At 43.6% G+C, this 144,026-nt stretch overlaps 4 protein-coding genes across 4 annotated transcripts; 3 read left to right on the forward strand and 1 right to left on the reverse strand.

The window, feature by feature from the left end:
* Nucleotides 1-16,530: 16,530 nt before the first annotated feature.
* LOC141073751 (olfactory receptor 5AR1-like) lies at nucleotides 16,531-18,927 on the forward strand. Its single transcript, XM_073561152.1, has 2 exons — nucleotides 16,531-17,441; nucleotides 18,885-18,927. Exons 1-2 carry the CDS (start codon nucleotides 16,531-16,533, stop codon nucleotides 18,925-18,927), a joined length of 954 nt encoding a protein of 317 aa, XP_073417253.1.
* An 18,341-nt stretch (nucleotides 18,928-37,268) lies between these two features.
* On the reverse strand, nucleotides 37,269-38,213 carry LOC141073752 (olfactory receptor 6C1-like). The gene has a single exon (XM_073561153.1). It carries the CDS (start codon nucleotides 38,211-38,213, stop codon nucleotides 37,269-37,271), a length of 945 nt encoding a protein of 314 aa, XP_073417254.1.
* Nucleotides 38,214-39,957: 1,744 nt separating this feature from the next.
* On the forward strand, nucleotides 39,958-84,310 carry LOC141073753 (olfactory receptor 6C1-like). The gene is made up of 3 exons (XM_073561154.1): nucleotides 39,958-40,076; nucleotides 42,627-42,714; nucleotides 83,354-84,310. Exons 1-3 carry the CDS (start codon nucleotides 39,958-39,960, stop codon nucleotides 84,308-84,310), a joined length of 1,164 nt encoding a protein of 387 aa, XP_073417255.1.
* A 15,334-nt stretch (nucleotides 84,311-99,644) lies between these two features.
* On the forward strand, nucleotides 99,645-137,818 carry LOC141073754 (olfactory receptor 6C1-like). The gene is made up of 5 exons (XM_073561157.1): nucleotides 99,645-99,775; nucleotides 110,887-111,065; nucleotides 111,229-111,342; nucleotides 111,506-111,768; nucleotides 136,862-137,818. Exons 1-5 carry the CDS (start codon nucleotides 99,645-99,647, stop codon nucleotides 137,816-137,818), a joined length of 1,644 nt encoding a protein of 547 aa, XP_073417258.1.
* The last annotated feature ends 6,208 nt before the right edge of the window (nucleotides 137,819-144,026 follow it).

The raw sequence follows: 144,026 nt of genomic DNA on the forward strand, positions 1-144,026 counted from the left end.
AATCACCAGTCTGCTCTCCCATGACCTTTGTGGGTTTTCCCTCCACCAGTGCTTTCTAGGATTTCTCCTTCTACTGCGATCATTGCTGATGGACCTCCAGCGTCACAATGTGTCAGTTTTATTTTCCACTCATCAGCGACTACCTCTGTGCTGGGGTTTGTCAGCAGCAATGTGACCACCTTATCAAGGACATTAAGTTTGTTTGCACCTGACCCTGGTCTCATCTTCAGAGACTTTAGCCTGACCTGCCTTTCTGCGACCGCCGTGTCCCCAGCCAGGAGAGGAAGACTTGCCATTTTTACTCGGGTCTTCCTTACAGCACTCTCTTTACCTTGCGTCAGAGTCACAGTCTGAATGGGAGTCATCACTACTCACCCTGTCACCCCGGCACAGCAAGTCCTCACTTAAACAGGTGTCGGACCCCATTGCTAGAGCTACTCCATTTTCAAAAGTCCACTGGTGCTCACCTCTTCTAAGTCTCAGAGTTGGTCAGACCCACACTTCCGTCCAGTCATCCCTAACTTCGGACTATCAACCTTAAGAGGCGCTACCTCCTCCCACAAGTCCTGGCCTATTACAGTCGGGTAGGGTAAGTTCAGGATTACAGGGATGTCATGGCTGGTAATCATAGTACCTGTCTCTATCCTCAAAGCCAGATAATCCCTAGGGACACCATGGATGCAGTAAACCTCCATCTTCCTTCCGGAGATCTGATAGACAGGGAGTGTGGTGCTCACCAGGGTCACCGGGCTCTCTTAGTCCAAAAGTCCAGTCACTCACTCTCCATTGATTTCTACAATACAGCTCTATGACATCTTGTCAGTACATAATCCCAGACATGCGCTGTTTGAATACTGTTCCTGCCAATAGTCCCTCGGTGCATTTGCCATCACCTCTTTTTGGGCCACCACCCCTATTTGGGTCACCTCCCCCTTTTGGGACCCCACCCCCTCTTGGGTCACCACCCCCTTTTGGGATTCCACCCCTTTCTGGGCAATTATCCGTGTTTGGGTAACTGCTCGCTTTTTGGACTCCACCCCCTTTCGGGCAACCATCCCTCGGGGTGCACGCCGTGGACTCCCCATGTCCTCTCAGGCCCCTCACCGCCTGTGCATGGCAGTCTATTCACCCCAACAGTACCTCACAGCGAGGCTCCACACCGCTCTGCAAGGCTCCTCACGGCTCTTCACAGAGAGTCTCTGCGCAGCTTCTGCCACGCTCTGCATGGCTCCGCACCTCTCTGCACGACTCTGTACCGTTCTGCCAGGCTCTGTACGGCTCTGCGGACCTCCGGACGGCTCTGCGGACCTCCTGGCACTGCACACCGATCCACACCAAGCACTCTGCACAGTTCCTGCTGCGGTCGCTCCCAGTCCCAGCACTCTCCTCTGAGCCACAGCAAACTTCATAACCCTGCCAAGTTACCGTCAGATGCTTGTAATCGTCGTAGTCCCGCCGAGCCACTGCTAGATGCTTGGAGTTCGTGGACCCGCCAATCCAAAGCAAACACCTGCTATAGTCCTCCCAGTTACCTCCCAGACCGATGCCCGCAGTCTAGCACCAACTGTAACTTATCTCCACTAACTGTGGATGGGGAGTACTCACTTGGTTGGTCGAATAGGCATACGCTGGGACACTCAGGGTTAAAAAGTCCATTTGGTTTATTTACGCAGCATAAACCTCTCAGGTACTTGGTAACATGCAGCATCCCATGCACCGTCCGGCAACCGTTTGGCTCTACAGTACCCACGGTCCTCACTGAGGCTCGGTGGGCCTAACACGGATTAGTGTCTGTTAAGTGTCCGTGATATCCGCACAGGTGCCCGGATACCTCTTACTCTCAGAGGCATCCTCCCAACACCTTCTCACTCTGGCTCACACTAGCCAGCACTGCCGCCCGTGCACAAACACACAGGTACCATCTTCGGTGTTCAGACACACCCCCTTGGGTGGGGTATGTAGGGGATTGGACCCACCCATCTCTCCAAGTCACCTAGAAGCCTTCTCAATGTATAGTAAACCCTCAGCAGTAGATCTGCTGATAAACAAGCTCAGGCTTCCATCACAGGGCCATCCACTTCTGCAATACATACCTCCCATTAACCACATGGGCAGTCGCAATACCAAATAACAATATATAGGATTAGTAATGGATAGGAGTCTTATAGACACCTCTCCATTACTAAGCCCTGGGCTTGATGTCAGCTGACAATGTAAAGATGACATCAACCCCACAAATATGAACCCCACTTGCCACTGCCATGGGGCAAGTCAGAAAAGTCGGGCAAATAATCTAATAGATGTGCCTTTTCTGGGGCAGTTGCGGGCTGCTTTTTTTAGGCTGGGGGAAATATCCATGGCCCCTTACCAGCATGAGAATACCAGCCCCCAGCTGTCTGCTTTAGCTTGGCTGGTTGTCAAAAATTAGGGGGACCCCATATAATTTAAAAATATGGCATGGGGTCCCCTCTATTCTAGATAACCAGCCTTGCTGAAGCTGAAAGCTGAGGGTTGCAGCCCGCAGCTGTCAGTTTTGCCTGGCTGGTTATCAAAAATACAGGGGAACCCAATGTCACTTTTTTAAATTATAATGGTTAATTCTACATAATTAATTTTTCTTCACTGAAACACTTATAGAATTCGACCCTTTCTTACTTTCGACTCTGCAAAAACTCTTACTGTTTCTCTTATTCATGTCTGGACTATTGTACCTCTCTACTAATCGGTCTCTCGCTTACCAAACTCTTCCTTCTCCAATCTGTCTTGAATGCTGCAGCCAGGATCATATTCCTCACCAATCGTTACACCGATGCCTCTACCTTGTGCCAGTCATTACACTGGTTACCCATCCACCCCAGTATAAACTTATAACCCTCAAACACAAAGCACTCCATGACTGAACACCACCATACATCTCCTCCCTCATCTCAGCCTACCACCCTACCTGTGCCCTCCGTGTTAGGTGTCGGATTCCTGCAGCTGCACAGCAGGAATCCAGAGCCATACACCCAGCGGTCTCCCATTACTTTCCTACCGCTCAGGGACCTGCACAGCAATCTCAGCGATCCAGGCACCCTGCTCAGACTAGCTCTCTGGGTCTGGATGTTGCTGCCACCTCTGGACCAGCAATGGTAGCGCAACCTGCTTTGCAGGAAACCACTCCAGAGGCTAAGTCCTCTCGCCCCGCTACTGGGTATGCCCACGAGACGATCTCCCAGTGGAGATCGGGGATCACTTCCTCAGGTCCTTGTCCTGATCTGATTTGCCCATCTCAGAGGTCTGGAAAGTCCCGGAAGCGCATAGCTATAAAAGGCCCACATGGCCGAGCGGCCATGCGCTAGTATAGACTATACTTGCTATGTGTGAATGGTGACGGATGTATGATTCTGGTGACTGACTCATTATAAAACCCCTTCCCTCTGATATTACGCATGTAGATAGGGAATTAGAGTTATAGTCAGCACCAATCGGTGGCAAGCCATACGCCACAGTGCATACCTCACCACTACACTAGCGTCCGATAGTGTGATGCCTCACGGCACTGTCGTACAGCAGCAGTAGTTACCGCCACGCAGCAGTTGGCAGCACTTGCGTCCGCGGTAGGTCAAGTTAGACACCGACCTCTGCCTTGGGCCGTGTCCTGTGACCATATACCGTGTGTGCACACGCCAGCTGAGACCTGTGAAGCTAACAGGCTCGGCGTTTATGCTTTATTTGTACTAAAGCACCTCTGTGAGTTTAACAGAGTCCGCTCTGCGCACCTCGGTTGACGTTTAACCCGAGCGCAGTATACCGCCATATAGCGAGTCTGCCAATTCTCAGCAGCGGTTGTTACATCTACTGCTCGGTGGACCCCGGGCGGCGAATGCACTTCCTATTATTTAATATTTAGTGCGTTCCGCCGTCCCTAACACTCCATTCTGATAATGACCTGAGGTTAACATCCTCAATAATCAGAACCTCCCACTCCCGTCTCCAAGACTTTCATGTGCTGCGCCAATTCTTTGGAATGCACTAACCAGGTTAATATGATTAATCTCCACAGTTTTAAGTGTACCTTAAAAACGCATTTGTTCAGACTGGCCTACCGTTTCAACGCATTAACCTAACTTTCCCGGTGTTGCACATTCAAATTTTTTTTTACCTAACCAGGTTCTTCGCATCATGTTCTCACATGCTTTATGCATTTAATAGCCCTCTGTGTCTGTACTGTTACATATTTAGGCTGATAACCGGTTCATGCAGCATTACATGAACACCCGATTCTTACACTATGGCTGGTCCAAACAACAAAAGCAATTGTTACCATCTACCTTTCGTGTCTCCCCTTTTTCCTCATAGATTGTAAGCTTGTGAGCAGGGTCCTCATTCCTCTTGGTATCTGTTTTGAGCTATGTGTTTATTGGTATGCTGTAATGTCTTTTATTGTCTGTACAAGTCCCCTCTAAAATGTAAAGTGCTGCGGAATATGTTGGTGCTATAGAAATAAAATTATTATTATTACCTTAATTGCAGATGGTTCCCCAGAGTTATGAAATATTCTCTGCAGACGTTCTATACTAATAATTAACCTGCAGATTTACCCATAAATATGGAGACATAGAATGAGGTGCATGAGGAACCACACTGTCTGGCAGACATTACTGTGCACAATTTTTGCAAAAGGATTTTATTTTATACATTTTTCAATTTTAATTGATCACATTCAAATAATAAATCCTATTTAAGAAAATTATTTTTTTTTCGCTTACCTATTTATTTGAAGTTCCATTGAATACATATTTAGAGGAATCTGTTTAAAGGTAAGAATGCTATTTAAGGTAATGTTCACAAATTGCTTTTTTGCTGCTTTTCGTTCTGCAGCCAAAACCTGATCTCTTTGCAGTAAAAAAAGCTGTGGACAAAAAGCAGGTTTGACTGCTATTTTTGCTTCGTTTTTCAGGGACCCAAAGTTCAGCATTGCTTCTACCATACAAGCACGAACAATGCAAGTCGTTAGGCCACCAATGCAATACGTATGTAAAACAATAAAACGTTTTTGGAAAAAAAGGCAAATTAGTGGATGTAGGTTTTTATGTCTCAAAAAATAGTGACTATTCTGAATAAGTTCATATGTTCAAATACACAATTGCAAATGTAGGGGGACTAAGTAAAAAAGTTAAATAAGCAAATAAAAATTGAAAAAAAATTATAAAAAATGTTTACAAAATAATGAAAAACAAATTAATACAATTTTTTATGTAAAAAGTAAAAATAAACAAAAAAGTATACATATTTGGTTTTGGCGAGTCCTTAACGGCCCGATCTATAAAAGTTTCCCACTAGCTAACCCCTTCAGTGAACACTGTAAAAATAAAAAAAAGTGGCAAATTATGCTTTTTCATCATACCACCGAACAAAAAGTGGAATAAAACGCAATCAAAAAGACTAATGTAAATAAAAATGGTATTGCTGAAAATATCATCTTGTCCTGCAAAAAACGAGCCTCCATACAGCTCCATCAGTGGAAAAATTAAAAAGCCATAGCTCTCAGAATATAGCGATGCAAAAATAATTATTGATTCTATAAAAGTTTTTTTCTGTAAAAGCATCAAAACATAAACAAATAGCATAAATGCAGTATTGCTGTAATGGTACTGGCCTGAAGAATAAAACTGCCTTATCAATTATATAGCACGCGGATAGGCATTAAAAAAAACAAGAAACAATTCCTTAATAGCTGATTTTTGTTCATTCTACCTCCCAAAATTCGGAATAGAAAGCGATCAAAAAATGTTGTGCCCTAAAATGGTGCCATAAAAACATCAACTCGTACCGCAAAAAAACCGAGCCATCACATGACTCTGTCAGCCGAAATATGGAAAAATTATAGTTATCAAAATCTGGGGACGCAAAAACTATTTTTTGCAAAAAAAAAAAAAAAAGTGTCTTTTGATGTGTGACTGCATCCAAACATAAAACAAGATATAAATCTGGTATCGCTGTAATCGCACCGACCCGAAAAATAAAGTCGTCACTTATACTGTACCAGGAGCATAAAAAAATAAATAAAAACAATTCTTCACCTGATGTTGATTTGTTCATTCTGCGTCCCAAAGATCGCAGTAAGGCTCGGCTCACATTTATCCTGCGCTGAGCGCTTACAGCGGTGTTTCCGTGTAATTATCTGAAATACGTGATTCAGACGGAACCCCCGTGGAAGATTCCCTATAATGAGGCAGATTAAGGAACTGTTGATGCTGTCTGGCCTATGATCCGGCGGTGTCTGTCTTTTTAGGCATGCATTACAGCACGGTCTGCCACAGTTTTGGGCACTTTTGAAAAGGACACCGCTGAATAGAGGCCAAAAGATACCCCATATATGCAGGTAAACCACTGTTTGGGCACATGGCAGAGATCGGAAGGGAAGGAGCACCGTTGACTTTTCAATGCAAAATTGTCTTGAATTGAGATCGGATGCTATGTAACGTTTGGAGAGCTCCTGGTGTGCCTAAACAATGGAAACCCCCCAGAAGTGACACTATTTTGGAAACTAGATCCCCCAAGAAGCTTATCTAGATCTGTGGTGAGAACTTTGAACCCCCAAGTGCTTCACAGAAGTTTATAACGTACAGTTGTAAAAATAAAAAAATCATTTTTTTTTACAAAAATGATCTTTTCGCCCCCAATATTTTATTTTCACAAGGGTAACAGGAGAATTTGGACCCCAATAGTTAGTGTCCAATTTGTCCTAGAGGACACCGATATATGTTGAGGTAAATCACTGTTTGGGCGCACAGCAGAGCTTGGAAGGGAAGGAGCACCACTTTTCATCGCAGAATTGGCTGGAATTGAGAACGGACGCCATGTTGTGTTTGGAGAGCCCATGATGTGCCTAAACAGTGGAAACCCACCTAATCTACCTCCAACCCTAACCCCAACACACCCCTAACCCTAATCCAAGCCCTATCCACAGCCCTAACCACAAACCTAACCCCAACACACCCATAACCCTAATCCCAATCCTAACCCTAAACCATACGCTAACCCTAACTTTAGCCCCAATCCTAACCCTAACCCTAGCTTTAACCCCAACCCTATCTTTAGCCCTAACCATAATAGGAAAATGGAAATAAATACATATTATTATTTTTATTATTTTTCCCTAACTAAGATGATGATAAAGGGGGTTTGATTTACTATTTATAGCGGGGTTTATATAGTTTTTTTATGCTTGGCAGCTGTCACACACTAAAAGGCGCTTTTTATTGCAAAAGATAATTTTTGCACCACCACATTTTGAGAGCTATAGTTTTTTCATATCTTGGCCCACAGAGTGATGTGAGGTCTTGTTTTTTGCGGGACAAGTTTACGTTTTTATTGGTACCATTTTTGGGCATATGACATTTTTTCATCACTTTTTATTATGATTTTTGGGAGGCAGAATGTTCAAAAAACAGCAATTCATTAATTTTTTTTTGGGGGGGGTGTTTATACCGTTCCGCGTGTGGTAAAATTGATAAAGCAGTTTTATTCTTCGGGTCAGTACGATTACAGCGACACCTCATTTATATCTTTTTTTATGTTTTGGCGCTTTTATACAATAAAAACTATTTTATATAAAAAATAATTATTTTTGCATCGCTTTATTCTAAGAGCTATAACTTTTTAACTTTTTTGCTGATGACGCTGTATGGCGGCTCGTTTTTTGTGGGACAAGATGATGTTTTCAGGGGTACCATGTTTATTTATATCCATCTTTTTGATCGCGTGTTATTCCACTTTTTGCTCGGTGCTATGATGATAAAGCATTTTTTTTGCCTTGTTTTTTTATGGGGTTCACTAAAGGGGTTAACTAGTGGGACAGTTATATAAGCCGGGTCATTACGGATGCGGCGATACTAAATATGTGTACTTTTAATGTGTTTTTTTTTCTTATTTACATAAAGAAATGTATTTATTGGGGAAATATTTTTTTTTAATTTAGGAATTTTAAAAAAAATAATTTTACACGTTGTTTTTTTTTTAACTTTTTTACATTGTCCCAGTATGGGACATTACTATATAAAGTCAGATCACTGATCTGACACTGGTGGCACTGACAAGCCACCTCACTGCAGGACCCGGAAGGACCCCGTGGCCATCTTGGAGCCGGGGGTCTCCATGGAGACACTCAGAACAACGCGATCAGATCACGTTGTTCTGAGGGAAGCACACAGGGCGCCCCCTCCCTGCCGATCCTTCTCCTGATGCCTCTACCGGTAGCGGAACACCGTCCATGACCGCTCCTGGCACTTAGTGCCAGGTGTCAGCTGTGAGAATCAGCTGACACTCGGCTACGATCAGCCGCACTCCCCCCTTGAGCGTGGCTGTTCGTACAGGACATACTATTCCGTCCATGGGAATTAAGTCCCAGGTCACATGGACGGAATAGTACATCCAGTGGCAGAGAGGGGTTAAGGGGTTAAACTGTATTAATACTACCGGCCATTCTCTGGTGAGGACACTATGCAATTTTGGTTTAAACTTGAGAAAATCGCACAAATAATCACACATCCTGCTGTACCTGCCCTTTTCCATTTAAAAAACAGCAAAAACTTACACCTTTGCTGCTTTTGTGCGCTTACTCAATGCTTTCTATGGGTGAAAAAACGCTGAAAGAAGTGACAAGCTACAGTTATCCAATACCGTCATAAAAAAAACCAATGTGTGTGCATGAGATTTTTGAAATTTTTCAGCTTTTGTTGGTACTGTAAAGAGGAGCTTTTAATTTGCATAAAAACACTGCAAAACTGCAACCTCTGGACATATCCTAAAGAGGAAACATCTTGCACTTCTTTTTTTACTTTTCTATGAGCAGGTCCACCTGAAAAATCACTTAACCCCTTTATCCCCAAGGGTAGTTTGCATGTTAATGACCGGGCCAATTTTTACAAGTCTGACCACTGTCCCTTTATGAGGTAATAACTATTTTTTTGTTAGGAAGCTATAAGGGTTAAAAGTTGACCAGCGATTTCTCATTTTTACAACACCATTTTTATTTTAGGGACCACATCACATTTGAAGTCACTTTGAGGGGTCTATATGGTAGAAAATATCCAAACGTGTCACCATTATAAAAACTGCACCCGTCAAGGTGCTCAAAACCACATTCAAGAAGTTTATTAACCCTTCATGTGCTTCACAGGAATTTTTTGAATGTTTAAAAAAAAAAAAATGAACATTTAACTTTTTTTCACAAAAAAATTACTTCAGGTCCTAATTTTTTAAAAATTTTCCTAAGGGTAACAGGAGAAATTGGACTGCAAAAGTTATTGTGCAATTTGTCCTGAGTACGCTGATACCCCATATGTGGGGGTAAACCACTGTTTTGGCGCATGGCAGAGCTTGGAAGGGAAGGAGCGCCGTTTGACTTGTTCAACACAAAATTGCCTGGAATTGAGATAGGTCGCCATATCGCCTTTGGAGAGCCCCTGATGTGCCTAAACAGTGGAAACCCCTCAGAAGTGACCCCATTTTGGAAACTAGACCCCCCCAAGGAACTCATCTAGATGTGTGGTGAGAACTTTGAACCCCCAAGAGCTTCACAGACGTTTATAACGTAGAGCCATAAAAATAAAAAATCGTATTGTTTTCCACAAAAATGATCTTTTTCCCCCAATTTTTTATTTTCCCCAGGGTAACAGAAGAAATTGGACCCCAAGAGTTATTGTGCAATTTGTCCTGAGTATGCTGATACCCCATATGTGGGAGTAAACCATTGTTTTGTTGTATGGCAGAGCTCGGAATGGAAGGCGTACCGTTTAACTTTTTCAATCGCAGAATTGGTTGGAATTTGGATCAGACGCCATGTCGCGTTTTGAGAGCCCCTGATGTGCTTAAACAGTGGAAACCCCCCTATTCTAACACCAACCCTAACCCCAAAATACCCTTAACAGTAATCCCAACAACAACCCTAACCCTAATACTAGACCTAACTATAATCGGAAAATGGAAATAAATACATTTTTATTATTTTATTTTCCCTAACTAAGGGGTGATAAAAAAGGGTTTGATTTCCTAAGACGCTTTTTTAATTGCAAAAAATAGTTTTGCATCACCACATTTTGAGAGCTATTATTTTTCCTTATTTTAGCCCACAGAGTCTTTTATTTTTCTTGTGGAACGAGTTGATGTTTTTAATGGTACCATTTTCGGGCACATTATATTTTTTGATTGCTTTTTATTATGATTTTTGGAAGGCATGAACAAAAACCAGCAATTCATGAATTTCTTTTTTTTTTTTTGGGGGGGGGGGCGTTTATACCGTTCCGCACATGGTAAAATTGATAAAGCAATTTTATTCTTTGGGTCAGTACATTTTTTAATGTTTTGGCACTTTTATACAATAAAAACAATTTTCTAGAAAAAAAAATTATTTTTGTATCGCTTTATTTTGCGAGCTATAACTTTTTAATTTTTTCGCTGATAATGCTGTATGGTGTCTCGTCTTTTGCGGGACAAGATGACGTTTTCAGCGGTACCATGTTTATTTATATCTGTCTTTTTGATCGTGTGTTATTCCACTTTTTGTTCGGCAGTATGATGATAAAGCATTGTTCTTTTGCCTTTTTTTAAGGGGGTCACTAATGGGGTTAACTAGTGGGACAGTTTTATAGGCTGGGTCATTACGGACGTGGTGATAATAAATATGTGCACTTTTATTGTTTTTTTTTATTTACATAAAGAAATGTATTTATTGGGGAAATATTTTTTTTCATTTATTTAGAAATTTAAAAAAAATTTATTTTTACACTTTTTTTTCACTTTTTTACACAGTCCCAGTGTGGGACATCACTACATAGTGTCAGATCGCTGCTCTGACACTTTGCACTGCACTGTGTCAGATCAGCGATCTGACAGGCAGTGCAGGAGGCTTCTCAGCGCCTGCTCTCAGCAGGCACTGAGAAGCCACCTCCCTGCAGGACCCTGAAGGACCCGTGGCCATCTTGGATCTGGGGGCCTGAAGGAAGGAGGCCCTCGGAACAGCGCGATCACATCGCGTTGTTCTGAGGGTCTCAGGGAAGCACGAAGGGAGCTCCCTCCCTGCGTGATTCTTCCCTATGCCACCAGAACACTGCGCTCATGTTTGATCGCAGTGTGCCAGGGCTTAATGTGCCAGGAGCGGTCCGTGACCACTCCTGGCACATAGTGCCGGGTGTCAGCTGTGATAATCAGCTGACAACTGGCCGCGTTTAGCTGCGCTCCCTCCGTGAGCGCAGCTGATCGCGATGACGTACTATCCCATCCACAGTCATACTGGCCGGGTCACCTTGATGGGATAGTACGTGAAATGTCAGAAAAGGGCTAAATAAACACTTGAAAAATACTTTCTATTCATTTATTTTTCTGCTGTTCATATGGTCAGTATCTAATTTTTTTTATACATTTCATGTATTAAAAATGCCTGAAAAAAAAATGCAATTACTTTTTTGTGTTTTTTGTGTCGTTTTTCGACTGTTTCTTGATCATTTTTCAGTTTATTATTTTATTTCGGCATTTTTTGCTAGAGTTTTCCCATTGTTTGTGTGATGTACTTTTTAAAACTGTTTTTTTTTTCATTAAATTAAATAATTTAAAAAAACAAACTTTTTTTTAAGGAAAAACAATGACAAAATGCTACAAAAAATGTCCGGGAAATCTTTTGAGGTTTCCCTTTGACTTGTGTTGTAAAGTACAGCGCGTCTTCTGAGCAGTTTTCAGAAGAATGGACCGGTCAATTGTTTTCACCACTTGGCATTTTTAGAAACCTGTAGTGGTTAAAATACATTCAAAAATTATAACATGCTCACAGCGAGTCTTTTTAACATAGAATTGCTTATGTTCATTCTTTTGGATGTTTTTCCTGCACTTTCCACAGTGGAATCCGCCTCAAAAAGACGCTGAGTGCACATAGTCAAAAAGAAGCGATTCCTGATTTTTCCACTAGAAAACTAATTTTTTGCCAGCCTTAAAAAAAAACCTCTGTGCATACAAAGCCTTACACCAGATCGATTTATTAAAGTACAAGGAGGTATGGATGCCTTTTTTGATAAATATGCATTGAGGAGCAAAAGGGTAACAATGTTGTGAACTTCTGACTTTCAATCTCCATAGCTCACCGTCCACTTCTGCTTTGAACTTGAGACTGCCATAATGTTATAGATAGACAATCCTCTTGGCTATCTCATACATAAATGTGACTTGCAGCTATTTAGCATATGATTAGTAATGCAGATTCTCGTCAAGTCACTGTATTTTAAAATCTAAATTGTAATTTTTATTATTTTGTAAATTCACCTTTGTCTTTCTCCTCTGCCTGAATCCTTCTGCTCTCCATCAGAGTCACGTATGTCTTGACCGATATCTGATCTCAGGTCTCTTCTCCACGTTCCCCATGTTGGTGCAAACTGGTCGCCTCACTTGGGTCTGTATACAGCTTTTTCTTCACCTCTCCCAAAAAGTGTTGGATTGGGGTTGAGGTCTGGGGACTGTGGGGCCAATCCAGCACCTCAACTCATTGTCATTTATCCATTTCTTTCTTTCCCTTGTTTCTTGAAGATCCATTTACACTCATCAGAGCCGTCTATTGACTTTGATCCCATCGCTCCACCATCACCCCTTTCCAATCTTCTACTGTCCACATTTGGTACTTTTTTGCAGACTGGAGCCTACTCTTCTTATGACGATACTGAAGTCGAGGACACACATTTTTTCGGGCCAGCATTCCAGACATGAGATGCAAGTACCATTCCATCACACAGTGCTTCCAAGAACGTCTGTGATCTCACCATTACGCAGCATAGGAGCCTCCTCCACTGCCATGCTTGTTGCCCCAGAACTGTTAGACCTTGTGCTGAGCCAACTTGCTGTCCCTGATATTTTGCCTGAACGTCCACTTCTTGGCTTCTGAATGGATGGACGGACTTCATGTTATATTCTTCCACTAATCATGGCGCTCACATGATGCAGTTTGGCAATTTTCTTGGCTGAGAGACGGCTAGGCTATCGATGAGCTGGATGATGCTGTTTCTCTTTTCTTGGGAAATCTTCTTCTTGGCTGCTCTTTGATTCGAGCCAGTGACCTTTCGCTTGGGAATCAGCCTAATAATACACTGAGCTATTAGGGAATGTAAGAACAGGCTGTAATTTGTTGTATAGAGGAAGAAAAAGATTTTTCCACCACCAGGAGCAAAACAGTACCAATGCAGTGACCTTCATTGCTGAGCGGTCTGTGCAGTGATTGACAGCTCAGTAGTACAGTCTCGTGCATAGGCCTGGAGAGCTGTCTGTGTTTTGATTTATTGCTCCACTGTCCAATCTAAGACTGGGAAGTTCTGAGCTCTCGTTAAGTGCTCTCAATTCCCATAATTGCTCAACCAGAGGCGTAGCTAGGGTTTTGGTTCAGGGAGGGTGAAACTTCTGAATCAGTCTTTAGCCATGTAACCCTGATTACAACTCTGGTGGCGCATCCTAATAGTAGATGTAGGAAAACCTCAGCAGATCGCCATGCTGTTACTAATAAAAATCTCTATATAAAGTCCAACACTTACATTACCGCCATGTAGTGACCATATAGTGGTAGATACCAGTGCTGCAGAACATATAGGAGATTACAATACAGTTATGGTGACATACAGACAACATTCTTTCTTAAAATCATTCCCTTCCATCTTTTCCATCTGGTCCAGACCGACATGACAACTTCTTCAGCCAGGGCTTTCTAGAACGGCCCCATCTATTCCCAACCTGCATAAACTTTTTATCCTTTTTATCCTGCTGATAGCCCAATGCTGAGACGCTGCCGCCGTATGTTTCCCTATTACTGCACCTACTGTGTGGTTCTGTGTGCCCTTTAGATGGTAAAACAAACCTCTGGAAGATATTAATGCCCAGTGCAAGTGCCCTAGATGTCAGTGACCACATTTTGCCCCCTAGAAAGTAAAAATGCCCTCTGTCTGCCTCTTTGACAGTCACAATGACCAAAGTGTCCCTATAACAATGAGTGCCCACATAGCATTTAATAATGTTCCGGGTCTTCCCCCCCATTACAGCTCCACTCTACATAGTGTGATGCTCCCTTATACACAGTATAATGCTCCCACACAGTATATTGACACTTGGTAGCCCCCAAACTGTTTGATGGCTCCCACACTGTATGATGGGCCCCCTCACTGTAATTCTCACAGTGTATAATGCCCCTTAAATAGCCTCCATATAGTGTGGTGCACTCCTCATAGTCCTCTATATAGTATAATGCACTCTGCATAGGTGTCTATATAGTATAATGCATCCCATAGTGCTCCATATAGTATAATGCACTCCCCATAGGCCTCCATACAGTATAATTTACTCCCCATAGGCATCCATACAGTATAATGTACTCCCCATAGGCCTCCATACAGTATAATTCACTCCCCATACACCCCCATATACTATAATGCACTCCCCAAAGGCCTTTATACAGTATAATGTACTCCTCATAGGCCTCCATATACTATAATGCATTCCCAATAGACCTCTATATAGTATTATGCACTCCCCATAGGCCTGCATATAGTTTAATGCACTCCCCATAGACCTCCATATAGAATAATGCACGCCCTATATGCCTCTATATAGTATAATGCACTCCCCATATGCCTCTATATAGTATAATACACTCTCAATATGCCTCTATATAGTATAAGACATTCCCCATAGGTCTCTATGTAGTATAATGCAGTCCCCATACGCCTCTATATAGTATAATGCACTCCCCATAGGACTCCATACAGTATAATGCGCTCCCCATAAAAAAATACATTACTCACGAGTCACCTCTCCTCCTCGTTCCCCCAACTGCCCGCTCATCGTAGCAGAACAGGAGCCATGTACTAATGTCATTGCACCGGCTGTCAGCATCTGCGTCATTGATGTCAGCCGAAGAGGTTGAATGATGGGAGAGGGAGTGTGTCATTCCCTGTCTCATCAGTGCTTTCAACCATATCGTCAGCCACCCGATACAGTTGAAATTTTGATGACTGATAGTGATCCCATTACTGGCAGCAGGCCCACCTCCTAATCAAGGGCCTCATAGCGGCCGGGTTGCAGTGCAGATAGATCAAGCCTTCCTGCCCTGCCGCAGAGTGTAACTGTATGGGCGCACTGCATACACCAATAGTTACAGTAGCATAGCTCCGAGTGGCCCCTCAGAGCACAGGACCCAGGGCGACTGCCCCCTCTGCCCCCACAGTACCTACACTACTGTGCTCAGCTATTTAACTAAGCTGGCAGTCCCAGATAGTTGTCAACCGTAGCCCTGTATTGTGCTCATTGATCTATCACTGCCTGACATTGGACCTCATTCTGACAGTCCGTCTGTTTAACCCTTTTGCTCTGATCTGCTATCCACCTGGTATATTGACCTTGGACCATTATCTGACTACGCATTTGTCTCTTCCCTCTGTTTATGATGTACCCTCCTGGCTTTTGACCTCTGACTCCTCGACTATCCTGACTTGTCCGTGAGAAGTGACTCAGTCACACAGACATGACAAGAATCTGCGTTACTGATCATATGTTAAATAGTTGCAAATCAAATATACTTTATGTATTATATAGCCAGGATGTTTTCCTATAAAATTATGTCAGTCTCATGTTTGAAGCTGTAGAGGATGGTGAGATATGGAACATGAAAGTCAAAAGTTCAAAACATTGTTCCCCTTTTGCTCGTCAGTGTAATATTACAGGTAACGGGCACTTGATTCTGTGATGGGACATTGATAGAGGGAACTAGACTGATTGCCGCATCCTTGGAGTTGGGAAGGAATTTTTCCCCTAATATGGGGCAATTAGTATCTGCCTCATGGGAATGTACCAGTTACATTATAGGTTGAAGTCGATGGACTTGTGTCTTCATTAAACCTTAAAACTATAAATTTGGTGTACTTGCATTGAAAATCCACATCAGAATGGCTTTATAATCCTTTTGGAAAATTTTCTGTCTGAAAATAAAATCAGCATTTTATGAATCTGGCTATAGAAGGACATCAGAATTATACAGTACAGCATTTCTGACATGAGTTATTAAAGTAAGTACACCAGCCTCATCAGGGCGTAACAATCTATTTAATAGTGTTTGTATGGTTTGTATAGTTAAATCTGCTGACAGATTCACTTTAGGCTGGCATTACATGCAAAATGTACAACATGTTGGTATCATTTATCATAAGTGAAGACAGAATTGCCTCTAACCTTAGTGTTTGAGCCTTTCATATTGCCTGGTGAGCGGACATTTCTTTGTAGGGTCATAGTTATAGAGGGTGGAGGTGATGTTTGGGCTGCAGGCATCGTTCTGCTCACACGCACTAAGGTTTTTGATGGCTGTCTAAGGAACATTTAACTTATCACTTGCTTTTTCATTTCTGTAAATTTTTCAGACTGAATTTAATGATTTAGTTGTAACTGCCCATTGATAACTCATATTGTTCCTGAGAATTGATCCACTATACCCAGTTACTAAGCAAAAAGTCAATGACCAACAATGAAGAAATGAACGCAACGAACAGGACCACAGTCAACTATTTTATTATCAAGGGGATTACAGATGATCCACAATTGCAAGTTCTCATTTTCTTTGTGGTTCTTCTCATTTATCTTCTCACTCTTGCTGGTAACTTCACCATTTTTCTCCTAATCTGCCTGGATCGTCGCCTTCACACTCCCATGTATTTCTTTTTGGTTAACCTGTCCGTTCTGGACATGTCGTGTTCCACAATTACAATGCCTAAAATTCTTTTCATTTTTGTATCAGGTAATGGCAGCATTTATTTCCACTCCTGCATGGCGCAGCTGTTTTTCTTTTCTAGTTTCACATCTATCGAGCTCTTATTATTGACGGTTATGAGCTACGATCGATATGTAGCCATTTGTAGCCCGTTATATTATTCGAGAGTCATGAACCCACAAATTTGCATCTTGTTGGCTTTGTTGTGCTGGCTAGTTGGTTTTCTTGAACTTATACCCTACATGGTTCTTCTCCTAAGGATATCTTGTTATACATCAAACATAATCAACCATTTTTTCTGTGATATGATGCCCGTCATTAAGTTGTCTTGTAGCGACACCTCTGCCTTGGAACTCTTGATCTTCACCGAAGGCATTTTCCTTTTGAGTGTCACTCCGTTTCTTCTCACCCTCGTCTCCTATGCGTTCATTATCACATCCATCATGAGGATACGTTCCAGCTCCGGAAGAATAAAGACATTCTACACTTGCTCCTCGCACCTCACAGTGGTGGTCCTACTTTATGGGACCCTTTTCTGCCAGTATCTGAGACCTAAATCAATGGATACGTTAGACTCCAATAAAATATTTTCTCTTTTTAATACCGCGGCTGTCCCTATGTTGAATCCTGTTATCTACAGCCTAAAAAATAAAGCTGTGAAATCTGCTCTCAAACGGAAGACAGGCTTGTGCTTTGAAATTCACAAAGATCCAGCTTAGAGAAGTGAATTAGCTTTAACATAAAGCTATAGTGTTCAAAATGCGTATTATATCATTTTTATCAAGAGTGAGCATTACTCCCTATCCATACGCTTGGTCTAAGTTACTGATCACTAGGGCCTGACTGCTGGGACCCCGACCAGTCTGATAAAAGGGGCTCTACAGAATGGAGCTGAGGTTGAGCATGCGCACTTCTGCATCATTCATTCCTTGTGGGACTACCAGATTTTGACGAGCACTGTACTTTCCCATAGAGAATGGATGGAGTGGAGGTGCGCATGCTCGAATTCCTCTAGTCCTATAAATATTCCCCACGTTTCATGGAAGGCATGGACCTATCAGGTTCATTGTTGTTCTGCAATATGTGTTAAGCCCCTGTCACACTAAGCAAGATCGCTAGCGAGATCGCTGCTGAGTCACAAGTTTTGTGATGCAACAGCGACCTCAGCAGCGATCTCGCTACGTTTGACAGCAGCGACCAGGCCCTTGCTGTGAGATCACTGGTCGTGTCGGAATGACCTGGACATTTTTTTGATCGTTGAGGTCTCACTGGGTAGCATGCATCGGTATGTTTGACACCTTACCAACGACCTCGTTAGCCACTCAGAAGCGAGACACATAGGCGTGGATTTGCCGACATCGTTACAAAGGTCGCTATGGGTCGCCGCATCTTTGCTGCGTCGTTGGGAAGATCTGACTGGCATCTCACCAGCAACCACATAGTGACGCAGCAACGATACCTGCTAGGTCGTATCGTTGTCGGGATCGCTGTAGCGTCACTGAGTGTGACGGGAGCTTTAGTCATGATTAGAGGTACTTGATGAACCAGAAACTTGTCGGTGTTGTTTATTTCTCTAAGCTGATGGATGCTATTTGGAATTTTAATATGTACCAATAAAAAATACTTTTATGTCCGTGAAGCTGGATCTCTCCTTCTTGCTTTCAGTTCTCTGTTTATGCATCTATCACAGCACGTATGTCAGGCCGACACAGAAAACTCTACTGACATGCGGAAGTGACGCTGCCAGAACCGATGGTGACAATTGGATATTTGTGAAGCTTTTCTTGTACAAGTATATTAATAAATTATATATATTTATATTATAAAATTTCTAAACATATCTAAACTTAAACTCGTGAAGTGATCAACCCAGAAAACCTTACAGTAGCTATGACTGTATATGTTTTGAAGAGCTGTGTGAGGAATACAAATCTTGCATGACTAGTCCATGTCCCTGGCAGCTTCTTGCCACCCTGTTCTCTAGATTGACTAATTATACACACGCTCATAGGGAGAGACCTGTCAGTCATGGGGAGCTGGGCTTGCTGAAGCTGCTGGGGATTTGATTTCGACAAGCCATAAGGATGCAGACTCTCCAGCAAGGTTTTCAACCTTTATTTTGTCTGAAAGGCTGCAGTGTAAAATATGCAGAGCTGCAATAATGTAGTCCGTGTCTGATTCACACCGTCCGTAGAATGAATCTACTGCCAGGTTCCCTTTAATGCAAGCTGCCATAATTCTACATCCTGGTGAAGCCACTGGCACATGAACTGCATTATAGTGTATTATAGAAGGGAAGAAACCACCTCACCCTCAAGCCCAAAAGTAGAACTTTAAAAAGTATTAAAATTTTTTTATAGACAACAAATAAAATAAGAAAAAAATGTGTTGTCTGGCAGGTAAAATGTATTTTTTAATTATCTATCTTTATACCCTAACCATTGCTTTATTACACCCTACACATCTCCTTATGTAGGTAATCTCTAAATGTGTTGAGAGGAGAGGAGTGTCAAACATGATGTCACAGTAGGCTGGGGCTGCACTTACTTGCCCCTCCTGGAACATGACGTCACTAGAAGCTGTGGGGCGGTGCTGCTGTCACTCACTCCTATCTCCACCACATTACAACATCTTCTTTAGGCTATGTGCCCACGTAGCGTGTTTCATGCAGAATATTCCTGAGCGGAAACGCACACCCTCTTCCAGGGAAAACGCATGCGTTTTATGAAGCACTTTTGTAAGCGTTTTTGACGCTTTTGTTAAGCGTTTTAGCATGCGTTTTCCTAAGCGTTTTAGCAATACAACTGTATGTATGCGGAAGCGCGTGCGTTCCCGCAAAATTAATGAACATGCTGTGTTTTTTTTCTGCCTAACGTTTCCGCAGTGGAAAAAAACGCACCATTAGCACAACATGTGCGGATTCCATTATGATTACATGGGATGCTTATCTTAAGCGTTTCCGCGGCAGAAACGCGCGTCTAAAAGCGCTGCGGAAAAGCTTAATAAACGCAACGTGGGCACACAGCCTTAAGTTAGAAGCTACAGCGGAGGTGGAAGCAGAGTGCCAGCGCTGCACTCACATCTGCCAGAGCATCCATCACCCAGGATCCAGGTAGTCTTCAGAGGAGGAAGCAATGCAGGAAACTAGTGAGCCATTCCCTGTGACATCCTATTCCAGGAGGGGCAATGGACGTTGCGAGGAGCAAGTGCAGCCCCAGCTGTCCTGTTTGAGACTCCTCTCAAATGAAACATCATAGGAAGTGCAATAAAAAGACCACAGATATTAGGTAGATAGGGAAAAGTGCAGGGTATTGTGTAATAACGCTCACTACAGTAGTGGTTAGGGTGTAAATTAGAAAATACATTTTAGGTGCCAGACCACCCCTTTAAGGAAATAATGAAAAAATTAAAATAGCTACACATATTTGTTATCTCCACACTCCAGTAACCTGATTTATGTAATTATCTCAGCATTTATATCGCCTGTTGAATGTTATAATAAAAACTAAAAACCAAAGACAAAGCTGCTACTTTTCTTTATTCCATTTCTTTATTTTATAAAAATAAATAAAAGGATACTCAAAACTACAGTAGTAGTAATGAAGACTGCAGCTGAAAACTCAGCTATAATGCTGCTCAGGAAATGGAAAAAGATGTTTTGGATCTTGGAATGCAGCAACACAAAAAACGATGATTATTTTTACAGGCTTTTTATTGTGCGAAACTAGTGAAACAATGAAAAAATATGTATGTATATTTGTTATCGACATTTTGATCAATGTTACACAATGTCTCAAGGTACAATGACTCAATTGCTGTTTTTCTCAACCCCACCCAAATTTTTATAATTAAATGTAAACCATATATTATACACAGTATCTGCTAGCGTTCATGCTGCACCCCAAAAGTGTGTATGGCTCTGTTCACATTAACTTTGTAGCTTCTGTTTGTTATCAAAATCATGACTTTGTGACAGATTCATCCTGCTAGGGATTAAGTCACTCACACCCATGGACTTCTGTTGGGTCCATTATGGTTTTGGAGGAACTTAGATAATTTTAAATATCGTTTAACTGTTTCTGCCTTTAAAACAAAATCCTGAAATCTGACATCTGCCATACATATACTCTACATTTATGGAACACACTAAGGAGCTGAGGCCTCTCTTTACACTGTGACTGTCCACTGTGTCATACAGACAACACCCAAGTGTCATTTCATGGGGTGCACTTTAATTGGGTGCTGATTGTACACCTATGAAGCCTATCTCAAGATACTGTATAAGAGATGAAGTAATTGCAGGATCAAGCGCCATACTGGGGACTAATAAAAACTGTAAACTGCAGTTAACCTTTTACATAAAAAATGCAAGCGTTCAAATCATCACCCTTCTCCAGAAACAAAAAAAAAATGGTAAAAAAAAGTTTAATAATATAGAGAGCTAATTACATTACCAGCTCACTCATTACCAGTCTCAGCAATCTAAAGGGTGTATGCACATGTTACGGATTCGTGTGCGGATCTGCAGTGGATTTGGCCCTGCGGATCCGCTGCAGATTCGCTAGTGATGTACAGAACTATGTTATCCTATGAAAAAAAAACGCTGTGCACATGCTGCGGAAAAATCCATGTGGAAATGCAGCGGTTTATTTTCTGCAGTATGTCAATTCTTTGTGCGGATTCCACAGCGTTTTTACACCCATTCCACTATAGGAATCCGCAGGTGTAAAAACGCAGGCGAAATCCGCACTAAATCCGCAATAAATTGCACAAAATCCGCAGGAAATCCGCAGTGAAAACGCGGGTATTTTGTGTCATGATCCAGGACGGGGTTTCGCTTTGGCCCGTCATGGTCAGACGGGGGTTAATTGTTTCTACCTCTCTCTGGCAGAGGGTGGCTATTTAATGCTCACTGGACCTGGGTCCGGTGTCAGTTATACTCCTGCCCTCGGCTGAGTTCGTTGACCTTGTGCGTACGTGTGCCTTGTGCCTGATAACTTGTTGCTTGTTTGGTTTTGATCCGGTTCTGTCCCTGTTACGAGTTCTGCCTGTCCCTCTTGTACCGCACCGCCCTCTCGTGTATGACTCTCTGCTTGTGACTTGACTATTCTCTGCTCGTCCCTTTGGTACCGCACCACCCTCTCGTGTATGACCTCTGCTTGTCTGACCTGCGTTTTCCTCTCCTCTACTACAGTATTCCTGCAGTAGGTACATTACATCATCTGCAGTAGTAGGACGCTAAGCCCCGCCCCCTGCAGTCACATGATCGTAGGTCCTGGTACTCCTTACTATTTTCCGTGCCTCAGGTCCTGTCTGCTTAAACCTTCACTACCGTTTTGGGCCCCGTGCTCTCCCGCAGTGTGGGTAAGTCACCCTGCTCAGCCGTGGCAGTTGCCCACGCTGATAGGATCCTGACATTTTGACCTGCGGATTGTGCAGATTCCGCGCGGAAGAATCCGCACATGAATCCAAAACGTGTGCTGAAAAGCCACAAACTGCCATCGTCCAGCAATAACAGTGGTATTAATGAGGCGCCGCCTAGTGAACAGGGCAGAGGTGGCAGCAGTATGTTCGCACATGGGTGTGACACTCCCAAAAATACTTTTAATGTGACATTACATTACAAAATGGAAAGAGTGTTGCAAAAAACCAAAACCTTAAATAACTGTATTGATGGAACAATATGAGTTATGGCTTTCAGAAAGCACAAATTAAACGCAAGCATATTGCTACCAAATAGCTGTGCTGGGAAGGGGTTAAATTCCCAGTTCCTTTTTTTTTTTTACTTCAACAGATATATTTATTGGATTAAGTTATAAAATGTCAGAGAAAAGCTGGAAAGTTTGCAATCTCTACTAATTCTGCGTAAAAATAATATCAATAATTAAAAATGGATACAAGACTGAAAAAGATATAGAATAAAGCTGTCACATCGCCATGAAAATATATCCATCAGTCTGAATACTAATCTGCTGCATTTCCTGACGTACGGCTGAAGAGAATTAATTATACAGAGGATTATAATTATGACATACTGTAGCGGTTTTGTCCTTGGCCGCTCAGGGACTAATTATTGCACGATACATGTAACTTCTTATTAGTGTTTCTGCACATCGCTCTCTGTGGATCCGCTCACTAACAAGCCCTTGTTAATCCCATCATCACTAAGATCGGAATCATCAGAGACTTGTAATGATAATTGTTCTTTGTGTTTTCCAGAAATGTCTTGTAGGTCAAGAGATATTGGAAAAATAAAATGGTTCCATTCTGTGGTAGAAATCAGACAGTTACCCACCAGTCAAGGCGACAAAACTGAGTCAAAGAGATAATTTTCATTAGACTTTCGGAAAATTTTCATTAGAGATGTGGGAACAAAGCTCCATTTTTAGGTTTCGTAGAGTTTGGTATTTTTATCGTGGTTTAAATTGATGAGATTTTTAGTTCTCCTAAACGTCCACCCTAGAAGAACAGATCTCAGCCACACGGTGAAACTGACATATGGTGATGCACAGTGTGTAGTATGCAGAACTGACCACTAAGGCCTGTTTCACACTTCAGTTTTTTTACGTCAGTCAAAATCCGCCGTTTTGCAAAAAAAAAACTGATCTGCCGTTTTTTTTTTGGGCGGGTCTGTTTTTTTCCCCAGTGACTTGCACTGCGGCGGATTTTGACGGATGTCATCCATTGCATCCGTTTTTTGACGGATCAGTCATAATTTTGGCGTCCGCTCTCGAGTGGACGGACAATGAAATGTTTTTTATGTGCGTTAAAACAGCGGATAGCAACGGATCCGTCACCGTCCGCCATGCGTTACAATGGACGCTTATGGGCGGCAGATCCGTTGCCAACTCTTAATTGATTTTTAACCCCAAATCCCGTTCTGGCAGCTAAAAATTTTCTCTCTCTCGCTTTAAATTTCATGTATAGTGGCTAAAGCGAATCCGTCCAAAAAACGCATCCAGTGGCAGACTTTTCTGCAAAATGGAAACGGATCCGTTTTTTCACACTTTGGCGGATTTTGACTGACGTCAAAAAACTGAAGTGTGAAAAAGGCCTAAGCACTCCATGTGTCGACCATAAGGTGGTTATGTGAGGCATCATATTCTTCCCTAGAAGCAATGCCCTCTTACTACAGAGTGCCTCGACTTGTTTTTAGACATTTGTTTTTTTTAGCTTTCCCTGCTAAGGATTCTTCCTCAAATGTATCTCAGTCCTGCAAGGGGTTACCTGGCTATGTTTGGAGTGCTGTAAAAATAACAAAAATAATACCTACAATACTGGTCCCCTCACCCGTGCTTCTATGCTTTCTAGGATCCAAAACAGCCTCTAGATTTATTGTTTGGTCTGAACGGACATGTAAACACTGCAGCCAATCACTATCATTAACTGTGGTGTTAAAGAAAAGAAAGGAAAACGAAAAGCAGCACAGGCAGCGTTCCTGGGTGCCGTGCCTCCAAGACAATGACTATATTTCCTTATACAGACAAAAAACAAAGGCAGCAAACCAGTTAGCCACATTTTTTCACCCTGAACTGGTGTGCTGCCTTTGTTTTTTGTCTGCAACTGTGCTTTGGCCTCTGTTGCAGACACTGATTGGCTGCAGAGGTCACATGTCTGTTGGTAAAGAGCAGAAAACACAGAGACCGACTTTGCATTCCCTGACGGTCCAGATGGGCATGTGACTAATTATAGAAAATCACAAAAAGAAAAAAAAAGTGACTATCGATATAAAGTGGGACGTGCATAATGAATGACGATTAATATGGTTTAATAGATGAATCAGGACAAATAATCCATATGGCAAAAAATGCATAAAAACATATAAAAAGTGCAAAACAGTGTGAGGGAGAGCAGCTCTGGCTCTAGCTAATGTGTTTTACCGCGCCCTGGTCTCCCATCACATGAAAATACTGTCCATTGTCAGCATACCTTTTGCTACATCTTCTGTACCGTCAGGGTCCCATCGGGCTTGCTGAAATTCTGCGATTAACGTTGTATAGTAAGAGACAGCGTCAGATTCAAACTTACAGTGTAGAACCTTACTTGTTGCATTTCGCAGGACATCCTGGTCAGTGACAACATCAGCATTAGTTTCCACACAGTTCACATTGCTTCCTCCTTCTGCTCTATGTCCGTTTGTACATTACTGGGTCTTACTGTCTGCTGCATTAACACAGCGTCCTCTCTGTCCATAGTCTCTACGATTGGTTGTTCCCTTGTCCGTTTTGTCCTGGATCTAAGGGCATCGGCTCACACAATGACCTGCCACATTATTAGCAACGTGTGTCCCTTGTACTGCCTAGAACCTTTCCTCTGTCTTCAACTCCACAATGCAGTCATACTGCTGCTTCAGCTGTACCTCTGTCCTTCACTGCAGACTCTGGATGGCTAGGCACTTTGCTTCCAAACGTTGCTGGGTTGCCTGGGCCCTAAGCCCACCCAAGCTCTATGGGCACCCTGGCCCTAACTAACTCTAACCAGGAAACTGTCCCTGCCTTATTCACAGTAACCCCTCCTAAGTTAACCATGTACAAAACTCATTATGCAAAGGTGTCATGTGCTCCCTCAAGTGGCCAAACTAAGGAACTACACTGTCTCTAGGCAACTATGGAAATATAATATTATATGATAAAATATTCACATATCAGCACACAATTAAGAACACTATATACATAGCAGCATTAAAAGGCAACCTTAAACATAAAGACATGAATATATACAAGTCACAAGAATATATACACTAATATGTACAGCAATACTAATGTAATACTTAACCAGGGGGAATATATACACTAATATGTACTGCACTAATACTTAACCGGGAAGTATTTTTTGGAACATGACAGTCCTTGTAACCCCTTACACTCTTCCTCCCTTTAACAATGGCTATCCTTGACCATTCCCACGTATAACTTTGTTATTTACACTACATACTCCGCGCAGGGAGGCAATTGAGGTAGAATGCAGAAGTAAGTGCCCGGTTCACAATCCTCCGGGTGAAGTCCATTTATTTTTTCAAACCACGGTCCCTTTAATGTGTGTCTGGAGGCAGTCCTTCCATTAGCACCACCAATTTACACTTAAACAGTTTGGACCCGTTTACCAGAATTCAACGTATGTACAGAGATATGGCCTTTCCGTCAGGTCATTAAGGGAGGCATTCCCCTCCCTTAGTGTATCTCACGATCCTGTACACCACGTGCGTGCTGCCTGGTCCTAGAACTCTGCTGCTGCTGCCGCACCCAGTCCGTTAGTCCAAGGACCCGTTACTTCACTAGGCAAGATTCTGCTATCCAGCAGAAAAGGTGCAATGGGTGCAACAAAACATAAGTTATTAATTCAACGTTTACTCCTGGCCGTCCGGCCGCATTACTCCCGATTCTGGGAGTGGTTCAGGGCTCCTTTGCCTGCTGGGATGCAAAACACTCCTGTTATCTTACTTCCACACTATATAATGCAACAAGCACAACGTCCTGTAATTTGTACGCGGTTCTCTTCCCATACTCCATTGTCCCTTTCGGGACTCCATGCCCGGGTTTGACCGCAGAACTCATGGGTTTCCAAGATGTGACAGTAGCGGTGTGGTGCTGGGAGGTAGATGAGGCACAGGGCACCGACCGTACTAGGTCCGGGCCCGCATACAATTCCATTTCCTCCATGGTGCATAAAGTCACTGCCACCGCAAAATAGCCCCTGGGACAGTCCTCTTTATAAAAGGAGACCCAGTCCCCTTCATCCAGGGGTCTCCCATATTCTACAGAGTCGGCGTTTACATAAATTTTGTCGTTGGTTCCTGCCTCACCAATGAAACCAAATCCTCTGTCTACTTCGGTGTATACAAGCTGGCCGTAAGTACAATGACCAGCCTTAGCGCCCGCTCCTGGCCGACGCAACTCTGCCCAGATTTCTTTCTCCGGCTGCTTTTTCTTTTCAATAACGCCTGCAATACAGGCGGACTGACCGCTGATCGGGGATGGGAATGGGCCCTCCGCTACCTGGGCAAAATGGGAGGTGCCCAACGTTGCACTGGTACTGATTGTAGGTCTGGCTTCCTGGGCACGGGGGCCAGATGACAGATCAAGGGGCCCGTTTTCCGAGACACATGACTGGGGTACAGCATCCTGTGGCACCCGTCCCGTGACCGCTGAACTCTTCCGCGGCTGCAGCTGCACATTCGGCTCCCGAAGATGTAGTTCCGGCTCGCCTTTTACTTCCGGCACGGGTTCCTCTGGGGTGGTCGATGTTTCCAGTTCCCCGGCCTCTGGCTCCCGATGACTTGGTTCCGGCTCCCGGCGAGAAGATTCCATCTACTGATGTGATGAATCCCATTGACAAGGTCCTTATTCAGGGAGACATAGCAGCTTCGTCTCCGCAAGAAGAGGTTCTGGCCCCCACTGATGTTCCGGCTCCTGGAGAAGGCGTCCCGGTTCCCGCCCGGGTGTAAGCATGGGGAAACGGTGAGTACCATACTCATTGCCAACACCTCTCCTCTTCTTGCCACTTCTTCCATTCCACTCGGCCTATGCCCCAGCAATGATGTACGCAGGAGTGCTGCATCTCTGCCGGTGCCGTGTCTCGTAATGAAACCGCGCAGCTGCACGTAGGATTTTCTTCTTGGCCCACCCATTTCAGGGTGGGGTCGCTTCTGGCCGCTCCACCCATTTTCTATTAATCTGGGGCAGAGGGCGAGTTCTTCTTTTCCTCTGGTGCACCCTCCAAGGATGGGGCAAGGGACATTGCTGGACAGATTTTTGCGCCATCTCTGCGCTGTCACTCCCACAAAGGCTGTTATCATGCTGGTTGTTCTCCTTTTTGGTGCCAAACTCCGCCATCTTTATGGCCGCCATCATAGCCACAATAACACTGTCAGTCACATACAATACATCAGTCACAGTTAGATTAACAACATCTCCTTTCTTCGCGGTTTCTCTGCATTGCAAGGTAGTGGCATCCTACCAACTACGCCAAGTGTGAGGGAGAGCCGTAGCCGTGGCTGAGACTATGTGTTTTACCGTGCCTTGGTCTCCCATCACATGAAAATATTGTCCCATTGTCAGCATACCTTCTGCTCCACCTTCTGTACCCTCGGGGTCCCATCGGGCTTGCTGAAGTTCTGCAGTTAACGTTGTTGTATAGTATGAGACAGAGTCCGATTCAAACTTACAACGTATTACTTTACTTTTCGCAGCACATCTTGGTCAGTGACAACATCAGCATTAGTTTCCACACAGTTCACATTGCTTCTGTCATGATCCAGGTTGGAGCTGACAGATTAAATGCACAAAGTAACCTTTTTTTTCCTTTGGCTGTTTGCCAAGGTTTGGTTTTTTGCCCCGGTGGCCATTAGGATTATTGCACTGTGGTGTCTTTTGTTCTAAATTTGCCCCCCGGTGGTGGTGAGTGTCATTGCACTTGGTTACTTTAGTTTGTGCATGCAATTATGTTACAGGTGTGATTGCTCTATAAGAGAGAGGCAGGTGTGTCAATCACGGTCGGTGATTAGTCCTCAGTTACATGCAAGCCTGGGTGAAGGATGGAGCTGAAAGAGAGTCCCGGGCAGCTCAGTGAGAGTCCTGGAGTGGCAGCTATGGTGTCTGTGAGGAGGGCTGGCATGGTTTGGTGGAGTTGCAGCTATGGTGCCAGCAAGGAGTTCTTGCATGGCTTGGTGGAGTGGCAGCTATGGTGTAAGGCTGCACTCATGATGCTGGATTCGGTTGCTGGAAAGCTGGACTCAACATGTTGGACTCTTTTGCGGAAAGCTGGACTCTTATTCTGGACTCTATTTTCAGGACAGCTGCACACGGGTGGTGAACTCTGTTTGCTCCAAGGCTACACTATGGTGTTGGACCTGGTCGGAGGAAAAGATGCACGCAGGTGGTGGGCTCTATTGCTGGGAGCGTAAGCGACAGAGCAAAGCTAAGTGGTGTTCCCCTGTTTTGTCTCTTTTCCTTATGTGTGTTTAGTGCAGTGGTGGGATTAGTTTCCGCACCGACCAATTCCCTAGTGAGAGTTTAGGTGCAGGGCGAGCTAGGGTTTAAAGGTATCCTGAGCGGCGCCCGGTGCGGAACCGGCCTAGGGAACGCTAGGAGTGTAGAGACACTGACTCAGGGGAGTGCAGGAGGTCTCTACGTCCCCATTCCCTATCGCAGGGCCACCATTGTTATTGTTACCCAGGTTTTCCCTTATTTAAATTCGCCTTACTGGAGGCGGGGTTTCCAGATTTACGTGTTACGTGCATTACCTAAATTCGCCTGTTGGAGGCGGCGTATCCCACTGCACGTGTTTTTATTTAAATTCGCCCAACTGGAGGCGGTGTATCCAGGGTCACGCGTGTCATCTAAATCCGCCCTGCTGGAGGCGCTGTGTCCAGCCGCGCGTGACCGTGACAGCTTCCTCCCTCTGCCTTCTGCTGTACATCTGTTAGTATATTACTGGGTCTTACTGCCTCCTGCAGTAACACAGCGTCCTCTCTGTCCAGAGTCTCTACGATTGGGGGTTCCCTTTTCTGTTTCGTCCTGGATCTAATGGCATCAGCTCTCGCAATGACCTGCCACATTATGAGTGACCTGTGTTCCTTATACTGCCTAGGACCTTTCCTCTGTCTTCAAATCCACACTGCGGTCACACTGCCTCTTCAGCTGTACCTCTGTCCTTCACTGCAGACTCTGGATGGCTGGGCACTTTGCTTCCAAATGTTGCAGGGTTGCTGAGCTGCCCATGACTTAAGCCCACCCAAGCTCTGTGGGCCCCCTGGCCCTAACTAACATTACCCACAGTAACCCCTCCTAAGTTAACTATATACACTAAACATTATACAAAGGTGTCATGTGCCCCCTCAAGTGGCCAAACTAAGGAACTACACTGTCTCTAGACAACTATGGAAATACAATATTATATGATAAAACATTCACATATCAGCACACAATTAAGAACACTATATACATAGCAGCATTACAAGGCAACCTTAAACATAAAGACTAGAATATATACAATTCAAGTCACGAGAATATCTACACTAATATGTACAGCACTAATACTTAATCGGGATGTGTTTGGGGAACACAATAGTCCTTGTAACCCCTTACAACAGCACAATCAACACCAATACCTCCTATCTCATCATATATGAAATCCTGTGTAAAGTGTCAAGAGACAAATAATCCGTGCAATATACCATATAAAGGTCCAAGATAATAAAAATAAAACACACCAATACTTAATATAATACATAATATATCAATAAATAATATAAATATTACCAAAGAGAATACTAAAAAAATCCAAATAAGGCTGCCAAAGGATAAGACGGTATGTGATAACCCTACACATATCGTCATGAATGTGACTTCCTCAGAACCCCCGAGGTTTTTTTTTTTTAGAAGTTTTTAAGTGAGTGAGCATCCCCTTCACAAATCCCTCTAGAGTGAAATGGTAGCAAAAAATGGGGAGGAGGAGGATGCAACTGCAGTTTTTCTCTTTTTCTTCTTTTCTTCCCTTTCTCTTTGTCACCTCTCTCTCTATGGAGGCATTGTGAAAGAATATATACAGTTTATTCTCGAGTATAAGCCGATCCAAGTATAAGCAGAGGCACCTAATTTCACCACGAAAAAGTGGGATAACTTATTGACTTAAGTATAAGCCGGGTATGCGGGTATGCACTGTCCCCTCATCCCTATCCTGGTATGCATGCCTCGTCATCCCTATCCTGGTATGCATGGCTCCTCATCCTTATCCTGGTCTGCATGGCTCCTAATCCCTATCCTTGTATGCATGGCCCCCATCTCCTTTCTGGCATGCATGACTCCCATCCTCATCTTGGTTTGAATGGCCCCATGAGAAAAACATAAAAAAAAACTGAAAACCATCCTAGTTATCTCCCTGCGCTCCCTTGCAGCGTCTTGTTCTGTTGCCAGCTGCTAATGTCATGGTTTGTTGGCTATGTTCTGGTTTGGAGTCTCTGGGGTTAATCCTGATAGCCTCCTTTTATCTTCTATGATGCTTTTTATAGCCTCTTTGTGGGTCCATGCTTTGTCGATTATACTTTCGCCCTCAGCTGAGTTAGTTGACCCCGTTGTGCCTGTGCCTCGTGCCTGTGCCTCGTGCCTGTGTTCCTGTGTGTATTGTATGGTTCTGATCCGGTTTGTCCTCTGATTACGAGTTTGGCCTGCTGAGTCTGTACCTGATTTTGCTGTCCTGGTTTTAATCTCTGCCCCTGGTTTCTGCTGTCTGCTTGCCCCTCTGGTACTGTCTCTGCTCGCCCAGTGTTATCTGACTTTGGCTAGTTTCACTACTCTCGTCTCTCTTGTGTGCCCCTTCTGTTTTGACCTCACTTGGGGTCTTAGTCCGGCTGCCGTGCTCCGCTGCTCTGTACTATTGTCCTGCGTGAGGCTCTACCTCTGTCTCCTCTGACCCGCGGTCACGTGCTGCAGGTCCTGTAGCAGCGCTCCCCTGTAATGTCACGCTGCTCTGCCTAACGCGCTCTTTCCTCCGGGTTAACTACCAAGACTGCAGCTCCTCCTGAGCTACCGAAGTAACCCTCTCCCTGCTACCCGGTCTTCCAAGCCCCTGGTGAGTGCCCGCTTAGGCGACCGCTGTCACCCTCACTGCCTGACAGCTAACATGATTGCAAGCAGCGCATGGCAGGGACGTCATGCACTGCTTACCAGCAGAGGACAGCTGCCAGAATACTCACTGCTCCCCACAAAAAAAGTCACCACTCAGGTCCGTCAACTGTCAATAGAAATATAGGGGGCTTCCACGTTACTGGTAACATAAATCCTCTAGAAAAGTGAAATGGCTCCTTGACCCCCAAAAGACATTCAGCGAACTCTGCTCCTAAATCCAAATGCCCCCCCTTCTGAACCCCAGTTTTCCTAAACCACATATAGCATCCACATGTTTGGTATCTTTGTTTGTGACTAAGCAGTACTGTACAGCCACTTATGGGGTATTTCTACTTTAGCAAAAATTGTGGGAAAATTTTGGTGCCATTTTTACCCACTTCTTGTGTGAAAATGTAAAACTTGGGACCAAAACAAAATTTTTGTGGTAAAAATGTAGTTATTTTTCTTCACTTCCCAGTGCTATAAAATTCTTTGACATACCTATGGTGTCAATATGATCACTGCACCCCTAGATGAATTCATTGAGAGGTGTAGTTTGTAAAATGGGATCACTTATGGGGGGTTCTGCTGTTCTGGCACCTCAGGGGCTCTCCCAGTGGGTCATGCCACTCGCTAACCGTAACAGTAAAATCTGCACTATAGTGTGGTGGCGCTCCTTGCCTTCTGAGCTTTGCACTGTGCCTGAAAAGTATTTCCCGAATACATGTAGGGTATTGGCGTACTCAGGAGAAATTGCACAACAAACTGTTAGGTGCATTTTTTCCTTTTAGTCCTTTATTAAAAACGTTGGGCTAAAATAACATTTTAGTGGTAAAAATGTAATTAATCTTTCTTCAGCTCCTCATTGTATAAATTTCTGTGAGGCACATGTGATATCAACATGCTCACTGCACCCCTAGATGAATTCATTAGGGGGTGTAGTTTTAAAATGTGGGATTCTGCTGTTTTGGCACCTCATGTGAGATGGCATCCTCAAACCTCTCAAGCAACATCTGAATTTCATCATTTCTGTAGTTTTTCACCAAATATGGGGTATTGGCGTACTCAGGAGAAATTACATAACAGATTGTATCATTCAATTTCTCCTATTCCCATTTGAAAATTAAGAACTTGGAGCCAAAGCATCATTTTGTGGAAAAATATTAATTTTCCATTGACTCAGCCAATCTTATACAATTATGGGAATTGTCTAAGGCTTAACTACACCGCTAGATGAATTCCTCAAGAGATGTTGTTTACAATATTGGGTCACTTGCGGGGTGTCTGCTGTGTCAGGGGCTCTTCAAACGTGACATGGCATCCACAATCTATCCAATAAAAATTGCACTCCAGAATTCCCTTGGCACTCCTTCCCTTCTGAGCCCTACCTGTTATGAACGGGTCACCGAGGAGGAAAGCAGGACCAGGCTAAGCCACAGAAAACCAGAGAGGTTGGTAACTAAGCAGATTGCAGACCCCTGATCCTATCCACACAACTAGCAGTAGCCGTGGAGCGTACCTACGATGCCCTAGACGCCTCGGCACAGCTGGAGAGCTAACTCAGCCTAAAGCAAGAAAGGTGAAATCTAAACTGCTCCGGAGCAGACCCCAAAGGAATAGATAGCCCCCAAACATACACTGTCAGTGAGACAAGATGAAAACACAAATGCAGGCAGAAAAATAGACTGAGCAAATGATGGGGCCCAAACTGACTAGACAGGAAAGGAAAGACACTGTCTGCAATCGCTCAAAAAACCCTGAAAAAAACAACACGTCTGATGCACAAAAAAACACTGAAGTCACACGACTTCACCCCCACTATATCAGCACTCTGGTATATACTGAAAGCAAAGCAAAAAGAGACCAATATAACAGGGGACGGAACAAACTTACACAAGCAGTAACATATGGGCGGTGTTCCAGCACAGCCCCAGCAGGAGCAAGCTGACCCGCACAAAGCAGAGATATACAAAACCAAATAAAATGCAAAAAAGATTAGCAAAGGAACCACTTAGCTGAACCATGTAGGAACAGAGCAGGAGACATCAGATCTCAGAAGGCACAGGAAGAAAATCACCCACAGGGATTGAAGGAAGTTGCCTGTCTAAGACTAGCATAGGGTGCGCAGACCGTGTGCTAGTAGGATTTTAGCGTGCGCTGCGCACTTTTGCAGGTGCGCCGGTGTGCGACGAATGCACCATGTTGCATTTTGGAGCGCTCGGCGCACCTTCAAAAGTGCGCAGCGCACGCTAAAATCCTACTAGCGCACGGCCAGAGCACGGTCTGCGCACCCTATGCTAAAGATAGGGTACGCAGATCGCATGCAGCCGTGTGCTATAGTAGGCGGCGATGACCGGATGGGACGGGCAGGGAGCCGGAAGGGGGCGGGGCTTAGCGGCGCCGAGCGCTGCGTGGAAAATACGCTAGTGGGAAACTAGCCTTAAATACACCAGTCAAAAATCCCAGATCTCCAATCATCATCATTATCAGGTGGCAAGCCTCTGTCAATCTGACCAGCTCCACTACCTCCAGTAACTACCAGAGGGAGCCCAGAAAGAGAACTTGCAATACCTCTGTCAATCTGGCCAGCTCCACTACCTTCAGTAACCACCAGAGGGAGCCCAGAAAGAGAATTCACAACACCTACCATATGCCCAAACAGTGGTTTTCCACCACATATAGGGTATCGGCATACTCAGAAGAAATTACACAACAAAATGTATGGTCCATTTACTCCTGTTACCCTTGTGAAAATGAAAACCTTGAGGCAAAAACAACATTTTTGTGGGATTTTTTTTTTCATCATAACGGTTCAATGTTATAAAATTGTGTGAAGCACCTGTGGGTTCAACATGCTTTCCACAGCTTTAAATAAATTCCTTAAGTTGTGTAGTTTTGAAAATAAGGTCACTTGTGGGGGGAGTTTCCATTATTTAGACTCATCGGGGCCTCTGCAAACACCTCATGGCATCCTCTATCGATTCCAGCCAATTTAGCACTCCAAGAGTTAAATGGTGATCTTTCCCTTCCGAGCCATGCCGTGCACGGAAACAGTAATTTTCCACCACATATAGGGTATCAGTGAACTCAGGAGACATTGCACAACAAACTGTATTGTTCGTCTTCTCTTGTTACCCTTGTAAAAAATGCCAAATTTGGGGCTAAAGCCACATTTTTGTAGGAAAAAATTACATTTTCATCTTTTTCTTCCATATTGCTTTAATACCTGTGAAGCATCTGAATGATTAATGAACTTCGTGAATGTGGTTTTGTGCACTTTGATGGTTGCAGTTTTTAAAATGGTGTCACTTCTGGGTATTTTCTGCCAAGTATGCCCCGCATTGTCACTTAAAATGTGATGTGATCCCTAAAAAAATTGATTTTGTTGGAAAAATAAGAAATTGCTGATAAACTTTTAACCCTTTTAACTTCCTAAAAATATAAATATATGTCTCAAAATTTACGTTGATATAAAGTAGACATGTGGTAAATGTTATTTATTAACTATTTTGTGTGATCTAACTCTCTAGTGTAAGGGCATAAAAATTAAAAATGTGCAAATTGCAAAATTCTAAAACATTTTTGTCAAATTTCCGATATTTTCACAAATAAACACAAAAAATATCAATCTTAATTTACCACTAGCACTAGCATAAAGTACAATGTGTCCAAGTACGTCCCATGAGCAACATCCGGGCGGATGATAGCAAATTTGCATCCAGTATTTGCTGATAATGTGCTGCATTCATCTTTCCTTCAACCTTGACCAAGTTTCCTGCACCTTTGTAGCTCAAACATCAACTATCCACCTCCGTGCTTTACAGTAGGAATGGAGTTCCTTTCATCATAGGGCTTGTTGACATCTCCAAATGTAACGTTTATGGTTGTGGCCAAAAAGTTCAATTTTGGTCTCTTCACTCTAAATTACCTTGTTCCAGAACTTTTGAGGCTTGTCTCTGTGCTGTTTTGCATATTGTAGGGGAGATACTTTGTGGCATTTGTGCAGTAATGGCTTTCTTCTGGTGACTCGTCCATGCAGCCCATTTTTCTTCAAGTGCCTCCTTATAGTGCATCTTGAAATAGCCACACCGCTAGTTTTCAAGGTGTCCAGTATTTCAGCAGATGTTATATGTGGGTTTTTATTTGTATCCCGAACAATTTTCCTGACAGTTGTGGATGACATTTTTGTTGGTCTACCTAACCATGGTTTTGTTTTTACGGAGCCCCCAGTTTTCCATTTGTTAATCACAGTTTGAAAGCTGCTAACTGGCATTATCAATTCCTTGGATATATTTTTTTTATCACTTTCCTGTTTTATACAGTTCAACTACCTTTTCCCTTAGATCCATTGACAATTTGTTTGCTTTCCCCATGACTCAGAATCCAGAAACATCAGTGGCTGGATGAAAGATACAAGAGTCTGTCTGGATCACAGAAACTCACTCAGCTTTTATGCACACACACTGACTACAAGCAAACAGGTCACAGGTGAGGATGTTACCTTTAGTAGTCATTGAAACCCATTTGTGTCTACTTCTGTGCATGTTATCAGGCCAAAATCACCAGGGTATGTGAACTTTTGATCAGGGTCATTTGGATGTTTTGGGTAGTCATTATGATTTAAAAAGAGAAAACACAGTAGTTTGACAATAAATGGCTTCACCCAACCACTAACTAAGTGGAGAAAAAGTTTTGGTTTTATCATTCATATTCACTGAAAAAAGGCCAAGAAAGCAAAAATTCTGCAGGGGTATGAAAACAGTAACAGCCTCCTTGCCAATCTACAATGAGCAGCCTAGTGGTCTCACCGGCACACTCTACCAACCATCAGAATAATTGTGTTCATGTGTTAACTATTGATGATGTTTTAGGTGATTTTTTATCAGTGTTTTGCAAGCAAAGCAACCTTCAGAAAGGCAGAAATTTAATGTCCTTCCAATTCCTATTGCCCTGTTTTTTTCATCTCTACCCAGAAGTAGTATTGACTAGTGATGAGCGAGCAACGAGTATACTCGCTCATCACTAGTTCTGTACATACAGTATATTAACATGAGTTATCTTGGCCATGGTACAGTATACAGGGTGATTATAGAAAAGTCATCAGGTATATTTCACAATGTATTACATGCACTAAAGTGAATGGCACATGGTAACGAACATAAACTCTCCATGTTTAGCAAATAATGATTACAAATGTTCTATGTGTCCTCCTTTGTCACACGACACACATCTACGCGGTAGTCCAGTTCAATCCATATATACTGCAGCATGTCCCCGTCGATAATCATTAGAGCGGATTTAATGTGGTCTCGGAGCCCATCCAATGTTGCTGGCAAAGGTGTTACATAAACAGTCTTTTACGTTCCTCCTGAAGGAAGACCTAGGGGGCTATTCCCTTACATAGCCGCCATTTTGCGATCTGATGCCACCTGAAGAGTTACAAGTGAGTCTGCGCATGTGAGTTACAAACTCTGAGATGTGACTTTTCGATATGTTATTATTATTAGCAGGTGGAATTTATATCTTTGCAGTAATATGAATGCAAAACCCGATTATTCTTTTATAATCACCCTGCATAATATAAGAGGAATATTGAATAGGAAAAAACTTTATTTCATATACTGGACAATCACGTGTATCTTGTTTAAAATTGACATTGTATTGGAAGCATCTATTTTAGAGAATTGGCAACCTCCCCACATGACCACTCGTGGAGGTTCAAGTTCAAGAACCTACAGAGACCTCCCGAACAGAAGAAGGGTTTGGTGTGACCCTGTAGAGAAGATAAACTCCATTCACGGTGAGCATGCACTATGAAAACTTTCAATATAGGGTTGTTCACTTTATCTTCTCCATTCTTCCATAAGAAAACTGACCATTCTTGATAGGGTAGGCTGGATCTAACCACCTTTATACTTTATCGTAAAATAATGTAGTTGTCTTAGAAAAGCCAACTTCATGTCTTTATTTTTCAGGCTGTATATAATTGGATTCAGCATGGGAACTATGGCCGTATTGAACAGTGCTAAAAGTTTATTGGACTTGAAGGTGCCAATTGGAGTCAGATACTGACAGACAAGACTTGAGTAATGAAGACCTACCACCGTAAGATGGGAAGAACAAGTGTAGAACGCCTTAGATCTCCCACTGCTGGACTGTATTCTTATTATGGTGGTAATAATGAAGACATATGATATAAAGGTTAGGAGAAATGGGGTGAAGGTTGACAGAAGGGCCCCCTCGGTGAATATGAGAAATTGTAGAACTGAAGTGTCACTACAGGAAATATCGATCAATGGCATGATGTCACAGAAGAAGTGGTTAATGACGAGAGATGTGTAACAAGTGAAGCTTACTAGAGTAACCATGGCAGGTAATATTTGTAAAAGACTAGTTGCCCAACAGAAAGAAGCTAAAGCTGCGCAGAATCTGTTGTTCATCACAGTCTTATAATGCAGAGGGTAACAGATGGCAACGTACCGGTCATAGCTCATAGCTGTTAACATTATCAACTCATTGCCAGAGAGCCAGGAAAAAATACACATCTGAACCATACATGCAGTAAAAGAGATGGTATTATTCCCTGTTACAAACACAGAGGGGATCTTATGTAAGGTTACTACAGAGGAACATAGGTCTAGAATTGAAAGGTTGCCCAAAACGTAGTACATGGGGGTGTGGAGCACAGAATCTAAGAAGACCAAGAGAAGAATGGTCATATTACCACTAAATATGATGAGATAAATGAAAAGAACCAATAAAAAGACAAGAGCTTCAAATTCAGGAACGTCTGAAATACCTTTTAAAATAAAATAACATGCCATCGTCTGATTTTTCAGGTCCATAGAAGATAGAGATATTGCTTTGAAGGACAATGTATGGCTTTTAGAGGGGGAACCTAAGTTATAACCAACTCGTACATCAAAATACAAGAGATAGTGATATATAGTAACACTGGCATTTATAGGATAATTCAATCAAGTGCAGTAGGAAATCAAAGAGATTAAGGTACAAATAAATTATAGTGAGGTTGTAAACTAGTATCCACCCATAAGGTATGATAAAAACCAGTGTAATATAATTTGATGAAAAACTAATCTATGAGTTCCACCAAAGCAGCTCTACCATCTTTATGTACAGACGTGTCTGTTATATTTATAGGAGTCTTATATTCTCTAGACGAGGTCCCTAACAAGTCCTTGCTGTATTGTGCTCCTTTGAGAACAGTTATTTGCTATCTGGTTAATATTTGCAATCTGTTGCTCCTAAATTCTGCTATTACTATCGTATACATTCTTCTGGGGATTAATAATGATATAACAAAATATTGTTAAGTGTTGTTCCACTAGAAAAACAATTAAAGAACAAGGTTAGCTATGAAATTTAAAACACTGGTAAGGGAAGTGAATAAGGGCTCATTCAGATGTTTTTTATTCATATTTTCACAAATATAACTTGCATGTAGTATATATGGGGCTGATCACATCTTCAATTTTTTTTGCAGACTGAGAGGTCCACACAAATTCACAGAGACAAATTTATGAGTCAATGAAAAAAAAAATCAGAAAGCATTTAATGCTATCCGAGTGATGTCCTCAGACTGATAGGAGAAGGTAGACAAAAAAAATACATTTTTTTTGTTTTTCATGCAGCCATAGGCAGATACCCACCAGAAGTGACCCCATTTTGAAAACTACATGCGTCAAGGAATTCATCTAGGGGTGGGATTAACTTCTTCAACCCACCTGTGCCTTTTAGAATTTTAGAATATTGGGTTGTGAAAATGAAAAATTACACTTTCCCATCAAAATATTGCTTTAGCACAAATGTTTTGCTTTCACAAGAAATAATAGGGGAAAATGAATGTCCCAGTTCTGTAAATCTCAGAAGGAGAGTGCCATTTTGGAGTGCAGATTTTGCTGGAATGATTTATGGGTGCCATGTCACAATAGCAGAGCCCCTGAGGTGCCAGAACAGCAAAACCCTCCTATACGTGACCCCACTTTACAATCTACACCTGTCATGAATTAACCTAGAACAGTAGTGAACATTTTGACAACAAAAGCGTGTCAAAGAATTTTGTACCATCGGGTGGTGAATAAAAAAATCTTAAATTTTTACCAGTAAAATGTTGTTTTAGCCATAGATTTTACAATTCATCAAAGAGAGAGCAGGTGACATGTACCACTACTCTAAACATTGTACAAACCAAGTACCCTCACTTCTGGTCAGCCTGGGCTCGCGTCATATTATCGTGCACCAGCTGTGCCAATGGCTGCATCTTGTCACGGAAGCGCACGAGATATGACCGACACTCCAGGGGTGGCTAAGTTTCTTTCCCAAACCTCTTTCACTAGAGCCAGTGGCCCCCGCACAAGTTGCCAGTACAAGAGCTCAAAGGGGGAGATCCCCCATGAGGCCTGTGGAACCTTCCAGTAGGCAAATAGCATGTGTGGGAGGTACTGCTCCCAGTCGCGCCTGTGGGAGTTCATCAACATCTTAAACAACTACTTCAGGGAGCCATTGAACTGTTCACACAGGCCGTTGATTTGTGGGTGGTATAGGCTAGTAACTAACTGTATTTGTGACATGAACTGGGTTTCCCTGTCAATGAGCATTTCCTGGGGAAAATCCGCTCATGAGAAAATCTCCAGTAAGGCAGTGGCCACGTTGTTGGCCCAAATGGATGACAAGGCTACCGCTTCCGGGTACCGGGTGACATAGTCTACTACCATAAGCATGTAGTGTTTTCCGGAGCTGCTAGGAGTGGCAGTTGGGCCAACCAAATCCACAGCTACACTTCCGAATGGCTCTTCATTGATGGGCAGAGTTACCAGTGGGGCTTCCCCACCCTCTGACAGGTGTCGCACAAATGGCAGTAGGCAGCCACATCGGCCCACATACTTGGCCAGTAGAAATGCTGGGCTAGCCTGGCATTTTTCTTAGTAATTTTAGTAATCCCTAGATGTCTGGCCATCGTAAGATGACAGTCCATTCAGATACAAGGCCAGTTGATCGGAAGGTCACAACCTGGCTTTATCTCCCAGGGTCGACTACCCCACCTGTGTCACACACACACACACACACACACAGAAAGTAACGAGAAGCTTAGGAAGATGATAGTCCATTGAGGTACAAGGCCAGTTGACCCGAGGGTCACAACCTGGCTTCTCCAAACATCTCCATGGAGCTATGTAACCAGCAGGTCCCAATCCTGGCTTTCTCCAAATGTATCCATAGTTCAGCGATGGTCAATGGAGCAGATCTGTATTCTTCCAGCCAGGGACGAAGTCCCCTCCTGTAGAATAATAAATCTGTGTCCCTCGTGATGGAGCCATGATGTATTGGCTGAAGTCCTGTCTCTTGTCCTTTGGATGTCTGGATGTCTTGACTGAATCTTTGGCAGTGTGTGTCTCTCTCTAAGGGGCATGTCACCTCTTTTTATCTATAACAAGTGTCCTTCAGTTCAGCATCACAGATAAGGGGAAGAATGGTGAGGACCAAGTTGCCTCTATTTGCATCGATTTTACTCCTCTGTTTTAAAAATCAACAAACTATCTGGCATAGACAATGTATAATTAGCATATCCGCAAACATCACTAGTCATCAAGAATAATAGCACAATATGTTACATTAAATGCCAACTTGCAAGTCAATATTACAGGCTTACATAAGCAAAAGTCTGTTTTCTTGACCAACCAGACAAAAACAAATTAAAAATTCAACGTATAGATAACAGTCTATTCTATCTGGCTTGCTAAAAATAGTATTGTGGTTAATTAAGATTTGTCTTCACACATGCAATAACAGAGAAAGAGACCACATGGCCTTACACTATCCTTTATCCCCTTTCGCCACTCCCCTCCTGCCCTCTAAACAAAAGGAAGGGTTCCAGCTTCAATAATTGCAACATGTATTAGATTAAAAGAATTCCATCGTGAGGATAGACAAAGAGTGCAGTTTGTGCATTTGAAGCGTGTTGCTGTGTCTATCCTCATGATGGAATTAATTTAATCTAATAAACTTTGCAGTCAGTGAAGCTGAAACCATTGCCTTTTTCCTGTTTGCAAGTGGTCCTTTGAAATTCCATGCTTCAGGACATTGGGAGCCTGGGTGAACTAGTAAGTCTTTCTTTTTGTATCTCCTAAATCCTTGAATGCTGAACCTAAATCCTCTCCCCTTGCCTATGCAGCTAAAAGCTACAAAAGGTAAGATGGGTCATAATTTCTTAATTGACTGTCCTAGGGAGGCGGCTTTGACGCCATCGGATCCGTCCAGGCCCCTGTACGCGTTAAGACCACACAGCTTTGCTATCTGGTTTCTGCTAGCTGTTCTATGTACAGTATCTCTATATCCTTGGATGTTAGAAGGGGTTGAGACTCAGGCGGGCGTTCGCGATGTTCTAGGGATCTCGGAAATATACGCTATGTACGGCTAGGACATGTAGTCTCTCCATAACTCCTTAGGCCTCTTTCACACTTCAGTTTTTTGCATCAGTCATAATCCGCCAAAAGGACGGATGGCGGATCCGTTGTAGTACTGATGACAACGGATGCCACCCGTCCGTTTTTTTTTACGGATCCGACAAATGAGGAATTTTAAAGGAATCGCAGCCTGGAAAAGGAGAGAGAGAGAGAGAGAGAGAGAGAGAACATTTTTTTTTGTCCAGCACCCAGAAAGAATTTCGGGTTAAAACAGTGTCTGGAGGATCCGCCAGAGAAAAAAACGTTGCAAGCTCCGTTTTGAAATCTTTGAGGATGGTGACGGACAGCAACTTTTGGCGGATCCGCAAAAAAACGGATGCAACGGACGGCAATCCGTCACAATCCGACAATAATGGAAGTCAATGGGGAAAAAAACGGATCCTCAAAAAAAAATTGCGGATCCGTCTTTTTCAAAACCTGGCGGATTGTGACTGATTGTAAAAAACTGAAGTGTGAAAGAGGCCTTATGGAATTATGTTCCTTTAAAGTTCTAGAAGGTGTCTGCTGCTTCAGCAGCACTCTATATTGTAAGCAAGCCTTTTTCCTGCTGAGCTGGTCAAGGTGTGAGATCTGTTACTCACAGCTTTTGAGACTTGGCCCCCTGCTGAGCTAGGTGCCATCTTTCTCACATAGCTACATGCTGAAGGGGATTTTATAATCCCATGCCAGATAGATACAAATGATTGACATGAAATTATATCTCCAATATTCTTCACAATTACTGTGGAATTGAGTTAGACCGTTAAGACTGTAATCCTCTGTGTTCTGTTTTAGGATATTCTCTGAGCAGCAGTATACTTACAGATTATTCAAGCTAAGCATAAACAATATTGATACATTTACTGTTAATGATCAAGAGATTGTAATGTTACATATAAAGCTGTGTGAGAAATTAATATTTACCTGCCAGCTGTTTCTATATGAAATTGGAGGGCACATTATGGTGTTATAGAATATGGATGTTGTACTGGCTCATAATACAGTCATCAGCATAAGGTCTAAATAGTACTAAAAGTCAAAAGTAATGTATATGTATTTATTAATGGATTACTCCGGGTAGAATAGAATGTATACCTATTGCAGATGCTGGGGGGACAGGAAAGATCCAAAATTCATAGAAAACCTAAGAGAAATCTATTCTGCCATTCACTGGCCCTTCTCCCCTGCACTACATTACTTTGGCAAAGACCGCCACAGCAAGAAATAGGAAAAAGACAATATCTCTGTAAATATAAGATAATTACCAAACTTTGGCTTCTATTCTGATCGACTAATGTAATTCTGATTAACTCTTCCAATAACTCCCAGAAAAGGATCTCTTAAGTATAAGATATTTGTAGCATATCCTGTGGATAAGACATACATTTTTAATATAGAAATGAAACTTTAGGATGACTTAACAGACAGCATTTTTTTAAACTCCACTGCAATTTTTATACAAAAAGATAGAGAGGGTTAAAAATGATTGAAGTATAAAGCAATGACTTATTTTGTCATCATAAATGCTACATTACGAAATTCTTTAAAAATTATCTGTTACTCAAGGGGAAAACCAGGTCTCCAATGCAACTCCATTTCCATAAAGCCAAATTAAGAGTTGTTGCAACTGGACAAACCCTTCTTATATTCCATACAAAGCACTTTTTTTTTATAAATGTGAATGGAGAACTACTGCAAAGAACTGGCTTGGTTTCTTACTTAAGAAATTGTTATATTTTGACAAGAGCAACCTTATTCTGGGAAGGGATTGTCCGTTTAGGAAAACCCCATTGAAACATTCTCCATAAAGTATAATGGGCCCCACATAGTCCTCCATACAATTTAATGGGCCCCACATAGTCCTGCATACAGTATAATGGCCCCACGTAGTCCTCCATGCATTATAATGAACTCACATAGTCTTCCATACAGGATAATGGGCCCCATATTAAAAAATAAATAGCCACCTATCCTCATTCGCTCGCTGCTCCGGTATCAGCAGGCAGTGCTCTGAAGCTCTGCACTGCTCAGTGCTTGGCAAAATAGTGACATCAGACACAGTGAGAAAATGATGGGGGAAGGAGTGGACGGCTCCCTCTTTCATCATTGCTTGCAACTGTATTGGCATCGAGAATGGCAATAAATTTGAAACTGCAATGCCGACAGGTGCCGGAATTGCGGGCCACGTATAATCACCCTGTGTGCCAGATTTGGCCCACTGGCCAGAGTTTCACATGTGTGATCTAAAGTATGATGATAATGTTGTAATTGAGGAAAAACATTGAGATTATCCTGTGGACAGAACCAACTCACTGATGAAACAGATGAGAGGAGGATGTTAAGGTTCGCTCTGATGAACAAGCTGTGAACAGTCAAGAAAACTGCAGCCGAATATGGCATTGGTGTGCAACTAATGTATCCAAATGCACAACTTGTGCTTCTTGGCAAGTATGAGCAATCACATCAGATTACCAGTTCCACTACCATTGCCATGAAGTCAAATAGAGAGGTGACTCCAGTGCACAAAAGAGACAAAAACTGTATCATTGAGCACTGAAAACATTGCCTTTTAAGACAAATCTGGATTTATGTTAAACCATGCTGAAGGTAGCATTTAGAATTAAAAAAAAACCCCATGATTTGATAACATGTTCCTGACAAGCATGTAAAGGTGCAGTAATGATGGGGGTAGGTTTTTTTGGCACATCCTGACTCCCCAGATGCCTGTAGATGGATGATCCCTTCCCGTCAGGTTTGTGAAGGAGCAGTAATAGCGAGAAACGTTTTCTTGGCACACCCTGGCTCCTCTGATTTCTGCAGATGGATAACACCTTTCTATCAGGCTGGTGAAGGAGCTGTAATAGTGTGGAAGGTTCTCTTAGCACACCCTAGCTCCTCAAATGCCTGTAGATGGATGGCACCTTCCTGTTAGGCTTGTGGAGGAAAAGTAAGAGTCTGGAAGGTTTACTTGGCACACCCTTGCTCCTCAGATGCCTGTAGATGGATGGTCCCTTCCTGTCAGGTTGTGGTAGGTGCAGTAATAGTAGAAAGAAATTGTCTCTGCGCACCCAGTGGATGGACCCTTCCTGTCTTGCTGGTGGAAGTGCAGTAACAGCCTAAAAGTATTTTCTTGGTGCACCCTGGCTCCTCTATTACCTGTGGATAGACGTTTGGACAATAGGACTTACCTAATTTTTCTGACCATTTCTCTCTTCCTGGCAGCAGTTTCCACTATGGCAGAACATCAATGACCAATACCCTAGGGGTCATGTGCTCACCGATTTCTTTCAGGGACATGACAGTGAGTCATTCTTGCTTCCCTGACCTTCCCAAATCTAAATCCCATACAGCATCTCAAGGATCAGGTACAACTGGACTTTCATGTAAGTACCACCACCTAATGGCAGTGGCCAATATTCTGGCACAACGATCTTATCACCATGGAAAATTATATAAGTTGTTGCAGTTCTGAAGACCAAAGGTGGTGCAACGCTCAACTGGATTGGCTATCTCTAATAAAGTGGCCATAGAGTGTGGTTCTTCCATTGTTCCTAAAAATTTCTAGACCTTGTCATGCAAAAAACAAGACCCTTCATGACTACACTGATACCCCCCCACAAAATACTAATATTGCTTCTCTTTAAAGCCAAAATCAGCAAAATCATTAGCGTTAAAGGGAACCTGTCAGCAGGATTGTGTCAGGTTGGCGCCTGTCTACTGATTACAATGATACCTGGTGATGAAATCTGTCTTGTGGTTATTGTTTAATCTTTATTTTTAGTTTTGAGTTAATGATATGCTTGTGCTCCGGGGAGGCTTATGGGGGTCTTCATGTGGTGCTCTGATTAGCTATTCATAATGAAGACTGCTGACAGGTCACTGCTCCCTCAGTGACCTGCCCCCTACTTAACATAATTAATATTATACAGTGGGGCAAAAAAGTATTTAGTCAGTCAGCAATAGTGCAAGTTCCACCACTTAAAAAGATGAGAGGCGTCTGCAATTTACATCATAGGTAGACCTCAACTATGGGAGACAAACTGAGAAAAAAAAAATCCAGAAAATCACATTGTCTGTTTTTTTTTTCCTTTTATTTGCATATTATGGTGGAAAATAAGTATTTGGTCAGAAACAAAATTTCATCTCAATACTTTGTGATATATCCTTTGTTGGCAATGACAGAGGTCAAACGTTTTCTGTAAGTCTTCACAAGGTTGCCACACACTGTTGTTGGTATGTTGGCCCATTCCTCCATGCAGATCTCCTCTAGAGCAGTGATGTTTTTGGCTTTTCGCTTGGCAACACGGACTTTCAACTCCCTCCAAAGGTTTTCTATAGGGTTGAGATCTGGAGACTGGCTAGGCCACTCCAGGACCTTGAAATGCTTCTTACGAAGCCACTCCTTCGTTGCCCTGGCGGTGTGCTTTGGATCATTGTCATGTTGAAAGACCCAGCCACGTTTCATCATCAATGCCCTTGCTGATGGAAGGAGGTTTGCACTCAAAATCTCACGATACATGGCCCCATTCATTCTTTTATGTACCCGGATCAGTCGTCCTGGCCCCTTTGCAGAGAAACAGCCCCAAAGCATGATGTTTCCACCACCATGCTTTACAGTAGGTATGGTGTTTGATGGATGCAACTCAGTATTCTTTTGCCTCCAAACACGACAAGTTGTGTTTCTACCAAACAGTTCCAGTTTGGTTTCATCAGACCATAGGACATTCTCCCAAAACTCCTCTGGATCATCCAAATGCTCTCTAGCAAACTTCAGACGGGCCCGGACATGTACAGGCTTAAGCAGTGGGACATGTCTGGCATTGCAGGATCTGAGTCCATGGTGGCGTAGTGTGTTACTTATGGTAGGCCTTGTTACATTGGTCCCAGCTCTCTGCAGTTCATTCACTAGGTCCCCCCGCGTGGTTCTGGGATTTTTGCTCACCGTTCTTGTGATCATTCTGACCCCACGGGGTGGGATTTTGCGCGGAGCACCAGATCGAGGGAGATTATCAGTGGTCTTGTATGTCTTCCATTTTCTAATTATTGCTCCCACAGTTGATTTCTTCACTCCAAGCTGGTTGGCTATTGCAGATTCAGTCTTCCCAGCCTGGTGCAGGGCTACAATTTTGTTTCTGGTGTCCTTTGACAGCTCTTTGGTCTTCACCATAGTGGAGTTTGGAGTCAGACTGTTTGAGGGTGTGCACAGGTGTCTTTTTATACTGATAACAAGTTTAAACAGGTGCCATTACTACAGGTAATGAGTGGAGGAAAGAGGAGACTCTTAAAGAAGAAGTTACAGGTCTGTGAGAGCCAGAAATCTTGATTGCTTGTTTCTGACCAAATACTTATTTTCCACCATAATATGCAAATAAAAGGAAAAAAAAACAGACAATGTGATTTTCTGGATTTTTTTTTCTCAGTTTGTCTCCCATAGTTGAGGTCTACCTATGATGTAAATTACAGACGCCTCTCATCTTTTTAAGTGGTGGAACTTGCACTATTGCTGACTGACTAAATACTTTTTTGCCCCACTGTATATACATACTAAAATAAAAAAAAACCTGCAGGCAGGCGCCGGTCGTGGCACCTGCGATGCAGCATAATCACATGTGTACTGTGCATGTAATTATCATGGTTGAGGTTATACTTGTCATGATCCAGGAAGGGATTTCGCTTTGACCCATCCTGGTTAGACTATGGGTTAATTGTGCTGCCTCTCTCTGGCAGCAGGAGGCTATTTAGTGCTCACTGCACCTGGGTCCGGTGTCAGTTATACTCCTGCCCTCGGCTGAGTTAAGTGACCTCTTGTATACGTGTGCCTTGTGCCTGATATCTTGCTTGCTTGTTCGGTTGTGATCTGGTTCTGTCCCTGTTACGAGTTCTGCCTGACCCTCTTGTACTGCGCTACCTCTCGTGTATGACTCTCTGCTTGTGACCCGACTTCTCTCTGCTTGTCCCCTTGGTACCATGTCGTCCTCGTGTGTATGACCTTTGGCTCTGTCTGACTACCCGTCTGTTTGTCCATCCTGTACCTCATTTGCCCGTACTGCTGTGACCTCTGTTTTGCCTGACTCTGAGTTGTTGTATGGTGTCCTGTCCTATCTGAATACAGGACGCTAAGCCCCGCCCCTTGCTGTCACATGACCATAGGTCCCGTGCCAGATTATTCAGTTTCAGTGTCCGCAGGTCCTATGCCTCTTTACCTTCCAGCGCTGACTGGACCCTGACACTATTAGCCTGAAGCACGCATGGTCACCTCTGCTGCCCATCTCTACAGGTATCTTTTAGCACTGCTTCTGTACTCAGGACACGTGCACTGGCTCTATGAGCAAGTGCAGTGCGGTGTCTCTGACAATACTGATATTAAAACATAAATAAAAATCCATGTGAAAATGGCGCCCGCTGTGTCTGTGCAGTAGCAGCTATTGGTGTATATAGAGGTGATCTGATAGCTGGTAGTGTACATGTACCAGCGACACCATCTTGGAGGAGGAAATATTTTTTTCTTCTCTAGGAAGATGGCGCTGCCAGCACATGTTCAGTAGCAGCTAACAGATCACCTCTATATACATTGATAGCTGCTACTGCGCAGGCACAGTGAGTGCCATTTTCAAATGGATTTTAATGTTTTTTTAATATCAGGATAACCTCAACCATAATAATTATATACACAGTACACAAACGATTATGCTATAGCACAGGTACCATGGCCTACATATCAAAATGAGGAAATGTCTAGTGTGAACACTTACCTCTGGCTAATAACTTGATCAAGTCTAGGCAGTTAGGTTAGGGACCCATTCGATCATGAGATTACCTTTTTTGTGAATGGGCTCACATTTTTTGGCCAAATTTTGTGCTAGGCATCTCATGTGTTTTTTCTAAATTTCAAAAGCCATTACGCTATTCACACTTCATGTATTTCACATTGATGTGCCTTAATGCAATTGAGTACAACCATTTCCTCATTGTGATATTTTCTGTTATTTGTATGCTATCTTTCTGACTGAGCACTCCTCTCTTCACCAAGCTGTGGTTTTAATTACATCCAATCACACTTGGTTCCGACCTTCCTATAAATATAGGCTTGACCAAGTTTTTAGAGGTAAGAGTTCACACTAGGCAGTTAGGTTAGGGACCCATTCAATCATAAGATTATCTTGACGTTGGTGAATGGGCTCACATTTTTTCGCCAAATTTTGTACTAAGCATCTCCTGTTTTTTTCCTAAATTTCAAAAGCCATTACGCTATTCACACTTCATGTATTTCACATTGATATACCTTAATGCAATTGAGTGCAACCATTTCCTCATTTTGAAATGTAAGCTGTTTTTTGGTATGCACCTGTTCAGACTAGTTCTTGATGTGCCATCCGTTTTCTGTTACTGGTACCATAGCCGACACCTGCCTGCAGAAGGTGCAGTCCATAGACTATGCCCCAATATGCTGCCCCCATAAGATGCTCCATAGATTATGCCCCTATATGCTGCCCCTATAAGATGCTCCATAGATTATTCCCCCATATCCTGCCACCATAAGATGCTCCATACATTATGCCCCCATATGCTGCCCCCATAAGATGCTCCATAGATTATACCCCTATATGCTGCCCCCATAAGATGCTCCATACATTATGCCCCCATATGCTGCCCCTATAAGATGCTCGATAGATTATTCCCCCATATGCTGCCCCCATAAGATGCTCCATAGATTATACCCCCATATGCTGCCCCCATAAGATGCTCCATAGATTATGCCCCAATATGCTGCCCCCATAAGATGCTCCATAGATTATTCCCCTATATGCTGCCCCTATAAGATGCTCCATAGATTATTCCCCCATATGCTGCCCCCATAAGATGCTCCATAGATTATTCCCTATATGCTGCCCCTATAAGATGCTCCATAGATTATACCCCAATATGCTGCCCCCATAAGATGCTCCATAGATTATGCCCCTCTATGCTGCCCTTATAAGATGCTCCATAGATACTCTATAGAATAGGCCCCATATGCTGCCCCTTAAGATGCTCCATAGATTATGCCCCCATATGCTGCCCCCATAAGATGCTCCATAGACTATGCCCCAATATGCTGCCCCCATAAGATGCTCCATAGATTATGCCCCTCTATGCTGCCCCTATAAGATGCTCCATAGATACTCTATAGAATAGGCCCCATATGCTGCCCCATAAGATGCTCCATAGATTATGCCCCCATATGCTGCCCCCATAAGATGCTCCATAGACTATGCCCCAATATGCTGCCCCCATAAGATGCTCCATAGATTATGCCCCTATATGCTGCCCCTATAAGATGCTCCATAGATTATGCCCCAATATGCTGCCCCCATAATATGCTCCATAGATTATGCCCCTCTATGCTGCCCATATAAGATGCTCCATAGATACTCTATAGAATAGGCCCCATGTGCTGCCCCATAAGATGCTCCATAGATTATGCCCCCATATGCTGCCCCCATAAGATGGTCCATAGACTATGCCCCAATATGCTGCCCCCATAAGATGCTCCATAGATTATGCCCCTATATGCTGCCCCTATAAGATGCTCCATAGATTATTCCCCCATATGCTGCCCCTATAAGATGCTCCATAGATTATGCCCCTATATGCTGCCCCCATAAGATGCTCCATAGATTATACCACTATATGCTGCCCCCATAAGATGCTCCATACATTATGCCCCCATATGCTGCCCCTATAAGATGCTCCATAGATTATTCCCCCATATGCTGCCCCCATAAGATGCTCCATAGATTATACCCCCATATGCTGCCCCCACAAGATGCTCCATAGATTAATCCCCAATATGCTGCCCCTATAAGATGCTCCATAGATTATGCCCCTATATGCTGCCCCTATAAGATGCTCCATAGATTATTCCCCCATATGCTGCCCCCATAAGATACTCCATAGATTATTCTCCATATGCTGCCCCTATAAGATGCTCCATAGATTATACCCCTATATGCTGCCCCCTAAAGATGCTCCATAGATTATGCCCCTATATGCTGCCCCTATAAGATTCTCCATAGATTATGCCCCCATATGCTGCCCCTATAAGATTCTCCATAGATTATACCCCTATATGCTGCCCCCATAAGATGCTCCATAGATTATGCCCCAATATGCTGCCCCTATAAGATGCTCCATAGATTATGCCCCTATATGCTGCCCCCATAAGATGCTCCATAGATTATACCCCTATATGCTGCCCCCATAAGATGCTCCATACATTATGCTCCCATATGCTGCCCCTATAAGATGCTCCATAGATTATTCCCACATCACCGCTCCCTCTGCTGTCTGAACGTCACTGACAGATGAAGTGCCAGACAGCAGCAAGCAGTGATGGACCCGGACAGGTGAGTATCACTATACTTGCTGGTCCTGGCATGGTCTCTGCAGCCCCCAGCTTCCCCGAGATCTCCCTTCCTGCCTTCAGCGGTCACGTGGTACCGCTCATTACACCTCATGAATATGTGCATATTAAGTAAGTATGACCTGGCCACCCCTCCCCCTCCAACCCCCTGGTGTATATGACTCGAATATAAGCCGAGAGGGGGACTTTCAGCCCAAAAAAATGGGCTGAAAATCTCGGCTTATATTCGAGTATATATGGTAATTAAAATGGACATGAAAGCCAGAGAAACACTTTGGCTTACAAAAGCTTCGGACATTTTCAAAACTGGTACCTCTGTTGTTTTTAATGATTCTATTATAGCGCATAAAGAACTGATTAGGCAATATAAAAATCTGCTTCTTCGCAAAACAAAAATTTGGTGGACAAAAACTTCCCTGGATAATTATCTGGAACGTAAGATTATTCCCAGGGGTTTACGTATCCAATTGTTTCCAACTTTTAATTTGGATAATGAGTTGCTAATTAAAAATGGATGGATGCAGCTACAACATGTTCACTAACTTTTATCCAAATAATTGTTGAACATGCACAGTGTCTTAAGACACTTTAGGAAGAAATTGATAAGAAGTTGGGATTAATCCGGAAAGATATACAAACAGATATTTTGGAAAAGTATTTAAAGGATATTGAAAGGGATTTGGAGAAATGTGAACAAAATATCTGTGACAGCAAAAAAAAGAAATTGTCTAGGGATTTATCGGATTATGAATCCAAAAAAATCTTTTGGTGGCAAAATACTGAGCGAAATAAAATTCTGTCGACACAAAGTGAATCCATAAATTCCCTTTCTTCATCTGTGGGAGCACATGGATCAGTGAGTGATAGAGAGTCCTCTTATAGATCTGGACCGGTGACAAGATATGCCTATCATTAACCCCTTCACTACCAAGGTTGGTTTGCACGTTAACTACCGGGCCAATTTTTACAATTCTGACCACTGTCCCTTTATGAGGTCATAACTCTGGAACGCTTCCATGGATCCCGGTGATTCTGACATTGTTTTCTCGTGACATATTGTACTTCATGTTAGTGGTAAAATTGCATTCAAATAACTTGCGTTTATTTGTGAAAAAAACGGAAATTTGGCGAAAATTTTGAAAATTTCGCAATTTTCCAACTTTGAGTTTTTATGCCCTTAAATCACAGCGATACAGCACACAGAAAACTTAATACATAACATTTCCCACATGTTTACTTTACATGAGCACAATTTTGGAACCAAAATTTTTTTTTGTTAGGAAGTTATAAGGGTTAAAAATTGACCAGCGATTTCTCATTTTTGCAACACCATTTTATTTTTAGGGACCACTTCACATTTGAAGCCACTTTGAGGGGTCTATATGATAGAAAATACCCAAAAGTGACACCATTCTAAAAACTGCACCCCTTAAGGTGCTTAAAACCACATTCAAGAAGTTTATTAACCCTTTCGGTGCGTCACAGGAATTTTTTGAATATTAAAAAAAAATGAACATTTAACTTTTTTTCACAAAAAAAATACTTCAGGTTCAATTTTCTTTATTTTACCAAGGGTATCAGGAGAAATTGGACTGCAAAAGTTATTGTGCAATTTGTCCTGAGTACGCTGATACCTGATATGTGGGGGGGAACCACTGTTTCGGCGCATGGCAGACCTCAGTAGGGAAGGAGCGCCGTTTGACTTTTTCAATGCAAAATTGGCTGGAATTCAGATCGGACGCCATGCCGCGTTTGGAGAGCCCCTGATGTACCTAAACAGTGGAAACCCCTCAAGTGACCCCATTTTGGAAACTAGACCCCCCAAGGAACTTATCTAGATATGTGGTGAGAACTTTGAACCCACAAGGGCTTCACAGAAGTTTATAACGTTCAGCGGTACAATTAAAAAATCATATTTTTTCCACAAAAATGATGTTTTCACCCCCAATTTTTATTTTTCCAAGGGTAACAGGACCCTAAAAGTTATTGTGCAATTTGTCCTGAGTACGCTGATACCCCATATGTGGGTGTAAATGACTATTTGGGCGCATAGCAGAGCTCGGAAGGGATGCAGCGCCATTTGACGTTTTTGGCTAGAATTGAGATCGGACACCATGTCGCGATTGGAAAACCCCTGATGTACCAAAACACTAGAAACCCCCCACAAATGACACCATTTTGGAAACTAGACCCCCCAAGGAACTTATCTAGATGTGTGGTGAGCACTTTGAACCCCCCAGTGCTTCACTGAAGTTTATAACGTACAGCAGTACAATTAAAAAATCATATTTTTTCCACAAAAATTATCTTTTAACCCTCAATTCTTATTTTTCCAAAAGTAACAGGACCCTAAAAGATATTGTGCAATTTATCCTGAGTACGCTGATACCCCACATGTGGGTGTAAACCACTATTTGGGCGCATGGCAGAGCTCGGAAGGGAAGCAGCGCCATTTGACGTTTTTGGCTGGAATTGAGATTGGACACCATGTCGCGTTAGGAAAGCCCCTGATGTACCAAAACAGTAGAAACCCCCCACAAATGACACCATTTTGGAAACTAGACCCCCCAAGGAACTTATCTAGATGTGTGGTGAGCACTTTGAACCCCCCAGTGCTTCACTGAAGTTTATAACGTCCGGGCGTGAAAATAAAAAAATCGTATTTTTTCCACAAACATCATCTTTTAGTCCCCATTTTTTTATTTTCCCAAGGGTAACAGGAGAAATTGGACCCCAAAAGTTGTTGTCCAATTTGTCCTGAGTACGCTGACACCCCATATGTGGGAGAAAACTACTGTATGGACACACGTCAGGGCTCGGAAGGGAAGTAGTGACGTTTTGGAATGCAGACTTTGATGGAATGGTCTGTGGGTGTCATGTTGCCTTTGGAGAGCCCCTAATGTACCTAAACAGTGAAAACCCCCCACAAATGATCCCATTTTGGAAACTAGACCCCCTGAGGAACTTATCTAGATGTGTGGTGAGCACTTTGAACCCCCAAGGGCTTCACAGAAGTTTATAATGCCCAGGCATGAAAATAAAAAAATCGTATTTTTTCAACAAACATGATCAATTAGTCCCCAATTTTTTTATTTTCCCAAGGGTAACAGGAGAAATTGGACCCCAAAAGTTGTTGTCCAATTTGTCCTGAGTACGCTGATACCTCATATGTGGGAGAAAACTACTGTATCGGCACAAATCAGGGCTCGGAAGGGAAGTAGTGACGTTTTGGAATGCAGACTTTGATGGCATGGTCTGCGGGTGTCATGTTGCTTTTGGAGAGCCCCTGATGTACCTAAACAGTGGAAACTCCCCACAAGTGACCCCATTTTGGAAACTAGACCCCCTAATGAACTTATCTAGATGTGTGGTGAGCACTTTGAACCCCCCCAGTGCTTCACAGAAGTTTATAACGACCGGGCATGAAAATAAAAATATCATATTTTTTCAACAAACATCATCATTTAGTCCCCAATTTTTTTATTTTCCCAAGGGTAACAGGAGAAATTGGACCCCAAAAGTTGTTGTCCAATTTGTCCTGAGTACGCTGATACCTCATATGTGGGAGAAAACTACTGTATGGGCACACGTCGGGGCTCGGAAGGGAAGTAGTGACGTTTTGGAATGCAGACTTTGATGGATTGGTCTGCGGGTGTCATGTGCGTTTGGAGAGCCCCTGATGTACCTAAACTATTGAAACTCCCCACAAGTGACTCCATTTTGGAAACTAGACCCCCCACGGAGCTTATCTAGATGTGTGGAGAGCACTTTGAACCCCCAAGTGCTTCACAGAAGTTTATAACGCCTGGGCGTGAAAATAAAAAAAACATTGTTTTCCGCAAAATTATATTTTTGCCCCCAATTTTTTATTTTCCTAAGGGTAACAGGAGAAATTGGACCCCAAAAGTTGTTTTGTAATTTGTCCTGAGTAGGCTGATACCCTACATGTGGGGGTAAAACACTGTTTGGGCGCATGGCAGAGCTTGGAAGGGAAGGAGCACCATTTGACTTTTTCAACGCAGAATTGGCTGGAATTGAGATCAGACGCCATGTTGCCTTTGGAGAGCACCTGATGTGCCCAAACAGTGGAAACCCCCCAATTATAACTCCAACCCTAACCTCAACACACCCCTAACCCTAATCTGAGCCCTATCCCTAACCCTAGCCCTAACCCTAACCCTAGCCCTAACCCTAACCCTAGCCCTAGCCCTAACCCTAACCCTAACCCTAGCGGGAAAATGGAAATAAATACATTTTCTTTTAGTTTTATTATTTTTCCCTAACTAAGGGGGTGATAACGGGGGGTTTGATTTACTATTTATGGCGGTTTTTATGTTTGGCGGCTGTCACACGCTAAAAGACGCTTTTTATTGTAAAAGTAGTTTTTGCATCACCACATATTGAGAGCTATAATTTTTCCGTATTTTGACCCACCGAGTCATGTGAGGTCTTATTTTTTGACGTTTTTATTGGTACCATTTTCGGGCACGTGACATTTTTTGATCGCTTTTTATTCCGATTTTTGGGACGCAGAATGAACAAAAACCAGCATTTCATAAATTTCTTTTGGGGGGGTGCGTTTACACCGTTCCGCGTGCGGTAAAATTGATAAAGCGGTTTTATTCTTCGGGTCAGTACGGTTACAGCGATACCTCATTTAGGTCGTTTTTTTATGTTTTGTCGGTTTTTTGCAATGAAAACAATTTTATATAAAAAATAATTATTTTTGTATCGCTTTATTCTGCGAGCTATAACTTTTTTATTTTTTTGCGGATGATGCTGTATGGTGGCTCGTTTTTTGCGGGACAAGATGACGTTTTCAGCGGTACCATGGATATTTATATGCGTCTTTTTGATCGCGCGTTATTGCACTTTTTGTTCGGTGGTATGATAATAAATCATTATTTTTTGCTTCGTTTTTTATTTTTATTTTTTAAGGGGTTCACTAAAGGGGTTAACTAATGGGACAGTTTTATAGGGCAGGTCATTACGGATGCGGCGATACAAAATATGTGTACTTTTATTGTTTTTGTTTTTTTTTATTTTGAAAAAATGGATTTATTGGGGAATATTTTTTTTTTTTTTTACTAATTTATTTAGCGATTTTTTTAAATTATTTTTAACACTTTTTTTTTTTTTTTTTTACTTTATTACCTTGTCCCAGGTGGGACATCACTGTCCTGTGACAGATCGCTGATCTGTCACATCACAGATCACTGTGACAGATCAGCGATCTGTCACAGGCACTGCTGCAGACTTCCTCATGCCTGCGCTTTGCAGGCACTGAGGAAGCCAGCTTCCTCAGGCCCCCGTAGGCCCCCGTCGCCATCTTGGATTCGGGGGCCTGGAGGAAAGGAGCCCCCCGCAGCAGCGCTGCACATTGCGCTGCTGTGGGGGGCTCAGGGAAGCACGGAGGGAGCCCCCTCCCTGCCGATGCTTCCCTTTAACCCCCGGTACACCGCGATCGCATTTGATCGCGGTGTGCAAGGGGTTAACGTGTCGGGGGCGGTCCGTGACCGCCCCTGACACATTGTGCCGGGTGTCAGCTATGATAATTAGCTGACACCCGGCCGCGATCAGCGGCGCTCACCACGTGGGCGCCGCTGATCATGGTGACGTAATATTCCGTCCATGGTAATTAGGTCCATGGTCACATGGATGGAATATTACGTCAATTGTAGGTAAGGGGTTAAAAAAACACCGCAATTTTTTAAAAATCAGAGAAAAGAAAAATTTTTTGATACGGACAAAACTAAGGTAATCAATCTCTCATCACATGTACTCACAATACCACAGATTGAAATATCAGAAAAGGGATTAACGTTTTCACCTTCCCGTTCCTTAGATCTGTTTTTAACCATTAAGGATGTTCACTTATTTGCCCACAAAATCCTCTTGAAAAAAATCCATCATAAAAAAACTAAGGGTTTTGATAACAGGGAGGAGCAAGAAGCCCTTCAAGCATTGGAATCCCTAGCTGAGGAAAATGCCAATTCTGCTGAGGTAAGCAATTTTCCAAAGAAATTGTTTTGTAAAACTAAGAAATTTCCTGCATTGAGCATTTGCCCTGCAGTGGATTTTTTTACAAAAATTGTTTCAAGTGATATTGAAAAATTAGCTTTGACAAAGCATAAAAAAATTTAATCTTACCTTTGATCAGCAGAAGGCATTACAAGAAATGCAAGATTGGAAGGACGTGGTTTTCAAGGCTGCGGATAAAGGGGGCAATCTTGTGATTTGGCCAAATGATCTTTATGAACATCAGGCGTACAAACTCCTGAATGATCACACTTGCTATCGCAGATTGCCCTCTAATCCTGTTAGGAGTGGTGGAACGCACTAAATAAAATTATAAATAAAGTGCGTTCACCGCTCGGGGTCCACCGTGCGGTAGATGGTAAGACCGCTGCCAGGTGGTGGCAGAAGGTATCTGGCGGTAGAGTGCACAGGGTTCAGACTTCACCCAGGTGCACTGAGCAAGCTCTGTTGCACTCACAGAGCTGCAAGGATAAGCACATGAACAGATAACGCTGGAGCAAGCTCTGTTTCACTCACAGAGCTGCAAGCATGCACAAGCTCTGTTGCACACACAGAGCTGCAATCATACACAAGCTCTGTTACACTCACAGAGCTGCAAGCATATATACATGTGCAATAACGCTGAGTCTGTTTAAATGTCACAGGAGCTCAGCGACACAGACGCGGTATCTGGTCACAGGAGTGGCCCTAGCTGACGGCACCAACTCCGTCTAGACCTACCGTGGATGTCTGGAAAATAGGGCGTTGCACGTGAGAAGCACCTAGTGCTGCAACTGCAGCGCGGCGATAACTAAGCCGCTGAAGAAACGCCGCTGTCAAGCAGGCGCAAGCTGACACTAGCTGCTGAGTGCTGGAGCAAAGGCGCGCTGGCGCTAGTACTGGCTCTAACCCAAACTCACACACATTTGTAATAACCAAGGAATGGGGGTTTCAAATGAGTCATTCAACAGTCCATGCATCCATCAACAAACATACAGCAGCAAGTATGACTATACTAGCGCTTTTTATAGCGTACGGGACCTGCCGGAAATCTTCAGAACTCCAATAGGAGCCAATAGGATTCAGAGCAGGACCTGAGCACCTGACTCCCGAACTCCAATAGGAGCTCGTCCTGTGAGCATGCTCGGAAGCTGCGGAAGCTGGCACAAAGGACTTAGCCTCTGGAGATAAATGTGAGGACCTGGGTTTCTGCATAGGTATGGCAGAACTCAGATTCCTAACATTACCCCCCCTCCTAAGGTACCCCCCCTGAGCCTTCCGACCCACAAGCCTGTGCCCCACAGTGGCGTAGGTCTTAGACTCGTCCGAAGGCGAGGCTGGAGTCCTGGTAGGTGGCACGATAACCCGGGACACGTGGAAGGCATCGGTGGAGGCAAGATCACCAGGTCTTAGAAGGGACACCTGGGAGATGGTAGGAGCGGGAGTGACAGTGGGACGCACCGTGTGTCGACGGTCGTCGCCACACTCTGCCTAGGAAGGCTAAACTGAGCACATGAGGTGCATGCCTGAATGTACCTCTTAACGTCCCGAGCCCTGTGTGGCCACCAATACGCACCAGCCAACAGCTTCGTGGTTTGCATATATCCACGATGGTTGTGCGCATTGGACGTGTGTGCCCACGCGAGAATCTTATGCCGGAGATGAGGAGGGACAAAGGACTCGTCGTCCGGCACGGAATCCGAGCATTGCGGGACGCTGTCTTTCTGGGAAGCAGCGTGTAATCGGTGACAACCGCAAACGGACTCCTAAGCCGAAGGTGTATTAAACGTGGCACGAGACACCTCCATGGGCTCTGGGGGTATAACCTCTGGTTCAGGCAATTCTAGAGGCAGAAAAAATTCGGGAGCCGGAATACCTCTCCGTTTGGAGTGGGCACGCTCCATACCGCGCTCAGAAAAACGGAGGTCAATGCGTGAGGAGATCGATATTAACTCCTCCAGGCTAGTAGGGATCTCTCTTGTAGAGAGAGCATCCTTGACATGCTCCGCTAAACCCCTCCAAAATACAGGGATGAGGGCCCTATCAGACCACTCCAACTCGGACGCCAGTATCCGAAAACGTACGGCATACTGGCTCACCGAGAGGGATCCCTGAGTGAGTGCGAGTAGTTGTAGAGAGGTGTCGTGCGTGACCCGAGGACCGAGGAACACCTGCTTGATAGCCATAAGCCTGTGAGCTGCGGTCCGAATATTGGGATCATCACGCTCCCACAAAGGCGTAGCCCATTCCAGAGCCTTGCCCGACAGTAGGGATATAATAAATGCCACCTTGGCCCGTTCTGAAGGGAATTGTTCAGCCAGCAGCTCCAGATGGATTGAGCGCTGGCTGATAAAACCCCTGCAGAAGGTGCCATCGCCGGAAAACTTATCGGGCAATGGGGGGCGGGTAACTGTCGGCGCAAGGGTGGACACAGACAGACGCGCTACCGCATCGGTTAAAGCCTGGACAGCAGCATCAGTGGCTTGAGCAGCAGAGAGAGACTTCTCAAGAGCGGACACCCGGTCGCCAAGCTGCTTAATGCACTACAGGAGCTGCTGCTGTTCTGCCATCACTAGCCAGACCCTGGCGCTAGTATAATGTTAGGAGTGGTGGAACGCACTAAATAAAATTATAAATAAAGTGCGTTCACCGCTCGGGGTCCACCGTGCGGTAGATGGTAAGACCGCTGCTAGGTGGTGGCAGAAGGTATCTGGTGGTAGAGTGCACAGGGTTCAGACTTCACCCAGGTGCACTGAGCAAGCTCTGTTGCACTCACAGAGCTGCAAAGATAAGCACATGAACAGATAACGCTGGAGCAAGCTCTGTTTCACTCACAGAGCTGCAAGCATGCACAAGCTCTGTTGCACACACAGAGCTGCAAGCATTACACAAGCTCTGTTACACACACTGAGCTGCAAGCATACACAAGCTCTGTTACACACACAGAGCTGCAAGCATACACAAGCTCTGTTACACACACAGAGCTGCAAGCATGCACAAGCTCAGTTACACTCACAGAGCTGCAAGCATATACACATGTGCAATAACGCTGAGTCTGTTTAAATGTCACAGGAGCTCAGCGACACAGACGCGGTATCTGGTCACAGGAGTGGCCCTAGCTAATGGCACCAACTCTGTCTAGACCTACCGTGGACATCTGGAAAATAGGGCGTTGCACGTGTGAAAGCACCTAGTGCTGCAACTGCAGCACGGCGATAACTAAGCCGCTGAAGAAACGCCGATGTCAAGCAGGCGCAAGCTGACGCTAGCTGCTGAGCGGTGGAGCAAAGGCGCGCTGGCGCTAGTACTGGCTCTAACTCAAACTCTCACACATTCGTAATAACCAAGGAATGGGGGTTTCAAATGAGTCATTCACCAGTCCATGCATCCATCAACAAACATACAGCAGCAAGTATGACTATACTAGCGCATGGCGGAACAGCCATGCGTGCTTTTTATAGCGTATGGGACCTGCCGGAAATCTTCAGAACTCCAATAGGAGCCAATAGGATTCAGAGCAGGACCTGAGCACCTGACTCCCGAACTCCAATAGGAGCTCGTCCTGTGAGCATGCTCAGAAGCTGGCACAAAGGACTTAGCCTCTGGAGATAAATGTGAGGACCTGGGTTTCTGCATAGGTATGGCAGAACTCAGATTCCTAACAAATCCTTTACCAGCCTATCAGGAGGAACTGATTTCAATCCTTGAAGAAGCGGTTACTACAGGAGTAATCCCCAAAGTGGTATTAGAAACAATACAAAAATTGAATCCGAAACTTCCTACGTTTTATTTGATCCCTAAAACTCATAGAGACCCTCTTAATCCCCCAGGAAGACCTATTGTGGCTGGCAACGAGGGGTTGTGTGAAATTGTCTGTGATTTGTTGGACTTTTATCTGAGACCTTTTGTCACAAGCTTGCCATCGTATATTAGGGACACTGTTGTGAGTTCATTTTCCCCTCCGTCACTGAGGCCTGGTGAACTCCCTATTCTAGTGAAGGAAGGTAGTGAGCCTGATTATCAGGCACCTGGGACTAATGAAGACGATTGGCTGAGTGGAGTCACTGACTGGATTTAAGGCAGCCTACGCCCTTTCTTCCCTGCGGGTGATTTCTCTGTGGACTCTTGGACACCAGTCTGATTCCTGCTCTCCTAAAGCTAAGTTTCCTGTTTTGCCTTTTTGCATTTAAGATTTGTTTTTTGTTTTTCTTGCTTTTTGGATTCTGCCACTCCCTGCTGGAGTGTGCAGTGTTCCGTTAGCTCTGTCTTCTGAAAGTACCTGAGTGCTGATTTAGTTTTTGAAGCTTAGTTGCTTCAGGGCCATTTTTATATCAGCTTGTTGGCTTTTGTCTCTGATAGGGTTTTGGCAGATTGCAGACAGCAGCCTTCCTATCCGTTCCTATCTAGGTAGTTTTTGGGCCCCGTCTTTGCTCAGTCTGTCTTTCTGTCTGTGTAAGTGTTTTCACCTTGCTTCACCGTCATTATATGTGGGGGGCTGCCTATTGCTTTGGGGTCTGCTCTGGGGCAGTTAGATTTCCCCTTTCCTTCTTTAGGCCTATGTATCTCTCCGGCTGTGATCGAGGGGTCTAGGTCATCGTAGGAACCCCCCACAGCTACTGCTAGTTGTGTTGATAGGTTCAGGGGTCTGCAATCTGATAGTTGCCAACTTCTCTGGTTTTCTGGACTTAGCTAGCATTTCTGTTTTTGCCTCCTACGGTGACTCAATCATAACAGGACACCACATCTGCCTTGCAAAGACTTGATAATATGTGTTTGACAGAAAACATGTTGATGGTCACGGCAGATGTGGAGTCCCTATATACGTCCATTAAACATAAAGATGGTATAGCATCTGTTTCATGGTATCTTAAGACGAGTAATCTGGATACACATCTGGTGGATCTCCTTCTTGCTCTAATAGAATTCATCCTGACCCATAACTGTTTTACTTTTAATAAAAATTGTTTTTTACAAAAACAGGGGACAGCGATGGGGGCTTCCTGTGCACCCTCTTACGCAAATTTGTTTTTGGGTGCATGGGAAAGCGAGATATTGTCCAGTAATCCAGTCCCCGGAATTGAGAACACATATCATTGGATGCGATACATCTATGATGTGTGTTTCTTATGGGAGGGCTCCAGACAAGAATTGAACAATTTGATGACCAGATTAAATCAAAATGATTTGAATATTAAATTAACTTAGAAGGTTGGTAGAGAATTACCGTAGATTTTTTGGACATCCAAATTAAAACTTTGGTTCATGGTAGCTTGATGACAGAGGTTTATAGGAAGCCAACAGCTACCAACACTTTGTTGCATGCCACATCTTCTCACCCCATATCTACAATTAGGGGTGTACTAACGGGATAATTTTTGAGAATTAGGCACATCTGTTCTGAAGATTATTCCTTTGAAGAACAGTCCCGAATATTGAGAGGGAGGTTCCATGATAGAGGATACAGTAAAAAAATGATTACTCATGGATACCATCGCGCTAAATACACTTCAAGGTATGAGTTGCTGTATAAAAATACGTCAAAAAATGATGTTGATAACCAAGTTCGTCTTGTTTCCATATATAGTAGTCAGTGGTCAGAATTTAGGGAGATAATACAAAAACACTGGCGCATTTTGATGTCAGATCCAGTTTTGAAAAAATGTTTGCCTACATCACCCCTTGTTACAGCACGAAGATCCAAAAATCTCAAAGACTTGCTAGTACACAGTCACTATGAGTCACCATCTATTGTTAATCCAACTTGGCTGGAGATGAAAGGATTTTATCCATGTGGGCATTGCAAGGGATGTGATAATATGATCAAAACAAAGGAATTTTCCAATGCTGCAGGGACTCGTAAGTTTAATATTAGACATTTTATCACTTGTTCTACGAAAGAAGTTATCTACAGTGCTGAATGCCCATGTGTAAGTTGTATATTGGTCTTACTACCCGCGAATTACGCATACGTGTTAGAGAACACATCAGGGATATCAAGAAGGGGCGTACAGTGACAGATCCATCCCTTTTAAAAACAGTACCCAGGCATTTCTTTCATCACCACAATAGTGACTCCCGATTATTTGTAGCTAGGGGTATTGATGTTCTGCAACTTGGACCTAGGGGAGGAGATTTAGGGAAAAATCATGCGAAACTGGAATGTAAATGGATATACAGGTTAGGGACTTTGGTCCCTGATGTGCTTAATGAGAGCTTCGAATTCGGTGCATTTTTATACCGGGAATTTTTTTGCCTTTTCATTTTTAGGGGATATGGGGTTATAAAGGGTCTGTTTTTTATGTTTCTAATTTTTTAATTTTTAATTTAGTTCTGTTGGAGGTTTTTCCATGCGTGGATGACACTTTTGGTTATGGCAAGTAGAAAAACCATTTTCAGTCTTTCACTGAAAGATGAAAACTTCTATCAAGAATTCTATTTTGTCTTTGTGTTTGTCTTTGTGTCCTTCATTTTTCTTTTGCATAATAATGTAGTGTGATAGCACTATAGCCCTATACAATTTGTTAGGGATGTTTTTAGTGCATCACAGTTTTTATTTTTCATTTTAATTTTTTGTTCATTTATAGCATATTGGCTAAATCACTTTTGCACTTATATGCATATTAAAAAGTATTTTATTAATATTTACACTTTTTTATATATGTATATTGATACACTATTCAATATTTAATGAATTTTGCACTATATTATATTTTTACTTTATGTTCATTTGCACATTAATAGATGTATAATGAAATCTGCACATGTATTTGTATGTGCATTTGCGCAATAATATGTGCTTAAGGAAATTAGCATATTTATTATAAACTAGCTGAAGAGCCCGGCGCTGCCCGGGCATAGTAACTAACTGTGGTTAGTTATAGCAAATTATAATTATCCTCCATCCCATAGTCCCGTGCCCATATACCCATCATACATATCCACGATCCCATAGGCCCGTGCCCATATACCCATCATACATATCCTTCATCCCATAGTCGAGTGCCCATATACCCATCACACATCCTCCATCCTATAGTCCCATTCCCATATACCCATCACACATCCTTCATCCCATAGTCCCATGCCCATATACCCATCATACATATTTGCCATCCCATAGTCAAGTGCCCATATACCCATCACACATCCTTCATCTCATAGTCCCATACCCATATACCCATCATACATATCCGCCATCCCATAGTCCCGTGCCCATATAACCGTCATACATATCCTCCATCCCATAGTCCAGTGCCCATATACCCATCACACATCCTCCATCCCATAGTCCCATGCCCATATACCCGGCATACACATCCGCCATCCCATATTCCCATGCCCATATACCAATCATAGATATCCGCCATCCCATAGTCCCGTGCCCATATACCCGTCATACATATCCTCCATCCCATAGTCCAGTGCCCATATACCCATCACACATCCTCCCCATCCCATAGGCAACCATTATGACATCATAATGAGCGGCGGGGCTTGCAACCTATGATGACATCAGCGTCGCCATGGCAACCATTATGACATCATAATGAGGGCGGGGCTTGATACGCACACACTGTTTCCCCATTATGTAGATAGGGGCATTATGACATCATAATGAGGGGTGGGGCTTGACACGCACACACTTTTTCCCCATTATCTAGACATGGGCAAAATTGTTTGGTGAATTGGAACACGCGGGGTTAAAATTTTGCCTCACAACATAGCCTAGGACGCTCTCGGGGTCCAGACGTGTGACTGTGCCAAATTTTGTGGCTGTAGCTGTGACGGTGCGGATGCCTATCCCGGACACACACACACACACATACATACACACTTTGAGCTTTATATATTAGATTTATATGCACATTTATCTACCAATATATGCACGGTGAAGTTTACATTTTTTGTTTATATAGATGTGCGCATTTGCACATAAATATATGCATAGTGAAATTTGCACTAATTTTATTATATTATATATGTTTATTTGCACAATAATGTATGCATAGTTCAATTTGCATGATTTCATCTTACATATGGATGCATTTGCACATTGATGTTTGCATAATGAAATTTGTATTGATTTATTATATATGTATATATGCATTCACACAATAATGTATGATGAAGTCTGTATTGTTTCTATATATATGCGCATTTTGCACATTAATGTATGTTTAATGAAATTTGCACTTATTTTCAACATAATATATTAGCACATTATTAATTTTATATATTGCTAGATAATTCATATATATTTTCTTTCATTATACTATTTTCTGTTTGCACAAGAATAGGGTACTTTACAGCATAGTGATCTCCATTGTGCGCGCTCATCTATTTTACCGGCTTCCAGACTTTGATTTCCCCGGCAATAATGAGACAACTGACATACACGTAACTAAGTACCATGATTACTGGTTTGTTTGCGTCTCACTGACCGAAGATGATAAGTCTATAAGGTAGTGGTTTAATGACGTAGCGCACCGCTATGTGGAAGATCATCAGCTGTTTGACACATGACTTTTAGTTGACATCTGATTGGTAATAGGCTGTTTAAAAGACCCGCCTTCCCTTGTCTCTGACACACGCCCCCTGAGGAAGAGGACAAAACGCGCGTCGGGGTGAAGGACACGTGGCATTTGCTCCACACATGTGAGTTATTCAGTATACCTCATTGGCTGTTTCTATGTTCGCTTTATATTAGGTTTAATTACAATGATGTTCCTGCTGTAGTGGCTTCTAAGACTATGGTATTGTTGCCGGGCTAAATGCGATCTCTGTGATGCAGGGCAGACCTTAGCATGTTACTTATAAATTAGCGGACATAGTAACCCTATGTTATATATAGTCCTTTTGGACTTACATTCTTATGAAATCGAATTGTGTGGTTTATAGGAGTATATAGCCTTTCATGTGTCCCACAATGGAGGTTTATCAGTTTGTATAAATAATTGACTTGTTTTTTTGATTAATAAAATGATATTTTTATAATACATGTAATTTGTGCTATTTCTGTACTCCAGTTCTATGGATTAATAGTGAGACAGACGGGTTTATAAAATCTCTCTAAGTATTGTAGTTCCCCATCCCCTTAATTAATTTTGTTGCCCTCCTTTGTACTCACTCTAGTCCCATTATATCCTTCCTGAGCACTGCTGCCCAAAACTGTACACAGTACTCCATTTGCGGTCTAACCAGGGATTTGTACAGAGGCAGTATAATGCTCTCATTATGTGTGTCCAGACCTCTTTTAATGCACCCCATGATCCTGTTTGCCTTGGCACCCTCTGCCTGGCACTGGTTGCTCCAGGTAAATTTATCATTAACTAGGATCCCCATGTCCTTCTCTATGTCAGATTTAACTAGTGGTTTCCCATTCAGTGTGTAATGGTGATATTGATTCCTTCTTCCAATGTGTAACCTTACATTTATCATTGTCAAACCGCATCTGCCACCTTTCGGCCCAAGTTTCCAACTTATCCAGATCCATCTGTAGCAGAATACTATCTTCTCTTGTATTAACTGCTTTACATAGTTTTCTATCATCTGCAAATATCAATATTTTACTGTGTAAACCTTCTACCAGATCGTTAATAAATATATTGAAGAGAATAGGTACCAATACCGCCCCCCGCGGTACCCCACTGGTCACAGCGACCCAGTTAGAGAATATACCATTTATAACCACCCTCTGCTTTCTATCACTAAGCCAGTTACTTATCCATTGTGACGTAGTGATCACTAGGGGGTTGGGGTTTACTTGCTTGGCAGCAATATAACATACAGGAGGAGTCAAGTTTTCTTAAAAGTTCACCTGGGTTTATTGCTCCATATCCCCAGCCGCACAAACACAGAGTAAGTCAGCCTTTAGATCCAGCAAAACAAAATAACAATGTCCATAAACAGGGCTTTTTTCACTCAGACCTGTGGGCACACAGGCTGTGCCATATCCAGCACGCAGGCTCTATAGCCTAAACACAGTCTTTCACTGACCCTGGTCAGCATAACACGGATTCCTCTCCGTTACCTGTTAGCATCAGCCAAACAGGCTCCCGGGTGCCTCTTGTCCTCAGAGGTATCACACAACGTCTCTCACTGACCCCGGTTAGTAATACTCACGGTTATCAGACCGTCCACTCCGGAGGTATCTCACAGGCCTCCTTCCTCTGGCTCAGACTAGCCAGCACTGCCACCTGTGCCAAACACACAGGCTCCATTAGGTAGCCTTAACCACACCCACAGGTGAGGTAACATCACATGCACTTGTTAGGTGATCATGACATCACCACAGGTCCTTAAACATACACAAACACATACAGGCTTCATCTTGGGTATTCAGACACACACCCCTTGGGTGGGTATGTAGGTGACTGGACCCACCCATCCCCACTCCAAGTCACCAGGAAGCCTCCCAATGTATAGCAAAAACCCTCAGCAGTAGATCTGCTGAACAAAACACGCCCAGGATTCCATCACAGGGCCACCCACCTCTGCGATACATACCGCCAATCAATCTCATGACCAGTCGCCATGCCACACCATTTACACACATTTTCCCCCAGACCCAGCATTCTCATTTTGTGTACCAACTTCTTGTGTGGCACGGTATCAAACACTTTAGAAAAATCAAGATATACCATATCCAATGACTCACCTTGGTCCACTCCATAGCTTACCTCTTCATAAAAACTGATTAGATTGGTTTGACAGGAGCTATTCCTCATAAACCCATGCTGATATGGAGTTTAAACAGTTATTCTCATTGAGATAATCCAGAATAACATCCCTCAGAAACCCTTCAAATATTTTACCAACAATAGATGTTAGACTTACTTGCCCATAATTTCCATGTTCACTTTTAGAGCCCTTTTTGAGTACTGGTACCCCATTTGCTATGTGCCAGTCCTGTGGAACAGACCGCTACAGAGTCCCTAAATATAAAAAATAATGGTTTGTATATTACATTACTTAGTTCTCTTAGTACTCGTGGGTGTATGCCATCCAGGCCCGGAGATTTCTCTATTTTAATCTTATTTAGCCAGTTTCGCACTTCTCCTTGGGTTCGATTTGTGACCCTTAATGTAGGGTTTTCTTTGTCTCTCTGCATTTCACCTAGCATTTCATTTCCAACTGTGAATACCGCGGAGAAGGTGTCTAATATATTAGCTTTTTCCTCTCCATCTATAACCATTCTTTCCACACAATTTTTTAAGGGGCCTACACTTTAACTTATGATTCTTTTACTCGTAGTTGAAGAACAGTTTGGGGTTAGTTTTACTCTCCTTAGCAATGTGCTTCTCTGTTTTCTTTTTGGCAGTTTTAATTAGTTTTTTAGATAAAGCTTTTTTGTTAAACATTTCCCGTTTATTATCAGTATTCTTATTTCTGAGGACATTGTCCCAGTCAACCAGATTAAAGGGAATCTGTCACCTATTTTTTCGTATATAAGATGCGGCCACCGCCATCAGGGGCTTATCTACAGCATTCTGTAATGCTGTAGATAAGCCCCCAATATAATCTGAAAGAGAAGAAAAACGAGTTATATTATACTCACCCAGGGGTGGTCCGGGTCCGATGGGTGTCGCGGTCGGGTCCGACGCCTCCCATCTTCTAGCGATGACGTCCTCTTCTTTGCTTCCCGGGAAAGGTCAGAGAGGTCTGGCGCCTGCGCACTGCAGTACTCTGCTCTGCCCTCAACAGGGCAGAGCAGTGCACCTGCATCGGAGCCGCAACGGGAAGCAAAGAAGAGGACGTCATCTCTAGAGGATAGGAGGTGTCGGACCGGACTGCGACACCCATCAGACCCGGACCAGACCCGGACAGCCCCTGGGTGAGTATAATCTAACTCGATTTTCTTCTCTTTCAGGTTACATCGGGGGTTTATCTACAGCATTACAGAGTGCTGTAGATAAGCCCCTGATGGCAGTGGCCACATCTTAAATACGAAATAATCGGTGACAGATTCCCTTTAAGGGCATCTCTAAGCTGGTCAAACTTTGCCTTCTTAAAGTAAAGTGTTTTTGTGACTCCCTGACATCCCCTTAGTGAAAGACAAGAGAAACTATACAATATTGTGGTCGCTATTTCCTAGATGCCCGACGACCTGCAGATTTGTTATTCTGTCAGGTCTATTAGATAGTATTAGGGCTAAAAGTGCTGCACCTCTGGTTGGATTCTGCACCAATTGTGAAAGATAATTTTTCTTGGTTATTAGCAGAAACCTGTTGCCTTTATAGGTTTCGCAGGTCTCTGTTTCCCAGTTAATATTCGGGCAGTTAAATTCCCACATAACAAGGACCTCATTATGGGTTGCAGCTTCAGCTATCTGCCTTAGTAGTAGACTTTCCATGATTTCTGTTATATTTGGGGGTTTGTAACTGACCCCAATGAGAATTGTGTTACTATTTTTCCCTCCCTGTATTTCGACCCATATGGACTCGACATCCTCATTCCCTTCACTAGTATCCTCCCTTGAAGTGGACTTTAGACAAGACTTTACACAAAGACAAACCCCTCCTCCTCTCTGATTTTTATGATCCTTTCTTAACAGACTGTAACCCTGTAAGTTAACTGCCCAATCATAGCTTTCATCTAACCATGTCTCGGTTATTCCCACTATGTCATAGTTACCTGTTACCTGCTTCTAGTTCTTCCATCTTGTTTGTCAGGCTTCTGGCATTTGTGAGCATGCAGTTTAGAGGATTTTGTTTTGTTCCAATCTTCTCCCTGTGGATTGTTTTCGAAATTTTCATACATCCCTTCTATGTATGTTGCCGCACCTCATATCCTTCATCAGTATATTTTCTGGCTTCATGTTCGAGTCTAATGTTTTTCTTACCGTCCCTTTTTCTTTTAGTTTAACGCCGTCCTGATGAGTGTAGCGAGTCTTCTGGCGAATGTGTGTTTCCCAGGTTTGTTGAGGTGTAGTCCGTCGCTGGCGAGGAGTTTGTCATACAGGTAATTCACACCGTGGTCCAGGAATCCGAATCCTTGTTGACTGCACCATCGTCTTAGCCAGTTGTTCGCATCAAGGATCCTGTTCCATCTCCTGGTGCCATGCCCGTCTACTAAAAGGATAGAAGAAAAAACTACCTTTGCATCCAGTTCCTTTACTTTCTTCCCCAACTCTTTAAAGTCTTTGCAGATTGTCTGTAGGTCCTTCCTTGCCGTGTCATTGGTGCCAACATGTATCAGAAGAAATGGGTAGACGTCCTTGGAACTGATGAGCTTTGATATCCTATCGGTCACATCCTTGATCTTCGCACCTGGGAGGCAGCATACTTCTCTTGCACTTATGTCCGGTCTGCAGATGGCTGATTCTGTGCCTCTCAGTATTGAGTCTCTCATCACTACCGCTCTTCTTCGCTTCTTGACTGTACTTTTTGTTGTCACTTCTGGGTGCTGCTGTGTGCCCTTTTCTTGTTTGCTTGTGTGGTCTTCTTGATTCTCTTGGTCACATGCTTCCACTCATCTGCTTTTCGAGGTTCTCTGACACTTTCTTCAACTTCTGTGACCAGTAGAGATGCTTCTGTTCTGTCTAGGAAGTCTTCATTTTCTTTGAGTTTCAAAGTTGCAATTCTTTCTTCCAGACCCCGCACCTTTTCTTCTAAAAAGGCCAGTAGTCTACACTTCTGGCAGGTGAAGTTGGATTCTTCTTCTGGTTAATCTGTGAACATGTAGCACATGTTGTAGCTCACCATGTAGGTTGTCACATCTGCTGTGTTGCTCCTAGATCCTGCTGACATGCTGTGTGTCTTCCTTCTTGTGTAATCTACTGTGTGTTTTCCTTCTTGTGCAATCTAGTCAATCAGCCAAGCTTTCTTGCAATAATGTCCTAGAGGCAAAAATTTGCGTGCCTTAAGGCACGCAGTTTGGCGATGCTTTCCAAGCATCTGGTCCCGGCTGTACCCAACGATCTTCTTGCTGAGGGAGACTCTTCGCTTTTCCCAGAAGGCACCTGGAACATAAATTCACTGTGAAATAAAATGTGATCCTTACATGATTTTTTTCCTAATGTTAATATAAATGTTATGGGGCTAGAATTGTGTGAGTTATTAAAGGGATTGCCGATCTTTGGGGACAATATTTTTTCTACTTAAATGCATTTATTTGGGGTTAAAATTATTATTATTATTATTATGCATTTATATAGCGCCATTTATTCCATGGCACTTTACATGTGAAAAGGGGAAATATAGACAAATATAATAAACATGTGTAAGACAAGGGACACACAAATACATAAGGAGAGGGGACCCTGCCCGCGAGGGCTCACAGTCTACAAGGATGGGTGAGGATGCAGTAGGAGAGGGTAGAGCAGGTCGTGCGGTGGTTCAGTAGACCGAGGATCATTGCAGGCTGTAGGCATGTCAGAACAGGTGGGTCTTCAGGTTCTTCTTGAAGGTTTCCGTTGATGGTGAGAGTCTGATGTGTTGCGGCAGAGAGTTCCAGAGTATGGGGGAAGCACGGGAGAAGTCTTGTATGCGGTTGTGGGAAGAAGAGTTAAGGGGGGAGTAGAGAAGGAGATCTTGAGATGATCGAAGGTTGCGTGCGGGTAGGTACCTAGAGTCCATGTCTCAGATGTATGGAGGAGACAGGTTGTGGATGGCTTTGTATGTCATGGTTAGGGTTTTGAATTGGAGCCTCTGGGCAATAGGAAGCCAGTGAAGAGCCTGGCATAGAGGGGAGGCTGGGGAATAGCGGGGAGACAGGTGGATTAGTTGGGCAGCAGAGTGTAGGATGGACTGGAGTGGAGCCAGAGTGCTAGAAGGGAGGCCAGAGAGTATAATATATATATATATATATATTTCTGCAATTGGGGTTCATTACCTATGTAGCACTGTTTGGCCTTTTATTTGCCTGCACATTCAACTTTAATGTGGTCTGTGGTCATAAATTGTCTGAGAAGAGCTCAGAAAAACACAGATAAAAAAGTTACAAAGTCCGGTCCGACCATCATAGTGGGCTGACTGATGAATTTTTGGTTATCTTATTCTCCTTTCAGCAATGCACAGTGTAGGATGGACGCTACAGAAAGAAAATGGTGCCAAGACAATTACAAAACTTATTTCTAGCTAAAATACCTGCATTCAAATAACAAAAAAATTGCACCAATGGCTCCTTCAATATTAACCCTTACATCTACAGCCGACTTTAACTCATTGCTGCTTGGGACTTTATTGACTTCTTATAACTTGAATATCGTCAACTTCAGCGCAGTAGCACAGAACTCTGCAACTCTTTGTTCCTTGGAGGCTTTATACTTTTGGGACATTTCTCTGTTGTACAAGATTATAAAATCAAATTTCCCTGCAAGATTGTACAGCATGGATTTACTCATTCAGGTAGGTGAGATCAGGTTATGGCTGCTCACTGGTGTATGATGGCAGGATGGTCCTCTGTGCGCTTATTATGTGGGGAATTTTATTTTCTTTATTTGCTCTGATAATATGGTTATGCCACGCTCCTTGTAATTACTGAAGCCGCAGTCAGATCCGTTCATGGCCCCCATCTCATGTTATATATAATGTACAGGGCACTCGTACGATGCGGAGGTTGTGTCCATACTGCAGCGATTACTGTTAGTACATGACACAGTCGCAGCAATGACACTGTAAATAAGGGGGATAAATGAAAAAAGTCTCTTTTTATAACCTAATAAAAAATGAACATAATGAACATTTTCGGTATCCTTACAAATAATATCCCTATAGAACCAGGGATGCCTCAAAAAATAATTCTGCACAAACGTGAATGTGCCATACAGCAGCCATACACATGGTTTATCACTACTTATTCCAGTCCCTGTCCAAACTGGATATCAATGTATAATTTCCCTATCACAGACAGGTAATTTTATGGAAAAAAAAGCCAGTTTACATACCAATATGTTTTTGACATGTAAGAGAAAGTCATTGGAAACCCACGCAAACGCAGTGAGAACATACAAACTACATGCAGACGTTGCCCATGTTCGAGGGAAAACCCAGGACCCCCAGTGCTGCAAGGTAGCAGTGCTACCCACTCTGCTGCCAGTGGATTTTGTCGTTAGGACCATCTATGTCCATACGTGCCTCAATGGGGACCCCTCTATTGACAAAAGCAAAAGGCTAATTCCTATCTGTCGGTGTAAAAATGTTATACACGGCACCCCCATATTACTTTACGTACCTAGCACTTTGCCTCGGAGAGCATTTTAGAGCAATGCTTAATTTAATTTTTGTATCTGTGAAAACAAATTCCCACTCCGGGATTCAGAGAGATTTTATATGTGGAGCCATTTAGTTTATCTAATCTTTATTCTTTTTGCAGTTGTTTGAATTTTTTTAGCCAAATCAGAGGGTCCAGCTGTAAGGTGTAGAAACCACAAGTGCAATATTAGTGAAGCTATTTAATATGTTATTTACATGCTTTATCCAAATATATGTTTTTGGCTATTCTTTTAGACACAAATAATATTACTAATGTAACCTTTGTGTTCAAAACATTGGTGCTTAGGTAGCCTCCTGTTATATCGGTGAAACTGTGCCTGGGTGAAATTAACCTTGACACATTATTGCTGGGGGATATGGTCTTGGGTCCTCTACTAGGGAAGGCATTACTGTGATGTAAGGTTGTTAGGCGGACACTAGCATCACACCATGTAGTGTGAAATGTACAGTGTGGGAAATAAGTATTTGATCCCTTGCTGACTTTGTAAGTTTGCCCACTGACAAAGACATGAACAGTCTATAATTTTAAGGGTAGGTTAATTTTAACATTGAGAGATAGAGTATCAAAAATAAAATCCAGAAAATCACATTGTATAAATTATATACATTTATTTGCATTTTGTAGTGAGACATAAGTATTTGATCCATCTGGCAAACAAGACTTAATACTTGGTGGCAAAACCCTTGTTGGCAAGCACAGCAGTCAGACGTTTTTTGTACTTGATGATGAGGTTTGCGCACATGTCAGGAGGAATTTTGGTCCACTCCTCTTTGCAGATCATCTCTAAATCATTAAGATTTTGAGGCTGTTGCTTGGCAACTCGGAGCTTCATCTCCCTCCATATGTTTTCTATGGGATTAAGGTCTGGAGACTGGCTAGGCCACTGCATGACCTTAATGTACTTCTTTTTCAGCCACTCATTTGTTGCCTTGGCTGTATGTTTTAGGTCATTGTTTTGCTGGTAGCCATGACCCATTGTTAATGTCCTGGAGGGAAGGAGGTTGTCACTCAGGATTTTATGATACATGGCTCAATCCATTCTCCCACTGATGTGGTGCAGTAGTCCTGTGTCCTAAGCAGAGAAACATCCACAAAACATAATTTTTCCACCTCCATGCTTGGAACCATACAAAGAAATTTTGTGGCTATCATCCACGCTGCTGAACAAATAGAAGTCCGGACGTATTGAAGAAAAGGAATGGTGGCTTTATTCAATGCATTTCGATGTCTATATATGACTCGTTCCTCAGGAATTACCACATACATAACATATAAGTATGTGGTAATTCCTGACGAAGAAGTCATATATAGACTTCAAAATGCGTTGAATAAGGCCACCATTCCTTTCCTTCAATAAGTCCAGACTTCTATTTGTTCAGCAGCGCGGATGATATCCACAAAATTCCTTTGTATGGTTCCTGATATGGTCAATGCCTGACCCGTGGATATGCGGCAGCTGACGTTTATATGTCTTGTCAAAGGGGCACCAGGTGAGCAGTTTTTCTGAATAACAGATTCTGAATCTATCCGATAAAACCATATTTGCGCTTCTATTCTCCTACAGTTCCCTTAATTGACACATCTATGCTTGACAGTGGGGATGGTGCTCTTTGGTTTATAGGCAGCATTTCTCTTCCTCCAAACACAGCGAGTTAAGTTAAGGCCAACGAGCTCAATTTTTGCCTCATCTGACCACAGCACCTTCTCCCAATCACTCACAGAATCATCCAGGTTTTCATTGGCAAATTTCAGACGGGCCTGCACATGTGCCTTCTTGAGCAGGGGACCTTGCGGATGTGGTAATAGCAGGTACGCAGAATGCAGTGACGAGACGCGAGACAGAAATGACTTTAAATGTTAACTTTTATAGATAAATGCCGTCAGGGCTATTGTTACGCAACCAACAGAATAACAGTAGTTGTCCTCGCAGGGAGCCAATACACATAAACAAGGATTGGGAGAACACGACTAATACGGCAAAGGCCGGTCACTATATGGCCGCGGAATGGCCGACTACGGGTCCTTAGTCACTATGTATCACTTATCCGTCCTGACGTCCCTCGGCATTCTGTTCCACGGTGTGTCTGCGTCACAGCCACTGGGCCCAGCCGCTGAAGATCTGGCGTAGTCTTCGGGCGTTCCGACGCCCAGGAGGAGTAGGGGCACAACAGGCCCGCGGAGAGTTCTTTGGCGGGATGTCCCCCAGCGGAGGCAGCAGGATACCGCCTGGGAGTGGGAGAGGGGAGGCCGCAACTCCCTGAGAGGGACTGGCAGTGGCGGTGATAAGTGGCGGTTGATAGGCCACAGGCGCAGTCTGAGGCCACACTGGAGGATCCGCAGCGGGCACAGGCCCAATCTCTACCATGGACTGGAGCGGGGCGGTGGCAGCTGCGGGCGGCAAAGGAGAAGTCACCGCCATGGTCAGGAGTGCAGCGGTGGTGGCTGCGGGCAGCAGCGTGGAGGCCGCAACCGCGAGCTAGAGTGAGACGGCGTTGGCCGCGGATGATTGCGAGTAGGCAGCAGCCGAGAGCTGGAGTGAGGCAGCAGTCTTCTTTTGTTGGTAAGCTCGGCACCGTCTCCGTGCGGTCCACCGAGAGTCTCCCTCCTGTTGCTGGCCTCCTCTCTGGAAGCTGCTCGTGGCTCTCGCTTTCTGGCCCTCCCCAAGTCTCCACCTCCTTCTCCCACGTTCTGCTGACTCACACAGTCTGGCCCTCTCCGCCCCTCTTCTCTGTACTCCTCCCCCAACTGCCCTGTCAGTCTCAGCAGTCCATCCCCTAGCTCTGCTCCCTGGAAACAGATACCACAGGAACCTGGAACACTGTCCCCTTGGTTCCGGCCCGGGTACTCAGCGAAGGCCTCTCCTCCTACACAGGCACTGCAAGATTTTAAACCTTTACGGCGTAATGTGTTACCAATGGTTTTCTTGGTGACTGTGGCCCCCATCTGCCTTGAGATCTTTAACAAGTTCCCCCATGTAGTTTTAGGCTGATCTCTCACCTTTCTCAGGATCAAGGATACCCCACAACGTGAGATTTTGCATGTTGCCCCAGATCGATGACGATTGACAGTCATTTTGTATTTCTTACATTTTCTTACTGTTGCACCAACAGTTGCCTCCTTCTCACCCAGCGTCTTACTTATGGTTTTGTAGCCCATTCCAGCTTTGTGCAGGGCTATGATCTTGTCCCTTACATCCATATAAAGCTCTTTGGTCTTGCCCATGTTGTAGAGTTTAGAGTCTGAAATAATTGAGTCTGTGGACAGGAGTCTTTTATAAAGGTGACTATGTAAGACAGTTGTCTTTAATGCAGGTAATGAGTTGATTAGGAGAGTTTAACTGGTGTGTAGGAACCAGAACTCTTTATGGTTGGTAGGAGATCAAAAACTTATTTCTCACTGCAAAATGCAAATAAATTTATATAATTTATACAATGTGATTTTCTGGATTTTATTTTTGATATTCTATCTCTCAATGTTAAAATTAACCTTCCCTTAAAATTATAGATTGTTGATGTCTTTGTCAGTGGGCAAACTTACAAAATCAGCAAGGGATCAGATACTTATTTCCCCCACTGTATGAATAAGAGAGGATTTTGTCACACTGCTTTATGAGGATATGCTCATATTACATTTTAGTCACATGTCAGTGGCTCTATCTGGGTTTCCGTCTGAAGACCTGAAAATCGGGGTCCAGACACCAACAAAGCGACTTACTAGATGGAGTCACTTTGTGCTCTATCTGACCTTAGGGTAGTTTGTGTCTGCCTTTTTTAAGCAGGCAGAAAAGTGAGGTCAACTGCGCTTTTGGGTCCACCACAAAAAGGTGGACATTGTAGACAATGAGGTCAGACAGAGCATAAAGTGACTCCATATACTTAAAAGTCAATGGTCCTTTTGACGGATACACCTGAATCAAGTTTTCAGGTCTTTAAACAGAAGCCCCAATGGAGTCACTAATGTGAGTTAAAGGCCTTATGTGACTATATCCTGAGTTGTAATAAGAAAATGTTAGCACAACTGAGAGATGGTGAACAAGTAGGCTCCCAAACCGTACAACCTTGTGTGGAAAACTTGGCATACACCAAATGCTGAAGTGTAGAAATGTAGTGCAATCCAAAAGAAGTAGTTACATACAATAAACAAACGTTTCAGTCAGATAGACGTTCCTCTGTGTACTATAATTAAAGCAAAATTAAAATAATGATAAGAAAAAAAGGATCAAAAACCAGAAATGAAGTATATACAACATATTCAAAAACTGGGTCAAAATGAGGAAAAAATAAACAAACAATGGCAAGAGCGCATACCTTCATCATTAAACAGATTAAATACATATACAAAATATTGGTGTGAACTTGATGGAACAGTACATACAGTATAAGACAATAGAGTTTATATGGAGACTGACGACTAAGAGTTTGGGGGAAGGAAGGAGGGGTAAATGGTAAAAGGAAAAATGGACCTACTCGACTGATAATTTGGAGAATAGTAGGAATCACCTCTATAGAGAAAACAACCCTGAGTGGGTGAAATACTATATTGGTGGTGGTATGGTGATCACATGTACATTGTGGAAGTTACATAGTGAATGTTAAAGGGCAAGATACAAACATACCAGAATAGATGAATGTAGAAAACCTGGCCTGTGTCAGTACCAGGTATGGGTGACTGAGAAACCTATAAGGTGTAAGTCATAAATAACCGCTGAGTAACAATTGTATTTGTAGGCGATGAGAAAATATAAACAGACTTACGCAGTCCTAGTGTGGTATGCGGGATGTTTAAGACGCGGTGTCCGCCGCTAGACACGCAAGTACATATACTCATTGCCCATTAAATATTGCCATAGACAGAGCGCTGCCGGTGATGTGACGCGGAACCAGAAGTGACATTCCGGATGTGACGTTATTAGTGAAGAGCGAGTATATTCGCTAGGGTGATCTCCGAGTATTTGGAAGTGCTCGGAGATTTAGTTTCTGTTGCCGCAGCTGCATGATTTCTGGCTACTTGACAGCCTGAATATGTCAAGGTATAGGACATGGTAAATGTCCTGTTCTCTCAGGGTTAACTTTTGCTGGCCTCCCTTTGGATCTGGGAGGGGTATTTATGCTCACTCCAGACTAGGATTCCATGTCAGCTATACTGTTCTTCTGACTGTGTGTCTGACCATCTGGTGTGCTTGAATACTGCATTGCTTGATTGCCTCCCGTGTATGACCTGGTCTGTGCGCTCACTCTGTTCTCTGTCTCACACTTTGGTACTATTGTCTTCTCCGGTTCTGACCTCCTGGCTTGGCTATTGATACTCTGTTACAGTTTGTCCCTATTGTACTGTCTGTTGCCCGTTCTGGTTTACTGATCTCTTGCTATGTCCTGACTATCCATTCTGTCTAATCCTTTGGTACTGTTGTGCTATCTCGTGCTTTGACCCCGGCCTGATCTGGTTTACATCCCTAGCAAATAATAAAGAGGAGCAGCATCCAATCCGGGTGAAAAAGTGCTTACAAAAATTTATTCTGCCATTGAAAAAACATACAACGTTTCAACCACAATATGGTCTTTTTCAAGTATTCATACTTGAAAAAGACCATATTGTGGTTGAAACGTTGTATCTTTTTTCAATGGCAGAATAAATTTTTGTAAGCACTTTTTCAACCGGATTGGATGCTGCTCCTCTTTATTATTTGCTTGGAACCTTTATGTTCATTTGGGTCGCTGGACGGGAAGCGTGCATCCCCTGAATGATCCTGCTTGTGCTGTCGGCTGTTTCTTCAATTTACTGGTTTACATCCCTGTCTATGCCCCTTGGTAACTTTGTCCTGTAGTTACACTTCTAGCATATTTCCTTCAGCTCCTAGCTATCCGGAGCTTAGGCCACGCCCCCAGCAGTCAGGTGCTTCAGGTCCTATCTGGCCTGAAGTAATCTCTCTCTGCTCCTGATTCCTCTGAGAGTCTGAAGCACGCATCTTCAACACTGCTGCCCCACTCCACAGTTTGTTTTACTCAGGACACACGCACTGGTTCAGTGAGCATGTGCAGTGCGGTGTTCCTGACAGAATACATGTGGAAATTTCCTAACAAACATGCAATCCCCACATGTATTCTGGCGGTCAACTAGCAGCAAATCATGCACCTTGGTCAACAGAAACTAAATCTCCAAGCACTTCCAAATACTCGGAGATCACCCAAGCATGCTTGGGGAAATGTTATGAATGGGTCACCAAGGAGGAAAACAAGACCAAGCCAAGTCACAGAAATCCAGAGAGGTTGGTAACTACGCAGATTGCAGACCCCTGATCCTAACCACACAACTAACAGCAGCCGTGGAGCATACCTATGATGATTCTAGACACCTCGTCACAGCCGGAGGACTAAATCAGCCTAAAGCAAGAAAAGGGGAAAACTAAAACTGCCCCAGAGCAGACCCCAAAGGAATAGACAGCCCCCACACATGTATTGACGGTGAGACAAGATGAAAACACGAACACAGTTAGGAGAATAGGCTGAGCAAACGATGGGGCCCACACTAGCTAGAAAGGAAAGGAAAGATACTGTCTGCAATCACACCAAAAAACCCTGCAAAAATGTACAACACTTCTGATAGCAAAAAATACCCTGAAGTCACTAGACTTCTCCCACTATATCAGCAATCTGGCGTATTCTGAGAACAGCGCAAAAAGAGGCCAATCTAATAAGGGACAAAAAGCAAACTGGCACATACAGTGACATAAGAGTGGAAATTCAGCACAGCCCCAGCCGGGGCTGGCTGACCACACAAAAAACTGAATAGACCAAACCAAATCAAATGTGAACATTAGCAAAGACAACTTAGCTTGAGAAGGCAGGAACTGAGCTGGAAACTAAGACCTCAGGAGGCAGGAAAAAATCACCAGCATGGGAATAAGGAGTCGGCTGTCTTAAATCCAGTCTGAGACTCCAGATGTCTACTCCTCTTCCTCATTATCAGGTGGCAGGTCTCTGTTAATTAGATCAGCTTCACTACCTCCTGCCACCACCAGAGGGAGCCCAGAAAAAGAACTCACAACTCCTCTGTCAGCACAACCAGCTCCCTCACCAGAAGCCAGAGGCAGACCAGAAAATGAGTTCACAACAGGGAAACCTGAGCAACGAATATACTCACTTATCACTTATCACTATGCGTTCTAGTGACCGGAGGTAGAGGATTTGCGTTCCACCTAACCGGAAGTGAGCATTGCGTTCCACTGTGTGTATTCAATGCGTTTCACAGGCTGAAAATGGTACTGCGATATCCATGGAGAGACTGTAACGCTATGTGCAGATCCATAAGGAAGCACTATATGAAAACCATACTGGAGAAGAGGAATGGGAAGGTCCGAGGCAAGAATCATGAAGCGTGGGAGTTTTGATATTCAATATAGATGACTCTGTGAAGAGGATATAATTCATTAGTGTTAGGGCAATAAAATTTATCTAGAACATTAATATATGAGCAAAACTTATAAACAGATCAATACATGAGACACAAGTGCAACATTAATTAGTAAAATCATGTTTTAGAGTGTGGTTACAGGTTAACTCGTCGCTGCATAAAGGATTGAATATCATAATCCCTATTCAGACCTTTAGGGGCTAATTTCAGTAATTCATGGATCCAGTATGCCTCTCTCCGTTTGAGTATACTATTACTAACTCCCTGATGTAAAGGTGGAATATGCTCAATAACTTGGAAACGTAATTGTGAGAACCTATGTCCACTGGAAATGAAATGGTGTGGTATGAGTAATAGGAGATTATTACATCTTATGGTGGACTTATGTTTAGATATCCTGTCCTTGATGGGCTGAGTGATCTCGCCAATGTATAATAGTCTGCACAGGCATTTGATCAAGTTAACCACGAATGATGTATCACAAGTAAAAAATTCTTTAATGATGTATTTCTTGCCTGTGTGTGGGTGGTGGATGATGTTCCCTTTCTGGACATTATTACATTGGTTACATTGTAAGCAAGGAAAGGTACCTGCTTTTGGATTCCGTAAAAAACGTTGTGTATGTGTTGGTCCTGAGGAGCCTATATATGCCTTAATCAATGAGTCACGTAGATTGCGTGTTATCTTAAAACAAGGAAGGAAGGGTTCTTTAAATTCCTTAATATTAGGGTGAGCAGTCCATAAAATATGCCAATGTCACCTAATAGTTTTATGAACTACGCAAACGGGTGGTAATTGTGTACAAATGGAATGTGGTTCGTAGTTTTTATCCGTGAAGAGGTTGTTGGGGTAGTGGATAGATCCAACAGGTGAGGTGGATAACCTCTTTCAAAGAACTTGGATCTCATTTCCTCGATTCTTTGTTGGTGAAGAGTTGGATTGGAGACAATTCTATTAAGCCTTTGTAGTTGGGATTTAGGGGTGGAATTTTTTATCCTAATTGGGTGAAAACTATGGTAATGTAATAGACTGTTACGATCTGTAGACTTGGTATACAGGTTGATTGTGAGAATGCCCTCACTATCCTTCATGACCAGGGTATCCAAAAATTGAATTGTGTGTCACATGTCATAGTGAAATCAAGTCCCGGCCATGATGATTTGAAGTGGAAGAAGCTATCAAGGGACTCAAGTGTACCACCCCAGATACAGAAAATATCTTCAATGTACCTCTTCCACACCATTACATTGGAGCGGAGGAGGTCACTGGTGTATATCCTACTCTCCTCCTAGTCTGCCATATAGCAGTTAGCGCAGGAGGGAGGTGCAACATTAGAGCCCATTACCGTGCCCTTCGTCTGTAGGTAATAATGTCTTTGAACAGAAAGAAGTTCTTTGTAAGGACCAATTACAGTAGGTCACATCATAGGTCAACTTGGTCAGGGTCCATCCCTGAAGAGGTAAGGAGGCGGCGTACTGATTGTATGCCCTGTTCGTGTGGAATTGATGTATATAAATCCTTGACATCGAAGGATACAAGGAAAGCCTCCCTTGGAACCAGTCCGAGATTTTTAATGATGCTGAGAAAAGCTCCTGTATCAAGGAGAAAAGAAATTGTTTGCGTAATGAGCGGTGTAAGAATCCTCTCCAGGTAAATGGAGATATGTGATAAAATGACCCGGTGGATGCTACAATCAGTCTGCCAGGTGGATTTTCCAGATTTTTATGTATTTTAGGGAGTATATAGAGGATGGGTGTAATAGGGTGTTCTTTAGTGAGAAAATCACAGGTTCTCATGTCTAATACCCCTATTTCAGTGAATCTAGGCAAAACAATTTTAATAAGGCCCTGAATCTGGCTAGTAGGGTCGCCAGAAAGTTTCTTTTTTTTAATATGTTATATATACTTTATTTCCATTTTTTTTATTCGTTTTTCTGATCTTTATTTGAATTTTGCTATAATTATTGTATGCTGAGAAAGATCTATCTGACCAAAATGTTTGTTTATTGTATGTAACTACTTCTTCTGGATTACATTCAATTTCTTCACTTCAGCATTTGGTATGTGCATAGTTTTATATCCTGAGTTGGGCTTGTAAAGATCATTGTAATAGATTAAAGGCTGCAACGATTTACGGATGGCTATACTTCAAAGGGAAGTTACTAATGTGGAGCTGACCTATGCTCTAGACTAAATATGCTAAATGTGCTTCTTTACAAGTACAACTATCCTTACTTACCTCCTGAGAGTGTAACCTCTAAGCCAAAGTGCCTCTTTGGAGAGCATTGAAGGTTGAATTATGACTTGCCTTGGTTTGTTCAGGGTGGACCAGACTATGTAGCTTAGCTTACTCCTCCGATGCCTCATAGCTTGCTACTGCACAGGTTACTACTTAGGGACTTCTCTGCACTGTATCTCGCACAGCCATATATAAAAAAATCTTTTTTAGTATAATTTTTTCATCTTATGTTTTCCAGAATTCAAACAGCCTTGAAAATGTAGGTTTTAATAACCAAACCCCCTTCACATATTTTATCATTCTGGGGATTTCGCAAGTCTCTGAGTTGCAGGCGTTGGTTTTCCTCTTTGTCCTGATCTTATATCTCATAACAGTAACTGGAAATATGACCCTTCTCCTGCTGGTCTGCCTGGAGCGTCATCTTCACACTCCCATGTACTTCTTTTTGGGAAACTTATCCTGTCTGGATGTGTTTTGCTTGACGATAACCCTACATAAAATACTACTGTCCTATATGTCTGGAGATAAAACTGTGTCCTTCACCAACTGTATGTCACAAATGTACATCTTTTCTTCCTTGACCTGCAATGAGCTGTTGATACTCACAGCCATGAGTTATGACCGATATGTGGCCATATGTAATCCCTTGCACTATCACATGATTATGAACCGTAAGATATGTGTTCTTTTATCCACAGTCTGTTGGGCATTGGGTTTTGTGGAGGTCATACCTCACATGTTAGCCATATCTCGCTTTTCCTGCTACAAGTCCAATGAGATTAACCACTATTTCTGTGATATATTGCCAATCATGAAGCTGTCTTGCAGTGACACTACTCTTCTGAGGCTCATTATTTTTATTGAAGGGCTGTTCCTTGTAAGTTTTACCCCTTTCCTTCTTACCTTTATCTCCTATGTCTTCATTATTATCACCATCCTTAGGATACGTTCCAGCTCGGGGAGACGTAAAGCCTTCTATACATGTTCCTCACACCTCACGGTGGTCATTATCCTCTATGTAAGTCTCGTCTGCCAATATCTGCGACCAAGCTCTACAGACACTTTGGATTCCAACAAGCTTTTTTCCTTATTTAACACAGCGGCCGTTCCCGTCTTAAACCCATTTATTTATAGTCTGAAAAATAAAGATGTTAAGTCGGCAGCGAGAAAGCAGCTGAAATGGCTAACATCATAAGCAAAGTGTTAAAATAATTCTCAAGGATGCTGCTCTTAATGTTCATTATATTACAGCTAACAGAGCCGGACTGAACCATGGTGGACTCTTCTGGACTACTTTGTGATTCTTGTGGGGGCCATGCATCCATTTACCAAATGTTTCATATTTTTTACCAGTTATTGATAAGCTGACGTACTGACAAATAAAGTCACATGTAAAAATAAATATTGGTTTTATTTTCTATTGTTTTGGAAGACGGCGTGCTCAGAGAACAAGATTTAGTTGCTCTCGCTTCAGGTTACGAATGTGATGAAGCATGAAGTTGATAACGATTTCCTATTAAAATAAAATTATTGTGTTATGAGCATATTTCTTCTTCTCCTCATTTGTCCACAGTTAGCTCAGACAAGCATATTTTTGGTTGGTGTGATATCCATGTGAATGAAAGAATGCACACTGAGCAATAGAAGTCAATGGGCCTAGTCACAAAAGCAACATGGACTGTGTCTTTTACAGACAAGAGAGTGATAGTTTCAGTTGTGTACGTATGCTCATGGGATGCAGGTAGACATACGCAATTGTTCACAGGCATAACATGCCTGAGAATTCACAAGCTTATTTCAACCTGTCTTTAGGCTGGGAAGTTCAATGAGATTATGAGGATGTAGGATTTGAGCTCTTCAACAATCTCCTCTAGCAAGTCTTGGTAACACTGGTTGGTCTTCCAAGATTCTCTAGAATACTGGTTACATCTATCATAGCTCTACCTCTTTACCTAAAGCAATGCTCAGACAGTAATTATTTCACAGTTGATTTGTACTGGACAATTCTGTTTTTTTTCTTCTTTTTCCTCTCTTGTCTTCTCTTTTCATTTTTCCTGCTTATTCACTTCTCTCCCACTTCACCCTTTTCAGCCCATCTGGCTATTTTGTTAATGGTAGAAAGTCACTACAACACTAGCTTTCATATGTTATGTGTTACTGATGTATTCATTTATTTTTCTTTACATCTATAGATTATTGCTGTTTGAAAATTTTCTCCTGGTGATGTGTTCTGCTGTTGGCCGAGTTGTGGTCATGTCATATTTTCTAAACTAAAGAAATTGGAAAAAAAGATTTGGGTAAATAAAATTAAAGGGTTATGCTCAATACTAAGTTTTCACCAATCAAAAAGATGTGATAAGTTGTGGATTTGTGGGGGTCTACATACTGGTATCCCCACCAATCCCAAGAGCAGCGTCAAATGTTTGGTGAGACTGCTGAAAAAAACTGACCACTTATACTGGTCGTTCTCAGCAGTTGGAGCCTCATTGATCAGAAAATTAGGACTTGTTCTGTGGAGCTAATGGAGATGACGTTTTCATAACCATACTACTCGCGTTCTTCTCTGCTAAGTGTTTACATTGTGAGGGTACAAAAGTGGGACACCCAAACTCATTCCTCAGAGAAATTGATGTCTATTAGAAGTAGATGTAGTATCAGTCAGCAAGAGAATGGGCATCTGCGCAAAGTGTGTATTGAGGAGCACACTTACTGTATATACTCAAATATAAACCTACCTGAGTATAAGCCGAGGCACCTAATTTTGCCACAAAAAACTGGGAAAACTTATTGACTCGAGTATAAGCTGGGTATACATTGTCCCCTCATCCCTATCCTGGTATGGATGACACCTCATTCTATCCTGGTATGCATTGGCTCCTCATCCCTTTCCTGGTATGCATGGCTCCTCATCCCTATCCTGATATGCATGGACTCCTCATCCCTATCCTGGTATGCATGATTCCTCATCCCTATCCTGGTATGCATTGGCTCCTCATCCCTCTCCTGGTATGCGTGGTTTCTCATCCCTATCCTCATATGCATGGTTACTCATCCATATCCTGGCATGCATGGCCTCCTCATCCCCATCCTGGGTTGCATGGCTCCTCTTCCCTATCTGGTATGCATGGCACCCTCATCCCTATCCTTGTATGCATGGCACCCTCATCCCTATCCTGGTATGCACGGCATCCTCATCTCTATCCTGGTGTGCACGGCCTCCTCATCCCCATTCTGGTGTGCACGGCCTCCTCATCCCCATCCTGGTATGCACAGGTTCTCATCCCTATCCTGGTTTACATGGCTCCTTATAACTATCCTGGTTTGCATGGCTCCTCATCCCTATCCTGGTATGCATGATCCCCTCATCCCTATCCTGGTATGCATGGCTCCTCATTCCTATCCTGGTATGTATGGTCCCCTCATCTCTATGCTGGTATGCATGGTTACCTCATTCCTATCCTTGTATGCATGGCCTCATCATCTCCATCCTGGTTTGCATGGCTTTTCATCCCTATCCTTGTATGCATGGCTCCTCAGCCCAATCCTTGTATGCATGGCTCCTCATCGCTATCCTTGTATGCATGGCACCCTGATCCCCATCCTGGTATGCATGGTTCCTAATTCCTATCCTTATATGCATGGCAACCTCATCCCTATCCTGGTATGCATGGCTCCCTTCAAAAATGCATTAAAAAAAATCCTACTTACCCTTCCTGCGCTCCCTCTTAGCGTCTGCATCTTGTTCTGGTGCCAGCAGCCAACTTTATGCTTGTAAGCAGTGCATGGCAGGTTTGCACCATCCATGCAAAAGGAAAATGGGGCTAACTGGCGTGGTACCTTTCCACAGACTACAAAACAGCTACCATGCCTCACACACAATCACTGTATGGTACAAACACACCATGCTACACACACAAGCTCTATGTTACACACACACTGTATGCTACACACACAAGCTCTTTGTTACACACACTGTATGATACATATGTAAGGAGGTGGAGGGGACCCTCATGTGCCTTCTCTGTCCTGGACACTGTTCACACAGTCACCTGTGGCACCTCAGCGCTTATTGAAGTATTGTTGTATACTGCAATCTGCATGTACTGTAATGTGGATGTCTTTAATATGTGGATAAGTAAAGAAAGTGTAGTCAGCTTACCCGTCTGCAATGCAATCCCCAAGCCTGCCAACGCCCAGCACGGACTGTGGTGAGCATCCACATCAATTAGGAATAAGAGGAAAAAAAAATTTGATCCAGCTTGAGACGGAGGCGGCTGCAATTTTACAAAGCTTTATTGGACAACTTAAAAATATGTTGGTTCTTTAAAAATCTCTTATAGCAAACACCAAGCACACCAGTGCTTTTTTTTGCTAAAAAAAAATTATGACTAAGACTTTTTTCTAGTTGAAACGCGTTGATCCTCCTCACTGGTGTGCTTAGTGTTTGCTATAAGAGATTTTTAAAGAACCAACATATTTTTAAGTTGTCCAATAAAGCTTTGTAAAATTGCAGCCGCCTCTGTCTCAAGCTGGATCAAATTTTTTTTTCCTCTTGTCTTTAATATGTGTTCTGCATAGAGTTAGGGTTAGATTAGGGAGTAGTGTAGGACTGTAAATCCCAGCAACAGAAGAGAGTACTACACTGCACTCATCTCTCCATGTGCAAGGTCCCGGGCTGCTCGCTGACTGTGGCTTAATGGACTCGCCCATGACTACCACCCTGTGCCACCTTGTTACACATACACAAGCTCTGTTACAAACCCTTTATGATACACACGCAAGATCTATGTTACACACACTTCATGCTACACACACAAGTTCTATGTTACACACACTGTATGCTACATACACAAGCTCTAAGTTACACACTGTGAGGAACGTCAGCTTACGCTGAGTCGTTTTCCTTTTTTGAGTGGACCCTCTGCGCCGTGGCGCCCACCCACCTAGGGCGAGCTGACCTAGAGAGAGCCCACCCCCTGTACAGGGAGTGTCAGGGGCAAGACCAAGGGGGTGAGCCACCACGGCAGCTGGACCAGACGGCCGGCTCAGGGAGACACTATTGAGTGTCTGGCAACAGGATGGACAGGATACCAAACATAAAACGAAGTCACAGGGTTTCTTCAGCAAAACGTGGTTTCACACTTTATTCAGGTGCAAGGCCTAAACAGGGAATCAGGTGCAGGGCACAAACGGTGAAACACGGCAAGGTGCGTGCAAGGGCACGCCAAATGTTCCAGACATAACACGTGCACGAAAACATACCAGAGTCCAGGGCAAGGTACGTGTTAGGGATCACACTAGAGTTCCTAGAGGGGATGTGTGCTAGACACGCCAAAGTCCAAGACAAGGTGCGCGCCGAGAGACACGCAAGAGTCCAAGGCAGGGTGCGCGCAAGGACACGCCAGGATCCAAGACGGGGTGCGATGGCATCGGACTCCGGACTACTGGCAACGACCGACAGGGTCCAGGCTGCGGACATCAGCTCTGGACATCAGGCCGCAGTCATCTGGTTCTGCACCTCTGGCAGCAGTCGGCAAGTTTCGGGAATCCGGCAGGCAAGCCAGGGTTCAAGGCAGGGTACGTGCTTGGAGTCACGCCAGGGTTCAAGGCAGGGTGCGTGCTTGGAGACACGCCAGGATCAGGTTTACAGGACGGAGGCCTGCGCATGCCGAGGGGCATGCCAGGGACAGGTACAAGGACGGAGGCCTGCGCGTGCAGAGAGGCACGCCAGGGACAGGTACAAGGACGGAGGCCTGCGCGTGCAGAGGGCACGCCAGGGACAGGTACAAGGATGGAAGCCTGCGCGTGCAGAGGGCACGCCAGGGAGAGGCACAAGGACGGTGGCCTGCACGTGCAGAGGGCACGCCAGGGACAGGTACAAGGACGGTGGCCTGCGCGTGCGAGGACACGCCAGGGACAGAGTGCGAGAACAGGGTTAGGGCCTGTGCGTGCAAGAGGGCACGACAGGATATATGGCAAAACCTGCAGGTACTTTTATAGAAGCAAGGGGAGGTATGCCAAGGGCAGGCGAGGACCTGCGCGTGCTATAGAGAGCACGCAGAGCACAGTGCAGAAACAGCGTGAAGTGCAAGGAAGCACAGAGCAAGGCTGGGGCACTGGCTAGCTGATCGGGCTGCGGCACTGACAGACGGGCAAGACTCCAGTGAACCCGACTGAGGCATGGCAGGTGACACAGCTGTCACTGACCGATGAGCACGGCTGAGGCACAAGCAGGCGGGCACGGCTAGGGTGGGCACGGCTTTGTAAAAGGGTGAATTGTGATTACACCAGGAGAGCACTAGGACCCTGTGGTGTTTACCTGCTGTAGCTAAGAGCAGGTGCTGTGAGTGCCCAGAAATCTGTGTGTGCTGGGGGGTGGGGCCTAGTGTCAGCTGTCTAGAGCTGTAAGGGAAGCTTCCAGAAGAGGAAGACAGACTGCCCTGAGAGACACTGTTGTGTGTGGAGCAGCTTGTGAGAAGCAAAGAGATTGAACACTGTAATAGACTGTGCACTGCAACCCTTCATCTTGGGAGCCTGAGACCTTGCGGTGGAACAAAGACAGCATTCCTGAGAGCTGTGTGACTGTGGAGCTTTGTGGAGTTCCTGTTGTGATGAGCTGAGAAGCGACATTGGACAGACATTTTATACAGAAACAGGCGTATTGCTTCTAGGAGAATTCGTGAGGACTACAGGAGGAGAGACGGCATCTTGATGCTACAGAACTATAAGGCTATGTGCACATGTATGCAGAAAATTCCTGACTGAAAACCGGACTCCTTCCCAGAAAATGCGCGTTTTTTATGCGTTTTTTTTCCGGAGCGTCCCCAGTCTCATAGAAAATAGCTAGAAATTCGGATTTTTTCACGAAATTAATGAGCATGCTGCGTTTTTTTACCGCAATGCGTTTTTTTCGCAGAAAAAAGCGCATCAATATGTACAAAAAGTGCAGAATTCATTAAAATGAATGGGATGCTTCTTTTAAGTCTTTTGTAAGCGTTTTTTTTTGTAAAAACGCTTAAAAAACACTTACGTGTGCAGTATGCACATACCCTAAGGGTATGTTTCCATGGTCAGGAAACGCTGTGGGTTGGATGCTGCTTACAGCCGCAGTGTCAAACCTGCAGCGTCCAGATGTTACAGCACAGTGGAGGGGATTTCATGAAATCCCATCTCCACTATGCGTTGAAAGACGCAGGCGGCAGACCTGCGTAAACGGACATGCAGTGCGTCTGTCACGGGGCAGTAGTGGGAAAATGGGATGAGGAACCTGGGCCCCTGAACTGCCCCTCAGGCTAAGGGGGTGCCCTGACTTTCCTTAAGGGGCAACCCCCCTTGGCGGTTTTAACTAAAAGAGCCACCTTCAGCAGCACTATGGCTGCATTCTGTGAATGTAGCTCTTCCGTTACTGACTCCCAGTAACGCCGAAATATTAACTTTTATAAATAGGTCCTCATGCCTGTAATGCGTCCCATAGGTATGGTGTGTCCCCCTGAAGCAGCCACCTCCCCGCCATCAATCATGTCTCTGCAGCGTCTGGGCCCGTCCTCCCATAGACGTCAAACATGCCCCTGTGCTGCCGTCTGGGCCCTGCCTCCCATAGACGTCAATCATGCCCCTGTGCTGTCGTCTGGGCCCTGCTTCCTTCTGTCTCCTATGCTGACGCCTGCGCTGTGCCAACAGTTCTCAGGCATGTGCAGTGCGCACTGCCCGTGAACTGACATCAGGCGATCACGCCCGTGTGTTGTGGAGGCCCCAGATCCTGACCCCGCTGTGTGTGTTATGATGTATTCACACTGCGGGGCAGGATCTGGGGCCTCCACAATACGCAGGCATGATCGACTGATGTCAGTTCACAGGCAGCGTGCACTGCAAATGCCTGAGAACTGTTTTCAGTTCGGCCGGCATAGGAGAAAGAAGGAGGCAGGGCCCAGATGGCAGCACAGATGGCGGGGAGGCGGCTGCTTCAGGGGGACACACCATACCTATGGGATGTATTACAGATTTGAGGACCTATTTATTAAAGTTAATATTTCGGCGTTACAGGGGGTCAGAAATGGAAGAGCCACCATCACAGAATGCAGCCTTAGTGCTGCTGAAGGTGGCTCTTTTTGTTAAAAACGCTCTGGGGGGTGACAGGTTTCCTTTAAATTGGGGGTACACTTGATGGTCGTGAGGCGCAAGTCACCGATCTGTCCCTATCTCCTGTTTAGCCCTGAGCTAAACCCCAACCCTCTCCCCAGGAGGTGAGACAGGGAAAAAAGTGAACTGCACCAAAAAACAAAGGAAAGATAAAACAGACGCCTCGGGGTTAAATCAACTAAAAAACAAAACTTAGCTTTATCTGCTGAATTGCACCGTACAGCAGAGTAAGGCTCCTGAACTCAGCTTTCAGCAGAACCACCACTGCTCCTGAAAAGCTGAACCACCACTACACCAGGTAGCTCCAGTCTTCACCACGGTTGGTATCAAAAGGAAGTGTATCACCAACACCAGCTGAGGCCTGAGGTGACCTTATATAGGAAGGAGGGAGTGGTCACCACCAGTTGACTAACTAAACATGTAGTAACACCAGCGGTCACCGGGGGGAAAAACCCACCAGCAGACTGGCTAAACTTGTAGAAACACCAGCGGCCACCGGGGGGAATAACCCACCAGCAGACTAACTAAACTTGTAGTAACACCAGCGGCCACCGGGGGAAAAACTGACATTAACCCCAGATGGCCAGGAAGGAAAAAAGTTTAAATGTGAGCAGCCTAAACTGACACAGATCCAAAAAATGGATCGTGACAGCGTCTTTTCAGAATGCATCATGTTTGTTTACAATGGGGCGACGCTCCGTCGCTTGTTATGATGAGTCACCGAAGGAGGAAAAAACAAAATACCAGCTAAGCCCAGAAAAACCAGAGAGGTTGGCAGCTATCGGATTGCAGACCCCTGAACCTATCTACAACAACTAGCAGTAGCCATGGGGGGTTCCTATGGTGCCCTAGACCCCTTGATCACAGCCGGAGAACTACATAGCCTAAAGACAGAAAGGGGAAAAACTAAACTGCCCCAGAGCAGACCCCAAAGCAATAGGCAGCCCCCAACATATAATGACGGAGAAGCAAGATGAAAACACTAACACAGATAGAGAGATAGGTTGAGCAAATGATGGGGCCCAAGCTAACTACATAGGATAGGATAGGAAAGCTGCTGTCTGCCATCCGCAAAACCCCTATCAAAATGAGCCAACCGACTGATAGGAAAAACAGGCCCTGAAGACGCTAGGCTTCAAAGACTATATCAGCACTCAGGTATATTCTGAAGACAGAGCAAAAGATCAACAGATCAGAGACAAAAATGGAATTCAGCTCACCCCCGGCCGGGGATGGCAGAACTCCCAAAAAACAAGGCAAAACAAAAATAAAACTGAAGTGTACAAAGCAGAGCAGAAAAACTTAGCTTTGAGATGCAGGAATCAGACTGGTCTCCAAGAATCCAGCAGGAAAATCACCAGCCAGGAAGAAGGGTGTCGGCAGCCTTATTTCCAGTCCTCAATTCCAGCCACCCAGTCATCCTCTAGCTGCCCATGTGTTTGGTAATAAGCCTCACTACCTTCCTTCACCAGAGGAGGGAGTTCATCAGACCTCAATGGTGAAGGGAAAAATGAACTCACAACAGTACCTCCCCCTTGAGGAGGGGTCACCGAACCCTTATCCATGCCACCAGGGCGATCCGGGTGAGCCCGATGAAAGGCACGCACCAATCTTTCGGCATGAATATCAGAGGCAGAGACCCAGGAATTATCCTCCTGACCATAACCCTTCCACTTAACCAAATACTGGAGTCTCCGTCTAGCCAGACGGGAATCCAGTATCTTTTCTACCTCATATTCCATGTTACCTTCAGCCAATATTGGGTCAGGAGGTGCCACCACAGGAACTACTGGTTCAACAAACCTCTTCAACAAGGACTTATGAAACACATTATGAATTTTAAATGTGACAGGAAGAGCCAACCGAAAAGAGACCGGATTAATAATCTCCAAAATCTTGTAAGGTCCAATAAATCTAGGCTTAAACTTAGGAGAAGCCACCTTCATAGTGATATTTTTTGCTGACAACCAAACCATATCACCCACCTTAAACTGGGGACCAACGGTCCTACGCCGGTTGGAAAACCGCTGGGCCTTTTCCTGGGAGAGAGACAACTTATCCACTACTTGGTCCCAGATCTGGTGCATTCTCTCCACCACAGTGTCAACACCTGGGCAGGCAGAAGGCTCCACCTGCCCTGAAGAAAATCGAGGGTGAAAACCAAAGTTACAAAAAAAAGGTGACATCAAAGTGGCAGAACTAGCTCTATTATTTAAAGCAAATTCGGCCAAGGGCAAAAATGAAACCCAATCATCCTGATCGGCAGAAATAAAACATCTCAAATACGACTCCAAAGTCTGGTTTGTTCTCTCCGTCTGCCCATTGGTCTGAGGGTGAAAAGCAGAGGAGAAGGACAACTGAATTCCCAGCTTGGAACAGAAAGTCCTCCAAAATCTAGACACAAACTGAACTCCTCTGTCAGATACAATGTTCTCAGGAATCCCGTGCAAGCGAACCACCTGTTGCAAAAACAAGGGCACCAACTCAGAGGAAGATGGCAACTTAGGGAGTGGTACAAGATGGACCATCTTAGAGAATCTATCACAAATCACCCAAATAATAGTCATTCTCTGAGAGACAGGCATATCAGAGATAAAATCCATTGAAATATGGGTCCATGGCCTCCTGGGCACCGGCAAAGGCATCAACAAGCCACTAGAGCGAGAACAAGGTTTAGACCGGGAGCAAGTCCCACAGGACTGCACAAAATTCCTGACATCATGAGACAAGGCGGGCCACCAAAAAGACCGACTCACCAGATCTCTAGTACCAAAAATACCTGGATGACCAGCCAATGCAGAGCAATGAACTTCAGACATCACTCTCTTCCTCCACTGGTCAGGAACATACAACTTTCCACTGGGACAACGCTCAGGTTTGTCCTCCTGAAACTCTTCCAGAGCACGTCTCAAATCGGGCGAGATGGCAGAAAGAACTAACCCCTCGCCTAAGATGGTAGCAGGCTTAGTCACAACAGGAGAATCAGCAAGGAAACTCCTAGAGAGGGCGTCTGCCTTGACATTCTTAGTGCCCAGAAGAAAAGAGACCACAAAGTCAAAACGTGTGAAAAACAAGGCCCACCTAGCCTGTCTAGGATTCAAGCGCTTGGCCGACTCCAGGTAAATCAAATTCTTGTGGTCAGTAAGGACCACGACTTGGTGTTTGGCTCCCTCCAACCAATGTCTCCACTCCTCAAATGCCCATTTCATGGCCAACAGTTCCCAATTCCCCACATCATAGTTACGTTCGGATGGGGAGAACTTTCGGGAAAAGAAAGCACAAGGATTCATTTTAGATGTCACAGGATCTTTTTGGGACAACACCGCTCCTGCACCAATCTCAGAAGCGTCCACTTCCACCTGAAACGGGAGTGAGACATCAGGTTGCCGCAAAACCGGAGCAGAAGTGAATCTTCGCTTCAGCTCCTGAAAGGAAGAAACAGCCTCCGGAGACCAATTCAGCACATCAGCACCCTTCCTAGTCAAATCCGTCAATGGCTTGGCAATACCAGAAAAATTAGCTATAAATTTCCGATAAAAATTAGCAAAACCCAAAAACTTCTGGAGGGCCTTCAAAGAAGTGGGCTGAACCCAATCATAAATGGCCTGTACCTTGGCCGGGTCCATTTCAATAGTTGACGGAGACAAAATAAATCCCAAAAATGAAATCCTCTGTACCCCAAAAAGGCATTTCGATCCCTTGACATACAGGGAATTCTCCCTCAAAATCCAGAACACAGTCCGAACATGTTCCACATGAGAGTCCCAATTCTTGGAGAAGATCGAAATATCATCCAGATAGATGATCAAAAATTTATCCACAAAGTCTCGGAATATATCGTTCATGAAGCACTGGAAGACAGAAGGGGCATTAGTGAGCCCAAAAGGCATCACCAGGTACTCAAAATGTCCCTCCGGAGTATTAAACGCCGTCTTCCATTCATCCCCATGCTTAATGCGAATAAGATTATACGCCCCCCTGAGGTCAAGCTTGGTAAACCAGCGAGCACCTTTAACTCTGAAGAATAGACCAGAAATCAGGGGTAACGGATACTGATATTTAACAGTAATTTTGTTGAGGGCACGATAGTCAATACAAGGCCTTAATGAACCATCCTTTTTAGCCACGAAAAAAACCCAGCACCTAAGGGTGAAGAGGATGGTCTAATATGACCCTTCTCCAATGCCTCCTTAATATAGGATGGCATAGCCTCGTGCTCGGGTACAGATAAATTGAAAAGCCGACCCTTGGGGAATTTACACCCCGGGTTCAGCTCAATTGCACAGTCATAACTCCTATGAGGAGGCAAAGACGCAGACTCATTCTCACTAAATACATCGTAAAAGCCAGCCAAATAGTCAGGAACATCATGCGACTGGGGAGAGGTGGAGAAAACAGGAGCATCACTAAGGGCACACCGACAACCCCAACTCACCACAGACAAAGATTTCCAATCCAGGACTGGATTATGAATTTGCAACCAGGGAAACCCCAGAACAATAGTATCATGCAAATTATGCAACACCAAAAATCTACAATTTTCTTGATGGTCTGGGGCGACCCGCATTACTACCTGGGTCCAAAACTGAGGTTTATTCTTCGCCAAAGGAGTAGCATCAATACCCCTCAAAGGGATAGGCGTCCGCAGAGGTGTCATAGGAAATCCACAACGTTTAAGCAAAATCCAAGTCCATCAGGTTAAGAGCTGCTCCTGAATCCACAAAAGCCTTGGCGGAAAATGTGGACAGGGAGCAGATCAGAGTAATTGCCAGAAGAAACTTGGGTTGAACACCACCCACAGAAAACGTGTGTGCACAACGTTTCTCTCGTTTAGGGCAGACAGAAATAATATGCGAGGCATCTCCACAAAAAAAACACAGCTTATTACGCCTTCTGAACTCCTGACGTTGCGCCCTAGACAAAACTCTATCACATTGCATAGGTTCAGACATTTGTTCAACAGGTGGCAACATCTCTCGTGTAGTTTTGCGCTCACGTAAACGCCGATCCACCTGAATGGCTAATGACATAGAATCGTCAAGACCAGAGGGAACAGGAAATCCCACAATAGTATCTTTTACAGTTTCTGACAAACCCTTCCGAAAGAGGGCTGCCAAGGCACCATCATTCCAGGTAGTAAGGACCGCCCACTTTCGGAATTTTTGACAGTACAACTCTGCCGAATCCCGACCCTGGCTTAATGCCAACAGGGTCTTTTCAGCCTGATCAATACCATTAGGTTCATCATACAACAACCCCAAGGCTTGAAAAAATGCGTTCACATTATTCAGAATAGGATCATCAGGTTTCAAAGAAAATGCCAAATCCTGGGGATCGCCGCGCAGCAAAGAGATGACAATTTTAACCTGCTGCACGGAGTTCCCCAACGAGTTAGGCTTCAAGGCAAAAAATAATTTACAATTATTCTAGAAATTCAAGAATTTAGACCGATCCCCCAAAAATACATCAGGTGTAGGAATCTTTGGTTCAGCAGCATGTGAATGAGCAAGATAGGCGGAAATTCCCCGCACTTCAGCAGCGAGCTGCTCCACACGATCAGACAATTGCTTCATCTCCATTGAGAGAAAAATTCCCCCTACGGCCTCAGAGATATAGAGGAAAAAATATGCACACAAAAAAAAAAAAAAAATTCTGACCTTTTTTTTTTTTTTTTTTTTTTTTTTTTACAATTCTCTCCTGCTATTGAGTACCCTAGGATCTGCGGTATGGCTGGTGAATCTGTTATGATGAGTCACCGAAGGAGGAAAAAACAAAATACCAGCTAAGTCCCGAAAAACCAGAGAGGTTGGCAGCTATCGGATTGCAGACCCCTGAACCTATCCACAACAAGCAGTAGCTGTGGGGGGTTCCTACGGTGCCCTAGACCCCTCGATCACAGCCGGAGAACTACATAGCCTAAAGACAGAAAGGGGAAAAACTAAACTGCCCCAGAGCAGACCCCAAAGCAATAGGCAGCCCCCAACATATAATGACGGTGAAGCAAGATGAAAACACTAACACAGATAGAAAGATAGGTTGAGCAAATGATGGGGCCCAAGCTAACTACATAGGATAGGATAGGATAGGAAAGCTGCTGTCTGCCATCCGCAAAACCCCTATCAAAATGAGCCAACCGACTGATAGGAAAAACAGGCCCTGAAGACGCTAGGCTTCAAAGACTATATCAGCACTCAGGTATATTCTGAAGACAGAGCAAAAGATCAACAGATCAGAGACAAAAATGGAATTCAGCTCACCCCCGGCCGGGGATGGCAGAACTCCCAAAAAACAAGGCAAAACAAAAACAAAACTGAAGTGTACAAAGCAGAGCAGAAAAACTTAGCTTTGAGATGCAGGAATCAGACTGGTCTCCAAGAATCCAGCAGGAAAATCACCAGCCAGGAAGAAGGGTGTCGGCAGCCTTATATCCAGTCCTCAATTCCAGCCACCCAGTCATCATCTAGCTGCCCATGTGTTTGGTAATCAGCCTCACTACCTTCCTTCACCAGAGGAGGGAGTTCATCAGACCTCAATGGTGAAGGGAAAAATGAACTCACAACAATCGCTGCACCGTAAATTTCCCATAGACAATAATTAGATGCAGTAAACCGCATCTAATGATTAGTCACATGCATAGTAACTGCGTAAACGCAGCTTACTACGCATGTCTACTAATTAACATAAGGTCTTACCTGTCCCGCCGCCGGAAGTCTGCCTCCAGGAGGCAGATAAGCTAAGTTATTGCGAGAACTGCAGTGTTTCCGTGAGAACTGCCGTACACGTGACCGGGCGTTGTCTCCGGTCACTAGGCTAGTCTCACGGTCAGCTGACCGTGAGAACTACATTGTAGGTGACCACTGGAGATCTCCGGTGGTCATCTACAAGCTCTGTGTAACAAACCTGCCGGCATCACTGCATGGTTTCCCATCCCCCACACACCAACTTACTACTACAAGCATTGCTGTGTGTTCTATCTGCTGCCGGCTCCATGCTGTGTGCCTCTTGCTTCCTGCCTGCTCTCCTCATACTTCCTGGCTGTGTGCATAGGGGGGCGGTGTGGAATCAGGGTGCACCTGTCTAATGTGTCCCTGACCAATTATCAAGAGGCCTCTAGTATTTAGGGCAACCCCACCCGGTGGTAGCTGCCTGTGCAAAGCCTTAACTCAGCTAGTGTCTTGCTGCTGAGTTGCCAGGTCCTGTCCTATGTTTCGACTTCTCTGGAGGCTTGATTCCTAGTCCTGTGTCTGATCGTGTCTTTCCGCCCTCTAGGAAGCAGATTATCCTAGTCTCTATGTCCTTGTACCTTGCCTTGTACCTCTCCATCCACCCTCCAGGAGGCAGAATATCCTGATCCCTGTGCTATAGTTCTTTACCTTGCCTTGTATCTCTCTGTCCACCCTCCAGGAAGCAGAATATCCTGATCCCTGTGCTGTTGTTCTTTAGCTTGTCTTGTACCTCTCTGTCTGCCCTCCAGGAGGCAGAATATCCTGATCCCTGTGCTATCATTCCTTGCCTTGCATGTGTCCTCTCTGCCCACCAGGAGGCAGTATATCCAGCTCCCTGTGTCTTTGTTCCTGTAACTTGTCTTGTACCATTACTGTGTCTGAACTTAGTACTACCTCTGCCTGTGCTCCATACTCTGGTGACTCTGCCTGCGCTCCGTACTCTCGCGGCTCGGTCCATGCTCTGTACTCTTGTGACTCTGCCTGCTCTGTACTCTTGTTACTCTGCCTGTGCTCCACACTCTTGCGGCTCTGTCTGTGCTCCGCACTCTTGCGGCGCTGCTTGCTCTGCACACTTGCGGCTCTGCCTGCTCTGAACTCTTGCGGCTCTGTTTGTGCTCCGCACTCTTGTGGCTCTGCTTGTGCTCCGCACTCTTGCGGCTCTGCTTGTGTTCCGCACTCCTGCAGTTCTGTTTTGCCCTGCTTTGTTCTGCTTCTGCTGTTGCAGAAGCTCTTGCTGCTAACTGCAGCTCCTCACCCCTGCCTTGCGGTTCTTCACCTCCTATGTGAACAGGTCTCTACCTGTTCCTTCGTACACCATTCCTTCCTGAGTTTAAGAACATTGCAGGTGTACTACATGCGTCCAGTTTTCCATCTTTTTGGCACCTTCCACACCCAGGCTCTATATACCATTATGTCACAACAATTGCCTTCATTTTAAATGGCTCCAATATAGACATTATGATTTTATGCTGTCGAAGTTGGATCTTTTCTACCCATATGCACAGAAAAAAGAGAGGACAGTGTGGAGGTCATGTACCATAAGAGGGGTAGAGTGTGAGCTCATATTTCTTGCGAGGAGCATTATGAGAGTTAGTAGTCTATACCGCGGCTCAGTGTAGGGCAGATATTTTTATTCAGGAGCATTGTAATGGGCACTGTGTCAGGATGTGCTACAGAAGACCGGAGAAGGTGGAGGTCTGCAGAGATGAGCTGTGGATGAGAAGAGTCATCATGGCATCTAGACAAGATGGAGACTTAAAGAAAGAAAACAACTCTAATCAGAGAAGATATCACAGGTCAGATACCTAGATGTAAATGCTCATTTGTGATCCTGCCTGCGTCTCCTCAGTACCGTGGTTCCTGTATGGTTCACAGACTGATGATGACTGGTAAGAACAACTCCCAGTATCTCCATTTTTATGGACATACTGGGAGTTGTAGGTTCATGGTATACAAAGGAATATGGGGTTGACCGAACGTTACAACTGATGTACCGTGAACTGATGGTGGTTCAGGTTATGTACAGTGGGTAAGGAAAGTATTCAGACCCCTTTACATTTTTCACTCTTTGTTTCATTGCAGCCATTTGATAAATTCAAAAAAGTTCATTTTTTTCTCACTAATGTACACTCTGCACCCCATCTTGACAGAAAAAACCCAGAAATGTAGAAATTTTTGCAAATTTATTAAAGAGCTGAAACATGCTGTCTGGAAAAGGCAACCTTCAAACACGAGAAAACTGGAGCAATTTGCTCTTGACGAGTGGGCCAAAATACCTGTCGAGAGGTGCAGAAGTTTCATTGGCAGTTACAGGAATCGTTTGATTGCATTGATTGCCTCAAAAGGTTGTGCAACAAAATATTCAGCTAAGGGTACCATCATTTCTGTCCAGGCCTATTTCATGAGTTTTGTTTTTTAAAAAATTCTGTGGAAGCATGGTTGAAAAGCAATGTCTGACTTTCATTTGTTCATTTTCATAGATTTATGATTTATTATTATTTTTGTCAGATTCAAGTTATTTCTGTGACCATTGTGGGTTTTTCTGTCATTAAATGAAGAGCACCAACAATTTGACCATGTGTGTAGATAAGATCCAATAGCTGCTACTGCGCAGGCTTGGCGGCGACATCTTGGAGGAGGACATTTTTTTTCTTCTCTGGTAAGATGGCGCCTTCGGCGCATGTGCAGTAGGAGCTATCGGATCACCTCTATATACCCTCATAGCTGCTACTGCACAGGCACAGCGGGCGCCATTTTCAAATAGATTTTTTTTTAAATATCAGGATAACCTCAACCATAATAATTATATGCACATTACACATGCGATTATGCTATAGCACAGGTACCACGGCCAGCACCTGCTTGCAGAAGGTTTTTTTTTCCAGTATGTACATATAATATTCATTATGTAAACTGGGGGCAGTCAGTGAGGGATCAGTGACCCATCAGCAGCCTGCATTATGAATACCTAATCAGAGCACCACATAAAGCTCCACCCACAGCCCCGCCCACAGGCCGCCTCAGGACATGAGCATATCATTAACTCAGAACTGAAAATAACAACAACCACAAGACAGATTTCATCACCAGGTATCCCTGTAATCAGCATAACGGCGCCGACCTGACACTGTCTGTAGGTTACTGAGCACAATCCTGATCACAGATTCCCTTTAATATGAACTAAATCAACCTGAATTTTATTTACATGAGACATAAATTCACTGTCAAAGAAAATGTGATCCTTACATGATTTGTTTTCTAATGTTAATATATATGTTAGGGGGTAAAATTGCTTGACTTCTTAATGTGATTGCCGATCTTTGGGAATGATTCTTTTCTACTTAAATGCATTTAGGTTCATTACTAATGTAGCATCCTTTGGCTTTTTATTTCCCTGCACATTCAACTATAATGTGGTCTGTGGTCATAAATCGTCTGAGAAGAGCTCAGAAAAACACAGATAAAAAAGTTATGAAGTCTGGTCGTCCCATCATATTGGGCTGACTGATGGGTTTTTGGTTATCTTATTCTCCATTCAGCAATGCACAGTGTAGCCTTGACGCTACAGAAGGAAAATGGTGCCAAGACAATTACAAAACTAATTTTTAGCCCCAGTGGCTCCTTCAATATTAACCATTACATCTACAGCCAACTTTAACTCATTGCTGCTTGGGACTTTATTGACTTCTTATAACTTGAATATCGTCAACTCCAGCGCAGTAGCACAGAACTCTGCAACTCTTTGTTCCTTGGAGGCTTTATACTTTTGGGACATTTCTCTGTTGTACAAGATTATAAAATCAAATTTCCCTGCAAGATTGTACAGCATGGATTTACTCATTCAGGTAGGTGAGATCAGGTTATGGCTGCTCACTGGTGTATGACGGGCAGGATGGTCCTCTGTGCGCTTATTGTGTGGGGAATTTTATTTTCTTTACTTGCTCTGATAATATGGTTATGCCGCGCTCCTTGTAATTACTGAAGCCGCAGTCAGATCCGTACATGGCCCCCATCTCATGTTATATATAATGTACAGGGCACTCGTACGATGCGGAGGTTGTGTCTATACTGTTAGTACATGACAATGGCTGCAGCAACGACACTCTAAATAAGGAGGTTAAATGAAAAAGTCTCCTTTTATAACCTAATAAAAAATGAACATTTTCGGTATCCTTACAAATAATATCCCTATAGAACCAGGGATGCCTCAAAAAATAATTCTGCACAAACGTGAATGTGCCATACAGCAGCCCTACACATGGCTTATCACCACTTATTCCAGTCCCTGTCCAAACTGGATATCAATGTATAATTTCCCTATCCCAGACAGGTGATTTTATGGAAAAAAAAGCCACTTTACATACCAATATGTTTTTGACATGTAAGAGAAAGTCATGGGAAACCCACGCAAACGCAGTGAGAACATACAAACTACATGCAGACGTTGCCCATGTTCGACGGAAAACCCAGGACCACAGTGCTGCAAGGTAGCAGTGCTACCCACTCTGCTGCCAGTGGATTTTGTCGTTAGGACCATCCATGTCCATACGTGCCTCAATGGGGACCCCTCTATTGACAAAAGCAAAAGGCTAATTCCTATCTGTCGGTGTAAAAATGCTATTCTCGGCACCCCCATATTACTTTACGTACCTAGCACTTTGCCTCGGAGAGCGTTTTACAGCAATGCTTAATTTAATTTTTGTATCTGTGAAAACAAATTCCCACTCCGGGATTCAGAGCGATTTTATATGTGGAGCCATTTAGTTTATCTAATCTTTATTCTTTTTGCAGTTGTTTGAATTTTTTTAGCCAAATCAAAGGGTCCAGCTGTAAGGTGTAGAAACCACAAGTGCAATATTAGTGATGCTATTTAATATGTTATTTACATGCTTTATCCAAATATATGTTTTTGGCTATTCTTTTAGACACAAATAATATTACTAATGTAACCTTTGTGTTCAGAACATTGGTGCTTAGGTAGCCTCCTGTTATATCGGTGACACGGTGCCTGGGTGAAATTAACCCTGACACATTATTGCTGGGGGATATGGTCTTGGGTCCTCTACTAGGGAAGGCATTGCTGTGGCAGACACTAGCATCACAGAGTGTAGTGTGAAATGTATGTATATGTAAAGAGAGAGGATTTTGGCACACTGCTGTATGAGGATATGCTAATATTACATTTTAGCCACATGTCAGTGGCTCTATTTGGGTTTTCGTCTGAAGACCTGAAAATTCGGGTCCAGATGCCAACAAAGCGACTTACTTTAATGAAACAGATGGAGTCACTTTGTGCTCTATCTGACCTTAGTGTAGTCTGTGTCTGCCTTTTTGAAGCAGGCAGAAAAGTGAGGTCCACTGCGCTTTTGGGTCCACCTCAAAAAGGTGGACACTGTAGAAAATGAGGTCAGACAGAGCACAACGTGACTTCATATACTTAAAAGTCAATGGTCCTGTTGACGGATACACCTGAATTACGTTTCTTTTTTTAAAAACTTTATTTTTGAAAGATTTTCTATTTTCTTGTACAAATAACATCATGAACACAAGTATAGTTGTAGCAAAATTATGCAAAACAATGCAAAACAATTTAGATGCTTCTTCCAGTGGCACAGTGCCCAGCACTGCTGCTCCTACTAACATTAGGTCAAACGTCTAATGCATCATCTAAGAGTAGGTGGGGTTCAGGGAAGAGATAGGGAAAAAGTCAGGGAGGGGAAAATGACACGAAAGAAAGAAAAGAGACACGTAACATCAATTGGCTAGCTTAGTGACATAGTCATCCCAAAGAGTCCAGATGCAATTGAACAAAGCAAGTTGATTATTAATACAGGCCGTAAGATTCTTCATACTTCTCATTTCTTTAATCTTCATCCTGGGTTTTTTCATGGAGGGAGCTGACCTTTTCTTGCAGTACGAGGCTATTAGACACTTTGCCGATGTTAGGATATGGAGGAGCAGCCTGGCAGGGCCTTTTCTCATAGGTACAGGGGGAACATTAAGCAAGTATATCACAGGATCCGGAGGAATCTCTACATTCAACCCTTGTGAAATCAACCCCTGTCCCCTCTTCCAGAAAGGGAATATAGTCTGGCAATCCCAGAATATATGTGGCAATGAGTCCACAGCCCCCAGGCATCTCCAGCCTCTATCCGACGTGGTAGGGTAAATATTATGTAAAACCTCGGGAGTATGATACCAAGGCATCAGTATCTTGTACTGATTTTCCTTTGGTATTATGCATGGTGCCGCTTTAGCTGCCTTAGACCATATGACCTGCCAGATAGGAAGCGGAAGTTCCCTCCCCAGGTATCTCTCCCACTTAATCATGTAAGCATGTTTAGGAGGGGGGTCTCATGGCGAACTGAACAGTATATTATAAATGTCTGTGATCAAACCCTTTGCAGAAGATTCCCTTTACACAGTCGTTCACAGGGAGTGGAGGTAGAGTACGTTGTGCTTTTATATAAAGTTAAGGCCAGGTGGCGGATTTGTAAGTATAAGGAGTAGGTCCTAAGTGGGAGTTTAAACTGCTCTCTAAGAGTCTGGAAAGGAAGAATATATCTGTTAAAGGGGTCTAAATCACGTTTTCAGGTCTATAAACAAAAGCCTCAATGGAGATACTAACGGGAGTAAAGGCCTTATGTGACTATATCCTGAGTTGTAGAATATAATAAACTTGGCACTCAACTTAGGTATCTTTGATGCAAAATATTTTTTAGTGTAATCCAGAAATGGTACAATCCAAACATTTCGGTCATACAACGACCTTCCTCAGTGTACTAAAGATGTATACATACAATTAGATGTCATTGTATTAAGATACAACAAAAGCAATAATATCATGGTAACAAAGAAAATGAAAAAGAAAATAATATTCAGAAAATAACATACAATATGAGTACAGTGATCATGGAGGTAATATCAAGATAATAATGGCTAAATTGGTGTTGATGATCTGTGATTTCAATAGAAGTAGGAGAATAAAGGCATATAAGAATATAGGATGGAAGCCTACCCGACTGCTGGGAAAAATAGAATTGCTGGATATTTGTGAAGGCAGATTAAACAGGGTCCTGCTATAGGTGTAACAGTCCCAAAAGAAAGGTTGTATCATAAGGAATGCCCGGTGGTGAGGGGGTCATACGGAGGAATATACCCACCTATATTCAGTGTGAGGCATGAAGTATAGGCATCCGAAGGCAGGTGGTCCTGTGACCTATAAAGGACTCTAAAGTCAATGTATGGTGGACAATAAAATCATAATGTGGGTAAATAAAATATGGATAACCCACCTATTGTATACTAATATCTGAAAATTTAGTTCATGGATACGGTATCCACCAGTTATCCTACATGCAGAGTCAATTGAAAATGACCATACTTGTTAGTTTAATCAGCGATAAAACAAAGGTAGTTAGCAATGTCAGATATCGCTTACCAGTTGTGGCAGTGGGAATGTGTCCCTTAGAGGTACGGGATGCCCGCTGTAGGTAGGTAAGGCTGAGAGTCTACTAGTTATAAGTGGTATGTGTACTATGGGCGGGTGTTGTCTGAGTGCATGTGGCCGAAGTGACGTTACCGGATATGATTTTGCTTGCGTTCCCCCGACAGGAAGTGTACGCAGTATGCATTCCAGTACTCTGACTACCATTAAGCGTGCATTCCAACACTATGAGGACTTGCGTTCCACTGTGGTCTAGTCACATTACAACTTGCTGTGCCTGAGATATTGTGTGAGCGATTGTTGTATGGAGTGCATGTGAATATGGTCACAGGCAGCTGGATAATAGAAAGAATGGATGGAGACCTGAGATCAAAAAGTGGAAGCCAGAGACTAAAGTCGCATAGGGAGAAAGATCTGATGGAGGGACCAAGAAGAAGAACATTTGCATGTAGATTTTCAATATAATCGACTCTGTTAAAAGGAACACCAGAGTTAGTAAAGCAGCATAAGCAAGTAGATACATCATATCATATATACAGACCTTAATTTTACAGTGGCAAAGAGCAAACGGGAGGTCAATTATTTGGATACCCTGGTATGCAAACACGACGGAGGGAAGTTAACCACTGACCTCTAGAGTTGAGCGAAACAGGTCGGTCAGATTCAAAAGTCACCAACTTTTGCCAAAGTCGGGTTTCATGAAACGAAACCCGATCACATTGGGAAGTCGGCCATGTGGTCGGCGACCCAAGCGCCAAAGTCGGGTTTCGCCGAATGCTTGCACGTGACTTTTTTCAGCCAATGAGAGAAGTGGAGCGGGAGCGCCGCTGGAGTGGGAGTGGGAGAGAGAGAGAGGGAGGGAGAGGGAGAGAGAGAAGAGAGAGAGATTTTGGCGCCTCTAGGGTTAAAATTCATGCCAGGTGTGTTTACAGTACTTCACTCACTGCCGACTTTTCTCCCCATTGACTTGCATTGGGTTTCATGTTTCACCACTTTTCCCTATAGTCGGCCGATTTCGTTCGACTCGACTTTTGAGAAAGTCGGGTTTCATGAAACCCGACTCGACCCTAAAAAAGGCAAAGTCGCTCATCTCTACTGACCTCTATACAGAGCCCACAGATCAAAATAGCTACTGTATATTTCATCAGTTCTCATCCTACTCCTGTGAAAAGATCCATTCCCAAGTCACAGTTTCAAAGGGTCAACAGACACAATACGATGTACACAAAGACTTGACGAGACGCGCTCCAAGTTTGAGGAAATAGGTTATCTCACCAACTTACTCAATGAGTCCATGCATCCGATACAGTATCTACAATCCCGAAGACAGGGAGCCGTATCCCATTTGTTCACACATTCCACCCATATGCCTATATCTTACATAAAACCATAAGACGTGTTGGCAGAGGATTATTCAGAATACTTTCCAAGCGTGTGACAACAGAGCTTCTTTATTCAGGAACAATATATGAAAAGCTTAATAGATCAGGAATAAATCATTTGTGTGTCTCTATCTGTGCAGCATCTGCAGCAGACTGCTTCTCTCATACACAGATACAGGAAAAACAGGAAATACAGTCACATGCTCTCCCTATGTGAGCCTCTGGGAGTTTTTTTTGTTCTAACTATGAGCAGCATATAAATCTAGTAGCTGTACACTCATAAACAGGAATGGAGTTGTTGCGCCAAACATATTCCAACACCCCCAATGAACAACTACTTATCTTGTTAGTCCTATTGCAGTTCTGAAGTCCACAAACTTGGCTCTTGATAATGGCCTTGTCATACCATCAGCTATCATCTTGTCAGACTTGCAATAAGCAAACTCGAGTACACCACGTTCCACTAAGTCACGTAAGTGGTAATGTTTTACATCAATGTGCTTAGTCCTTGCACTAATCTTCTCACTGCTGGCAAGTTTAATGCATCCTTGGTAATCCTCATAGATAACTGTTGGTTGAGCTAATGGCTTCCCGAAATCTTTCAACCAAATTATTTCTTGACTTGCATAAGAAGCAGGCATACAGTATATTCTGCTTCTGTAGAAGATAAGGCAACTGACACTTGCTTTCTGCTGGACCAAAAAATTGAATTTTCTCCTAACTTGAACAAGTAACCACTTGTTGATTTCCAATCACTTGAATCTCCAGCCCAATCTGCATCCACATAACCTGTGAGAGTGAGATCTCTTGATGTAGATATCTTAAGATTTAACCTTTGAGTTTCTTTAAGATATTGAAGAATTCTCTTAATTGCGTTCCAGTCTCTTTGTCATGGCTTGCTTACACGTCGGCAGAGAATTCCAACTGTGGCTGTGATATCCGGACGAGTTGTGGTTGCTATGTACAGAACCTCCCCCACTGCTTGTCTGTAACTCTCATTGCTGGGCAGCAGATCTTCTCCTTTCAACTTTAAGTAGGAGAGATCCAGTGGTGTTGATAGACCTTTGGCTCCTGACATTCCAAACTGGTTTAGTATTGCAGAAATTTTAGAGCTTTGGTTGAGAAGAAAACTCCCATCTTCCTCTCTCTGAATTTGGATTCCCAAATATGTCATATTTCCAAGGTCCTTAGTCTCAAAGCGTTGGTTGAGAATTTCTCCTAGCTTTGCAATTTCTTTTTCATCTTGATGAGACATGATTACATTGTCTCCATATAGGAGAACATACATCCACTCCTTCACTACATTTTTAGTATACAAACATGGATCAGCTTGAGATCTTTTAAATCCTTCATCCATCAAAACTTTGTTCATTTTCGAGTTCCAAGCTCTTGCTGACTGCTTAAGTTCATTTTTGCATTTTACAAACAAGGTGCTCTTCACCCTTTTTAATATATCCCTTGGGTTGGCTCATGTACAACTCTCCTTCAATGTCACCATGTAGGAAGGCTATTTTGATGTCAAAATGTCTCACTGTCATCTGTTGAACTGCGGCTACGGACATTAAAGTTCTGAATGTGGTTTGTTTCACAACTGAAGAAAATGTAGCATCATAATCTTCACCAAACTTTTGCCTTAAATTGGTGAACTTTACCTTCTGATTCATATTTGTTTTTGAAGACTCACTTACATCCAATAGCTCTTTTTCGTTGTGGTAGTTCAGTAAGCTCTCATGTCTGGAGTTGGTGAAGGGACTCCATTTCGTCATTAGCGGCATTTATCCGCTTCTCCTTCTCGTGGACAGTCAGTTTTTGCATCTCTTGCCATGACTATGGCTCTGGTTCAGAAAGTGTTCTGACCATATAAGAAAGGCATCTTTGTTTGGCCTTTCTGATCTCCTGACTGGAGGTTGACTTGGTTCTTCTGTGTCTTCCTTGATGGCTTCAGACCTTATCCACAATTCAGTGTTTTCCTTTTCGGTGTCTGGGTTTGGTGATTGAGATTTTTGTTCTTGCTTCTTAGTTTGAATAACTGGTGTAACTTCATGGAGTTTGAGCGATAGAGTTTTCATCATTCACTACATCTCTGCTGATTGTTACTGTGTTGGTCTCTGAGTGCAGGATTCTGTATCCCTTTTGAGTTTCGCTATAGCACACCTGGGGACTCCTTGCTTTGCATGTGATTCCCACTTGGAATGTTTTTCTTTAGGAACATACATAAATGTTTTGCTTCCAAATATCCTGAGGTGCTTCAGGTTAGGCTTCTCGCAGTTCCATAGCTCATATGGAGTTTTATTTGTGGCTTTACCTGGCACTCTGTTTTGAAAATAGCAAGCTGTCCTGATGGCGTCTACCTAATACGTTGTAGGTAGATTCGCATCAAACATACTTCTTCCACTTTCACAGAGATTACGGTTCTTTCTCTCTGCAATGCCATTTTGTTCTGGGCTGTATGGAATGATAGTCTGGAACACGATTCCATCCTTTTTCAAAATGGTTTGCACCTTACCACTTGTATATTTGGTTCCATTTTCTGCACGTAGGACTTTTGTCATTCTTCCAAATTTGTTAAACACTAAAGTATAGCAAGATATTCTTCAAGTTTCTGTGGAACTTCATCCTTACTGAGAAGCAGGTAGGTGATTGTATATCTGGAGTAGTCATCAATAAATGTGAGAAAATATCTCTTCCTGCTAGGAATTTGAACACTCATTGGACCACATACATCTGTTTGTATCAGATTCAGAGGCTGTGCAGATCTAGTGGTGCTTATTTTAGGAAAGGATTATCTGGACATTTTCCCTTTAAGGCTGGATTCACATTTGCAGTTGTGTTTGCAGCGTTTATGCCGCATTCATTCGCATGTGTCGTGTTTTCCTATTTATAACATTGTGCAGGTGTATGCGTTCTATTGCTTTCAGCCGCTTTTCACCACACATGAGTCGTTTTGTGTTTTGCGGCGGGCTGCGGCTAACGCAACATGTTGCAATTTTGGAGGCGGCAATTTGCCGCCGCCAGACGCATGCGGTCGCTTGTGTAAGGAATGCATCGTAAGAATGCATTACAGTCTATGAGAATGCATGCTTACGCTAGTACACGCGTTCACTAGCGTTTCCGTACACATGTGTTTTTCCTGATTAAACCTGTCTAGACACTGGTTAGCCATCCTCCACACAAACATAGATAAAAAGAGGGGCTGGGAAGTCATTGTCCATTACTCTACAGACACTGGAGACTGAAAGAGCAGAGAAGACATCACTGAATTCAAGCCAAATGTAAGTATACAACCTAATGTCTCTGTGTCTTTATTTTACTCCCTGCAGTCTGTAATGTTCTGTCTCTTTCTTGCAGCATTCATCACCAAGGCCTCTAGCCCTGAGCAGACAGGACAGGATTCAGAAGTGAGTACCTTTGTGCAAAAATCATGTTTTTTCTTTTACAGAACACTTCATCAAGTGTCCAAGATCCGGTGCTGCAGGAGCAGGACCAGAGGGAGGCACAAGGACCGGTGGGCAGACGGTGTGTAAGTTTTTTTTTCTTGGAGTGTTGCTAGTTTTTCTGCCTTTTTATGTTTTTTTTTTTCTTGGAGTGTTGCTAGTTTTTCTGCCTTTTTATGTTTTTTTTCCTTGGAGTGTTGCTAGTTTTTCGGCCTTTTTATTGTTTTTTTTCTTGGAGTGTTGCTAGTTTTTCTGCGTTTTTTTGGGGGGTGGGGTGGGGGGGATTTTCCTTGTTTTATCTTGATGACAACAGTAATGTTTTTTTTCATTTCTAGGTTCCACAACGGGAGGAGGACTACACTGACAATTATTATTATTATTATTATGCATTTATATAGCGCCATTTATTCCATGGCGCTTTACATGTGAAAAGGGGAAAAGTATAGTAAACATGTGTAAGACAAGGGACACACAAGTACATAAGGAGAGGGGACCCTGCCCGTGAGGGATCACAGTCTACAGGGATGGGTGAGGAGGATACAGTAGGAGAGGGTAGAGCAGGTCATGCTGTGGTTCAGTAGACCGAGGATCATTGCAGGCTGTAGGCTTGTCGGAACATCTGGGTCTTCAGGTTCTTCTTGAAGGTTTCCGTTGATGATGGACAATGACCTCATCTCCCTCGTGCAGGAGAGAGTCGCCCTGTGGGACACCCGTCAACATGACCACTCGGACACTGTGGTTCTTCGGCGGCAGTGGAATGAGGTGGCCAAAGAGCTGATGGATGAATGGGACAACGCTACGCCAAGAGCCAGAAAGGACTTTCGTAAGTATTGCAATGTGGTCTGACGCGCCAGTGAACCTGTAAAGGCCGTGAGCACACAGCCGTGTGTGATGCAATAAACTCCTGAGAGTTTCTCGCATCACACACGGTTGTGTGCTCACGGCATAAAGTGCATTGTTTAACCCTTTTTTATCCCCCTTCATAGTGACCAAAGTCAGAACCCGGGGGCGTTCAATAAAGGATTCACTTAGACACCAGAGCAAGGCTTACAGTGGCAGTGGTGGTGGTGCAGCAAGGCTCAGGAAGTACAAGTATCACCGTATGTTGGCTTTACTCAGGCCCGTCCTTGCTCTGAGAACATAAGTGTTGTGTTGTATTCCGTTGTGTTGTGTTCCCTAATCTGATGTTTTCTCTTCCGCAGGAGTTGTCGCTTGTACAATTTATTGTTTTGTGGTACTAATGTTTGCCTATTCTTTTCACAGCACCTGGAGCAGCACCCTGGAACCTGGTTCGTCCTCTGGAGCGGTCCTTCAACGAACAGCCTCGGAGCAGTCCAAGCCATCCACCAGCGACGCAGCAAGTAGGCCTGCGTCACAAGCTGAAGAACAGGCAGCTGGCCCAGGCCTTCTCTGCCTCTTTTTTTAATGTTGGGTCTTCCCGACCACGGCAGAAGGCCTCGGACAGGACAGTCATGCCCGAGTTTCTCCAATTGAGCTCGGTTTTCCAGGATGGCATGAAGTCGATGGTAGATAGACTGGAAAGTGTTAGGAGCCATGTTGACACACTTTCCAGTCTGTCCACCAGCGACTTGACCATCTGGAAACAGACATACAGAGGCCAGCGCATTATTTTTTTATGGCCATTGAATGGGGCATGGCGGAAAACCTTACGCCTGAACTTCAACTGAATGTGATGCAGGCCTGCAATGCTGCATACGTTCAGGCTATGCAGCATACTCGGTTGTACCTGCTGGCACCAGTTTTCCCCACTGTGCCACCAGTTGCCCGGTTCACAACTCTACTGAGTTCTGCTGAATACCCCTATATGTCCACCACCATGCCCAGTCCTGCCACCATCCACTACAGCACCTCCACCATGCCGAGTACAGCGGACAGCCACTCCACCACCACGCCTAGTCCTTCTGTGTGGATTCCCACCGCCACAATCACCTAGAGTCCTGATCCAGCAACACCATCCACTGACACAATCACTCAGGTTCCAGCACCATCTAGGCTGTCCACCAGCTCCCAAATACCGGGTCGTGATTCCGCTACCTCCACCATGCCTTCTCATCCCACGACTTCAAGGAGAAGAAGGACAAGCAGCCACCCAACACATCGGAGACAGAAAAAAGGGAAAAAGGAACCGAGGCGGCAAAGGATAGTGGTGCTCCTTCCACCACCCTCACCTGCCAATGTGTCAGTTATGTCCAATTTGTCCCTCCCTTCTAATGTATCTCTTCCTTCCCATGTTTCCACTCCTCATGTGTCCACCTCCATCCTTGATCTCCCAGACTCCATACATCTAGTAACCACTTCCCCTGGAACCCCTTCAGCATCCACCCCAAGCCAATCCTCCCATCTGCACACCCCCCTGGTCAGTAACATTTCCCCCTCAGTCTGTAAAAAAACATAATTTTTTATTTTTGTAAATAAAACTTTTTGTTGTTTGCCCCATATCACTGTTTGGTCTTTGTCTTTTTCGTCTGTGCGCCATCAACACACAAATCGAAGTATACACACTGTTATTTTTCCACCTCATAGCTCCATGAAACAACATTTTATTTTTTGTTTTTTTTCTCTCATGTAAAAGCTATGAGGTGGCAAAAAACAAAGAGACCTTATAATCCTCCACCCAAAGGTCAACAACAGAAATGGTCAGGTGTCTGCAATACTCACCTGCCCAGGTGTCAGTACTATTACAGTCAGGACGCTGTATTTTTTGGCATCCTGATTGCAGTAGTTCTTCACACGGGCTGGTGAGTAAAATTATGTGGTACATTTCCTCAATCAACTATTCAGTGTGCGTTAATATGTTGAAGTATAATGCAGACTGAAGAGATGATGGAGCTCATGAGAACCAGCCATAGCACTCACATAGAGAACAAGTGAAGTGTAAAGCATGGGCACATAAACAAAGTAAACAAGTGTTGTACAAAATTTTTTTTGTGTAGCTGTTATGAATGAGTCAACGTAGGAGGCAAAAGCAGAAATACAAGCTAAGTCCAGAAAACCAGAGAAGTTGGCAACTATCAGATTGCAGACCCCTGAACCTATCAACACAACTAGCAGTAGCCGTGGGGGGTTCCTATGATGCCGTAGACCCCTCGATCACAGCCGAAGAATTACATAGGCCTAAAGAAAGAAAGGGGAAATCTAAACTGCCCCAGAGCAGACCCCAAAGCAATAGGCAGCCCCCAACATAAAATGACGGTGAAGCAAGATGAAAACACTAACACAGACAGAAAGATAGACTGAGCAAAGACGGGGCCCAAAACTACCTAGACAGGAAAGGACAGGAAGGCTGCTGTCTGCAATCTGCCAAAACCCTATCAAAGACATAAGCCAACAAGCTGATATGAAAAAGGCCCTGGAGCTAGGCTTCAAAAACTAAATCAGCACTCAGGTATTTTCAGAAGACAGAGCTAAATGAATTCAGCACACCCCAGCAGGGAATGGCAGAAATCCAAAAAAACAAAGCAAAACAAGTCAAAGCAACAAAGCAAAAGGCCGAGCAGCAAACTTAGCTTTAGAGGAGCAGGAATTCAGACTGGTCTCTAAGGATCCCACAGAGAAATCACCCGCAGGGCAGAAGGGCGTCGGCAGCCTTATATCCAGTCAGTAACTCCACTCAGCCAGTCATCATCATCAGCCTCAGGTGTTTGATAATCAGGCTCACTACCTTTCTTTACCAGAAGAGGGAGTTCCTCGGGTCTCAGTAATGAAGGGGAAAATGAACTCACAACAGTAGCATAAAACATGTAAAATACAGGTAAACATTGAAATGACCCTAACATTACATACCATTTAAACATTAAACCATTGCATCTTGCCATGCCACACATCCAACATCAGAAACAAAGTAGTCCGCCAATGTATCCCTCATTTCGGCAACTTCCCTCAGAGGGTGATGCTGGTAATCTGGCAATGGGTTAGCAAATGGTTCATCTAGTTCAAAGAATGGTTGCTCTTTAGCCATTATGTAGTTGTGGAGAACCACACACGCCTTGACCACCTCATCGACTGTTTGAATTTTCAGATTAATCGCTGTCCCTAGAGCGCACCATTTTGAGACAAGAATACCAAAGGCACACTCAACAGTTCTCCGGGCCCTGGTCAGTCGGTAATAAAAAATCCTTTTTGTGTGGTTCAAGCAGGGCCGGTTTTAGGCAAAGTGGGGCTCTAGGCAAAGTTTAAAATGGGGCCCAAAAGCTAACATATTGCACATCACACAGAAGCATTTAAATTGTAGTTACATGCGCTGAGTTCAGGACGCTAAATGAGTGTGATTGACAATATTTATGTCATTCAACACTTGTTTCCCGGCCTCTTTCCACCGTCTGAGAAAAAATGATAGGGACAGAACAATCACTAATGGATCAATCTATCCCCATACAGTATCATGTTATCAGCAGCATATCTGCAGTTTACACCCCATAGTCCTCCATATAATATAATGTTCCCCATAGTCCTCCATATATTAAAATACACTGCTCAGTCCTCCATATAGTATAATACACTCCTCCTAGTGCTCCATATAGCATAATACACTCCTCATAGTCCTCCATATATTAAAATACATTGCTCAGTCCTCCGTATAGTATAATACACTCCTCATAGTGCTCCATATAGTATAATACACCGCCAGTCATCCATGTAGTACAATTCACTTCCCATAGTATAATGTACCCCATAGTACTTCACAAAGTATAATGTATTCCCCATAGTTCTCGATACAGTATAATGCAGCCCACATATAGTATAATGCAGCCACCCCATAGAGCATAATGCAACCACTCCACAGAGTATAATGCAGCCCCTCCATACAATATAATGTAACCCCCCATAGAATATAATGCAGCCCCTCCATAGAATATATGGCAGCCCCCTCATAGAGTATAATGCAGCCCCCCTTAGAATATAATGCAGCCCCTTATATAGTATAATGTAGCCCCTCCATAGAATACAATGTAGCCCTCCTCATATAGTATAATGCAGCCCTAATAGAATATAATGTAGCCCCTCAAAGTATAACGAAGCCCCCCATACAATATAATCTAGCCCCCATAGAATAGAATGTAGCCTCCTCATATAGTATAATGTAGCCCCCTCATAGATTATGATGCAATAACTCCCCATAGAATATAATAAATATAATACTGCCCCCATTGAATATAATGTAGCCCCGAATAGAATATAATACAGCCCACCTCCCCATAGAATATAATGTAGCCCCCCATATCATATAACACAGCCTCCCCCATAGAATATAATGTACCCCCCATGGTATATAACACAGCCACATAGTATATAGCACAGCCCACATAGTATATAGCACAGCTGCATAGTATATAGCACAGCACCACATGGTAGATAGCACAGAATCACAAGGTATACAGCACAGCCCCACATGGTATACAGCACAGCCCCACATGGTATACAGCATAGCACCATGGTATACAGCACAACCCCACATGGTATACAGCACGGCCCCACATGGTATACAGCACAGCACAGCCCCCCTCCTCCAGTACAGCACCATGGTATTCAGCACAGCCCCACATGGTATACAGCACAGCCACCCTCCCAGCACAGCACCATGGTATACAGCACAGCCCCACATAGTATACAGCACAGCCCCCCTCCCCCAGCACAGCACCATGGTATACAGCATGGCCCCCCAGCACAGCACCATAGTATACAGCACAGCCCCCCCAGCACCATGGTATACAGCACAGCCTCCCCAGCACAGCACCATGGCATAGAGCCCCCCTCCCCCCAGCACAGCACCATGGTTTATAGCCCCCCTCCTCCCGAATGAAATTCAAATGAGTGGGCACCATCCAACTATACCTAAACAGTATACTAATGCAGGGATCACCACATGCAAGTAAATTAGATCAATAAACAAAAGAAGAAAACAGACTATGCATATATGTGGGATCACCACGCATGAAACAATTATGAAAAAATATAAATTTTTATTTATTGCACAAAAGCAGCAAAAAACACCACACGTTAAAAACAATTAAAAACAGTCTAGTCCACATGTACACTGCTGGCTGCAGAATATAATGGCATTTAATATAAATCAATCAAGCTATTAATGAAGCTCCATATGATACAGCCAATACAGTGGGAGCAATAGAAAGAGACAATCAAAAATGACTGGACAAGTTATTGTAACTCTGTAGTAATATAATATGCTAAATGCATAAAAAGCAGCAAGGAAAAACAATCAATAATCCCTGATAAGAACCCTGCAGTGTTTGGTAAATACCGGATGGAAAACGGTAGGGAAAAGACCTGGGTAGTAAGTCAAGCTCCTCATAGAGTGAAATCACTTATTCAAAAGAGCCACTAAAGCTCAAAAATGAAAAAACTAATGAAGTGCGGTAATTCCACACCCCAAACTGAAGTGCAATACATCACCCAGAAGCAGAACAGTCAGAGTCCAGTCAAAGTCGCCCCAACGTCTGTGTAAAGAGCCAGCAGCCACAGCGGGGTACAGTAACCCACGCGTTCCGACACCACAGGTGTCTTTCTCAAGGTGAGTGTTAATGTTGCTTAGTAGAGCAGCTATTTAAGTCAAAATAATCACTGATAAATCCTTGCCAGGTGGCAGCTAGTAGCGTGCAAACGCACAGGTAGGCGGATATGGCGTCACAAGTTTCGAGTATAATGCGCAGGCGCCGTCACAGCGTAACAAACAAACGTTAAGGTATAAGTCAAGATCTCGTGAGAGTTAAATGTCCCGCGCATGCGCACTACGACCGAGCGAGTAAACATAGCGCTATTTGTAAGCGCTGTCACAGACTGCAAAGCGGCGTTTGTTGTAAGTCAAAGTCTCATGAGATTTGCAAATCTCACACATGCGCAATTAAGCCCTAAGGTAACCATAGCAATACAAACAGGTGCTATCACATCATACATCATTTTTAGGGGATATGGGGTTATAAAGGGTCTGTTTTTTATGTTTCTAATTTTTTAATTTTTAATTTAGTTCTGTTGGAGGTTTTTCCATGCGTGGATGACACTTTTGGTTATGGCAAGTAGAAAAACCATTTTCAGTCTTTCACTGAAAGATGAAAACTTCTATCAAGAATTCTATTTTGTGTTTGTGTTTGTCTTTGTGTCCTTCATTTTTCTTTTGCATAATAATGTAGTGTGATAGCACTATATCCCTATACAATTTGTTAGGGATGTTTTTAGTGCATCACAGTTTTTATTTTTCATTTTAATTTTTTGTTCATTTATAGCATATTGGCTAAATCACTTTTGCACTTATATGCATATTAAAAAGTATTTTATTATTAATATTTACACTTTTTTATATATGTATATTGATACACTATTCAATATTTAATGAATTTTGCACTATATTATATTTTTACTTTATGTTCATTTGCACATTAATAGATGTATAATGAAATCTGCACATGTATTTGTATGTGCATTTGCGCAATAATATGTGCTTAAGGAAATTAGCATATTTATTATAAACTAGCTGAAGAGCCCGGCGCTGCCCGGGCATAGTAACTAACTGTGGTTAGTTATAGCAAATTATAATTATCCTCCATCCCATAGTCCCGTGCCCATATACCCATCATACATATCCACGATCCCATAGGCCCGTGCCCATATACCCATCATACATATCCTTCATCCCATAGTCGAGTGCCCATATACCCATCACACATCCTCCATCCTATAGTCCCATTCCCATATACCCATCACACATCCTTCATCCCATAGTCCCATGCCCATATACCCATCATACATATTTGCCATCCCATAGTCGAGTGCCCATATACCCATCACACATCCTTCATCTCATAGTCCCATGCCCATATACCCATCATACATATCCGCCATCCCATAGTCCCGTGCCCATATACCCGTCATACATATCCTCCATCCCATAGTCCCGTGCCCATATACCCATCACACATCCTCCATCCCATAGTCCCATGCCCATATACCCGGCATACACATCCGCCATCCCATATTCCCATGCCCATATACCAATCATAGATATCCGCCATCCCATAGTCCCGTGCCCATATACCCGTCATACATATCCTCCATCCCATAGTCCAGTGCCCATATACCCATCACACATCCTGCCCATCCCATAGGCAACCATTATGACATCATAATGAGCGGCGGGGCTTGCAACCTATGATGACATCAGCGTCGCCATGGCAACATGGCGGGGTTAAAATTTTGCCTCACAACATAGCCTAGGACGCTCTCGGGGTCCAGACGTGTGACTGTGCCAAATTTTGTGGCTGTAGCTGTGACGGTGCGGATGCCTATCCCGGACACACACACACACACACACACACATACATACACACTTTGAGCTTTATATATTAGATTTATATGCACATTTATCTACCAATATATGCACGGTGAAGTTTACATTTTTTGTTTATATAGATGTGCGCATTTGCACATAAATATATGCATAGTGAAATTTGCACTAATTTTATTATATTATATATGTTTATTTGCACAATAATGTATGCATAGTTCAATTTGCATGATTTCATCTTACATATGGATGCATTTGCACATTGATGTTTGCATAATGAAATTTGTATTGATTTATTATATATGTATATATGCATTCACACAATAATGTATGATGAAGTCTGTATTGTTTCTATATATATGCGCATTTTGCACATTAATGTATGTTTAATGAAATTTGCACTTATTTTCAACATAATATATTAGCACATTATTAATTTTATATATTGCTAGATAATTCATATATATTTTCTTTCATTATACTATTTTCTGTTTGCACAAGAATAGGGTACTTTACAGCATAGTGATCTCCATTGTGCGCGCTCATCTATTTTACCGGCTTCCAGACCTTGATTTCCCCGGCAATAATGAGACAACTGACATACACGTAACTAAGTACCATGATTACTGGTTTGTTTGCGTCTCACTGACCGAAGATGATAAGTCTATAAGGTAGTGGTTTAATGACGTAGCGCACCGCTATGTGGAAGATCATCAGCTGTTTGACACATGACTTTTAGTTGACATCTGATTGGTAATAGGCTGTTTAAAAGACCCGCCTTCCCTTGTCTCTGACACACGCCCCCTGAGGAAGAGGACAAAACGCGCGTCGGGGTGAAGGACACGTGGCATTTGCTCCACACATGTGAGTTATTCAGTATACCTCATTGGCTGTTTCTATGTTCGCTTTATATTAGGTTTAATTACAATGATGTTCCTGCTGTAGTGGCTTCTAAGACTATGGTATTGTTGCCGGGCTAAATGCGATCTCTGTGATGCAGGGCAGACCTTAGCATGTTACTTATAAATTAGCGGACATAGTAACCCTATGTTATATATAGTCCTTTTGGACTTACATTCTTATGAAATCGAATTGTGTGGTTTATAGGAGTATATAGCCTTTCATGTGTCCCACAATGGAGGTTTATCAGTTTGTATAAATAATTGACTTGTTTTTTTGATTAATAAAATGATATTTTTATAATACATGTAATTTGTGCTATTTCTGTACTCCAGTTCTATGGATTAATAGTGAGACAGACGGGTTTATAAAATCTCTCTAAGTATTGTAGTTCCCCATCCCCTTAATTAATTTTGTTGCCCTCCTTTGTACTCACTCTAGTCCCATTATATCCTTCCTGAGCACTGCTGCCCAAAACTGTACACAGTACTCCATTTGCGGTCTAACCAGGGATTTGTACAGAGGCAGTATAATGCTCTCATTATGTGTGTCCAGACCTCTTTTAATGCACCCCATGATCCTGTTTGCCTTGGTACCCTCTGCCTGGCACTGGTTGCTCCAGGTAAATTTATCATTAACTAGGATCCCCATGTCCTTCTCTATGTCAGATTTAACTAGTGGTTTCCCATTCAGTGTGTAATGGTGATATTGATTCCTTCTTCCAATGTGTAACCTTACATTTATCATTGTCAAACCGCATCTGCCACCTTTCGGCCCAAGTTTCCAACTTATCCAGATCCATCTGTAGCAGAATACTATCTTCTCTTGTATTAACTGCTTTACATAGTTTTCTATCATCTGCAAATATCAATATTTTACTGTGTAAACCTTCTACCAGATCGTTAATAAATATATTGAAGAGAATAGGTACCAATACCGCCCCCCGCGGTACCCCACTGGTCACAGCGACCCAGTTAGAGAATATACCATTTATAACCACCCTCTGCTTTCTATCACTAAGCCAGTTACTTATCCATTGTGACGTAGTGATCACTAGGGGGTTGGGGTTTACTTGCTTGGCAGCAATATAACATACAGGAGGACTCAAGTTTTCTTAAAAGTTCACCTGGGTTTATTGCTCCATATCCCCAGCCGCACAAACACAGAGTAAGTCAGCCTTTAGATCCAGCAAAACAAAATAACAATGTCCATAAACAGGGCTTTTTTCTCTCAGACCTGTGGGCACACAGGCTGTGCCATATCCAGCACGCAGGCTCTATAGCCTAAACACAGTCTTTCACTGACCCTGGTCAGCATAAGACGGATTCCTCTCCGTTACCTGTTAGCATCAGCCAAACAGGCTCCCGGGTACCTCTTGTCCTCAGAGGTATCACACAACGTCTCTCACTGACCCCGGTTAGTAATACTCACGGTTATCAGACCGTCCACTCCGGAGGTATCTCACAGGCCTCCTTCCTCTGGCTCAGACTAGCCAGCACTGCCACCTGTGCCAAACACACAGGCTCCATTAGGTAGCCTTAACCACACCCACAGGTGAGGTAACATCACATGCACTTGTTAGGTGATCATGACATCACCACAGGTCCTTAAACATACACAAACACATACAGGCTTCATCTTGGGTATTCAGACACACACCCCTTGGGTGGGTATGTAGGTGACTGGACCCACCCATCTCTCCAAGTCACCTGGAAGCCTCCCAATGTATAGCAAAAACCCTCAGCAGTAGATCTGCTGAACAAAACACGCCCAGGATTCCATCACAGGGCCACCCACCTCTGCGATACATACCGCCAATCAATCTCATGACCAGTCGCCATGCCACACCATTTACACACATTTTCCCCCAGACCCAGCATTCTCATTTTGTGTACCAACTTCTTGTGTGGCACGGTATCAAACACTTTAGAAAAATCAAGATATACCATATCCAATGACTCACCTTGGTCCACTCCATAGCTTACCTCTTCATAAAAACTGATTAGATTGGTTTGACAGGAGCTATTCCTCATAAACCCATGCTGATATGGAGTTTAAACAGTTATTCTCATTGAGATAATCCAGAATAACATCCCTCAGAAACCCTTCAAATATTTTACCAACAATAGATGTTAGACTTACTTGCCCATAATTTCCATGTTCACTTTTAGAGCCCTTTTTGAGTACTGGTACCCCATTTGCTATGTGCCAGTCCTGTGGAACAGACCGCTACAGAGTCCCTAAATATAAAAAATAATGGTTTGTATATTACATTACTTAGTTCTCTTAGTACTCGTGGGTGTATGCCATCCAGGCCCGGAGATTTCTCTATTTTAATCTTATTTAGCCAGTTTCGCACTTCTCCTTGGGTTCGATTTGTGACCCTTAATGTAGGGTTTTCTTTGTCTCTCTGCATTTCACCTAGCATTTCATTTCCAACTGTGAATACCGCGGAGAAGGTGTCTAATATATTAGCTTTTTCCTCTCCATCTATAACCATTCTTTCCACACAATTTTTTAAGGGGCCTACACTTTAACTTATGATTCTTTTACTCGTAGTTGAAGAACAGTTTGGGGTTAGTTTTACTCTCCTTAGCAATGTGCTTCTCTGTTTCCTTTTTGGCAGTTTTAATTAGTTTTTTAGATAAAGCTTTTTTGTTAAACATTTCCCGTTTATTATCAGTATTCTTATTTCTGAGGACATTGTCCCAGTCAACCAGATTAAAGGGAATCTGTCACCTATTTTTTCGTATATAAGATGCGGCCACCGCCATCAGGGGCTTATCTACAGCATTCTGTAATGCTGTAGATAAGCCCCCAATATAATCTGAAAGAGAAGAAAAACGAGTTATATTATACTCACCCAGGGGTGGTCCGGGTCCGATGGGTGTCGCGGTCGGGTCCGACGCCTCCCATCTTCTAGCGATGACGTCCTCTTCTTTGCTTCCCGGGAAAGGTCAGAGAGGTCTGGCGCCTGCGCACTGCAGTACTCTGCTCTGCCCTCAACAGGGCAGAGCAGTGCACCTGCATCGGAGCCGCAACGGGAAGCAAAGAAGAGGACGTCATCTCTAGAGGATAGGAGGCGTCGGACCGGACTGCGACACCCATCAGACCCAGACCAGACCCGGACAGCCCCTGGGTGAGTATAATCTAACTCGTTTTTCTTCTCTTTCAGGTTACATCGGGGGTTTATCTACAGCATTACAGAGTGCTGTAGATAAGCCCCTGATGGCAGTGGCCACATCTTAAATACGAAATAATCGGTGACAGATTCCCTTTAAGGGCATCTCTAAGCTGGTCAAACTTTGCCTTCTTAAAGTAAAGTGTTTTTGTGACTCCCTGACATCCCCTTAGTGAAAGACAAGAGAAACTATACAATATTGTGGTCGCTATTTCCTAGATGCCCGACGACCTGCATATTTGTTATTCTGTCAGGTCTATTAGATAGTATTAGGGCTAAAAGTGCTGCACCTCTGGTTGGATTCTGCACCAATTGTGAAAGATAATTTTTCTTGGTTATTAGCAGAAACCTGTTGCCTTTATAGGTTTCGCAGGTCTCTGTTTCCCAGTTAATATCCGGGCAGTTAAATTCCCACATAACAAGGACCTCATTATGGGTTGCAGCTTCATCTATCTGCCTTAGTAGTAGACTTTCCATGATTTCTGTTATATTTGGGGGTTTGTAACAGACCCCAATGAGAATTGTGTTACTATTTTTCCCTCCCTGTATTTCGACCCATATGGACTCGACATCCTCATTCCCTTCACTAGTATCCTCCCTTGAAGTGGACTTTAGACAAGACTTTACACAAAGACAAACCCCTCCTCCTCTCTGATTTTTATGATCCTTTCTTAACAGACTGTAACCCTGTAAGTTAACTGCCCAATCATAGCTTTCATCTAACCATGTCTCGGTTATTCCCACTATGTCATAGTTACCTGTTACCTGCTTCTAGTTCTTCCATCTTGTTTGTCAGGCTTCTGGCATTTGTGAGCATGCAGTTTAGAGGATTTTGTTTTGTTCCAATCTTCTCCCTGTGGATTGTTTTCGAAATTTTCATACATCCCTTCTATGTATGTTGCCGCACCTCATATCCTTCATCAGTATATTTTCTGGCTTCATGTTCGAGTCTAATGTTTTTCTTACCGTCCCTTTTTCTTTTAGTTTAACGCCATCCTGATGAGTGTAGCGAGTCTTCTGGCGAATGTGTGTTTCCCAGGTTTGTTGAGGTGTAGTCCGTCGCTGGCGAGGAGTTTGTCATACAGGTAATTCACACCGTGGTCCAGGAATCCGAATCCTTGTTGACTGCACCATCGTCTTAGCCAGTTGTTCGCATCAAGGATCCTGTTCCATCTCCTGGTGCCATGCCCGTCTACTAAAAGGATAGAAGAAAAAACTACCTTTGCATCCAGTTCCTTTACTTTCTTCCCCAACTCTTTAAAGTCTTTGCAGATTGTCTGTAGGTCCTTCCTTGCCGTGTCATTGGTGCCAACATGTATCAGAAGAAATGGGTAGACGTCCTTGGAACTGATGAGCTTTGATATCCTATCGGTCACATCCTTGATCTTCGCACCTGGGAGGCAGCATACTTCTCTTGCACTTATGTCCGGTCTGCAGATGGCTGATTCTGTGCCTCTCAGTATTGAGTCTCTCATCACTACCGCTCTTCTTCGCTTCTTGACTGTACTTTTTGTTGTCACTTCTGGGTGCTGCTGTGTGCCCTTTTCTTGTTTGCTTGTGTGGTCTTCTTGATTCTCTTGGTCACATGCTTCCACTCATCTGCTTTTCGAGGTTCTCTGACACTTTCTTCAACTTCTGTGACCAGTATAGATGCTTCTGTTCTGTCTAGGAAGTCTTCATTTTCTTTGAGTTTCAAAGTTGCAATTCTTTCTTCCAGACCCCGCACCTTTTCTTCTAAAAAGGCCAGTAGTCTACACTTCTGGCAGGTGAAGTTGGATTCTTCTTCTGGTCAATCTGTGAACATGTAGCACATGTTGTAGCTCACCATGTAGGTTGTCGCATCTGCTGTGTTGCTCCTAGATCCTGCTGACATGCTGTGTGTCTTCCTTCTTGTGTAATCTACTGTGTGTTTTCCTTCTTGTGCAATCTAGTCAATCAGCCAAGCTTTCTTGCAATAATGTCCTAGAGGCAAAAATTTGCGTGCCTTAAGGCACGCAGTTTGGCGATGCTTTCCAAGCATCTGGTCCCGGCTGTACCCAACGATCTTCTTGCTGAGGGAGACTCTTCGCTTTTCCCAGAAGGCACCTGGAACATAAATTCACTGTGAAATAAAATGTGATCCTTACATGATTTTTTTCCTAATGTTAATATAAATGTTATGGGGCTAGAATTGTGTGAGTTATTAAAGGGATTGCCGATCTTTGGGGACAATATTTTTTCTACTTAAATGCATTTATTTGGGGTTAAAATTATTATTATTATTATGCATTTATATAGCGCCATTTATTCCATGGCACTTTACATGTGAAAAGGGGAAATATAGACAAATATAATAAACATGTGTAAGAGAAGGGACACACAAATACATAAGGAGAGGGGACCCTGCCCGCGAGGGCTCACAGTCTACAAGGATGGGTGAGGATAGAGTAGGAGAGGGTAGAGCAGGTCGTGCGGTGGTTCAGTAGACCGAGGATCATTGCAGGCTGTAGGCATGTCAGAACAGGTGGGTCTTCAGGTTCTTCTTGAAGGTTTCCGTTGATGGTGAGAGTCTGATGTGTTGCGGCAGAGAGTTCCAGAGTATGGGGGAAGCACGGGAGAAGTCTTGTATGCGGTTGTGGGAAGAAGAGTTAAGGGGGGAGTAGAGAAGGAGATCTTGAGATGATCGAAGGTTGCGTGCGGGTAGGTACCTAGAGACCATGTCTCAGATGTATGGAGGAGACAGGTTGTGGATGGCTTTGTATGTCATGGTTAGGGTTTTGAATTGGAGCCTCTGGGCAATAGGAAGCCAGTGAAGAGCCTGGCATAGAGGGGAGGCTGGGGAATAGCGGGGAGACAGGTGGATTAGTTGGGCAGCAGAGTGTAGGATGGACTGGAGTGGAGCCAGAGTGCTAGAAGGGAGGCCAGAGAGTATAATATATATATATATATTTCTGCAATTGGGGTTCATTACCTATGTAGCACTGTTTGGCCTTTTATTTGCCTGCACATTCAACTTTAATGTGGTCTGTGGTCATAAATTGTCTGAGAAGAGCTCAGAAAAACACAGATAAAAAAGTTACAAAGTCCGGTCCGACCATCATAGTGGGCTGACTGATGAATTTTTGGTTATCTTATTCTCCTTTCAGCAATGCACAGTGTAGGATGGACGCTACAGAAAGAAAATGGTGCCAAGACAATTACAAAACTTATTTCTAGCTAAAATACCTGCATTCAAATAACAAAAAAATTGCACCAATGGCTCCTTCAATATTAACCCTTACATCTACAGCCGACTTTAACTCATTGCTGCTTGGGACTTTATTGACTTCTTATAACTTGAATATCGTCAACTTCAGCGCAGTAGCACAGAACTCTGCAACTCTTTGTTCCTTGGAGGCTTTATACTTTTGGGACATTTCTCTGTTGTACAAGATTATAAAATCAAATTTCCCTGCAAGATTGTACAGCATGGATTTACTCATGCAGGTAGGTGAGATCAGGTTATGGCTGCTCACTGGTGTATGATGGCAGGATGGTCCTCTGTGCGCTTATTATGTGGGGAATTTTATTTTCTTTATTTGCTCTGATAATATGGTTATGCCACGCTCCTTGTAATTACTGAAGCCGCAGTCAGATCCGTTCATGGCCCCCATCTCATGTTATATATAATGTACAGGGCACTCATACGATGCGGAGGTTGTGTCCATACTGCAGCCATTACTGTTAGTACATGACACAGTCGCAGCAATGACACTGTAAATAAGGGGGATAAATGAAAAAAGTCTCTTTTTATAACCTAATAAAAAATGAACATAATGAACATTTTCGGTATCCTTACAAATAATATCCCTATAGAACCAGGGATGCCTCAAAAAATAATTCTGCACAAACGTGAATGTGCCATACAGCAGCCATACACATGGTTTATCACCACTTATTCCAGTCCCTGTCCAAACTGGATATCAATGTATAATTTCCCTATCACAGACAGGTAATTTTATGGGAAAAAAAAGCCACTTTACATACCAATATGTTTTTGACATGTAAGAGAAAGTCATTGGAAACCCATGCAAACGCAGTGAGAACATACAAACTACATGCAGACGTTGCCCATGTTCGAGGGAAAACCCAGGACCCCCAGTGCTGCAAGGTAGCAGTGCTACCCACTCTGCTGCCAGTGGATTTTGTCGTTAGGACCATCTATGTCCATACGTGCCTCAATGGAGACCCCTCTATTGACAAAAGCAAAAGGCTAATTCCTATCTGTCGGTGTAAAAATGTTATACACGGCACCCCCGTATTACTTTACGTACCTAGCACTTTGCCTCGGAGAGCATTTTAGAGCAATGCTTAATTTAATTTTTGTATCTGTGAAAACAAATTCCCACTCCGGGATTCAGAGAGATTTTATATGTGGAGCCATTTAGTTTATCTAATCTTTATTCTTTTTGCAGTTGTTTGAATTTTTTTAGCCAAATCAGAGGGTCCAGCTGTAAGGTGTAGAAACCACAAGTGCAATATTAGTGAAGCTATTTAATATGTTATTTACATGCTTTATCCAAATATATGTTTTTGGCTATTCTTTTAGACACAAATAATATTACTAATGTAACCTTTGTGTTCAAAACATTGGTGCTTAGGTAGCCTCCTGTTATATCGGTGAAACTGTGCCTGGGTGAAATTAACCTTGACACATTATTGCTGGGGGATATGGTCTTGGGTCCTCTACTAGGGAAGGCATTACTGTGATGTAAGGTTGTTAGGCGGACACTAGCATCACACCATGTAGTGTGAAATGTACAGTGTGGGAAATAAGTATTTGATCCCTTGCTGACTTTCTAAGTTTGCCCACTGACAAAGACATGAACAGTCTATAATTTTAAGGGTAGGTTAATTTTAACATTGAGAGATAGAGTATCAAAAATAAAATCCAGAAAATCACATTGTATAAATTATATACATTTATTTGCATTTTGTAGTGAGAAATAAGTATTTGATCCATCTGGCAAACAAGACTTAATACTTGGTGGCAAAACCCTTGTTGGCAAGCACAGCAGTCAGACGTTTTTTGTACTTGATGATGAGGTTTGCGCACATGTCAGGAGGAATTTTGGTCCACTCCTCTTTGCAGATCATCTCTAAATCATTAAGATTTTGAGGCTGTTGCTTGGCAACTCGGAGCTTCATCTCCCTCCATATGTTTTCTATGGGATTAAGGTCTGGAGACTGGCTAGGCCACTGCATGACCTTAATGTACTTCTTTTTCAGCCACTCCTTTGTTGCCTTGGCTGTATGTTTTAGGTCATTGTCTTGCTGGTAGCCATGACCCATTGTTAATGTCCTGGAGGGAAGGAGGTTGTCACTCAGGATTTTATGATACATGGCTCAATCCATTCTCCCACTGATGTGGTGCAGTAGTCCTGTGTCCTAAGCAGAGAAACATCCACAAAACATAATTTTTCCACCTCCATGCTTGGAACCATACAAAGAAATTTTGTGGCTATCATCCACGCTGCTGAACAAATAGAAGTCCGGACGTATTGAAGAAAAGGAATGGTGGCTTTATTCAATGCATTTCGATGTCTATATATGACTCGTTCCTCAGGAATTACCACATACATAACATATAACATATAAGTATGTGGTAATTCCTGACGAAGAAGTCATATATAGACTTCAAAATGCGTTGAATAAGGCCACCATTCCTTTCCTTCAATAAGTCCAGACTTCTATTTGTTCAGCAGCGCGGATGATATCCACAAAATTCCTTTGTATGGTTCCTGATATGGTCAATGCCTGACCCGTGGATATGCGGCAGCTGACGTTTATATGTCTTGTCAAAGGGGCACCAGGTGAGCAGTTTTTCTGAATAACAGATTCTGAATCTATCCGATAAAACCATATTTGCGCTTCTATTCTCCTACAGTTCCCTTAATTGACACATCTATGCTTGACAGTGGGGATGGTGCTCTTTGGTTTATAGGCAGCATTTCTCTTCCTCCAAACACAGCGAGTTAAGTTAAGGCCAACGAGCTCAATTTTTGCCTCATCTGACCACAGCACCTTCTCCCAATCACTCACAGAATCATCCAGGTTTTCATTGGCAAATTTCAGACGGGCCTGCACATGTGCCTTCTTGAGCAGGGGACCTTGCGGATGTGGTAATAGCAGGTACGCAGAATGCAGTGACGAGACGCGAGACAGAAATGACTTTAAATGTTAACTTTTATAGATAAATGCCATCAGGGCTATTGTTACGCAACCAACAGAATAACAGTAGTTGTCCTCGCAGGGAGCCAATACACATAAACAAGGATTGGGAGAACACGACTAATACGGCAAAGGCCGGTCACTATATGGCCGCGGAATGGCCGACTACGGGTCCTTAGTCACTATGTATCACTTATCCGTCCTGACGTCCCTCGGCATTCTGTTCCACCGTGTGTCTGCGTCACAGCCACTGGGCCCAGCCGCTGAAGATCTGCCGTAGTCTTCGGGCGTTCCGACGCCCAGGAGGAGTAGGGGCACAACAGGCCCGCGGAGAGTTCTTTGGCGGGATGTCCCCCAGCGGAGGCAGCAGGATACCGCCTGGGAGTGGGAGAGGGGAGGCCGCAACTCCCTGAGAGGGACTGGCAGTGGCGGTGATAAGTGGCGGTTGATAGGCCACAGGCGCAGTCTGAGGCCACACTGGAGGATCCGCAGCGGGCACAGGCCCAATCTCTACCATGGACTGGAGCGGGGCGGTGGCAGCTGCGGGCGGCAAAGGAGAAGTCACCGCCATGGTCAGGAGTGCAGCGGTGGTGGCTGCGGGCAGCAGCGTGGAGGCCGCAACCGCGAGCTAGAGTGAGACGGCGTTGGCCGCGGATGATTGCGAGTAGGCAGCAGCCGAGAGCTGGAGTGAGGCAGCAGTCTTCTTTTGTCGGTAAGCTCGGCACCGTCTCCGTGCGGTCCACCGAGAGTCTCCCTCCTGTTGCTGGCCTCCTCTCTGGAAGCTGCTCGTGGCTCTCGCTTTCTGGCCGTCCCCAAGTCTCCACCTCCTTCTCCCACGTTCTGCTGACTCACACAGTCTGGCCCTCTCCGCCCCTCTTCTCTGTACTCCTCCCCCAACTGCCCTGTCAGTCTCAGCAGTCCATCCCCTAGCTCTGCTCCCTGGAAACAGATACCCCAGGAACCTGGAACACTGTCCCCTTGGTTCCGGCCCGGGTACTCAGCGAAGGCCTCTCCTCCTACACAGGCACTGCAAGATTTTAAACCTTTACGGCGTAATGTGTTACCAATGGTTTTCTTGGTGACTGTGGCCCCCATCTGCCTTGAGATCTTTAACAAGTTCCCCCATGTAGTTTTAGGCTGATCTCTCACCTTTCTCAGGATCAAGGATACCCCACAACGTGAGATTTTGCATGTTGCCCCAGATCGATGACGATTGACAGTCATTTTGTATTTCTTACATTTTCTTACTGTTGCACCAACAGTTGCCTCCTTCTCACCCAGCGTCTTACTTATGGTTTTGTAGCCCATTCCAGCTTTGTGCAGGGCTATGATCTTGTCCCTTACATCCATATAAAGCTCTTTGGTCTTGCCCATGTTGTAGAGGTTAGAGTCTGAAATAATTGAGTCTGTGGACAGGAGTCTTTTATAAAGGTGACTATGTAAGACAGTTGTCTTTAATGCAGGTAATGAGTTGATTAAGAGAGTTTAACTGGTGTGTAGGAACCAGAACTCTTTATGGTTGGTAGGAGATCAAAAACTTATTTCTCACTGCAAAATGCAAATAAATTTATATAATTTATACAATGTGATTTTCTGGATTTTATTTTTGATATTCTATCTCTCAATGTTAAAATTAACCTTCCCTTAAAATTATAGATTGTTGATGTCTTTGTCAGTGGGCAAACTTACAAAATTAGCAAGGGATCAGATACTTATTTCCCCCACTGTATGAATAAGAGAGGATTTTGTCACACTGCTTTATGAGGATATGCTCATATTACATTTTAGTCACATGTCAGTGGCTCTATCTGGGTTTCCGTCTGAAGACCTGAAAATCGGGGTCCAGACACCAACAAAGCGACTTACTAGATGGAGTCACTTTGTGCTCTATCTGACCTTAGGGTAGTTTGTGTCTGCCTTTTTTAAGCAGGCAGAAAAGTGAGGTCAACTGCGCTTTTGGGTCCACCACAAAAAGGTGGACATTGTAGACAATGAGGTCAGACAGAGCATAAAGTGACTCCATATACTTAAAAGTCAATGGTCCTTTTGACGGATACACCTGAATCAAGTTTTCAGGTCTTTAAACAGAAGCCCCAATGGAGTCACTAATGTGAGTTAAAGGCCTTATGTGACTATATCCTGAGTTGTAATAAGAAAATGTTAGCACAACTGAGAGATGGTGAACAAGTAGGCTCCCAAACCGTACAACCTTGTGTAGAAAACTTGGCATACACCAAATGCTGAAGTGTAGAAATGTAGTGCAATCCAAAAGAAGTAGTTACATACAATAAACAAACGTTTCAGTCAGATAGACGTTCCTCTGTGTACTATAATTAAAGCAAAATTAAAATAATGATAAGAAAAAAGGATCAAAAACCAGAAATGAAGTATAAACAACATATTCAAAAACTGGGTCAAAATGAGGAAAAAATAAACAAACAATGGCAAGAGCGCATACCTTCATCATTAAACAGATTAAATACATATACAAAATATTGGTGTGAACTTGATGGAACAGTACATACAGTATAAGACAATAGAGTTTATATGGAGACTGACGACTAAGAGTTTGGGGGAAGGAAGGAGGGGTAAATGGTAAAAGGAAAAATGGACCTACTCAACTGATAATTTGGGGAATAGTAGGAATCACCTCTATAGAGAAAACAACCCTGAGTGGGTGAAATACTATAATGGTGGTGGTATGGTGATCACATGTACATTGTGGAAGTTACATAGTGAATGTTAAAGGGCAAGATACAAACATACCAGAATAGATGAATGTAGAAAACCTGGCCTGTGTCAGTACCAGGTATGGGTGGCTGAGAAACCTATAAGGTGTAAGTCATAAATAACCGCTGAGTAACAATTGTATTTGTAGGCGATGAGAAAATATAAACAGACTTACGCAGTCCTAGTGTGGTATGCGGGATGTGCAAGACGCGGTGTCCGCCGCTAGACACGCAAGTACATATACTCATTGCCCATTAAATATTGCCATAGACAGAGCGCTGCCGGTGATGTGACGCGGAACCGGAAGTGACATTCCGGATGTGACGTTATTAGTGAAGAGCGAGTATATTCGCTAGGGTGATCTCCGAGTATTTGGAAGTGCTCGGAGATTTAGTTTCTGTTGCCGCAGCTGCATGATTTCTGGCTACTTGACAGCCTGAATATGTCAAGGTATAGGACATGGTAAATGTCCTGTTCTCTCAGGGTTAACTTTTGCTGGCCTCCCTTTGGATCTGGGAGGGGTATTTATGCTCACTCCAGACTAGGATTCCATGTCAGCTATACTGTTCTTCTGACTGTGTGTCTGACCATCTGGTGTGCTTGAATACTGCATTGCTTGATTGCCTCCCGTGTATGACCTGGTCTGTGCGCTCACTCTGTTCTCTGTCTCACACTTTGGTACTATTGTCTTCTCCGGTTCTGACCTCCTGGCTTGGCTATTGATACTCTGTTACAGTTTGTCCCTATTGTACTGTCTGTTGCCCGTTCTGGTTTACTGATCTCTTGCTATGTCCTGACTATCCATTCTGTCTAATCCTTTGGTACTGTTGTGCTATCTCGTGCTTTGACCCCGGCCTGATCTGGTTTACATCCCTAGCAAATAATAAAGAGGAGCAGCATCCAATCCGGGTGAAAAAGTGCTTACAAAAATTTATTCTGCCATTGAAAAAACATACAACGTTTCAACCACAATATGGTCTTTTTCAAGTATTCATACTTGAAAAAGACCATATTGTGGTTGAAACGTTGTATCTTTTTTCAATGGCAGAATAAATTTTTGTAAGCACTTTTTCAACCGGATTGGATGCTGCTCCTCTTTATTATTTGCTTGGAACCTTTATGTTCATTTGGGTCGCTGGACGGGAAGCGTGCATCACCTGAATGATCCTGCTTGTGCTGTCGGCTGTTTCTTCAATTTACTGGTTTACATCCCTGTCTATGCCCCTTGGTAACTTTGTCCTGTAGTTACACTTCTAGCATATTTCCTTCAGCTCCTAGCTATCCGGAGCTTAGGCCACGCCCCCAGCAGTCAGGTGCTTCAGGTCCTATCTGGCCTGAAGTAATCTCTCTCTGCTCCTGCTTCCTCTGAGAGTCTGAAGCACGCATCTTCAACACTGCTGCCCCACTCCACAGTTTGTTTTACTCAGGACACACGCACTGGTTCAGTGAGCATGTGCAGTGCGGTGTTCCTGACAGAATACATGTGGAAATTTCCTAACAAACATGCAATCCCCACATGTATTCTGGCGGTCAACTAGCAGCAAATCATGCACCTTGGTCAACAGAAACTAAATCTCCAAGCACTTCCAAATACTCGGAGATCACCCAAGCATGCTTGGGGAAATGTTATGAATGGGTCACCAAGGAGGAAAACAAGACCAAGCCAAGTCACAGAAATCCAGAGAGGTTGGTAACTACTCAGATTGCAGACCCCTGATCCTAACCACACAACTAACAGCAGCCGTGGAGCATACCTATGATGATTCTAGACACCTCGTCACAGCCGGAGGACTAAATCAGCCTAAAGCAAGAAAAGGGGAAAACTAAAACTGCCCCAGAGCAGACCCCAAAGGAATAGACAGCCCCCACACATGTATTGACGGTGAGACAAGATGAAAACACGAACACAGTTAGGAGAATAGGCTGAGCAAACGATGGGGCCCACACTAGCTAGAAAGGAAAGATACTGTCTGCAATCACACCAAAAAACCCTGCAAAAATGTACAACACTTCTGATAGCAAAAAATACCCTGAAGTCACTAGACTTCTCCCACTATATCAGCAATCTGGCATATTCTGAGAACAGCGCAAAAAGAGGCCAATCTAATAAGGGACAAAAAGCAAACTGGCACATACAGTGACATAAGAGTGGAAATTCAGCACAGCCCCAGCCGGGGCTGGCTGACCACACAAAAAACTGAATAGACCAAACCAAATCAAATGTGAACATTAGCAAAGACAACTTAGCTTGAGAAGGCAGGAACTGAGCTGGAAACTAAGACCTCAGGAGGCAGGAAAAAATCACCAGCATGGGAATAAGGAGTCGGCTGTCTTAAATCCAGTCTGAGACTCCAGATGTCCACTCCTCTTCCTCATTATCAGGTGGCAGGTCTCTGTTAATTAGATCAGCTTCACTACCTCCTGCCACCACCAGAGGGAGCCCAGAAAAAGAACTCACAACTCCTCTGTCAGCACAACCAGCTCCCTCACCAGAAGCCAGAGGCAGACCAGAAAATGAGTTCACAACAGGGAAACCTGAGCAACGAATATACTCACTTATCACTTATCACTATGCGTTCTAGTGACCGGAGGTAGAGGATTTGCGTTCCACCTAACCGGAAGTGAGCATTGCGTTCCACTGTGTGTATTCTATGCGTTTCACAGGCCGAAAATGGTACTGCGATATCCATGGAGAGACTGTAACGCTATGTGCAGATCCATAAGGAAGCACTATATGAAAACCATACTGGAGAAGAGGAATGGGAAGGTCCGAGGCAAGAATCATGAAGAGTGGGAGTTTTCATATTCAATATAGATGACTCTGTGAAGAGGATATAATTCATTAGTGTTAGGGCAATAAAATTTATCTAGAACATTAATATATGAGCAAAACTTATAAACAGATCAATACATGAGACACAAGTGCAACATTAATTAGTAAAATCATGTTTTAGAGTGTGGTTACAGGTTAACTCGTCGCTGCATAAAGGATTGAATATCATAATCCCTATTCAGACCTTTAGGGGCTAATTTCAGTAATTCATGGATCCAGTATGCCTCTCTGCGTTTGAGAATACTATTACTAACTCCCTGATGTAAAGGTGGAATATGCTCAATAACTTGGAAACGTAATTGTGAGAACCTATGTCCACTGGAAATGAAATGGTGTGGTATGAGTAATAGGAGATTATTACATCTTATGGTGGACTTATGTTTAGATATCCTGTCCTTGATGGGCTGAGTGATCTCGCCAATGTATAATAGTCTGCACAGGCATTTGATCAAGTTAACCACGAATGATGTATCACAAGTAAAAAATTCTTTAATGATGTATTTCTTGCCTGTGTGTGGGTGGTGGATGATGTTCCCTTTCTGGACTTTATTACCTTGGTTACATTGTAAGCAAGGAAAGGTACCTGCTTTTGGATTCAGTAAAAAACGTTGTGTATGTGTTGGTCCTGAGGAGCCTATATATGCCTTAATCAATGAGTCACGTAGATTGCGTGTTATCTTAAAACAAGGAAGGAAGGGTTCTTTAAATTCCTTAATATTAGGGTGAGCAGTCCATAAAATATGCCAATGTCACCTAATAGTTTTATGAACTACGCAAACGGGTGGTAATTGTGTACAAATGGAATGTGGTTCGTAGTTTTTATCCGTGAAGAGGTTGTTGGGGTAGTGGATAGATCCAACAGGTGAGGTGGATAACCTCTTTCAAAGAACTTGGATCTCATTTCCTCGATTCTTTGTTGGTGAAGAGTTGGATTGGAGACAATTCTATTAAGCCTTTGTAGTTGGGATTTAGGGGTGGAATTTTTTATCCTAATTGGGTGAAAACTATGGTAATGTAATAGACTGTTACGATCTGTAGACTTGGTATACAGGTTGATTGTGAGAATGCCCTCACTATCCTTCATGACCAGGGTATCCAAAAATTGAATTGTGTGTCACATGTCATAGTGAAATCAAGTCCCGGCCATGATGATTTGAAGTGGAAGAAGCTATCAAGGGACTCAAGTGTACCACCCCAGATACAGAAAATATCTTCAATGTACCTCTTCCACACCATTACATTGGAGCGGAGGAGGTCACTGGTGTATATCCTACTCTCCTCCTAGTCTGCCATATAGCAGTTAGCGCAGGAGGGAGGTGCAACATTAGAGCCCATTACCGTGCCCTTCGTCTGTAGGTAATAATGTCTTTGAACAGAAAGAAGTTCTTTGTAAGGACCAATTACAGTAGGTCACATCATAGGTCAACTTGGTCAGGGTCCATCCCTGAAGAGGTAAGGAGGCGGCGTACTGATTGTATGCCCTGTTCGTGTGGAATTGATGTATATAAATCCTTGACATCGAAGGATACAAGGAAAGCCTCCCTTGGAACCAGTCCGAGATTTTTAATGATGCTGAGAAAAGCTCCTGTATCAAGGAGAAAAGAAATTGTTTGCGTAATGAGCGGTGTAAGAATCCTCTCCAGGTAAATGGAGATATGTGATAAAATGACCCGGTGGATGCTACAATCAGTCTGCCAGGTGGATTTTCCAGATTTTTATGTATTTTAGGGAGTATATAGAGGATGGGTGTAATAGGGTGTTCTTTAGTGAGAAAATCACAGGTTCTCATGTCTAATACCCCTATTTCAGTGAATCTAGGCAAAACAATTTTAATAAGGCCCTGAATCTGGCTAGTAGGGTCGCCAGAAAGTTTCTTTTTTTTAATATGTTATATATACTTTATTTCCATTTTTTTTATTCGTTTTTCTGATCTTTATTTGAATTTTGCTATAATTATTGTATGCTGAGAAAGATCTATCTGACCAAAATGTTTGTTTATTGTATGTAACTACTTCTTCTGGATTACATTCAATTTCTTCACTTCAGCATTTGGTATGTGCATAGTTTTATATCCTGAGTTGGGCTTGTAAAGATCATTGTAATAGATTAAAGGCTGCAACGATTTACGGATGGCTATACTTCAAAGGGAAGTTACTAATGTGGAGCTGACCTATGCTCTAGACTAAATATGCTAAATGTGCTTCTTTACAAGTACAACTATCCTTACTTACCTCCTGAGAGTGTAACCTCTAAGCCAAAGTGCCTCTTTGGAGAGCATTGAAGGTTGAATTATGACTTGCCTTGGTTTGTTCAGGGTGGACCAGACTATGTAGCTTAGCTTACTCCTCCGATGCCTCATAGCTTGCTACTGCACAGGTTACTACTTAGGGACTTCTCTGCACTGTATCTCGCACAGCCATATATAAAAAAATCTTTTTTAGTATAATTTTTTCATCTTATGTTTTCCAGAATTCAAACAGCCTTGAAAATGTAGGTTTTAATAACCAAACCCCCTTCACATATTTTATCATTCTGGGGATTTCGCAAGTCCCTGAGCTGCAGGCGTTGGTTTTCCTCTTTGTCCTGATCTTATATCTCATAACAGTAACTGGAAATATGACCCTTCTCCTGCTGGTCTGCCTGGAGCGTCATCTTCACACTCCCATGTACTTCTTTTTGGGAAACTTATCCTGTCTGGATGTGTTTTGCTTGACGATAACCCTACATAAAATACTACTGTCCTATATGTCTGGAGATAAAACTGTGTCCTTCACCAACTGTATGTCACAAATGTACATCTTTTCTTCCTTGACCTGCAATGAGCTGTTGATACTCACAGCCATGAGTTATGACCGATATGTGGCCATATGTAATCCCTTGCACTATCACATGATTATGAACCGTAAGATATGTGTTCTTTTATCCACAGTCTGTTGGGCATTGGGTTTTGTGGAGGTCATACCTCACATGTTAGCCATATCTCGCTTTTCCTGCTACAAGTCCAATGAGATTAACCACTATTTCTGTGATATATTGCCAATCATGAAGCTGTCTTGCAGTGACACTACTCTTCTGAGGCTCATTATTTTTATTGAAGGGCTGTTCCTTGTAAGTTTTACCCCTTTCCTTCTTACCTTTATCTCCTATGTCTTCATTATTATCACCATCCTTAGGATACGTTCCAGCTCGGGGAGACGTAAAGCCTTCTATACATGTTCCTCACACCTCACGGTGGTCATTATCCTCTATGTAAGTCTCGTCTGCCAATATCTGCGACCAAGCTCTACAGACACTTTGGATTCCAACAAGCTTTTTTCCTTATTTAACACAGCGGCTGTTCCCGTCTTAAACCCATTTATTTATAGTCTGAAAAATAAAGATGTTAAGTCGGCAGCGAGAAAGCAGCTGAAATGGCTAACATCATAAGCAAAGTGTTAAAATAATTCTCAAGGATGCTGCTCTTAATGTTCATTATATTACAGCTAACAGAGCCGGACTGAACCATGGTGGACTCTTCTGGACTACTTTGTGATTCTTGTGGGGGCCATGCATCCATTTACCAAATGTTTCATATTTTTTACCAGTTATTGATAAGCTGACGTACTGACAAATAAAGTCACATGTAAAAATAAATATTGGTTTTATTTTCTATTGTTTTGGAAGACGGCGTGCTCAGAGAACAAGATTTAGTTGCTCTCGCTTCAGGTTACGAATGTGATGAAGCATGAAGTTGATAACGATTTCCTATTAAAATAAAATTATTGTGTTATGAGCATATTTCTTCTTCTCCTCATTTGTCCACAGTTAGCTCAGACAAGCATATTTTTGGTTGGTGTGATATCCATGTGAATGAAAGAATGCACACTGAGCAATAGAAGTCAATGGGCCTAGTCACAAAAGCAACATGGACTGTGTCTTTTACAGACAAGAGAGTGATAGTTTCAGTTGTGTACGTATGCTCATGGGATGCAGGTAGACATACGCAATTGTTCACAGGCATAACATGCCTGAGAATTCACAAGCTTATTTCAACCTGTCTTTAGGCTGGGAAGTTCAATGAGATTATGAGGATGTAGGATTTGAGCTCTTCAACAATCTCCTCTAGCAAGTCTTGGTAACACTGGTTGGTCTTCCAAGATTCTCTAGAATACTGGTTACATCTATCATAGCTCTACCTCTTTACCTAAAGCAATGCTCAGACAGTAATTATTTCACAGTTGATTTGTGCTGGACAATTCTGTTTTTTTCTTCTTTTTCCTCTCTTGTCTTCTCTTTTCATTTTTCCTGCTTATTCACTTCTCTCCCACTTCACCCTTTTCAGCCCATCTGGCTATTTTGTTAATGGTAGAAAGTCACTACAACACTAGCTTTCATATGTTATGTGTTACTGATGTATTCATTTATTTTTCTTTACATCTATAGATTATTACTGTTTGAAAATTTTCTCCTGGTGATGTGTTCTGCTGTTGGCCGAGTTGTGGTCATGTCATATTTTCTAAACTAAAGAAATTGGAAAAAAAGATTTGGGTAAATAAAATTAAAGGGTTATGCTCAATACTAAGTTTTCACCAATCAAAAAGATGTGATAAGTTGTGGATTTGTGGGGGTCTACATACTGGTATCCCCACCAATCCCAAGAGCAGCGTCAAATGTTTGGTGAGACTGCTGAAAAAAACTGACCACTTATACTGGTCGTTCTCAGCAGTTGGAGCCTCATTGATCAGAAAATTAGGACTTGTTCTGTGGAGCCAATGGAGATGACGTTTTCATAACCATACTACTCGTGTTCTTCTCTGCTAAGTGTTTACATTGTGAGGGTACACAAAGTGGGACACCCAAACTCATTCCTCAGAGAAATTGATGTCTATTAGAAGTAGATGTAGTATCAGTCAGCAAGAGAATGGGCATCTGCGCAAAGTGTGTATTGAGGAGCACACTTACTGTATATACTCAAATATAAACCTACCTGAGTATAAGCCGAGGCACCTAATTTTGCCACAAAAAACTGGGAAAACTTATTGACTCGAGTATAAGCTGGGTATACATTGTCCCCTCATCCCTATCCTGGTATGGATGACACCTCATTCTATCCTGGTATGCATTGGCTCCTCATCCCTTTCCTGGTATGCATGGCTCCTCATCCCTATCCTGATATGCATGGACTCCTCATCCCTATCCTGGTATGCATGATTCCTCATCCCTATCCTGGTATGCATTGGCTCCTCATCCCTCTCCTGGTATGCGTGGTTTCTCATTCCTATCCTCATATGCATGGTTACTCATCCATATCCTGGCATGCATGGCCTCCTCATCCCCATCCTGGGTTGCATGGCTCCTCTTCCCTATCTGGTATGCATGGCACCCTCATCCCTATCCTTGTATGCATGGCACCCTCATCCCTATCCTGGTATGCACGGCATCCTCATCTCTATCCTGGTGTGCACGGCCTCCTCATCCCCATTCTGGTGTGCACGGCCTCCTCATCCCCATCCTGGTATGCACAGGTTCTCATCCCTATCCTGGTTTGCATGGCTCCTTATAACTATCCTGGTTTGCATGGCTCCTCATCCCTATCCTGGTATGCATGATCCCCTCATCCCTATCCTGGTATGCATGGCTCCTCATTCCTATCCTGGTATGTATGGTCCCCTCATCTCTATGCTGGTATGCATGGTTACCTCATTCCTATCCTTGTATGCATGGCCTCATCATCTCCATCCTGGCTTGCATGGCTTTTCATCCCTATCCTTGTATGCATGGCTCCTCAGCCCAATCCTTGTATGCATGGCTCCTCATCGCTATCCTTGTATGCATGGCACCCTGATCCCCATCCTGGTATGCATGGTTCCTAATTCCTATCCTTATATGCATGGCAACCTCATCCCTATCCTGGTATGCATGGCTCCCATCAAAAATGCATTAAAAAAAATCCTACTTACCCGTCCTGCGCTCCCTCTTAGCGTCTGCATCTTGTTCTGGTGCCAGCAGCCAACTTTATGCTTGTAAGCAGTGCATGGCAGGTTTGCACCATCCATGCAAAAGGAAAATGGGGCTAACTGGCGTGGTACCTTTCCACAGACTACAAAACAGCTACCATGCCTCACACACAATCACTGTATGGTACAAACACACCATGCTACACACACAAGCTCTATGTTACACACACACTGTATGCTACACACACAAGCTCTTTGTTACACACACTGTATGATACATATGTAAGGAGGTGGAGGGGACCCTCATGTGCCTTCTCTGTCCTGGACACTGTTCACACGGTCACCTGTGGCACCTCAGCGCTTATTGATGTATTGTTGTATACTGCAATCTGCATGTACTGTAATGTGGATGTCTTTAATATGTGGATAAGTAAAGAAAGTGTAGTCAGCTTACCCGTCTGCAATGCAATCCCCAAGCCTGCCAACGCCCAGCACGGACTGTGGTGAGCATCCACATCAATTAGGAAAAAGAGGAAAAAAAAATTTGATCCAGCTTGAGACGGAGGCGGCTGCAATTTTACAAAGCTTTATTGGACAACTTAAAAATATGTTGGTTCTTTAAAAATCTCTTATAGCAAACACCAAGCACACCAGTGCTTTTTTTTGCTAAAAAAAAATTATGACTAAGACTTTTTTCTAGTTGAAACGCGTTGATCCTCCTCACTGGTGTGCTTAGTGTTTGCTATAAGAGATTTTTAAAGAACCAACATATTTTTAAGTTGTCCAATAAAGCTTTGTAAAATTGCAGCCGCCTCTGTCTCAAGCTGGATCAAATTTTTTTTTCCTCTTGTCTTTAATATGTGTTCTGCATAGAGTTAGGGTTAGATTAGGGAGTAGTGTAGGACTGTAAATCCCAGCAACAGAAGAGAGTACTACACTGCACTCATCTCTCCATGTGCAAGGTCCCGGGCTGCTCGCTGACTGTGGCTTAATGGACTCGCCCATGACTACCACCCTGTGCCACCTTGTTACACATACACAAGCTCTGTTACAAACCCTTTATGATACACACGCAAGATCTATGTTACACACACTTCATGCTACACACACAAGTTCTATGTTACACACACTGTATGCTACATACACAAGCTCTAAGTTACACACTGTGAGGAACGTCAGCTTACGCTGAGTCGTTTTCCTTTTTTGAGTGGACCCTCTGGGCCGTGGCGCCCACCCACCTAGGGCGAGCTGACCTAGTGAGAGCCCACCCCCTGTACAGGGAGTGTCAGGGGCAAGACCAAGGGGGTGAGCCACCACGGCAGCTGGACCAGACGGCCGGCTCAGGGAGACACTATTGAGTGTCTGGCAACAGGATGGACAGGATACCAAACATAAAACGAAGTCACAGGGTTTCTTCAGCAAAACGTGGTTTCACACTTTATTCAGGTGCAAGGCCTAAACAGGGAATCAGGTGCAGGGCACAAACGGTGAAACACGGCAAGGTGCGTGCAAGGGCACGCCAAATGTTCCAGACATAACACGTGCACGAAAACATACCAGAGTCCAGGGCAAGGTACGTGTTAGGGATCACACTAGAGTTCCTAGAGGGGATGTGTGCTAGACACGCCAAAGTCCAAGACAAGGTGCGCGCCGAGAGACACGCAAGAGTCCAAGGCAGGGTGCGCGCAAGGACACGCCAGGATCCAAGACGGGGTGCGATGGCATCGGACTCCGGACTACTGGCAACGACCGACAGGGTCCAGGCTGCGGACATCAGCTCTGGACATCAGGCCGCAGTCATCTGGTTCTGCACCTCTGGCAGCAGTCGGCAAGTTTCGGGAATCCGGCAGGCAAGCCAGGGTTCAAGGCAGGGTACGTGCTTGGAGTCACGCCAGGGTTCAAGGCAGGGTGCGTGCTTGGAGACACGCCAGGATCAGGTTTACAGGACGGAGGCCTGCGCATGCCAAGGGGCATGCCAGGGACAGGTACAAGGACGGAGGCCTGCGCGTGCAGAGAGGCACGCCAGGGACAGGTACAAGGACGGAGGCCTGCGCGTGCAGAGGGCACGCCAGGGACAGGTACAAGGATGGAAGCCTGCGCGTGCAGAGGGCACGCCAGGGAGAGGCACAAGGACGGTGGCCTGCACATGCAGAGGGCACGCCAGGGACAGGTACAAGGACGGTGGCCTGCGCGTGCGAGGACACGCCAGGGACAGAGTGCGAGAACAGGGTTAGGGCCTGTGCGTGCAAGAGGGCACGACAGGATATATGGCAAAACCTGCGGGTACTTTTATAGAAGCAAGGGGAGGTATGCCAAGGGCAGGCGAGGACCTGCGCGTGCTATAGAGAGCACGCAGAGCACAGTGCAGAAACAGCGTGAAGTGCAAGGAAGCACAGAGCACGGCTGGGGCACTGGCTAGCTGATCGGGCTGTGGCACTGACAGACGGGCAAGACTCCAGTGAACCCGACTGAGGCATGGCAGGTGACACAGCTGTCACTGACCGATGAGCACGGCTGAGGCACAAGCAGGCGGGCACGGCTAGGGTGGGCACGGCTTTGTAAAAGGGTGAATTGTGATTACACCAGGAGAGCACTAGGACCCTGTGGTGTTTACCTGCTGTAGCTAAGAGCAGGTGCTGTGAGTGCCCAGGAATCTGTGTGTGCTGGGGGGTGGGGCCTAGTGTCAGCTGTCTAGAGCTGTAAGGGAAGCTTCCAGAAGAGGAAGACAGACTGCCCTGAGAGACACTGTTGTGTGTGGAGCAGCTTGTGAGAAGCAAAGAGATTGAACACTGTAATAGACTGTGCACTGCAACCCTTCATCTTGGGAGCCTGAGACCTTGCGGTGGAACAAAGACAGCATTCCTGAGAGCTGTGTGACTGTGGAGCTTTGTGGAGTTCCTGTTGTGATGAGCTGAGAAGCGACATTGGACAGACATTTTATACAGAAACAGGCGTATTGCTTCTAGGAGAATTCGTGAGGACTACAGGAGGAGAGACGGCATCTTGATGCTACAGAACTATAAGGCTATGTGCACATGTATGCAGAAAATTCCTGACTGAAAACCGGACTCCTTCCCAGAAAACGCGCGTTTTTTATGCGTTTTTTTTCCGGAGCGTCCCCAGTCTCATAGAAAATAGCTAGAAATTCGGATTTTTCCACGAAATTAATGAGCATGCTGCGTTTTTTTACCGCAATGCGTTTTTTTCGCAGAAAAAAGCGCATCAATATGCACAAAAAGTGCAGAATTCATTAAAATGAATGGGATGCTTCTTTTAAGTCTTTTGTAAGCGTTTTTTTTTGTAAAAACGCTTAAAAAACACTTACGTGTGCAGTATGCACATACCCTAAGGGTATGTTTCCATGGTCAGGAAACGCTGTGGGTTGGATGCTGCTTACAGCCGCAGTGTCAAACCTGCAGCGTCCAGATGTTACAGCATAGTGGAGGGGATTTCATGAAATCCCATCTCCACTATGCGTTGAAAGACGCAGGCGGCAGACCTGCGTAAACGGACATGCAGTGCGTCTGTCACGAGGCAGTAGTGGGAAAATGGGATGAGGAACCTGGGCCCCTGAACTGCCCCTCAGGCTAAGGGGGTGCCCTGACTTTCCTTAAGGGGCAACCCCCCTTGGCGGTTTTAACTAAAAGAGCCACCTTCAGCAGCACTATGGCTGCATTCTGTGAATGTAGCTCTTCCGT

This window comes from Dendrobates tinctorius, unplaced genomic scaffold, assembly GCF_039654945.1.
Source record: "Dendrobates tinctorius isolate UK_male_01 unplaced genomic scaffold, ASM3965494v1 ptg000315l, whole genome shotgun sequence".
NCBI classification, from domain to species: Eukaryota; Metazoa; Chordata; class Amphibia; order Anura; family Dendrobatidae; genus Dendrobates; species Dendrobates tinctorius.

Excerpts from the sequence above, each read along its gene's own strand:
- LOC141073751 (XM_073561152.1), top strand. The coding sequence starts at position 16,531 with ATGAACGCAACGAACAGGACCACAGTCAACTATTTTATTATCAAGGGG. Across the intron at positions 17,442-18,884 it reads GTGAAATCTGCTCTCAAACG|TTGTCTGAAAGGCTGCAGTG; the intron begins GAAGACAGGCTT and ends TCAACCTTTATT.
- LOC141073752 (XM_073561153.1), bottom strand. The coding sequence starts at position 38,213 with ATGGACCTGAAAAATCAGACGATGGCATGTTATTTTATTTTAAAAGGT.
- LOC141073753 (XM_073561154.1), top strand. The coding sequence starts at position 39,958 with ATGAACTGGGTTTCCCTGTCAATGAGCATTTCCTGGGGAAAATCCGCT. Across the intron at positions 40,077-42,626 it reads GACAAGGCTACCGCTTCCGG|GATATTCTCTGAGCAGCAGT; the intron begins GTACCGGGTGAC and ends GTTCTGTTTTAG. Across the intron at positions 42,715-83,353 it reads CTGTTAATGATCAAGAGATT|AATTCAAACAGCCTTGAAAA; the intron begins GTAATGTTACAT and ends TATGTTTTCCAG.
- LOC141073754 (XM_073561157.1), top strand. The coding sequence starts at position 99,645 with ATGTGCTACAGAAGACCGGAGAAGGTGGAGGTCTGCAGAGATGAGCTG. Across the intron at positions 99,776-110,886 it reads AATCAGAGAAGATATCACAG|GTTTCCGTTGATGATGGACA; the intron begins GTCAGATACCTA and ends TTCTTCTTGAAG. Across the intron at positions 111,066-111,228 it reads AAGAGCCAGAAAGGACTTTC|TGACCAAAGTCAGAACCCGG; the intron begins GTAAGTATTGCA and ends CCCCCTTCATAG.